Genomic DNA, 144,179 nt, shown 5'->3' with positions numbered 1-144,179 from the left:
GTCCTTTTTGTTATACTTTTCAGTGGCATAGGCTCCTTTAACTGCAACTAATAGAACAATTTTAGGAAGATTTGTAAATATTTGTGTTGTATCAAACGAAACCGACAGGCTATTTGCTGTAGGTTTTAATTTCTCATTGATATTAATGAAAGTTGAAAGTACAGATCTGTTATACAGGTAGACTGATTTTTACGAAGCTCGGTAGGGATCTATGCAGACACAATATATAAATCGTTCGACAATACACAATATTTTGTGCGCTCATTATATATTTTGTGCGTTTAATATAAATTTATAGTGCGCACAAATAAATATTTTGATTGCTCGATATAAAATATTGTGGTATCAATTAATATTTTGTGCGCTAAATATGAATATATTTTACGCACAAATTCATATTTTAGTTTTCATGTGGTAGTGCTGTCTCATGTCTACAGTTCAGAGAGATTCATCAGTCATAATTATAGAGGATTTTTAAGGTTTTATTTTGACAAAAGGTTAGAATGCAGCAAAATTATCACACTTCTCGCAAAGTATTAAATTTGCAGCCACGTCCGGTCAGAATGGAAACATTAAATCCGATGCCTCGTGTAAAAAGAGTGCCAGGCTCTTTAAACGTTAAGAACCCTTGCAGCAACTCTTGTATGAGTCCGCAGGTGACCTGTTGCAAGACTAAATTTCTATTCCTATCCAATATACCCTCATTTCCCGTGGTTGTCTAAATTTCTCTGACCTAAATCCCGGACGCCTCTATTACAGAACCTACCTATTTTTTTAGTTCTCGACCTGAATATGCATGAAATATTTGCTACTGGAAGCTAAGCAACCAACTATCAATCAATCAATATCTCATAAAAGGTCATTAACCAAAGTCAAGCCGATTCTATACGATTTGAGAGCCAAAATATTGCCTATGCTAAATAAGATAAAAGTCCAAGCCAGCCTATTCCCGCTTTAAAAAAATTGTCGCGAAAGGAGATCCATTACCTATCAATTTTTTACCTGATTTGTCCTTAAACTAATACTCTTCGGATTTATAGTACTAGTATCAATTTTAAGGATGTACTTAGGTGAGATTTTGGAATTTGTGTCAGATGTTCTGACTCCTTGTTTTTTTTTCAATACGATACAAGGTAAAATACACCCATCTATCTTTTCATACAAGACTTAATAGCTCATAAAAGGTCATTTGCAAAAATTTAAGCAGATTCTTAATTTCTTTTCTTTTGATTTGAGACCCAAATAATACCAATACAAATATAAGGTAAAAGTCCGATTCAGCCTTTTCCCGTCATATTTTAAAAATCAATTATCTTGAAAAGGAGCTCCATGATCTATCAATATTTTTAGCTTATTTTGTTCCTTAACTAATGCTTTTTCGACAGTATCAATTTTAAATTCTTGATTTTTTTAATTTCACCTAAGTACATCCTTAAATTCCAGATATTTGTTTAATTTCACCTAACTCCAGTATTCAAGATAAAAGATTTTAAAGCATAACGTATTGATATAATTGGCATGAGATGATGAGACTATGTTTTTAAAATATTAATTGCACGCAATTTGATGGCGTAAACCGCTTGCAATTGCTCCAGTGGTTCGTTTATTTTGAATTCTACTTGTGACCATGGACGTGCGTCGTAAAGGAGCGATCATGCGATTAACTAAAGTTTGTTTGACTTTTCTTAAGAAGTAAATAATAAACATATTGGATAAACGTCAATAACACAGTAACCCAACAACACTAAAAAGATCTACATACGGCCTAAAAATATGGATATTCGCCTCGGTTCTAGATAGGTTGTGAAGTAATACATTTTGGGGGAAACGCTTTTCATCATTTTTCTTTCAAATTGTGCATTAATTGTAGTGATAAAAACTGGCGCAAATTCAGTACATGGATTTACGATTTGCACAGTGTCTTTTGCAAGTTCTAAAAACCAAATTGTTCACAGTGCTTTGAATGTCATGCCGCTTAATTCTTTGTCCGAAATTTCAATCCCATTCATGTAGCCATGAATTTTATTTTACAATAGTACAATTGAAAATATTGTCACTCATTCAGTTTGCTTTTTTAAGCATTACTATGATCGAAAACATTAGCATAGACATGCATGTATATTCATTCACCCAAAAGGAATGTTGAAATTTGAAAGTTACTCCTATATGATATGTATATATATATATATTTGTAGATTGTAAAGATTGTAGTGCTATAAAAAGATAACTGAAAAATCATTATTCTCTACATGTTCTTTTTTATGACGAAAAAAAATACCCTTTAAGTTACACTACGCATCTGATCGTTTATTCTGGCAAACACCTGATTATTTGTACATCCCGCACAGCCAAACGGACGATCTACTTTGACGAGGGTTTTACTACCGTTGGAAGGAAGACCAATGATGACCATACTTTTATTCCCCAGTCACCCTTTGGGTATGCTATATTGAAGTCTAATATGCAATGAAAAGGGTGATACATGTATGGGAAAAATATTTTACCCTGTATCGTTAAAAAAACCAAGGAGTCCGAACAGTTGACACAAATTCCTAAACAGGAGATGACTACATTCTTACATGTATTTCTCTGTTTCTAGTTTCCGTTTCCTTTCCATATTCCTTTTCCACTTTTTAGAAACTCTCATTTTCAGAGGGTCATCAAGTTGGTTACTTATTCCTTATTCGTTTCTTATTCCTTATTCGTTACCTTACGCTCGGGTTATTTCACCTCTAAGAACCCATAGCTAACACCAGAGACATGAACAAATTTTAAAAGGTGCAACGTATTACACACGCATTACAAGCGAATAAGGAAAGAAAAGGTAACAGCGTATCAGTCGAGAGCTGAAACTGGTACATACACACTAATAGGGTTATTTTACTTCTACGTGTAAGTACCCATAACTTAAACTAAAGACAAGAAAAAATTTACAACCATTTTTTAAAGGTGCAAAGTATAACACACGTATTTCAATCAAATAAGGGACTAATAACTAACAGGGTATCAGTCGAGCGCTGAAACGAGTACATACGCTCTAATAGGGCTATTTCACCTCTAAGAACTCATAGCTAACAGCAGAGACATGATAAAAATTGAAAAGAATTTATTTAAGAGGTGCACACGCATTACATATGTTACAAGCGAATAAGGAACGAATAAGTAACAGGGTATCAGTCGAGCCCTAAACGGTTACATATGCGCTAATATGGTTATTTCACCTGCAAGAACCCACAAGAGACAAGAAAAAAAAAATTAAAATTGTTTTTAAAAGGTGCAACGTATACCATATGTATTACAAGCGAATAAGGAACGATTAAGTAATAGAGTATCAGTCAAGCGCTGATACGGGTACATTCGTGCTAAAAGTGTAATTCACCTCTACACACAAAGAACTATCACCAGAGATAAGAAAGTAAAGCACGAAAAGAGAACTCATACTAAAATCGATTACGTAATAATTAAGGAATAAGGAATAAGTAACGAATATTTAACGAATAAGAAATAAGTAACGAATAGGTAACGAATAAGGAATAAGTAACGAATAGGTAACGAATAAGGAATAAGTAACGAATAGGTAACGAATAAGGAATAAGTAACAAATAGGTAACGAATAAGGAATAAGTAACGAATAGGTAACGAATACGGAATAAGTAACGAATAAGGAATAAGTAACGAATAAGGAATAAGTAACGAATAGGTAACGAATAAGGAATAAGTAACGAATAGCTAACGAATAAGGAATAAGTAACGAATAGGTAACCAATAAGGAATAAGTAACGAATAGGTAACCAAGAAGGAATAAGTAACGAATAAGGAATAAGCAACGAATAGGTAACCAATAAGGAATAAGTAACGAATAGGTAACGAATAAGGAATAAGTAACAAATAGGTAACGAATAAGGAATAAGTAACGAATAAGGAATAAGTAACGAATAGGTAACGAATAAGGAATAAGTAACGAATAGGTATCGAATAAGGAATAAGTAACGAATAAGGAATAAGTAACGAATAAGGAATAAGTAACGAATAGGTATCGAATAAGGAATAAGTAACGAATAGGAAACGAATACGGAATAAGTAACGAATAAGGAATAAGTAACGAATAGCTAACGAATAAGGAATAAGTAACGAATAAGGAATAAGTAACAAATAGGTAACGAATAAGGAATAAGTAACGAATAGGTAACGAATAAGGAATAAGTAACGAATAGGAAACGAATACGGAATAAGTAACGAATAAGGAATAAGTAACGAATAGCTAATGAATAAGGAATAAGTAACAAATAGGTAACGAATAAGGAATAAGTAACGAATAGGTAACCAATAAGGAATAAGTAACGAATAGGTAACGAATAAGGAATAAGTAACGAATATGAAACGAATACGGAATAAGTAACGAATAAGGAATAAGTAACGAATAGCTAACGAATAAGGAATAAGTAACGAATAAGGAATAAGTAACAAATAGGTAACGAATAAGGAATAAGTAACGAATAGGAAACGAATACGGAATAAGTAACGAATAAGGAATAAGTAACGAATAAGGAATAAGTAACGAATAGGTAACGAATAAGGAATAAGTAACGAATAGCTAACGAATAAGGAATAAGTAACGAATAAGGAATAAGTGACGAATAGGTAACGAATAAGGAATAAGTAACGAATACGGAATAAGTAACGAATAGGTAACGAATAAGGAATAAGTAACGAATAGGTATCGAATAAGGAATAAGTAACGAATAGGTATCGAATACGGAATAAGTAACGAATAAGGAATAAGTAACGAATAGGTATCGAATAAGGAATAAGTAACGAATAGGTATCGAATAAGGAATAAGTAACGAATAGGTATCGAATACGGAATAAGTAACGAATAGGTAACGAATACGGAATAAGTAACGAATAGGTATCGAATAAGGAATAAGTAACGAATAGGTAACGAATACGGAATAAGTAACGAATAAGGAATAAGTAACGAATAGGTATCGAATAAGGAATAAGTAACGAATAGGTATCGAATACGGAATAAGTAACGAATAAGGAATAAGTAACGAATAAGGAATAAGTAACGAATAGGAAACGAATACGGAATAAGTAACGAATAAGGAATAAGTAACGAATAGCTAACGAATAAGGAATAAGTAACGAATAAGGAATAAGTAACAAATAGGTAACGAATAAGGAATAAGTAACGAATAAGGAATAAGTAACGAATAGGTAACGAATAAGGAATAAGTAACGAATAGCTAACGAATAAGGAATAAGTAACGAATAAGGAATAAGTAACAAATAGGTAACGAATAAGGAATAAGTAACGAATAGGTAACCAATAAGGAATAAGTAACGAATAAGGAATAAGTAACGAATAGGTATCGAATAAGGAATAAGTAACGAATAGGTATCGAATACGGAATAAGTAACGAATAAGGAATAAGTAACGAATAAGGAATAAGTAACGAATAAGGAATAAGTAACGAATAGGAAACGAATACGGAATAAGTAACGAATAAGGAATAAGTAACGAATAGCTAACGAATAAGGAATAAGTAACGAATAAGGAATAAGTAACAAATAGGTAACGAATAAGGAATAAGTAACGAATAAGGAATAAGTAACGAATAGGTAACGAATAAGGAATAAGTAACGAATAGCTAACGAATAAGGAATAAGTAACGAATAAGGAATAAGTAACAAATAGGTAACGAATAAGGAATAAGTAACGAATAGGTAACCAATAAGGAATAAGTAACGAATAGGTAACGAATAAGGAATAAGTAACGAATAGGAAACGAATACGGAATAAGTAACGAATAAGGAATAAGTAACGAATAGCTAACGAATTCGTGCAGCTTATTCAAGTCATGGTCAACAACTGGTTTGATTGGCAGTGTATTAAGACCGAGCTGCTCGTCCAAACATCATCAGCAAAATGTCTACTAAGAAAACGAGTTAATCAAATATGTCATTAGTTTATATATATATGAAATATTTTAGTCTAAGGTTCTTACTGATTCTTGAAGGACTTCAGCGGGAATGTGACCAAATACAGATGGTTTATTTTTTTCATTTTCGCTCTTTTTGTCTCCTTTGTAGGTCACTCATAAACTATTTAACAAGTCACATCAAACTGCATATTCTTTCATTTCTTTTTTATAGAAGAATCTTTATCCAACGTTCAAATAACTTAGAAAAGTCACACAAAAAACACAAAAAAATCGAAGTAGCTAAATTTTAATTAAACTGCTGAGAGCCTGTGTCGCTAACCTGACTCAACTTGGGTTTTTGAAATCATAAAAAAAAGATAAAAATCATAACAGATACTTAAATAATGTTTGAGGCCAAATTTGGTTGATATTGGCCCTGTAATTTAATAATTAATCCCGGTGGCCATCTTGAACAGTAAATCAGCAACAAAGAAGCAACACTTCATCAGCACCTCACAAGGAACATTTATGACATGTTTGGTTTCATTCTATTGAGTGATTCTCTAAAAGAAGACATTTGTATGTATTTCCCATAGGTTCGTATGTTAAACTAAGTCCCCTCTAGCGGCCATCTTGGTAAAGGATCAGCTACAAAGTAACAACACTTGGTCAGCACCTTGTAAGGAACATTCATGCTATGTTTGGTTTTATTCCATTCAGTGGTTATCTAAAAGAAGACATTTGTATGTATTTCCCATAGGGTCCTATGTTAAACTAAGTCCCCTGCTTGCAGCCATCTTGGATGATGGATCGGCTACAAAGTAACAACACATGTTCAGCATCTCATAAGAAACATTCATGCTATGTTTGGTTTCATTTCATTCAGTGGTTCTCTAAAAGAAGACATCTGTATGTATTTCCCATAGGGTCCTATGTTAAGCTAAGTCCCCCACTGGCGGCAATCTTGGATGATGGATCGGCTACAAAGTAACAACACTTGGTCAGCACCTCATAAGGAACATTCATGCTATGTTTGGTTTCATTCAATTCAGTGTTTCTTTAAAAGAAGACATTTGTATGTATTTCCCGTAGGGTCCTATGTTAAACTAAGTCCCCCGATGGCGGCCATCTTGGATGATGGATCGGCTACAAAGTAACAACACTTGGTCAGCACCTCACAAGAAACATTCGTGCTATGTTTGGTTTCATTCCATTCAGTGGTTCTTTAAAAGAAGACATTTGTATGTATTTCCCATAGGGTCCTATGTTAAACTAAGCTCCCCGCTGGCGGCCATCTTGGATGATGGATCGGCTACAAAGTAACAACACTTGGTCAGCACCTCATAAGGAACAGTCATACTTTATTTGGCCTGTGACGCTCACCTTGGTCTATGTGCATATTTAACAAAGGACACAGATGGATTCATGACAAAATTGTGTTTTGGTGATGGTGATGTGTTTGTAGATCTTACTTTACTGAAACATTCTTGCTGCTTACAATTATCTCAATCTATAATGAACTTAGCCCAGTAGTTACAGTGGAAAATATTTTGTAAAAATTTACAAAAATTTACAAAATTTATGAAAATTGTTAAAAATTGACTATAAAGGGCAATAACTCCTTAATGGGTCAACTGACCATTTTGGTCATGTTGACTTATTTGTAGGTCTTACTTTGCTGTACATTATTGCTGTTTACAGTTTATCTCTATCTATAATAATATTCAAGATAACCAAAAGCTGCAAAATTTTCTTAAAATTACCAATTCAGGGGCAGCAACCCAACAACGGGTTGCCTGATTGGTCTGAAAGTTTCAGGGCATATAGATTTTGACCTAATGAACAATTTTATCCGGTCAGATTTGCTTTAAATGCTTTGGTTTTAGAGATATGAGCCAAAAACTGCATTTTACCCTATGTACTATTTTTAGCCATCTTGGTTCGCGAGCGGGGTCATCAGACACATTTTTAAAACTAGATACCCAAATGATGATTGTGGACAAGTTTGGTTAAATTTGTCTTAGTAATTTCAGAGGAGAAGATTTTTGTAAAAGATTACAAAAATTTACCAAAAATTGTTAAAAATTGATTATAAAGGGCAATAACTCTTTAAGGGGGTCAACTGACCATTTTGGTTATGTTGACTTATTTGTAGATCTTACTTTGCTGAATATTATTGTTGTTTACGGTTTATCTTTATCTATAATAATATTCAAGATAATAAACAAAAACGGCAAAATTCCCTTAAAATTACTTGTTCAGGGGCAGCAACCCAACAATGGGTTGCCCGATTCATCTGAAAATTTCAGGGCAGATAGATCTTGACCTGATAAACAATTTTACCCTCTAACAGATTTGCTCTAAATGCTTTGGTTTCAGAGATATAAGCCAAAATCTACATTCTACCCCTATGTTCTATTTTTAGCCATGGCGGCCATCTTGGTTGGTTGGCCGGATCAACGGACACATTTTTTAAACTAGATACCCGAATGATGATATAGGCCAAATCTGGTTAAATTTGGCCCAGTAGTTTCAGAGGAGAAGATTTTTGTAAAAGTTAACGACGACGGACGACGACGACGGACGACGGACGACGGACGCCAAGTGATGAGAAAATCTCACTTGGCCCTTTGGGCCAGATGAGCTAAAAAAGCAGTTATGTACATTTCTATTAGTTGATGCACAGTTTTCCATTTTAGGCGGAATTTTGACGAATTTTCATAAAACGTTTGTTTCTCGTTATTAAATAAAGTTATACTTTCTTATTAAATAACTCTCTCCATTACTTTATACCACCCAGCTTGTAACATATATCGGACATAAATCGGAAAGTAGATGCTGAATCCACCTTTTTTCCAATAACATTTGCAATAATACAATTATAACAAAAAATACATTCTTCAAGTGATTTATTAAAAAAATATTGAATTAAAGCATTGGTAGAGTTTTTGAATAGCATTAACAATTTAATTCAATAATATAGAAAATGTATCATAGATATCGTTTCATGTCTGTGGGAGAAATATGGAAGAGAACAGTTTTTCATTTCTAATTTGGAAATAACACAAAATATATGTGCATGTTAGAAGATAACATTTCTCGTCTTCATTACACACGGTATCATCAATCGAATTATCATTTATAGAGATTTGTAGTAGTGGAATATATACAAGCACCTCTATTTGATAAATGAGCATTTTCATGTTTTTTCACTAAGTTTTTGGAATTTAAAACATCGTCATATAATTATTTTATATTCAGATCCATGAAATCCAGTACATTTTGTCATATTAAAAGTGTAAAATTAAATAAAACAAAAATTGTTGACGTACAATAAAGTGCTATATAGAATTGCCACGTGTTCAACACTAAAATCTTGTGTGCGTATGTCAATTAACAATTCTATAACTTGGGTGGGAGTGATTTACCAAAAAATAGATATATGGGAGGCGTAAGCAATCCACATTACGTTTTAACAGGCTACGCGATAAACTTTGTCCATCAATCACTTACTCATTTAAGATAATAATTTATTTGTGCATAGACGATAAATTAGAATTGATGAAGCAATACAAATAGCGGTTAACCGATAAAAATAGCGATTAACCGATAAAATTAGCGGTTAACCGGTAAAACTAGCGGTTAACCGGCATATTTATAGCGGTTAACCGACAAAAAAGTAGCGGTTAACCGATAAAAATAGCGGTTAACCGATAAAAGTAGCGGTTAATCGATAAAAATACCTTTTGAACCAAATGGTACACCATACTTATTTGCCATCGGAATTTTTTATGATCGTCGGGACGATTTCATTAGAAGATCAGTACAATGGAATTTATAGAATAGAGGTATTTCAGAATTAATTATAGTGCCAAGACTATCATTTTCCGGATGTATCCGATTTAGCCTTTTTATGCAATATTATGCAATAAAATTGATAAATTGTGGGCTTGCATAATGTTACTAGGATGTTTTTGTAATCTCATCATAGTATATAGTCTCATACAGTTTTAATTAGGGAATTCCTAATATGACAAGAGCCCCGACAGTATATCATGCAAAAATAAAAATAATAACGGTAATTTGTGATCTTTATAAATGTAAACATGCATTTTCAGTACTCCTAACAACAAAAACATTATATTTAAATTTACCTGTGTACGTTACTTTATTTAACGCCATTTTTTCCTAGGTTAAAGTTGTCTTTTTGACATTGATACATCTTTTTTATTTATATTGTATCATAGATCAAACTTATTCGTTCTGTGTATATTTACTTGTTTTTGTGAATATGTCTTTTTGATCGAGTTAAGCCATTTAAATTGATATTGTATTGTGTGTCTTTTTATGTTGTAATGTTACACCACTGTTTCAGGTTAGGGTGAAGGTTGGCGCCTGTTAAAACGTTTAGACCCGCTGCCGTTTTATGCACCTGTCCTAAGTCAGGAGCCTGTTGTTCAGTGGTTGTCGTTTGTTTTTGTGATTCATAAGTGTTTCTCGTTTCTCTTTTTTATATAGATTAGACCGTTGGTTTTCCTATTTGAATTGTTTTACACTAGTCATTTTGGGACCCTTTATAGCTTGCTGTTCGGTGTGAGCCAAGGCTCCGTGTTGAAGACCGTACTTTGACCTATAATTGATTATGACTTGGATGGATAGTTGTCTCGTTGGCACTGATACCACATCTTCTTATTTATATTTTATTCATAATAACTGTATTTAACAAACCTTTAACCAGTAATCTGTTAAAAAGATAATTTTAATATGTTACTCTAAATTATTTTAAAACAATATTTTGAACATGAATTGGTTAATAGTAGGATTATCTAATTTTTTGAACTCAAAATTTGCATTTTGACCAATATTTTAGTCTTAGACGAATGATTTTTTATTAGTTGTTATTGGCTTTGTAACTGCGAGTACTCTCAGATCTGTACTTTGTGTCTTTTGTGTGTTTGATAGTGTCTTTATAGGCCTTAAATTGATCTGATTAGTTAAGCCCTTTTTGACTGATTGTTATATAAAAATAAAGAGATGTGGTATGATTGCCTATAATAAATATCCACCAAAGTTCAAATGAAATGAATGTTAGCAATTATAGGCAATCGTACGGCATTTAACAATGAGAAAAATCCATTACGTATAGTCGGCCATAGTGGGTTTTCATGTTGTACTGTTACACCACTGTGTCAGGTTAAGGAGAGGGTTTGGCGCAAGCAAACATGTTTAATCCCGCCACATTCTGTATGTGCCTGTTCCAAGTCAGGAGCCTATAATTCTGTAGTTTTCGTTTGTTGCTGTATATCATGCATGTTTTGGTTTATTGTTTTATACACAAGCCATGCCGTTAGTTTTCTCGTTTGAATTGTTTTACATTTGTCATTTCAGGGTCTTGTATAGCTTAATATGCGGTATGGGTTTTGCTCATTGTAGAAGGCTGTACGGTGACTTAAAGTTGTTAACTTCTATGTCAATTTGGTCTCTGGTGGAAATTTTCTCATTGACAATCATATCGTATTGTCTTATTTTTATATGTGATACTTTCTACTGCTTGTGACTTTGGCATAACGTTATAAAACAGGAGATACATACCCTCTCAGTGCCACCATCTTTGCTTTAAACCTTGACTTGTAAAACAGAGGCGGAAGATACCAAAGGGATTGTAAGACATAAAAGGAGACGTGACACAATTTTTATTCTAATTAATTAATTATTTAATATTAGTCTTAACGTTTCACTCAATTTTGCCTGTTAAAACCTGATCAATCGGCATTTTTGAGGTCAAAGAATCCAGCGCTTGTCATAATCAATGATTTTTAATTAGATAACGGTCACGTGATCGTGCTTACGTCAATGGTGTCCAGCTGAGAAAATGTCTCAAAATTGGCGGTGTCGATCACCTTTCTGCATAATTAAACGATGGACGGTGTTGACAGGAATTTTCTGGGGGCGTTGTCTTCCTGCGGACAGCATTCCAATGTACTAGCACTATAAAGTCCTGCAACTACGGTAGGCTAGCACAAAGCAGTCAAAATTATACATACACCCTTTGGTTTTTTATTTATTTTATTTCCTTTTATTTACTATTTTTTTTTTGTACATACAAAACCTTTTACTAATTATTTTAGCGAAACTCACATACACATATTTAGGCCTATTTCGGTTTATACAAAATATTTGGCAACAAAATTCACATACACAATTTGGCATTTCAAACTTATCTACTGTTTACTTGGCTGCTGGTGTACTAGGACAACTTTGCTGCCGCTCACTGCTGTTTGCGTGGCCTAGCTTTCCTCCTGTTCCTACTTTTGGTAAGGGCTGTCAAGGTCGTTAAACACTTCCATCATCAGCAGTTTTCCAGGCAACTCCCAAACTTTGGATATTCGACTTTATCAGTTTGAGCCGCTAATTGTGAAAAATAATCAAGTAGAAGACATTAATTTGTCACCCGAAGAGTCCTACATTGACGATATTTCAACCAATGCCGATCGCCTTGTAAACACAAATTGCTTCTTATGATAAATATATTTGATACTTATAACGCTTTCCGTGGTTTATTTTCGGCAAATACATGTATTTAAGTAAAAGTTTAAATTTCTGATTTTTACGATTAATTTATCCTCCGAAAATAGGTTTTTTCCCTATAGACACCAGAAGAAGAGTACAACTCAAAACAAGCTTTTATTTTTATTTTACTTAGCTTGTGAAAGAGTGCATTTTCAGATCTGAATTATTAGCATAAAATACAAATGTATATATGCATTATACATCACCACATTTATATATGATACATTAATATCCTATTCTAGATATATATACTTCCACATTTTCTAATGAGGTACTGCAATTTTCCAAATACATGTATGTACAATGGGTACATGTTTCACATGTACATCCTAAACATTAATATATTAAATGTTTTACAGGTACTTAAAATTACATTAAATAAAACCAGAGACATATATGTATCTGATAAAACGACAGGTACTAAATTACCTATCACCTGGCCAAGTATGGGTGTGAAAATTTAATTACTGAAACAACAGCACCCAATAAATGTGTAATAAGTTTTGACATAACAGGGGGTGTAATAAAAGTGATATTTAAAGAAGTTTTAATACATAAAATCTGTCCTGTCTACATCATGTACATTGTCTATTCAATTGTGAGACCAAAATCTTCTAAATGCAGAAAATTGAAAGTTTGAACTGCCTTAAATTAATCTTATGGCTACTGTGATGTATGGTTTCAAACAAGAAAATGTATCAGGAGACATTATCTTTATTTCATATGTCTTTGTCTCCCTCATAATCGTCATCTTTAATATGAAAATGTTCTTCTATGAGTTCTGTATAGTGTACTGATTTTTTTTTAGTTTTTGTGATACTTTTTATTTTTTCCTGTTTTGTTAATGTGTATATGCCCAGTCTGTACTAATACATTTATCTACTACACCCAGGTCTGTATTGGATTTATTTGCATTTATTAAGTTAAAACTATATTTATATGTTATATTATTACCAGCTTCATGTCTTAGTAGCAAGTTCTTATGAAATAAGACATGCATACATACACCAGGCAAAATATTTGTTTCTCTTTCAAGACATCTTTTGCATGTTTCACCAGAGTTACTTGCATCAATGGTCCATCATTTGGATTGTATGACACCTCTTAACATATTTGTTTCAAAGAAATAAAATGATTTTCCATAAATAAAAACAAAAAATAAGGGTTGTTAAAAAATCTTATTGTAATACACCTTTTATACCTGCTTAATTTTTATTTGAAAACAAAGAAAGATATCTATATACCCGCTACCGGTTGTGTATTAGTTATTAGGACTGACAGGTGTTTAAATTTGTAAGTGCAAAAGGAACGACGGTATGAATGGGAGTTCCTTATTTTCTTATTTTTTAATTTTTTTAAACCATTTTTCTCTATTCTTTATTTATTTTGCCCATTATTCTCTATTCTTTATTTAATTTGCCCATCATTCTCCATTCTTTATATTTCAGCACCCCATTATTCTCTATTCTGTAAACCTCACCCTGACCCTAATGTTTGGCCAAACAGGTATGCATTACGTAACTATGTGTCTGTAACAATTACATGCATATATTCCAACCTCACCTGTGTACTCGGCAGGTGATCATGGATGTACACAGATTTGAAACATGGGACGTAATATTGCGTATTATCTATGTCTTATCTATCACCACCTGGGGCATGACACCTGTAGCTTTCAACTTCAAAGGAAACCCAGCATTGCGGAGACAAGTGTACCACACACATGTAACGGTAGGACAGCCGAGATTCCTCATCACATCTGGGTCACGATCGTAACATGCATTAAAAAAAATGGGCGGAACAAAGTTTATGATTTGTGCTTGGTAGGAAGTCCCATCTCTTACATTAGTGTGTCTACGCCTTCTTAGTCTGCTGGTTAATGGGAAAACGGAAAAAAACTTAATACACCGTCCTTCTTATGTCTATTGTTGCATCCACTGGCAGCACACAGAACCATTTTTAATCACTGTCAAGCGTTTTGTTGGTAGATATTCGAAAATAAAATTGCGCTAATATGCCTATACACCCGTCTGTCAATATGACTGATGAGAACCATTGACGTCACAGCCTCGTTCTGAGTGACTTCCGGGATTGAAATATGCATATTGAGCAGGTCGATAGATCGATACATTTAAATACATATTTGAACCATTTAATTGACACTTATACTGCTATGGATGTTTTTTGGGGGTATTTATGAATAAATAAACATTTATGGTAAAAAAAAAAAAAAAAAAAAAATCGTGTCACATCTCCTTTAATTGAACATGCCACCTTTATGATACACCCCATATCTCATTGATTTCAAATGAATAGAATTTTTACTATTGAAAACAGGTATTTGGGATATACGTCAATGATAGATGAAAATCAAAATCTATATTTATGTAGAAAATTAGTCAATGATATTATAAAATAATACGCGTCCGTTTTGATATCGGCGGCTGTACATTGGAGTTGATTACATTTAGTAACTTAAATGTACAAGTAAAAAAGTATAACAAAAATACCGAACTCCAAGGCAAATTAAAAAATGGGGAAGTCCATACAACGCGACCTTGTGCCTAGACATTTAGCCTTACTAAATTTGTAAAAGAGTTCTTTGCAGAAAAAAAAATCAACATTTAGTCTTTTTCATTCGATCTACGAATACATGATTTGATGTCAACCCCTCCCTCTCTGAAAAATACAAAACAGACGAAAGATAAAACAATATTAGAATAATTACAGGCTTTATCAACTATTTGGACAAAACGAAACAAGACTTAATGGACAATCCTCAATTTATTGTAAAAAAGAATATTATATTTGAAGGGTTATGTGTTAAACACCAAATTGTATTAAATTCCTGGAAGGGAACTCATACTTTTAACATAGTAAGTTTTATTTCTTTAAACAGATAGAAAATACCAAGTGGCAATAAAAAATCAAACGTCAACTAAAACAGAAATTACCATGAGAAAAAGTCAAAAAGACAATAGACAGACAACAATAGCAAAGCATGAAACAGATGATTAAAGAATTAGCTACACGGTAAGTATTTGAATCGATCACAAAATGTATTTGCACCTGATTTATCACAAGTTTAAATAAATCAAAACTTGTCAGTAAAACAGACATATTTGTAGATGAGCATTTACTGAATGCAGATATTAAACGAAAAAGTTTATTGTGTACGTTAAGATGGATGTCTCTGAATGGATGGCTGTGTAACGTCAAAAAACAAATAAAATGCATATTCAGGACGAGAATGTGATAATATGAAATTAATATAACCCCTGCTTTGTACAAGACCAACACGCTGAGCCGGATTTTTAATGTGCTAGTTCAAAAGGTAATAGTCCGCATGAAGACATGTCACCATACCCGAAAGCATTATTCTGAGTCTGAGCCGACCAGTCTTTGCCCTTACTCCTAAATGACGCGTGCTTAGCGGAGAAGCAGCAAATACCAATTTTCTAATCTTCCGTTTGACCTGACCTGGATTCGAACCAACGACCTCCCTCACACGAGGCGAGCACGCTACCACGAGACCACCAAGGCGTCTGTGTACGTTAAGAAGCGAAATAAAAGAGGGATTCTTAAAGTGTCCGGAAGCATATTTCAGTTCAGTATCTGTTGAAAATAGTTCATATACATCATCTAGCAATGACAGATATGAAACATTCTGGAACCTGTAAAATCAGTTTTGAGCACTTACGTCAAACAGCAACATTTATGCCTGTTTTGTGATCTGTTTCAAACACAATGCGGTTTTTAGACGCACACTTTATATATATGTCTGCAATGCTCTTCAACTTTATACTTGTTTGGCTTTCTAACTTTTTTGATTTGAGCGTCACTGATGAGTCTTATGTAGACGAAACGAGCGTCTGGCGTAACAAATTATATGCCTGGTACCTTTGATAACTAATTATAAAGCGTTATTTTCAGAATATTTGTCTTTCAGTTTTTCGTAAAATAATATCTTATATTTCTTTCGGACTTTTATTCAGTTTCAAGTTAACACATCAATTATCTCTATAAAAATGTGTTTAATTCAAACATAAGACTCGAAATGTTTAATACAATAATCAATTTCTTCAGAAAATTCACAACCTCGTAATCTTGTAGAACATTATGGTTATTGTATTCTTCTGAATGGCTTGTCTATATGCAAGAATAGCTTATGATGACAAAAACCTCTGATAATTATAGTTTCTTTGTACTTATGGTAAATTGATCAAATTCTTATAAGATGAACCTTCACTCTTTACAAATGGATCAAAAACAACATTGCATTATCTGATTTTCAACAACCTCGGTCTTCTATACATTTAAAAAAGGACCACCTTAAAATTTTAAACTTATTCTTGACTTTTTGACAGATAAAAACTACAAAGTGCAATAAACAATTTTCTTTTCTTGATATGCAAACAAACACGATTTATCTTTCAAACCAAATAATTTTAGAAAACGCCCAACACGTGACATCATTTTAGGTGAAATGATCCGTACGAATTTAGTTGTGAGGTGTATATGCTGGTTTAGACTTTTAACACATTTATATCGCTCAATAAATCAACCATTTTAAAAGCAGGAAATAAGTACTGAAGTGATAAGAGAAAAATCAATACAATAATTACCGGTAGTGTAAAAATAAATTGGTGAGTTATAAAGTAAATATGATTAAAATAAGTCGTAAGGGGTAGTTTTGTCGATCTATAAACATGTGAGTTAATTCTTTTCCTCTTTTATAATTGATATCAAAGATTGAGTCAGTTGATATCAGCATACAAAATATGAAATCACACAATAGATAAAACAAACAGAGATCGTTTAGACGAAATCCCAAACGTTGGAAATGTGTTCAGTCATTGTAAATATTTCAGAATTTTTGCCTAATATACCGTTACACTAATTTTTCTTAGATTGGAAACTGCTGCTGTAGATAAAAAATATCAAAAATATTATTGAGAAAATATGACTACTATTTTTACATACTTCCCATGCTGTAATGGGTCAAAATCGAGAATATCTGTTTTCAAAACTCTATGTCGGGACTTTTTATAGCTTTCCATACGTTGTGGGTTTCTACTCATTGGTAAAGGCCACAAGGTGACCTATAGTTGCTAACATAAATGTCACTTGGTCTCTGGTGGATATTTATCTTATTGGCAATCATAAAACATCGCCTTATATTTATATCGAATGTACTACCTAGTACTAGTTGATCTAACATCATAAAAGGTAGAAATACGATGACCAGATGTGAAAACTATAAGTACATTTGTACGTGAATATAAAAATTGGGAAACAATTCCATTATTAACTTTATTTTGAACTTAGTGTGTCTCAATTTCTTTTGTTTATGCCAACAAATTGGTATCAATACCTATTGGAACTGTTGGGGACCTTCCCTCCCCTTCTTAGATAGTTATCCATGATGAGTTTATCTAAAAAGAATATTAATTATATCGTTGTTGTCTGTTTTTCAAATTCATACTTTCCAAACAATATTATACTGGGTCAACTATTTTTTTATTCAACTTACCCTTACTCTTTTGATTCGAGCTCCATTGATGAGTCTTATGTAGACGAAACGCGCATCCAGCATACACAATTATAAGCCTGGTATCTTTAATGAGTTTTTCAGAAATATTTTGAGAAACTTACCTCGAGTATGTCTTTCTCTTAATGGTAATCTAAATACACCACAATTCATAATGCTCAATAAATTTATGAAGTAACAAAGATCATTAGTTTCAATTTACAATAAATGTTTAGATTAAAATACAATTTGATTAATTGAATGTTGTTTGCTTTACAACAATAGCAATCATTTCACGAATTTAAGGACGGAAAAATATACTTTGAGTGTCAACAACTGTTAATGTTAAATAAAATGCTTGAATAAAATACTCTTCAAGCTTCAACAACTCTTAATACTCCATCCGTGTATGTACAGTAAGATACAGCCTAATTTGTCAGTATTTTTGTTTTACTTCGTTAAAACCTATGACACCAACTGAAATGCAAATCGACTCTATGGATGGTAGATTGGTAGATATCCTGCAAATAGAAATTTCTAAATGTTACAGTATTTTACTATTTTGAAAGTCCAAACTTTGTTAAATAGAAAGCTGATTTGTTTAGATAAATAAAAAAAACTTTATTGAAAGCTAATATTACAATTTAATGTTATAAATAATATATGCATATATAATTAATTTGTAGTGTGTGCAAAAAACCTTATTAAAAGAATACTGCCCAACTGTTTAAATAAGCAGTTCACTCAGACCTCAAATTTGAAACTGACTATATATTTTCTGCAACCGTTATCATTACAAAATCAGTCCGTACACTATAATCTAGTATGTGTGTACACAAATGTAACAGTAAATGTAAATGTAAAATGTAAAAGTAGACCAATATGGCTTTCTATATGACGATCAGGATTTTAATTAATTATGATACTATAAAAGGATATATATGAAGTTAGAACATCTGAATAAGGTAAGTATGGTCATGATGGTGTAGCTATTAAATATCATAACAACAACTGTGCTTAAGTGTCAAAAAGTATTACTTAGTTTCGCAAAATTGCATCTAATGAAATAAGTGAATGACATTTTGACTAATAAAATTACGATCTGTTATGTTTGCAGAACGTACATACAGAGCGAAAAAACCAGAACATATTCTCGAGATAACGAAAAAACAGATGAATATGTATTCTGAAATCATTTTTATAGTAACCAGTAACAGTTTCTATTGACGGGAGCCAGATAAAAAGCTTTCTAGATACCCTATTTTGTGATTTTTTTGTGGTTTCATAGAAACGAAAGGACTAAATTACAAAAAGATCTCTTCTTTTATCCATTGTCCTTCAAAAATTCATATCGATTCATCCATTACCATTCATTTATTTTTTTATACATTTATCAATGCGTTCAAACATGTATGCAAATTTCCATTCCTTCTTATAGTATAGCGAGTTATCATCTGTTTAAGTTAAAAACAGTATGCAATAAAACATTAAGATTTGTCGTTTCTTTTATTTTGGTGGATTCAATATTTCAAGATCATTATTTTTGACGACGCAAAACTGTATGCAAGTCATATATTGTCGAATGAAATGCTCGATCCTGTATAAATAAAGAACTTTAAAAAACGCACTAGTTTTATTTATGTACAAAGGGAACAGTGCATTAACATGCATTATGCGTTAGCTCAACAAAATACCAGACTTCTAATTCGGTACGCCAGACGCAAATTTCGTCTACATAAGACTCATCAGTGGTGTTCTATTTAAAACAGTTTAGTTTAAGTACTTATGATGAGTCAGTAAACATATATGTGTCAGTTAGTATCATAAATTTTAAATGATCTTATAAAATGATTTAAAGGGGCATTAACTACGAGATATGAAAAAAAATAAAATTTTTTTTTTTTGTTCAATCATTAAAGGAGATGTGACACGATTTAATTTCTTTACCATAAATGTTTATTTATACATAAATACCCACAAAAACATCGATAGTAGTATAAGTGTCAATTAAATGGTTAAAGTATGTATTTAAATGTATCGATCTATCGACTTGCTCAGTATTTCAATCCCGGAAGTCCCTCAGAACGAGGCTGTAACGTCAATGATTATCATCAGTCATATTGACAAACGGATGTATAGGCATATTAGCACAATTCCATTTTCGGATATCTACAACAAAACGCATAAAAATGGTTCTGTGTGCTGCCAGTGGATGCAACAATAGACATAAGAAGGACAGTGAATTAATTTTTTTCCGTTTTCCGATTAACCCGCAGACCAAGAAGGCGTGGACACACTATTGTAAGAGATGGGACTTCCTACCAAGCACAAATCATAGACTTTGTTTCACCCATTTTTCTAATGCATGTTATGATTGTGACCCAGATGTGACGAGGAATCTCGGCTGTCCTACCGTTACAGGTGTGCTGTACACTTGACTCCGCAATTCTGGGTTTCCTTTGAAGTTGAAAGCTACAGGTGTCATGCCCCAGGTGGTGATAGATAAGACATAGGTAATGTGCAATATTACGTCACATGCTCCGAATCTGTGTACATCCATGATCACCTACCGAGAGCACAGGTGGTTATTTCGTCACTGGATTACACTTGCACGGGTTAAAAAGTTGCAACCATGCTAGGACGTTTGTTGTAATAAAATAGCTAATATCTTTTTTCAAAGAATACTTTAATTATCAAAAAACTGTATTCAAAATTTTACATTATTTAATTTTCGGACGAAAATACTAGAAATTAATTAAAAAAGCAAAAGAAACTTTACGCATTCACAACGTTTTATTTATTAAAGATGTGCTTTTTGGCATGATGTTGATAAATCTTAAATGTACCGATGTATGGCTGCCACATTGCTTACCATTGATGTGCATATATATTGTTGGAATTTATTTTGTCGATTTTTGGCTTAAAAAAGCGAAAATTAATTCCTTCTTTATTACTCACTCTAAAGTATCTCTTTTGATCAATCTATCTTCATACTAAACAAAACAAAATAATTACATAGTGAACTTATCCAACTATTGATAGAAAAATGAAAATGGATAGATTTAAAAAATGCTTTCTGAGATACTGAAAAATGAGAACATATCAAATATATGAAAATAAAAGTTGTTTGTAACTGATCCTTTAGTGACATAAGTCATGTTGCTCACGGTTAGTGCTAATTAGGGGTAGAGGAAAAGAGAATTTGTTTTTTCTAAAACAGACTACCAACTCATGATGTCTGTAAAACTTTTGGAAGGGAAGACTTTACTTGTTTGAACCCTTGGTTTAATAGCTTCCTTGTAAGCAACAAGCATGTATCAGGGAAATCATGATAGAAACGCAAGCTATGAACTGTCGAATCAAGAGGAACATAATGTTTATATACTTCATAATAGATTGTGTTGATGGGATCTGCTACATAGAAACTGAAAGTTTACAATTGTGAAGCGAAAATCGTTCCTTTTGTCGTAAAGTTTTGTTCTCATCGACCATCATTGTCAATTTCTTTCTGTTGTATCCTTAATTTCAAATTTAAAGATATATAAGTTTAACATAGTCTCCAAACTTTGAATTATTTAGTAAGAGGACATAATCTGTATAGCGGAACCCGAAGTTACAAGATAATGCTAGTTTCGTTTATTCTTCATGAGAAGCTCTCGTTTGAAGTTTCTGCCTTATATGAAAAAAGAAACAAGTCGGTAAAAAGAGAAGCACATATGGTTCCCGGGTGAGTCGACAGGGTAAGCGTCTTCTGCTTTGCATGCATCACCCATCATGCGAATTCACACTGAGTCAAAATGTCAAAATCTGGAATAGAACACAATCGGTAACATTACAGATCAGACGACTTTATGATATCTTAAGATTTACGACCGTGAGAACTTGTCGGTAATGAGTTAAGACACCGGCACATCGTATCAGTTAACCATTCGATGTCCGGCTTTGCTGAACAAATGCATGTTAATAGTTTGGAAAGAGTTTTCTTTAAGCACTTGACAGACCTAATAAAAGTTGCTTGTTAGGTTACTTATATAATTTTAGTATACAGTATAGTGAATGAAGATCCAGTTATTCATGTTTTTTTTAAGTTACAAAGGATCATAAAAAGACCTGTTCATAATTTTCTCTTTATAAGGATCTTGGGAATGTACACCGAGTGTCCAATTGACATAACTTGCCAATACCTTATTCTGTTTTAATCAGCTTATGTAATCTAATATACACACAAACATGAAATTGTACGGGGCTTTATCTGACTATAGCATATTTGTAATGGCGCAAGGTCAGGGGCTTAGGAACATTTCAGAATTCGGAAATAGCACGAGGCTTCATGACCCGTTGTTTTATTTACTGACATTTCTTATTCCTTTTTAAATACGTATTTTATAGGTTACTTCTTAGTAATGGATACACAAACGGAAAATTTATTGGACAGGTTACGACAATTTTATGAAAAAATAGTAATGAACATTATTCATGTTTATTTTGAACGAGAAATTTTAGATAAGACCACCAGTTTTTACTTCTTTCTCCATAAGAATAAACATAAACTATTTCATGAGTACATTCCAACGGTTCCTTGTTGTCAATGTCAGACAGGGTCACAATATAAATCAACATCAAAAACTGGATGTTTGAGAGAATCCCAGTTTACCGTTTTGTATAAATGTACGACTGAGGATGAATCATGTCAAGAAAAGAAAGATGGAACCAGAAGGAAAGAACATTGCATATGCAAATTTGATCCGAAAGACGTCAAGGTATTTCAATTGGATATAATACTTGTATCAGCCATTATCAATACATGCTGTCCACAGCCACTACCTGCCAATCCTAAATGGATTCAGAAGATAAAAGAAGTGAGAAATTTCTTAGATCATCATGGAGATGCTAGTTGTCTTTCTAAAGCTGATTTTGACGATAAATGGCAAATACTGGAGAAATATTCACTATTAGTGGCAAATACTACTGGGGAATCATACATGTTAGGAATAAAAAACAGAATTCTGAGTTTAAAAAAAGAAAATGACGTTAGTTTTAGTTTGAAAGAGGTATGTATTTAAACAATAAGCTGAATATGGTCTTGAAAGTTTGATATTTTGTTAGATATTTCCCATTACCTGTCGTTTTTAATTCCAACTACAAACAATAAAACAATAAATTGACCATAAATGTCCGCATTATCCATGTTATCATTTTAACTATATACTAAAAGCATACTTCAAACTATACAAAAGAAAATTCGAAATCAATTCAAAAACTTTGTAAAACATTCAGATGAAAACAACCTCACGTTGCAATGAGGTAAAAGGGCATATTGAAAGCTGTGTTGCAGTATACTTTTCCTTTACTTACCGACAATTAAAGAAACAAATGTGGTTTTACACGTATCTGTACATTTTTTAAGTTCTTTGGTGTGAAACTTGAAGTCTTCAAGAAATGATTTTTCATTTAAAATTGCACCTTTACAAAAGCTCAATATGTAAAGGGTAATTACATCATGCATTCCAACTTTTTTTGTAAAACTGCTGACACTTTGTCATGGAAAACAAATTTTTGCAAAGAGTTTAGCGCTAACTAGGGTATTGACGTTATCAATATCACCAACGTTCTTCTCAAACGTTTTACCTAGTATTATCCCAGAATAAAGGTTAAGGATGTAGTCAGGTCAGGTTTAGGATTTTTTTTCAGATGTTCGGACTCCTTGGTTTTTTTCCTACGATACAGGGTAATGTAAAGGGTAATATTGGTAAACGTTTTGCCCCTTATCACCCACTTTTCTTTTCTTAGAAGACTTGAATACCGTAGCTCATAAAAAAGGTCATTTCCAAAATTTAAGCAGATTCTAGATTTTTTATTACGATTTGAGACCAAAATAATGCCAATGCTAAATATAAGATAAAAGTCCAAGTCAGCCTTTTCCCGCCATTTAAAAAAAATCAAATATCTAAAAAAAGGAGTTTCATAACCTATATTATTAGCTTATTTTGTTCCTTAGCTAATGCTCCTCTGACTTATTGTATCAATTTTAAATTCTATTATTTTTTCTAATTTCACCAACGTACATCCTTTACAAGGTAAACTTTTGTAAACATTTGGGTAATTTTAAAAAGTTCAACTGAACCATTCCAAGTTCAGATTTCACTGATTATAAACGTTATCTAGCATGTCCTTAATTGAACTTAGTTTATTTTTCAAATATGTATTGTACCTTACATGTTGATGCCTATATTTTGACCACATACATACTGGCCCTTGTGAAGTCATAGATGTCCCTGCTTCTTTGAAAACAATCATTTATTCTTTATTTTGGATAACACAATTTTAGGTAGATTCACCACATATACAATAAGGAGATGTGGTACGATTGCTAATTAGACAACTATCCAGTATAGTAAAAATCACGTCGAATTAAGTAACTATGGGTAACCGTCTAAACTTCAAACGAGCAAATTCTATACCATAAAGTCCGCATTTAGACCCCAACATGACAAAATGTAAAACAATTTAACGAAAAAAACAACGGCCTGATTTGAGTGTGTTTCAGGACATTTCACTTTAGGATTATATACATAACAATTCTCTAACATTCGAACAAATTTTTCAACATGTTCAATATGTAGTCGAATGCGGCCTTTAAATATCTTGTGAAGTAGAATTACGTATCAGAGGTTTCAATATACAAGTGTTTATTCAATATGCCAAGCCTTAAGGATGTTCGCTACTCTTTTTCAAAATAACAAGCTTTTTAAAAGACTGTTATAAATTGATAGTATATAAACAAAGGAATTAAAAAAGCAGAAAAAAATTAAGGGTCCATGTGCTTGTTTTCGAGATATAAGCCATTGAAAATTTGGCGGGATATAATTCTCACAAGACTTTTCATACATTTAACATTGGCACTCTTTTTCTTTTACAAAATATGAAAAAAAACAAGGATTTTATAGGATTTTCAAATATGGCTTTTTATAATATGTGTAATAAAATTATGAAAAGAAAAGTAGAGGTTAACGGGCAAAATATTTTAAGGCATTCAAATGGATAAAATCAGAGGATTCCGAAAATCTGACAAAAATTCCAAAACATGACAAGCGAACATCCTTAAATCGCCCCGAGTCTCAAAAACTGTGAATGAATTTGACAGACTATCAACGATCTGCAATCAAAGCCAAATTGTCAATAAGAAATAAAATAAAACAGCCATTGACGAGGTTTCTGACAATCGACAGTAACATCAACATGTGGAGGGTGTATTCACATTTATTCAGATCTCAGCCGTTTCATGTTACATTTCAATAAGTGGAGTTATGGAGGAATATTCGTGGTAAAGAAATAAAAGTAAGTCCAGGAACAGCAAATATCCCTCAAACAACTGTATAGAAAGTAACGAAAATTATAGTACAAACAAAATACTGATCAACTTTAACAAAGCAAAAAATTTGCAGTTGCTGAATGGAAGATAAAAACACTTAAAATGTAAATAATTACATTAGATGTATGATTCATTATTATACGTTATTTTGATAGGCTAACAGCAATCTCGCGTTATTCTTCATTTCAAAAATGAATTGCATGAATTGAAACATACATGATGACACACGTTTCCACAATAAAATGCACAGGTAAATAAAAGAAAAACTTGATAGTAATCGTGTTAATTCGTGATCATAGCGAAAAAATGTAATTATAAGTATTGAATGCTTCTATTGGTAATTGCATAGGGTTGTAAAACGTTGACCGTGCGTACATTTTTAGAATGAAGCGCTTCCGCGCTTCATACAAAATGTACATCGGTCAACGCTTTTACACCCCAATGAATTTACAAAAAGAAGCATTCAATTCTCAAATACAAAATTATGGCGACTTTTACTCTTATATCCCTTATTGTACTACAAATTCGATATCATACAGCAACCATAAAATGTACAAGAATAGTTTATAAATGCAATACTAAGAACAAACAAGCTTAATGTTATCAAATCAGTAAATACCGGGGCAATGATGGAACGAATAAAACATAGATATAATCCTAACGAAATAGAATTTTAATTTGCCTACCCTTCCGGGAAACCTGCGATCACCCCTAGTTTTCTATGTTGTATTTCGTATACTGTTATTTGTTTTTTTTGTCGTCTTCTTTTCTGTCATGCCGTTGTCATTCTGTTTTCGACTTATGAGTTTGAATGTCCCTGTGATATCTTTGCAGCTTTATAATCACTTTAATCACATGACATACTATCGAAATAAATCGCTTTGTTAGTTATAAAATTATCAGTTTTCCAAATTAATGATATCTGTTCTCTCTCTGCCCAGCGTTTTATTAATGAATATATAACGTCCGTTAAAAACTAGGACTTCCTTTCAAACACACTCATCGAAACAAGTATGAAATGTACTTCTCGTAGAAGGTGTTGTGTACACGTTAATAAGAAGTGTTTATTAAGATCTTCATTTGTTTTCGGTTGGGGTCATTGTACTTGTTGTTGTTGTTTGATTATGTGTATGTTTGTTTGTTTGTTTGTGTAATATTTTTGTTTTATGTTGTGTATTTATTCTACTCAAACTTCATGTTTCACTCTGTCGTTGTTTTCTATTTTTGATAAATTTTCAAATAAATCGATAATATTGAACGGTTGTGTTGGTTGTACTTCACAACTAAAATATATCTGTTTTCCAGGAGATTATGAATAAGCTTAGGAATCACACAGCAGTTTCAGAAGACACCATTGGACAAATCAGCATCCAACTAGGTATTTAAAAAAATATACAATAAATTTTCACAGTCGGACAGTTTTTTATACTGTTTTTTTTAATGGAAAACCAAACTGACATTAGATGGGAATCATGTTTATAAGAAAATGTAACCGAAAAACTCACTTGCTATAGAATATTGTAGTAAAAAGATATATATCAATACGCAACATTAAGATCTGAATTTGTGGCTGGTCTGTTATGATCATATTGCTCACCATTCATTTAAGAATACTATTGTATATCTTTTTGATTTTTCTTGATGTTTAACAAAGTACAACTCATTTCTAATGTTATCCATTTAAACGGTCTTCCGAAATGTTTGCATAGTGTGGTGGAATTAAACCTCTTAGCCAGTTTCAAGATTCTTTTCTATATGACTTTATTATTCTACTAATATAATCTTAATAGATAAAAAAACAAAGTATACATCCAGTATTTCTCTTAACTTGAAATTTAATATTCAATTTTATTGTTATTATAATTGCAAAACGATACCTTTCGATATGATTAGTAATATATGCATGGTAAAAGACAATTCTCTTCATACATTGTCATACACATTCAGGAAACGTCAAACATGGATATTACTAAAAAAATGATCGACTTTTTTGTAATGAATTTACTAGGTGCACTGCATGTGCAAACGCTTCATTTACAATTTTCGTAAGTATTTTCATTTCAACAGGCTCAGGTATTTTCAGCGCACGGTTTCTCTTGCAAAGGTATATAATGAACTACTTAAATATTGCTCCAGTCTAATTGATTAAAATGTCCATGGGATACAACGAACATTTAAAAATATTAGTTTTTCAAGTTCATTTTTTCTTATCTAGTATTTGGCGGTTCTATGATATAGGTATTAAAATGCATGACCAGTTTATATAAGGTTACTTATGTTAGTTGGGTTCGCGTTGCTCAGTCATTTGTTTTCTTTGTTCGGTTTTGTAGTATGTTGTTTGTCTTTTTGTCGTTTTTCGTTTTTTTGCAATGGCATTGTCCGTTCTTTTTCGACTTATGCGTTTAAATGTCCCTTTAGTAACTCTATTTTACATAAACTATGTATGTTATATATCTGTTACAAAGATATGGATACATAGAATGCAAATATTTATTAAACATACTCTTGAAATAACTCCTTAGTACACAATTTAGAAATTCTACTTTTATGATGGAATTACAAATTTCATTTCAAATAATATTTACGAGTAGCACGTGGCAAAAGAACCCTCAACCGGAATATGTAATAACACGTAACATAACAAAGGAACGGTAATAGTTGTTATAAAAAAAGAAACTGTTTAAAATACAGGTAGTTAGATGAATATATACGGAGTGATGCATAGATATTTAGATAAAATATGACTATTTAGAAACGTAGTTTTTTTGTTTGTACATTTCCCTTCAAATATAATTCTGAAATAGAAGGGGACCATAGGCGGATTCAAGGGGGCCCTGGGGGGCCCGCCCCCCCCCCCCTTTCGTGGGAAAAATTTGGTTGATTATATAGGGAATCACTGAGCATGACTGGAGCGGGCCCCCCCTTAGGTCAGTCAACGGGCCCCCCCTTATGAAAAGTTCTGGATCCGCCACTGGGGACCCTTTAGTTGCTTCACTAGAGAATTTAGATTTAAACATATATATGAAGTAATGAAGGATCGCTTTGGGTACCATGTGCCAAAAATGTGTACAAAAATACAGACATCCAAGGAAAATTAAATAAAAACGGAGAAGTTCATTTTATCTGAAAAATCAATTTTGACTCTCAACCAACGAAACGAATTGAAAGAACTGTCATATTCCAACTTGGTACAGGCATTTTCCAAAGTAAATGGTTTGTTATACCTGGTTTTATAGTAGTGTAACTTGTATGACAGTTGTGTATAATTTCATTATATTGACAAAAGTGGGTAACCAATCTAAGCAGTCATAAATGGTTGATGTGACAATAATTTGGATATAACAATATATATATGTATAGCCAAAATCGTATAGCTTGCCTTGTGGTATTGGTTTTGCTCATTTGTAAAGACCGTACAGTGACCTAAAGTTGCTAACATCTCTTTTATGTGGTCTCTGGTGGAAAGGTCTCTCTTTTGCAATCATACCACATTATTTCTACATAAGGAAATGCCTGTACCAAGTCAGCAATGTGACAGTTGTTTTCCATTCGTTTGATGTGTTTTAGTTTTTGATTTTGCCATTTGATGGGAGACTTTCCGTTTTGAATTTTCCTTGGAGTTTGGAATTTTTGTTGTTTTACTTTTTTCTCAATTTTAAATGTTTAGATGTAGCAGACACGTTTTTGGTTGAATCAAACGTTTAAAGGAAACACACATAAAACATTGATAACTTAAAATGGTATTATAATAGTTGTGTCTTACAGAAGTTTGGTTCATCATCATCCTTCTTAAAGTTTATTTCGTGTAAAGTTTGGTTGATCATGAAGTTGATTCTTTTCAGGGTAATACGCATTTATAAATAACATGTTCTATTGTCAGTTACGCTGGTCGTATAGTTTGATCAAAGTAGACTTCATTAACTGTGATTCTTGAATGATGATCACAAAAACACATTTTCCAAAAAAAGATGAACACAACATTTACATACATATATATAAGAACTTAACATAATTTTTCTAGGATGTTTTGTTCATTAATCTTTCATCTGATATCATGCTATCGGTCTTATTAAGATAAAGTGAATAAGATTGAAGGAAACATCAGCTATTATATCTATAAGAAACATCAGAAAAGATGACTGTTGTTAAGGCTCCTTAAAAACCTTTTGATAGATTCAAAGTAGATTTAAAAAAAAAATATATAAACAACGGACGTCAAACAAAGAGTAATAAAACAAATCTTCCACTGGATCATTTGATCAAATGATATATAAAAAGGAAAATTTACTAGCCTAATTAGTCATTGCTATGAACATATATAATAATTTTTAGTTGAATATGTTTTGAATTTTCATGTACAAAACGATTTAATCTCATCCGTTTTGTTATCATCTGTTGACTACATATCATTTATTATTTCTGTTTTAAGATAAAATCATATTCATGCTAAAAAATATCAACATTCAAATATCACCTAAAGCCACAGAAAACTTAGAAGACGGAAACGACTTTTCAGGTATTTTTTGCCATATGTAAAAATAATTGCATCAATGCAGTGAATTCATGAATACGCTGTAGCATGGCTTATTACCTATATTGTATCTTAAAAGATTTGTCTTAGGATATTTTACAGAACATTACATTTTGCAGGGAAACTGATTCTTAGTATGAGACTATATATAATTTCAGAAGCACTAACATTAATGACTTTAGAATTGGAAAAAAAAAATCCCTGCTGTTATGTGTGTGGTGTCAATAATTTCAAAATTACAAAAACGTATGCGTTCAAACATGCAATATTGAGATTTGTTCGTCCAAACACGTCTATTCATGGTTGTTTCCTTTAACGCATTTCTTTGTAACCAACAAAAATATCGAACTTATTATTTTGATTATTCATTGTATCCTCATTATATTTTTAAATAATTGCATGCTGATTTAAAATATGAACGTGACGTAAATGTTAGACTCACATTAGATATGTTGTTGAATTCCTAAATGATGTTAAAATCTATATCAAGTTAATTCCATTATATAATATATATAGTTATATTTGTTCAAAAAATAAATAACAAAGCTATTGCATTTATTCATAACAGACAGAGAAACAAAATGCTTCGTTCGGTGGACACTTTCTACTCCAAGTTGCTGGACAGTAGATGAAATCAAACGCAAACTGCAGAGCGTAACAAATTTGTCTGATTTCAGGATACAGTTCGTTTATACTGGTTCGCTAGTTATCGAAACAACAATTTCAAAAATAATTGTTTACAATGCTGATGCTTTGTCTGCTGATATTCTGTCATTTTTAGAAACATTTTGCAAAGTTACGGAGATAAATACAACCATAGGCACTCTTGTTGATGTAGAAATATTCGTAACTGATGTAACGTTGGCAGGTGAGTTGAACAAAATTCGTTTCATCGCTGTCATGGAAAAAACATATAAGGATCATATTTATAGAATAACTTATCAAAGAATTCAAATTTAGAAAATTATTCTACGAGTGACCGAACAAGCGCATGATTTAATTATGAGAGTTGCTCAAACTCGAGTTGAATAATTCTTGGATTAGTTATTCTTTTTTTTTACATTTGGCATTTACTTTTTGAAGTAAATAACTTATGAAATGGAAGGAACAATGTCTTTTTTTACGCATTCCCAATTATTTTGATGCCATTGTTGTATGACGTCAGAGCAGTGAAATTATCAGAGATTTTTGTTCACATGTGAATTTATCGGTTTTCATTTCACTGGGAAATCACAGTTAATAAGTAATTACAACCATGTTTTTTGACTATTAACTACACCAGATTTTTAAAACATTTGAAAGTATTCGAGGTCGATTAGGTTGTTGTATAAATTCGCTGTTTAAACAAAATGAATTACAATTTGTACCATTTTGTCAGTTTTATTATGTGTGTCAGTACACCTAACACGAATAATCACCAAAGAAATCATACGTTACAAAAAGACTCTGCGCAAATGTTACATTTAACTAGTAAGTAATTAGCAATTTCAGTATCAGTGGTTAGCAAAGGATATCCCACAAAAAAAAAAAAAAAAAAATTAATGCATCAATAATTAAAAATAAATAATAATCAAAAATTGAAAAACTTAATAATCTTCTTTCAGAAATCCCTGGTACAGAGAAATCAGGATCATCTGTTGGAAATTGTAATACTTGTTATAACAGAAATGTTGCAAATGAGGCATATGAATGGTGCATTAACTGTCAGGAACTGTATTGCAATATATGTACATCAATTCATAGGGCTACAACATGTTCAGCCAAACATACTATTATCTCTGTAAATAGTACGTCTAAACATTTTCCACCAAATATCCATTTCAAAACTGAATGCAAAAAACATAGTCAAAATTTAGACTTTTATTGTAACACCCATGAAAAGATTGTTTGCATCGTTTGCGTGAGACTGAATCATTTAAAGTGTGTGGATATCGTCTCTGTTGAAAAGGCTTCACTAAACATAAAATCTTCATTTCGGCTTACAGTTATCGACACAGTAATTAGGAGACTAGAATCAGATATAGACGATGTTCTTTCAGGTTTACTACACCATGAACGAAAACGTAACATTACAAAACTTGACTTAGAAGCTAAGATTTTAAATATATTCAAAAAGTCTGTGTCCATGGAAGAAGCAGAAGTCAAAGTTAAACCCTTAACTGGTTTAATATTTATATATGAACTTACAGAAAATGCCTATATACAACTTACAAAAATACGAAATAAGGTTTCCGAGATTAATGCCAATATATACAAAATTAACAAATATTGTACTGAAAGTCAAACATTTATAGCAATTCATAAACTAAACAAAGACATCTCTGAAGTCGAAAAGATATTCAAAGCGACCTTTGATCAATTAACAGAACATAATCTTCTCTTAGAATTAATTGACAAATATGAGTTGCAGTACAGTATTAAAAGATATGAAACATTACAGTCGAAACCAATTGATCAAGCAGGTGCTCAAGTCTGTGTTTCTGATATTGAACACATCGGAATTTTACCAACATCATCATTTGTTGTGAACGGAATAGATTTAAACGCACCGGCAAGGATAACAATTTTAGGAGAACGTATACTTATTGTCCATAAGGATAAAATCATTGTTCAAAATATCAGTGGTTATTTTGAATATGATATAACACTCCTATAGTACAGCTAGTGATATTGCTGTTATAAATGGTAAAAATGTAGTCGTATTGCTACATAATTCTATTGAAAAAGTTACCATTATGAACAAACAAACTGAAACTGTTAGAAAACATCCTTCAGAAAAATATCGTGCGTTATCGTACTTTGGTAAATATTTGTTTGTACTCAGCAATTTTGTAATCCATATCATGGATCTCTCTGGAAATATTGTAAAATCTTATCAGAATACCGAAACATATCAGGATAATAATTATGATCCCTGCATAGTTGCACATGATGATCAATTGTTCATCTTATCTTGTTCTGTAGAAAGTCATCTTCAGTGTTTTGATCTAAATGGCACACGGCTATGGCACTCAATATTCAAAAATATGAATCTTGGTGTACAGATGACAATAGACAGTAAAGGTAATTTGTTTATCCCCTGTTACTACGATGGAAGCATAAGAGTTCTTAACATCCGGGATCGGTTTTGTAAACTGATGCTCACTGAGACAACGGAATTTAAATCCCCGAGGGCACTGTATTTCGATAAAGAAAACTGTCGTATTGTCGCTTTGCACGGGTCTCATATGTGCACCGTGTTTGACGTCTCTTATCGATATATGTAGTGTATGGTTTTAAATAAGAAAAAAGGACAATATCATCTAAATAGTAAAGCATTCAATGTGCTTGTATAAACCTTTTTTAATTTTAAAACAATATAGTTTGTGAACATATCTATATTGAAGAAATTTGATGCTTGATGATAGAAATATAGCTTAAGAACAGATTCAATACCTTAAATTACTATTTACTTAAATCAAGGTTGTGTAGGTTTGGCGACTTTATAAGGACATATTTATGAAAGCAGTGGCGATATTGAATAATTAATACATTAGTTAAAAGAAGTCCAAAAATACTTTTTTTTTAATTTCAAAATTATATTATTACTTAACTGACAATTTACAAAAAAGTATCATTTTAAATTGAACAATATTCAAACACTCAATGTTAGTTGTTATAAGTCCAATCATGAAAAATATTTTCGTTTCTATCAATAACATTATTATTTATGTTAACATAACCCCATTGAACCAAAGTACGTGCATTGTAAGAGGTAGTTCTCACTTTTTATTCCCACTTAGATGGACTGTTATTAAAATGTAAATTTACATGAAATGAATGTTTGAGAGGCAGCTTGCTAATAAACATTACAAAAAACACTAATTTCATCTCATATGCATATAATTAAAATATTTTTTAATGATATTCTTGAACTGTTTGCCAAATAAACCTATACCGAATTCATAAGTATGTTAGTTTGGGGAGGTTTTTAGGACGAGATCTTCGGTACAATTTGTTATATGAACTGACGTCCTTTTTGGCTGAACTAGATATAAGCCATTGACGCTTTATCACTGACAACCGTATGCTTTCTTCATGAGATGTTTTTTTTATTTTCCTTGATTTGATTTTGCTCGGTTGTACCTCAGTATTGTACTTTTTGTTTGTTGAGGTTTTGTACGTATTTGTTTTTTGTTTTATTTTTAACATTTTAATATTTTGAAAAGAAATAGATGTGTATAATGCCTTATCTTAAATGAGTAAATGACTTGAAGAGCATAATAATGTAGTTTAGTTAATACGCTGGTATACAAATTGTTAGGAAATTTATTAGTTTTGTAAATCGGTGATTTAAGTTCTAAAAATAAAAATCAATGATAACACATTTCAGGAATACATGATTTACTTTTGTGCAAGAAACATAACCAACGTACTTGCAATATTGGATTAATACATAATCAGTTTGCGATTTACCTTCAATTTAATATCAATAATGCAATTGAAAGGCAACGTAAGTTTTTATAACGATATTCAAATCTCATAAATCCCTTAAGAAGAAAAAGAATTAAAGAAAGCGATGCAGGGTACATTGACAGGGTAAGCGTGTTCTGTTGTGCATACATCCCCTCTATGCATATCCACACTCAGTCAATGAATCAGGTATAGGACACATTCGGTGATTTAACAGATTAGATTTGATTTAATTTGATTTTTGTGTGTTTTAACGCCATTTGTAAGCACCGCTTTTTGGCTATTTCGTGGCGGCCAGTTTTTATTGGTGGAGGAAGCCATAGTGCCAGGAGAAAACCACCGACCTTCGATAGGAAAACTGACAATCCTAGTCAATTAAGATTTGAGTCGAGTGCACCCGCACGAGCGGGGTTCGAACTCACAACCTCAGTGTTGACTGGCTAGTGATTACAGTAGTAACTACTTAGACCACTCAGCCACTGAGGCCCCTAACAGATTAGACGACTGTTGACTATTCTATTGTCTCATGATTAAAGACCTAAGATTAATTTAGGGTTGAGACAATGACTCATCATATCGGTCAGCTCATCTATGATTAACGATTCAAGTCGTTTTCCCGCTTAACTGTGTTGGAGCAGTTGTTGTGTAATGAACACACTACTACTATAAAGTCAGTATAGTGTGAAAATCCATGTATTATATGATATATATATATACCACAAACGATGGGGCAGGAGGTATGTTAATGTAGGGACGATGACAGAAACATACATAGTATTGGAACATGTGGAAGACACAACTTTTAAAGACTAAATTCTTAAATGATCTCATGTTATACTTTAAGATCGTTGGGTGAAAAACAAATACCATGTTGCAACTTAGATATTATAATTCAAGCCGAAGTCGTGACTGTGAAAGGAGAAATCTTGGAAATAATATGGAATGATATTTAAATACATTTCACAATCCACGGGTAAGGGGTCTACAAATTATTTTACCATATTTAGATAAGGAGACATGGAGATGTGGTATGATTGCCAATGGGATTACTATCCATCAGAGACTAAATGTTACCGTACGCCCTTCACCAAAAAAAAAAAAAAAAAAAAGAAAAAAAGAAAAAACCGAAACCCACACCGTATATTAAACTATAAAAAAAAGCCCCGTTGGTCGTTGTAAAATATCTGTGTCACATGCTACACGGATATGTTCCATTTGTCACAGCCACATTACTGCCTTCCATTCCTTATGTATTTCTATCACTGAATGTGACTTGTCACCAGATTTGTACATGACATTAACAACATTACCTGTGACATATATGGAGTCAGATTAACTCTCTCCCCATACTACCAGAGTTCATATCGTGGTTGTTTATGGTGTGTGTGATGATCAATATCTAGTTTTCTGCATTGTGTATTGTGGGTTGTTATTGGACTTTAACTTTATATACATATATCAAATAAAAAAAACTCCGTGACCCATACTTTATAATATATTTGAATAAAGGAAGGTAAAAGGTACATTTTGGCAAAGTATAAGAAAATTCTATCTGCAGAAATATATAGTGACAACCAACCTTAAATGAAGTAGTGGAGAGTTGGAAAGTGAATAGAGTCGTACTAAAAAGATAAACAGACTTAATAACTAACATTTCATCAATTTGAATGACCAGTAAATAAAATGTTTAAAGATGAAAAATGTGCTTGTATTCATCTCTTATAATAACAGGCTAAAATAATATCAAAATGCAACTCTTCAGGTACAACCTTTTTTGTTTTCTCACTTTCAAGTTATGCACACATATGTCTGAAATTATTTCAGCAGAATAACACATTTCAATTTTAGGTTGAACGATTTTGAAAAGAAATAGTTCTTTTTTTATTCGATCATGATATAGCCCTTTGACAAATTTCGAAATTCGGACAGCGCCAGACGTTGATATATTTTGTTCGATTGTTTATGATCTTGCTGTTATTGCAAAATGTATTATTCATAATAAGGATATTAGCCATAACCGTAACCACCGTGTCTTTTTAACTGATGTATTTTATAAGATTGTTATTCATACCTCAAATGTCTTCATGTGTATCAGAATTTCAGTAGCTGAGAGTTTGAAACATTTTATCAATTTTCTAATTTTCAATAAATTGTGCAATTCTTCATCCCTTTATGAAACCAGTTAACACGATACGTCGAGATCTCGCACTAGAAGATACGTATCGGAGTGTGTGGATATTATTTGGTGTTTTCCGGGATTCTGGTTCACGGGTTGTTAGCTTTAAAAAGATTATACTACTTATATATTGATAAATTGTTATATCTTTTATTATGATGGATGGTTCATTCATTCAATTATTAATTATAAGTTGTCGTTTTTATCTCCGTTTCTATCATTTTCATGCAAAATACGAGAAGACTTTATTCTGTTTTGCTCTCTTATTTTGAAATTAAATATGTTTATTTTTAAGATTCTAAGAAATACAAACAAACAATCACAGAAAATTTGATGTGGTTACAAATTAAAAAAAATAATTAAATAAAGTATATGACTTCCTCTTTATTTGATCTGGAATTAAAGATTATCGATGGTATTTAAACGAGAAGGTGTTTCTCAGCTTAGATCTCACCGAAAGGCAATAGCCCTGAGATGATATGTTGCCAAGAAACATCCTCTAGTTTCAAATCCTATTGATAATCTGTTAATCACTTTTTTGCCTATGCCGTCGTTGATGTTTACATTGACGACGGCGCGTGCGCCCTTAGTTTCTAGCGATAAATTTCTTTTATCTCAAGCGAATAGCATGCTATGAAAAATTAACACAAAAAATGAAAAATACACAAAATAGCGATAAAAGAGGCTAATAGAGTCCCAAACTGACATTTTTAAAACGTACGAAAATCATGTTGTACAAATGTTGTACAAACATGCAAGTCATGGCTGGCTTAAGGGTATCGTGGAGTGCATCGAAAACATTGAGATGGTCGATTGTTCATCCCTTGCCATAATGCTTACATTTTAAAGCTATCTATCGGTATGAAAATTTTGTCGTATTTCCCCACATTTTAAACAGACGAGACTACAATTTAAACTATCAGTCAAAATAATAGAATTTTATGCGACTGTCGTACAAGTGAGAGGTTTTTCTAGCTATGAAACCAGATTAAATCAATCTTTTTTTACACAAGGAGATGCCGATACCAAGTCAAAGAATATGACAGTGGTTTTCCGTTCGTTTGATATGTTTGAGCTTTGAGTCATAAACGTCGGAAATATGCATCCTTTTTTGTCAGGCGTACGTTCAATTGTTTTATTGTGTTTAACTGGGTTATTAAAAATGTTTACAGAAAACCCGGAGTCCAAGGTAAATACAAAAGGGGAATTCCTTAAAACATCACAAAATCAAACGTTCGAAAAAACAACTAACAGAACGAATGAAAAAACAACTGTCATATTCCTGACTTGGTACCAGAATTTCCGAATAAAATGGTGGGTTAACCCTGGTTTTATAGCTAGCTAAACCTCCCACTTGTATGACAGTTGTTTATAGTTCCGTTATTTTAATAAAATTGGTTGAGAAGCCCAAACAAATATTGTTGGTTAGCGTGACAATAATTGGGATCCAGCATTTGAAACTGTGCAAACATACATCACAGACAGACAAGCACAACTGACTTAAAAAATCAAACAAACATACACAAAACTTTAAATTTACTCTAGCAGAGTTGTGGTAGGACTAAAAAGTTTCCGTAATTGTTTACTGTTTCCTAGTTGTATAAAAAACTATTCGGAACACAAAGGTTTTTCTACCCCCAGGCATAAAGAGTAGAAAACAGCAGAAGGCCACCAATATTGTATTCAAGCTGTTGTGATTCATAGTTGAAATGTGACTTTAAAACAGAACATTTTTTAGAAAGAATAAAAGCAGTATTTTTCTTTTAACAATGTAATAAGGACTGAATAAAACGCATCATAATGACTTTACCAATATGAGTATGTGTGTTTAAACGAAACATTATTTTACAGTTGTGCTTTAAGTATTTATCATATTGCTATTTCTAAGTTTTGTACTATTCCTGTACTCAATTTTATTCTTTAACAGTTGTATGTATGTGCCTTTTACTAGTCTTTTGATCAATATTAAAAGTGTGTGGGCTAAGTTTAACCTTTCCACATATGCATGTGCTTGTTCCAAGTAAGGCACCTTTTAAGTGGCTGTTTCTAAACATATTGCATTGCTTTCCCATTTGGAAAATATATTTTGGATGGAAGATCTTTAATATATTTTTGTTAAATTGTTTGCAACTTGTTTATACTGTGGACAACGTAGATCTTACAATAAGTAAATCTAGTCGTCTTTTAATGACGATTATAGCATTTGCCGAGCCGATAACCAGATGTCCTGTTGTCATTTTTGTCGATGTGGTGCTTGATTGTGTACATATACCAAACATCCACTCTTATTCCAGTTCATACTTTTGGAAAATAAATTATGTTCATATTGTTAAAAGTATATCAATTGAACATGTTTACACTTTTTGTAAAAGAATGTTATCATCTATTTAGTCTTGACAAACATTACTTTAAAACTTTGTTGTCTTACTATGTGTAGTAACACAATATTTGTCTTTAAGAAATAACTTTATCATCCAATTCTACAAACATTTATCAAATACATCATGTACTTGTTTACAGAACAAAACAATTGTTGGTTTCAATATGTGATATTTCTACAAAGTTTTTGCTGACCCTTTTTTAGAATTCCAAAATAAAAATATTTATATGCAATAAGACATACTTCCATACAATTGGTAAATTTCGGAGCCTGGGATTTCGTTACCGTAAATTGCTTTGTACTTTATCTTTTCATAGGGACAAATATTTTGAAGGTTTTTGCTATACCTGTAGAATTCTGATAAAAGAAGATATATCACATCCTTACATCAACGGGGATCTTTTTTATAATGCACGTTAATTTATATAAGATCAGTGCAAACTTAGTGATACTCCGAATATACTTATCATCAGAGGATATCATGTAAACACCGTAGTAAGATCTTTTTCTTTGTTGACATAGTTGTGTGTTTGTATAATGATTAAGATTATAACACTAGTTGACTGCTGTACCCCAATTGTTGACATTTTTACCTATTATGTCTGTTTGTTTAGCTCACACATTGTTGTCAATATAATGGAATTATATGCGACTGTCAAACAGGTGAGAGTTTTAACTAGCTATAAAACCAGGTTTAATCCATACATACATACATAAGGAAATGCCTGCACCAACTCAGGAATATAACAGTTTTTTTCGGTTGATGCGTTTGGGCTTTTGATTTTGCCATTTCATAAGGGACTTTCCGTTTTTAATTTTCCTTCCATTTTTTCATGTCGTTTTTTTATAGCGGACTTTTCGGTGTGGATGTTGCTCATTGTTTAAATCCGTAATGTGGCCTTTAATTGCTTAAATCTGTTATTTGGACTCTGTTGGATAAGTGTCTCATATGCAATTGTACCACAGTTCCTTGTTTTATAATAGCTAAGTGAAGAGAAAATTGAAACGACTCAACGCTTTGAAAAATGACACAGTATGGAATCAAAAGCAACTTGTTCGTTATTTTAAGTAGATATAAGAAGATGTGGTATGAGTGCCAATGAGACAACTCTCCATCCAAGTCAACATTTATAAAAGTAAACCATTATAGATCAAAGTACGGCCTTCAACACGGAGCCTTGGCTCACACCAACAGCAAGCTATAAAGGGCCCCAAAAAATACTAGTGCAAAACCATTCAAACGGGAAAACCAACGGTCTAATATATATAAAAAACGAGAAACGAGAAACACTTATGAACCACATCAACAAACGACAACTACTGAACATCAGATTCCTGACTTAAAACAGGTGCAAACAAATGCAGCGGGTTTAAACGTTTTAATGGTTCCAAACCTTCATCCTTTTTCTGAAACAATAGTGTAACATCACAACATAGAAAGACACACTATAAAATATCATATTTAAGATACATTTATAAATAGATAGATAGATCTTTATTTTCGTCAACTAAGTAACGCATGTTACGTAAGGAATGACTGTAATATTTTTTCTGTCTATAAAGCAATAACAACAAAATGTGGTGCACACTGAATAACCCGCGTAGTAGTTTATTTAAAAGTGTGCAACACATCATTTAAGTTATTTTGAATAGACAGAAAAAATATTACAGTCATTCCTTATAATCTAATTCTAAATTCCATTTGTAAGGAGTAAATCATGAAAAAACGTTGATGGCGTCACTGTGACATGACAAAAATATGTCTATGAGGTGATAGACATAAAACTTTCTGCCTATCAGAAGACTTGACACATCCAAAATTAAATAATATAGTAATAATCTTAAAGTTGTATACGGATTAAACATTAATGAGAATAAGTTAACATTAAGCATGATAACGTTAGTAGTTCCTATTGCAAAGTTTCTTGAATTCACGTCTCATGTCCGGTATTCTCCAAGCATATATGAAGGGATTAGTAAATGCATGTATTAAGAATGGCAAACCTACGATACCATTTACTTGTTCTGTTAAACGTTGTCCTGATAAAATCTCTATCCAGTACGCAACGACAATTGGCCCTGTCAGGATTAAAGTTTGGACTGATATAACCAAACTGGTTGTGAAAGCATGAACCTCCCATGACTGCTTACGTTTTGCAACAAAATCAAGCTTAACAGTCGTCTGCCATGAAACGCTTGGTTTCTGAACATCTATGGCTTCATTTCTTTGACTTACGTTGCCTTTTATTTCAAAAGTGTGGATTTGCGCCTCCCGTGTGTCAATGGGTCCTTCTTTGGCATGCACTTGAAATGTATCGTTAAATCTGGTAGCTGCAACAGAAAATTTTATTATAGAATTTTGTCTGCATTTTATGTATTTATTTGATTTATAACTGTAGAAAAGTTTATTGCTGTTAATACAATTTTCTGTTTTTTTTGCTTATGCGAAACTCTAGTTCCTGGTAATAAAAAATAAATCATGTCGATTTTGCTAGTTTTCTATTTATTTACATACATGTTGATTATGTATGAATAAGTTTGTCCTGTATTAAACGATGTTGTTAGTTCGAATCCAGCACAAGGCCAGTGTGCTCGACTTCAATCTCAATTGACTAGGATTGTCAGTCTTCCTACCGAATATCTGTGGTTCTCTCTGGGCACTTCGACTTCCTCCATCAATAAAAACTGACTGCCACGAATTAATACAATAGTGCTAAAAGAACAACAACAATCAATCAATCAATCAATCCTGTATTAAATCACTAGTCATAATTTGCTGTTTAAATACAAAATTTTCAAGGTATGAATAAACTACGTGGACTATTTTTAAAAAATGAAACCACAACACAGCAACATCAAAACCTTTAGACATTCAAAAGTCAAGATTCCGTTTCCAATAATAGACTTATGTCTACACAATATAGCAAGCTTGATGAAATTGTGAATAACAAACAATATACTAATAAAATAGGAAGTAATTGGTCCATTTTTAACCTATTGTTTCCGTAGAAAAAAAAGAAACGAATTTTAACTTCTATATATACGCAGTCATCTATATTTTAGCTATCTGACATATTTGTAGATCTAACCTGCTTAGATTGTTATTATGAAATATTTGCCATTGAATGTTGAACAACAAACAATCAGTCAATCTATCTATCTCTGTAGGTTTTGAAAAGTAGCGATAATCGTTATTTAATGGTAAAAACGGGTAGTAACTCCTACAAAAAGTTACTATTGATCTTGGTTATCTAGACGTTAACCGCTGCATTTGTTTTCACCTGTCCTAAGTCTTCCTAGGAACCTGATGTTCAGTGGTTGTCGTTTGTTGATGTGGTTCATAAGATTTCTCGTTTCTCGTTTTTTATAAAGATTAGACCGTTGGTTTTCCTGTTTGAATGGTTTTACACTAGTCATTTTTGGGGCCCTTTATAGCTTGCTGTTCGGTATGAGCCAAGGCTCCGTGTTGAAGGCCGTACTTTGATCTATAATGGTTTACTTTTACAAATTGTGACTTGGATGGAGAGTTGTCTCATTGGCACTCATACCACATCTTCTTATATCTATAATGTTTACATTTTATTATGCTGATAAAACTTGCTATCTAAAGTTTCTCTCTATCTACTATGGTCAACACAAAATACACAAAAAAGTTTTAAAAAATCGTCATTTAAGGGCAATAACACCTATAAGGATTTGACAGATGACTTTAGACATTAGTCTTGTTCTGAAGATTATTTTTGTTATATAAAGTTGTTCTTTATCTATTATAGATTTCAAGAAAAAAACATGTTGCTAAATGATAAAATGGAAATTTAAACGCATATTTCAAAAATAGGATTTGTCTGACAATATTGGTCAAAAACGACATTCGGAACACTTCTGCCCATGCAAGATTTATGAAGATCATAGATAATTCTTTTTTTAAATTACCCATATTTTCAATTGTAAGCTTTTGTGGCCCTGTTGGTTGGCAGACCTGATAATTGGAAACGTTTTATAGCTAAATACCCAAAGGATGATGTAACAAAGTTTGATTTGAAATAGCCAAGTAGTTTTCAAGGAGCTATGTACAGGTAAAAGGAACGAGAAACGATCAAACCTGTTGGTGACTTTTCAATTGAAAACTCTGTCATGCTGGTTTTATGAGAAGATATGTCTTGTTTGATAAAGAAGAAACTGGCTCCACGGTTTTCTTCTGATTTATTCTTAGTGTTTCTAACTTTTTGATCATCTTTCTCTATTTTATAGCGCTCATGTTTGTTAATATCTGCAACCTTTGATCTATTTTTGAATATCTTGACTTGATGTACTATGCCTTTCTGGTTGATTGTTTTATCAGATCCTTTTGATTCTACTTTGTACGTGTCACTGACACTGGCCTTTGCTGGGAATAGTTTTTTCCTATTGTTCGTGGAGCTCCCTAATTTGGACAAAGCTTCTCTGCGTGTATAGTAAATTTTCCAAATTTTGTAGCTAGTGAGAATTGATATGGACATAACAGCAATTATAAGTATCGCAACCGGACCGAAAATTGTAACAACAAATGTAACGACGTTGTTTCCATAAAGCGCATGACGAATGCATGCAGACAGTTCTTTGTTCCGTGGAATGAACAAAACACAGCTCAGCGTGTACAGAAAAACTGTTATGATAGTTCCACCAATCCAGTGGTATTTCTTATAATCAAATCTTTCTACAGTCCCAAAGTTAAATGATTTGACAGTTAAATATCTCTGTAAGCACAGTAGAAATATTAGACTGTAATTAAGAACCATTCCGAAACAACTTAAAAAATAATGAAAAATACATGCTCCTGTGCTCTGAAATTCGAAGAACCTGGTAAATACTATCGTAGAGGATCCTAAAACGGTAAAGATGTTGCTGAAGCAGAGAGCCATTACAGCAAGACGGTGGAACGTTTTCTTCAAGGCTTTCCTACAGACAGCAATGCATAGTATGTTGCCTATGGCTATTCCTATACCAATGGACACCCACACTATTGACAGCAAGTAACTACTTCCGGTATGACTGAATGTTTCCTGAAATAGATATGTTGTTAAAAGTTTAAACAGTTTTATGTAAAAATATTATGTAATACAACATAGTATGTAGATACAAAAACTTAAGTCATGTCTTCATTCATTGACCCAAAAATAGGACTGCATGATTCCATTGTTGAAACCGTATACGGTATATCGTTTAAGAATAATTGTTTTGATAATGTATCATTGAAAGGTATAAACATATTTAATTAATATTACATATATATAAAATTATAGGTATGCAAACATCGGAATTTTGATTTTTTGTGCATTTATAATTCAAAATAAAAATACCTATCTTTTAGAAATAATATTTTGAAATAATTTGAACAGAGCTTTCATGTGTATAGAAATAAAAACAGTATTCTTTCCACTTTTAACACGCATCTTATATAAATATAAATAATAGATAAACATATAGGTTGCAATGTAAATACAGCTGTTTCACAAGCCACGCCTCTGTTGGGGAGATATATTATATTCATAGATATCTTGTTTTGTTTACGTACTGGTTCCCAGATATGATCTCTATATTTCATTTCATAGAGACATAACTTGGGAATGTTACCAGTATAAAAACACATGGTAGCGGCGAAAATTGAATTCTCAGGCAGACCCAAAGTGAAGGTAGAGGAAGTACAGATTAGTATAAGTGTAAACTCTTAGAAGTTCGGGGCATATAAATGTTGAAAATATGCCGCACAGCCCTATGTTTTGACCTTTGAATAATAAAAAAGTAGTGCATATCAACTTTCCGTTCTAGGCTATAATTTTTTACGAAACTTCATAGCAAAAGTGGCACAGTTTTAGCCGCAAAGGGAGTTCCTATGGGAAATTGCATTGTCTATATTTACCGAAGTGCAACCTTTAATGTTCTTGAAGTAAGTATAACATGTAATGCAGAAAATTAAGAATATGCAAGCTATAATTCCCACCTTTTGCATCTCAAAATATTTAAACTACGTGTATATGTTGCCTCAACAACTTGAGACTGTCATTTAAGGAGGTATTCTTCTGATGTTTCAGTCTCGTTGAAATCTCGTTCTGGAATTATTTCCAAAACATGTGATGCAAGTGGAAAATATCAATGAATTTAAAAAACATTATAATGAAATCAAGTTCTGTGAAAATATTGTGTATTTACAATAAGTAGCTTTTGAGTAATAAAAATTTCAAATTTTATAACCAATCCAGTCAATTCATCAGCCAAAATGTTGAGAAAATGGGTGAGGGGTACAAGAAATGATTTTACCATAAACAGATCCCATATCATTTTTTTTTCAATCATTCATAACAAGGAAGTTGAAGTAATATGCTTTTTGTTCTAAAAAGAGAGAAAAAATCCCAAATTTACAAAATTGAAAGCATGGTCAATTTGACACGAAAAAGCAACAAAATTTTATAAAACCTTCTAATATTAACACCTACCTGAAGTTGTTTTTAAGTTGAATTTATTGAGATTGGTCTACATCATCTTTAGTGAAAGTATGAAAAAAGTGTAATTGTGAAACTGTGATTTGTTTCGTGATAATAGCCCAACAATTGGTAAAAATTGATGAAAAATGGTAAAATCATCAAATTGGGTACTTTCAGATGGCTGTAGCAAAACAAGAAGTGCACCACCATATGATTTTTTTCTTCATCAATTACTTTCTTACAGTTATATAAACCCAAAAATCAAGTTAAGAAAAAAACTTTAATTTTAGAAATTTTTGGCTCCTCAGAGGTGTACATCCTTAAGATTCATCAAAGATACCAGGCTTATTATTTAGTAGCAAGACGCACGTTTCGTCTTAATGAGACTCATCAGTGGCCCTCGAATCAAAACAATCGAAAGACACAGTTGTGACAGATAGTTACCGAATCTTTTCCTAAGGCTAGAAAACATTTGCGTTACGGAAAATACGAGATTTTTAAACGGTAACATGTTTAATGAAAATATAACTTGGAGATGATTTGTTTTCTACAGTTTGTTTTTTAAATCGTTTTCTTGTATAGAAATATGGAGTGCTTTCTATTACATATGAATTGTTTATTTTATTGGAATGACGAAAATATTGACATGTGTGTTGTTTTCTTTTGCATTTGTTTAACACATGGTTTATCTAGGAAAGAGTTTTATATAACTCATAAGTAGAAAATAAACGGACAATATCATTGCTAAAAAAGAAAAAGACAAACAATAGTACACAAAACACAACATAGAAAACTAAAGAATGAGCAACCCGAACCCCACTCAAAACTGGGGGTTATTTTAGGTGCTCCGGAAGGGTAAGCATATCCTATTCACATGTGGAATCCGTCGTGTTGCTCATGTTAGTACAAATTCTATGATAAGTCTAATTCGGTAGGTCACATTCGGGAAAAGGAAACGGGATTGTAGTTACGACAATTGGAACATATCAATTTCAAATTTCGTTGATCTTGGCGGTTGTTTAGATGAACTACGAATTCAAATGTTCAACGAAGTATACATTTGCTATGTGTTCAAACTTCGGCGAAACAATGAAATCAAGTATCCTCAAAAATACATTTTTGTTCTTCAATCCGAATAAATTGGTTCCACAGTATGTATAAGGAAATATTTTTATCGTCTTTCTGTCTTTAATGACAGACGTGTCATTGACAATCACACCGCATCAGATATTTACGTGATAGGCTATTATGAAATGTATAAAGCATGCTTGATATGTTCCAATTCGTGTCTATATATGGAAAAATACAGACAAGCGTCTAATTTTCCACCGTCCATTTTATTAATGCATTAATTAGATAAATGTTTCTTCGTCATTGCTTTAAAGTCAACAGAATGTGCTGGCAAACTATAGCAAAAGGTTTTCGATTAAATACAAAAATACTGAACTCCAAGGAAAATTCAAAATCAAAACTTCAAACACATCAATTTTTCTGAATTGTACTATAGAGGAATTGATTCGTCCCCGTAATTGACTGTTTAGCACATTCCATGTACTGTTGTGAAGGAGGAAGTAGGACAAGATCACGTGACATAGCATTTGTATGTTAGAAACCCATTATTTGATATTCAAATTTACAAATGAGAAGTTTAGGTGGCTATAAAACCAGGTTTACCTCACCATTTTCTTCGAAAAATGCCTGAACCAAGCCAGGAATATGACAGTTGTTTTCCATTCGTGTGATGTGATTTTTTTTCAATAGTTCCGTTGGTTGATAACTTTTGATTTTGTCAGTTTTTATGGACTTCTCTTTGACATATTCCCCATTTCCATTCTCAATTTTATTCCCCTTTTTGAATTTACCTGGTATTTTTGTTTTACTTTTTTACTTCAATTTTTTCTGGAGATTTAGAAACGTCTTGCATGTGAGGAAATACAACCAAGTTCTGCTTACAACACCTTTTATGAGATTTTCTGCTAATAGATTTCCTAAACAAAAATATGATGTTTTCTTACGAATAAAAAAAAAAAAAAAAATGAGATGACGAAATTGAATAAATTTATTATAATTTAAATTTACTAGTCAATACTGATATAAAAATGAGGAGATGTGGTAAGTTTGCCAATGAGACAACTATCCACCAAAGTTAAAATGAAGTGGATATAAGCAATTATATGCAACCGTACGGCCTTCAACAATGAGAAAAACCCATACAGTATAGTCGGCTATAAAAGGCCCCGACATGAAAAATATGAAACAATTCAATTGAGAAAACTAACGGCCTAATTCATAATAAAACAATTTACGAAAAACAAATATGACAGATATGTACCAACGACAACCACTGAACTACAGGCTCCTGACTTTGGAAAGGCACATAAAGAATCTGGCGGGGTTAAACATGTTTTGTCAACCCTCCCTAACCTGGGACAGTGGTGTAACAGTACAACATAAGAACAAACTATAAAAATTAGTTAAAAAAGGCTTAACTCAAAATTTTGGGTTTTTCACAGAAAAAATACCCCATTAAAAATATTTTACAAGGATCCATCGCGCTGTGCCATATCAGTACAACATATTTTCGTTACAATCATGTCCAGCATTTGTTAATGTGTTAAGAATTGGCAAAGCGCCAGTGCTTCAAACCGGCATGTATCATGCTTAAAAAAACCCACAAAAGCGCCGTAACGTTATAGTTTGATGCGATTCACTGTTCACAACAACATACAGCTGGGAGCTGCAATTATACTTTTCAATTTGAGCACGAGCGCAAAAAGTGACCTCGACGAAGGTAAACGGTCCATTTGATAAGATAAAAACTCAGAATTTATATTATATTGCACGAAAACGACAAAGATTCGTTCAAAAACGAATTGTATGAAATATTGTCATTTCAGGTACCTTATAAAGCTTGTTTATGAAAATAGTTCGAGGCAACATTTTCTCTACACGGGAGTCAAAGGAATTTAATGAAAAATGTTATAGAATATTAAGAATATAGTATAAATAATTCATTTACTCATTAATTTTTAATCTTTTCTCTAAAGAAAACCCAAAAGGCCGAAAAATGAATTATTATAAATGAAATTCCAACAAAACATGTAATGCATTTAAGGAGTTAAAGTTATATATATAAAAAAAAAAAAAAAAAAATTACGAACGTTTCGTAATTTTTTTTGAAAAAGAATATATTATTCAAACCCATCCCTAACCCCACTCCATACGGAAATAAAGCAAGAAAAAGAAATAAATAAAAAATATAAAACTATAAAACGAAAAATTTATTTGAAAGTAAAAATAAACAGAAGCGAAAAAAAAGGTTCAATCTGATTAAGCATCATTTTACATACATTGTATATGTATTATCTCAAAAATGACATGAATACAAATAAAGTTTGCTAATAATTTTTCTCAGTTATTACAATTCAAAATTGATTAAATTTGAAGGTAACAAAAATCAAGTCTATAATCAGCATTTGATTTGAAGGAAACGAGTAACATATCTATAATCAGCATTTTATTTGAAGAAAACAAGTAAAATGTCTATCATCAGCATTTAATTCCACACTGAATTTGTTTCACAGAACAAGCAACAAGGACGTAATTTCAATGATAAATACATACGTATAGTTAGTACCCCTACCATATACATCATGCTTTTTCATTCGGTATACCCAGTTCCTAAACTAGAGGCTCTAAAGAGCCTGTGTCGCTCACCTTGGTATATGTGCATATTAAACAAAGGACAAAGATGGATTCATGACAAAATTGTGTTTTGGTGATGGTGATGTGTTTGTAGATCTTACTTTACTGAACATTCTTGCTGCTTACAATTATCTCTATCTATAATGAACTTGGCCCAGTAGTTACAGTGGAAAATATTTTGTAAAAATTTACAAAAATTTACAAAATTTATGAAAAAATTGTAAAAAATTGACTATAAAGGCCAATAACTCCTTAAGGGGTCAATTGACAATTTTGGTCATGTTGACTTATTTGTAGATCTTACTTTGCTGTACATTATTGTTGTTTACAGTTTATCTCTATCTATAATAATATTCAAGATAATAACCAAATGCTGCAAAATTTTCTTCAAATTACCAATTCAGGGGCAGCAACCCAACAACGTGTTGCCTGATTGGTCTGAAAATTTCAGGGCAGATAGATCTTGACCTGATAATCAGTTTTATCCTGTCAGATTTACTCTAAATGCTTTGGTTTCAGAGATATAAGCCAAAATCTACATTTTACCCCTATGTTCTATTTTTAGCCATGTCGGCCATCTTGGTTCGCGGGCGGGGTCATCGGACACATTTTTTAAACTATATACCCTAATGATGATTGTGGACAAGTTTGGTTAAATTTGTCTTAGTAGTTTCAGAGGAGAAGATTTTTGTAAAAGATTACAAAAATTTACGAAAAATGGTTAAAAATTGATTATAAAGGGCAATAACTCCTTAAGGGGTCAACTGACCATTTTGGTCATGTTGACTTAATTGTAGATCTTACTCTGCTGAACATTATTGCTGTTTACAGTTTATCTCTATCTATAATAATATTCAAGATAATAACCAAAAACGGCAAAATCTCCTTGAAATTATCAATTCAGGGGCAGCAACCCAACAACGGGTTGTCAGATTCATCTGAAAATTTCAGGGCAGATAGATCTTGACCTGATAAACAATTTTATCTCTGTCAGATTTGCTCTAAATACTTTGGTTTCAGAGATATAAGCCAAAATCTACATTTTACCCCTATGTTCTATTTTTAGCCATGGCGGCCATCTTGGTTGGTAAACCGGATCACCGGACACATTTTTTAAACTAGATACCCCAATGATGATTGTGACCAAGTTTGGTTAAATTTGATCCAGTAGTTTCAGAGGAGAAGATTTTTGTAAAAGTTAACAGACGACGCCGGACGACGACGACGACGACGACGGACGACGGACGCAAAGTGATGAGAAAAGCTCACTTGGCCCTTCGGGCCAGGTGAGCTAAAAATGGGACACGATTTGGCCTTAAGCAGTATAACTAACTATTCCAATGAAAGATACAGGGTGCTTTTGAATCCGAAAATCTTTATGGTGAAGTTGAAGTCATCCCTTCTTAAATTTTATGGACGCCATCACGAGTTGGTTGACCGTTATGGAATAACCGTTTCACAGATGATATCGGATATGTTCGTTATGTCGTAACTACAATACCCTTCCCTTTTCACGAATGTGACTTACCGAATTAGACTATTTACCGGATTTGAAATAACATAAGTAACTCGACGGGTGCCACATGTGGAGCAGGATCTGCTTACCCTTCCGGAGCACCTGAGATCACCCCCAGTTTTTGGTGGGGTTCGTGTTGCTTAGTCTTTAGTTTTCTATGTTGTGTCATCTGTACTATTATTTGTCTGTTTGTCTTTTTATTTTTGGCCATGACGTTGTCAGTTTGTTTTCGATCTATGAGTTTGACTGTCCCTCTGGTATCTTTCGTCCCTCTTTTATGATTAAAAATATATACTGTGGATTCATTTATTTTCGTGGGTTCAAATTTCGTGGATTAAGGAAAACTTACATGTTCGTGGATATTTAATTTCGTGGTTGTGTCGAAGTCTGCATACAAGCCTATAGGAAATTTGGCATTCGTTGAACATTTGATTTCGTGGCTCACCTGTACCCACGAAATCCACGAAAATTGTCCTTGTAAATTAAATAATATGAATTTTCTACTCACATTCATCTTGTGCGTATCAGTGTTCTTAACTCCCAGTAATAATCTGTAATGATCAATACGAAATTAATGTTAATAAGTGGTATTCACACATCAAATTAGTCTTTATTTTTTTCCTACACCAGAAATAGTGTTGCAGAGAATATGTTTACTTTAATAAACAAGTAGGGCCTTAGCTACCCTTTAACAACAACCATATAAGAAATAGATTTTGTAAAATGCGAATATTTGATAAAATATTTTGCAAAAATATCTTTGGTTTCTGTCACATTAGAAAGTAGGCTATGATGGCAATTATTGTAACAAAACATATTATAATTGGTTTTTTTCAACATAGAGACTTAAATAGAATACCCCGTCGGTCAATTGCATGTTATGCCCTTTATGTAAATACAAAATATATCTCAATATATTGAACCAAAATATGCACATATTGCAATACGCATATCTAGTTAAACCGAATTTAAGACAAAATTTGCACATATAAGAGTTTATTTCAATAGAAATCCGAAATGGAAAATTCACAATCGTAGGGATTATTATCTTATTATTATATGGGACTTTTTATATGCCTCTTGTTAAAGGTTATGAAAGATAAGATAATCCTTAATCAATCCAGCTGTTTATCCCTAAAAGCTATTTGCTCATTTCGATCATGCATGTTTTATGTGATTATTTACACGTTTTATGAAAACTTGCTCCTTACCCTTGCATGGATATGTTACATATGCATCCAATTTACCGAAGAGCAAACATGATTATAACAAAAAACAATGATGGAACATGACACAACAACAGTAACAAGTTTAGAATACGTACCTTTAAATTCTTCGACAAAAGGTGAGTTCTAGTGAACCACTATCTGTATATATTCTTATACAGCGATATTAACGATTTATTATTGATCCTTGATGAAATATCGGATAAAAATAAGGATGTAATATGATTGCAAATTTGACAACACTCCACCAAAGACCAAATGATGTAGAAATTGAAAAGTAATTGTTGATTGGTATATGATTTGCATTTGCCAAGTACCTTAGCAACTGAATATTTCATTTCACGTCATAATAGTCGATTTATATACGATTAAATTGGGATAATTTCAACACATTTCGGTCATGACAATTCAACGTACTTAGTAAATGTCAACACACCTATACATCTTGTCATATTCAGCATTTCATAACACTAAAGTGTGCATAAAATGTTTTCGTCAATGAAAATAGAATTAGAAATTGAAAATATTTCAATAGAAATAAGAAGATGTTGTATGAGTGCTATTGGACAACTCTACATCCTATTCACAATGTGTAAAAAGTAAACAATCATAGATTAAAGTACGGCCTTCAACACGGAGCCTTGGCTCACACCGAACAGCAAGCTATAAAGGGCCCCAAAATGACTAGTGTAAAACAATTCAAACAGGAAAACCAACGGTCTAATCTATATAAAAAACGAGAAACGAGAAACGAGGAACACTTATGAAGCACATCAACAAACAACAACCACTGAACAACAGGTTCCTGACTTTGGACGGGTTTAAACGTTTTAACAGGCGCCATATGTATATGAAATAAAAACTCATCATCGATATACTAGTATATTAAAACATAAGACATGCCTTTTTGTCTACACAAGATTTACCAGTAGCACTGTAGTCATTATACTTTGAAGGTCAAATCAATTACAATGAATAGCAACAACTAAAATTTACCAAAACATTGTTCCAAATCTGGCTTAGTCCATATCTGAATGTGAGTAGACTAACCTTGGTATTTCAAACGATTTTTAAGATGAGTCGTACAAAAATGACCATAACAATTATATATACGCTTTGTATATCCATTGTATCTATAACTTAAACTATTGTGTTAATTTCTTTTCAAAATTAAAGCCTTTTCTTAATTAGAAGGTATTTAAGAAAAGGCTTTAATTTTGTAAGTAAGTTTAAATAACCATGTTATCGTGTCCAACGATGCATTGATAAATCTCAGATCACAATTAATTGGTTAACAAAATACAAATATAACACTTCTACCTTTAAAGATCTTTATATTACCAGGCATATCAATATTATCTGTTTATACAAAATAAGACATATTCGAAATTATTTCTAATAAAATTGAAAATGGAAATGGGGAACGTGTCAAAGAGACAACAACCCGACCAAAAAGCATATATAAAGTATATATAATAAGTATGTTATCGAAATTTTTCTAGCACTCTAGGCACATCACGATTTTCTCGCATAGGAATTTGCGAACAAACCTTTGTAAAATTTTAGTAAAACATATGAAATCATACTATATTTATAAAACAAAAATTGACAAATAGAATGTAATAATTTTTGTTTCAAACATGTGAAATAGCCAATAATAATAATAAAAACCCGGTAAAACTCGCTATTATTACAAAAATATCCACTATAACATGCAAAATTAGAAAAAAAAACAGGATAACTTAAGAATTGAAACAACAGAGAGAATACAGGGATTCGAACCTAAACCAACAAATCCCTATCTTTAACTCATTGATTTTAACCATGCTAACCTCGCGGCTACCAACTCATACTATACGTCTTCCTTTTGTGTCTATATAAAGGTACAAATCCTGTGTGTCCGATGAACCGATGTATATCAGATGTTCATTTAAATATATAAAATAGACATCTATAGTGAAACCCATTGGTAGCCGAGAGGTTTCGTCGATGTGTTGATGTCAGTCACACATAACAGATTTCAAGGAAGGGTTCGATTCCCAGTGAAGGCATATCAAAATTACAAAAATTTAAGGTAAGTTTTTAAACTAATTCCATTAGTGAACAGAAATCACTAAGTTAGCCAATTCAAACTTAATGAAATTAGGCACACAAAGGAAACAATTGAATATAATTTGGTGAGTCAATTTCATCGGCAGATTTAGGAAGCGTTGATTCTAGAAAAAGAATCCACGGTAAATGAATAGGCTGACGTCACCACAATGGTTTAGATTATCACAACCAATAGCATGTCCCAGATGTTGTAAAGGTCATTAAAGATATCAATTTAATATGCATTTTAAGACTCATCACTTTCACCCGATTACATGTTTTCATATTTGAAGATATTATACTATCAGATCAGAACAGAAGTCATTGACTGAAACACGGTGAAAAACACCTCAGAAGATGAAAATAAAATAACATATTTGCAGTTATAGCAGTTTCATTGTTTTCAAATAATATTTTCTGTGTTTAAATAATGTGCTGATATGTAAAGTTTTATGTTGATATGGTAAGTAGACATTGGAGAGTTGTCTCATTGGCACTCATACAACATCTTGCAAAATAGGAATTCGACTGTGTCTCTCGGACATTGTGTATAATGCTAAAGGGTTACGTATCCGTACATTTTTTAACACTGTTCAATGGTGTGAGGGTTCTTTTTTTTATCAACTCTATTTCGTTTGTAATGATTTTATATTTTATATGTTAATACTTCTTGCATTTTATAATGAATTGTTTATTCATTTTTATTTGCACAAGGTTGGTATAAATAATTAACATGATAAGTGACATAGATTCTACAATTTACAACTAGTTATTTATCTCAATACATTATTTTTCAGTTGACATATTACAATTTTGAGTCAGGAATTTTCTTAAGCCGTTTTGTAGTAAATGGTAAGATCTTCACAAAGCAATCTTATTCACTATAAACTTGCGAATGGAAACGGGAATGTGTCAAAGAGACAACAACCCGACCAAAAAGCAGAACTCAACTCATGTCGAGATTAATAGAGCAGTAAATGATCTACTGGAAACTCATATTCAGGGTTTATATTTAACAAAGGACACATTTTTCATTGAAAGAATCTTTTGCTAAGATCAAAGTTAATCAATTAGCAGACAAAAGAATTACAAAAATACCGAACTCAAAGGTAAATTAAACTAGACAAAGTGATGCCCTCGCACTCCACCCTGAAGTAACTGTATCATAACAAAGTCAATGTAGAACTTTCTTTGAGATTTTATTGTGTCTGGGAGACAAAAATGATGCACCCGCAGATGCAAAGTGTTATTTTAAAATAAGTTCAACTATCTCCCAAAAGAGCAAATATTAATAAAATTAAAACCCTGACCACATGCACACCTTCAACATACGTACAAACAGCCAACAAAGTGAAAACTTCCTAGCATTCAAACTGTATGAGTAGTTATCTGGAATAACTATATACCCATAATGGGACGGACGGACGGACGGACGGACAGAGGTAAAACAATATGCCCCCAAAATTCAGTTGCGGGGGCATTAAAAGGTGGAAGTCAATAACCAATTTGTTTTGTGTAAATATCAAAACAAGAAGTATTTTGTTTCTATTACAGCCGATCAAGATGGCGGTCGATTATAGTACATATAGCATAGCAAATATAGAAAAATATGCCTTTCATTATAATTTTGTGGTAATTAATCAAGATTACTACTCCAACATGTCCAACTCATAAAAACGTGACTTGCGAACAAAAGTTGTTAGCTATTAATAAAATGATATGTTAAAAACATAACTCATCATAAATGCTCTATTTTTAGGTATCTTTATAAAGGAAGGCTAGTAAAAACGGCGGTCGGTTACAATACATACAGCATAGTAAATATAGAAAAGCATGCCTGTCATTATAATGTTGTTTAATTAAATCAAGTTTCCTAATCTATTTCTAATAACGTAACTTCGGAACAAAAGTTGTTAGATATTAAAAATGATATATTGGAATCGATATGAGGTAAATTATTTCAAGAACTTTTACACGAAACAACGTTTTATTTATGGTTTATTTTACATGAACAATTTATACAATGGATCTGTCGCTTTTTTTGGCAAAACAAGATTTTGCGGTGTCTTTCGGGTCCTGTGTATTAATACATTTTATATTTCATATCTTAACATTTTAACAACCCTGCTACATTTAATGATTGTATAAGAATAAGGAGATGTGGTGTGATTGCCAATGTGAAAACTATCCACCCGAGGTCAAATTACGTGGATATAAACAATTATAGATCAACGTATAGCCTTATATGATGGGAAAACCCATACCGTAAAGTCAGCTATAATAAATTCATCATAGATACCATGATTAAAAGACACGCGTTCCGTCTACAAAAGACCCATTAGTGACGCTCTAAACAAAAAAGTTAAAAGGCCCCGGCATGCAAATGTGAAACAATTCAAAACAAATAGAGAAAACTGACTGCTTATTTTTTAACAATACAATTTACAAAAAACAAATACGACACACATGAACCGACGACAACTACTGAATCTAAGGCTCCTGAGATTTGACAGGCACATGAAGAATATTGCGGGGTTTAACAAGTGTGTGAGCGCATAATGTTCCTGATAACATTATGTTATTTCTAGAACTTAACATCCGATCTTACTACTAATAAGTTATTTTTTTTGTTGAATTGTACATACCACGTGTATCAGGAGCCATTTACTTAAAAAGTTGTCGACTGTTAAGTCAAAGGGGTGTAATCCATCAAATAGCTAATGTTTCGGTATTGATAAAGCTTAATTACTTAAATCCGGCTTTTGGTGGGGTTCGTGTTGCTCAGTCTTTCGTTTCTTTTCTGTGTTTTGTGTACTGTTGTTTGTCTTTTGGTCGATTTTCGTTTTTTTTTGCAATGGCATTGTCAGTTTGTTTTCGACTTATGAGTTTTGTGTCCCTTTTGTAACTTTCGCCTCTCTTTAATAACACATCTTTTTTTAGGATCGTTTTGGTTGAAAAAACAATAAACATGCATTTTAAGCTACAGAAATGTTCGACCGCAGGGTTTCAGGAAGACGGTAATGTAACTCCAGTAAGTAGCCTCAAAGACAGCAACTTCTATACATTTAATCGGTTGATTTTAGTATAAAAACTTTATTTAAAAATTAGTCTTTTTTATTAGTTTACAAAATTGTCTTTTCATTCAGACAGAATGAATAGAATTTCATATATTAATGTTGCATCTAACCACCAATACTATGGGTTTATTGTTAGTGCAATATAATATACAGCAAAGGACATTATTTCTCAATATTAGTTTAGAAACACTGTTATGACATAGAAACAAATACTTCGTCAACGATGATGATACTTCGTCCATTTCCTATAACTCAAATGCCTCCAGTGACGACGCAATATCAGTTTCATTCATCGTTTTTATCTCTCGTTTGCTTGCGTACAAATATCGTTTTACTCGGAACCTCTCTTGTACGTACCAAACTTTAAGACGAAAGTATAGACTTCAATTTTGGTTAAGATTGAATACTTTTAACTTACCGTAAATAATCTATTATTAGGTATACTTATAAAGGAAGGCTAGTAAAAACCTTGAAAAATATTGAATTTGTATTCTAAAACGTAGTCTACATGAATCTATTGAATACTATATTATAATTACACATAATACATACATCAGTGATTATAATGACATATATTTCTTTGTTTCTACGCTAGTTAAGAGCTTTGCGCATTGTCGAAGGCCGTAAGATGACATATAGTTACCTTAATCTACGTAGTTAAGTACATGTATCTCATTAATGATGGTTCATTGGCAATTATAACACATCTTATATCTATACCTTTTTAAGACGACAGGTAAAATATAATTACAGTAACATTTACACAGTTTTAACCCGCTTCAGCATGAACTGTACACATTTCTATGTATCAGATATGGATTCTTTATAGTCAGTTGAATGCCGCTCTTTAATAGTTTTACGGCCGTTTTCATCACTTGGTTGAACTTGACTTCTAAACTTTTTCTGACAAGGGTACTTGATAAGGGTTTTTCATTACATGAGCTGTGCTCGAATAATTTATATCGTATGTTGGATTTTTTCTAATATTTTGATTTTGATTTTATTTTTTTGTAAGTGTTTCACAATTGACAATGTATAAATCTATTGTTAAAACCTTAAACAAGACACTTTTCTTAGTAATGAAGAAGAACAGATTCTGTAAACACATCCTAAATAGAAGCACACAATTTGCCCTTGCGGATACACATGGTTGGGTATGCACGCCCAGGGTTTGTGGTGCTTAATCTTTAATTTGCTTTGTTATTTTTGGAGTACTTCTGTTCGTTTCTCGTTTCTTAGTCATTTAATTTGAAAACAACTTAATTTAATTTTTGAATCATCACATATTACAAGACCAGAGCCCTTGACAAAAATATTCCACTTACACTTGCTGAATCCTGGATTATCAATTTTCGAAAACGGCAGCAGCGTACTCTTTTCATGTTTGCGTGTGTGTGTGAAACGTTGGCATAAAATGTCCTCATTTTCTGCTTCTTGCCTATCGTCATTCATACAATATCTGCAAAGATTGTATCAGCAGGTTTAAACTGAATAGGGGGAAGAAGTTGATAAAACAACAAAATCTCGTCATTTGCCTTGACTGATATTAAAATCAGGAAGTGTAAGGGAAAGTAGACATCAACGTCACTAAAAAGTCTTCAGTAATAGCGGGAGACATCATGAAATAAACTTTACAAAAAAAGTTAAAAAAGTCCAACAAATAACCAGGACCTATGGGGAATTAGAGGACGGTCTCAACATTCGAATACAGTATGGGGTTTTAGTTTTCTGTTTTGTGCTTGCTCATTATGTCCTTGGAATTAAACGTGGATCTTAGTGTAAAATATTTTAAAAAAGAACTTTTTAAAAAAAATTATGTTGTAAAAAATTGATGATTTAACAAAATTTATCAAATTATATTTTCATCTGCTTGACAACGATGGCTTGAGTTGTTTATTTAAGAATTGAATGCTTCTTTCTGTAACTTCATTGGGGTGTAAAAGCGTTGACCGAAGAACATTTTGTATGAAGCGCGGAAGCGGTTCATTCTAAAAATGTACGTACGGTCAACGCTTTTACAACCCTATGAAATTACTAAAAGAAGCATTCAATACTTATAATTACATTTTTTCGCTATGATCATGAAAATACGATTACTATCAAGTTTTTTTTTCTTTTATTTACCTGTGCACTTAATTGTAGAAGCACGTGTCATCATGAATGTTACAATTCATTTTGAAATGAAATTGATTAAGGAATAACGCGAGATTGCAGTTAGCCAATCAAAATAACGTATTATAATGAAACATACATCTTATGTAATTATTCCAACATACATTTCTTTTATCGTAACAAAATGATTTGTAATTAATTAAGAGACACACGCTACAAATAAGATTATAATCAACAACGAAATTAACATCAATAAGTTGAAACAACAATGGTATTGTTTATACATATCCTTGATAACATGTACATGTAATATAATTAACCTCCAAATGACTTGTACAGTCTTGTTTTTCTCTACACAAATGAAAGATAATACATGTATTTAAGAATTGAATGCTTCCTTTTGTAACTTCATTGGGGTGTAAAAGCGTTGACCGAAGTACATTTTGTATGAAGCGCGGAAGCGCTTCATTCTTAAAATGTGCACACGGTCAACGCTTTTACAACACTATGAAGTTACAAAAAGAAGCATTCAATACTTATAATTACATTTTTTAGCTAGGATCATGAAAACACGATTTTTATTAAGTTTTTATTTAATTTACCTTTGCACTTTATTTTCGGACCTCGTGTCATCATGAATGATAAATTTTATTGTGTAATGAAGTTGATTAAGGAATAACGCGAGATTGCAGTGTAGCCAATCAGAATAACGTATTATAATGAAACATACATCTAATGTAATTATTGTGCAATATAAGTGGCGTTCAAAAATTAGAGATAAACTATTAAATAAAATATAAAAATAAATTAACTATTTCGTTTCGTTTTTCAAAGGGCAAATAATTAAATCGCTCAAATGATAAGTTAAATTGATTGGTGCACGTTTCACAATTAAACAGATTTAAATAATACATGTATATTTTCCAACAAAAGTCAAATGTTGTTCAATTGCAAATAATCACATGCCCTACAATCGTTTGTCAAGGGTTCAACACCGGTAGTAAAGTTTATCTATGAAAATATTTGGCGAATTGCAGACATCATTGGCGTTTGTATATAAAAACTAGAGGCTCTCAAGAGCCTTAGTCGCTCATCTGTATCTACTGTGGTTTTGGAAATCATGTAAAATAAGGTTAAAATCATAATAAATAGTATTAGATACCCTAATAATGATTGAGGCCAAGTTTGGTTTAATTTGGCCCAGTAGTATAATTAAAAGCAGGTCATCCCATTGTAGTCTTACAACAGTTACTGAAGACCCCTTATCATTATTTAAATTAGTTTTCAAGTTGTGACCATTTGAAATTGTTTCTTTGCAATTTTCCCATAGACTTCTATAATAAACCGCTATGTTCTATTTTTAGCCATGGTGGCCATGTTGGTTAGCAGGCAGGGTCATCGGATACAATTTTCAATCAAGATACCCTATTGAAAATTGTGGCTAAGTTTAATTCTATTTGGCCCAGTAGATTAAGTGGAGAAGATTTGTGTAAAAGATTACAAAATTTTAGAAAAATTGTTAAAAATTGACTATAAAGGGCAATACCTCCTTAAGGGGTCAACTGACAATTTTGGTCATTTGTCTTATTTGTAGATCTTACTTTGCTGAACATTATTGCTGTTTACAGTTTATCTCTATCTATATTAGTATTTTTAAAAGATAATAACCAAAAACTGCAAAATTTCCATAAAATTACCAATTCAGGGGCAGCAACCCAACAATGGGTTGTCTGATTTGTCTGAAAATGTCAGAGCAGATAGATCTTAACCTGATGAACATTTTTACTCATGCCAGAATTGCTTTAACTGCTTTAGTTTCAGAGATATAAGCCAAAAACTTTACCCCCTATGTTCTACTTTTTGCCATGTCGGCCATGTTGGTTGGCAGGCGGGTTCATCGGACACATTTTTTAAACAAGATACCCTAATGATGATTGTTGCTTAGTTTCGTTAAATTTGTCTCAGTAGTTTCAGAGGAGAAGATTTTTGTAAAAGATAACAAAAATTTACGAAAAATTGTTAAAAATTGACTATAATTGGCAATAACTCCTTAATGGTTCAATTATCAATTTTGGTCATGTTGACTTATTTGAAGATCTTACTTTGTTGAACATAATTGCAGTTACAGTTTATCTCTATCTATAATAATATTCAAGATAATAACCAAAAACTTCAAAATTTTCTTTAAAATTACCAATTCAGGGGCAGCAACCCAACAACGGGTTGTCTAATTTGTCTGAAAATGTCAGGGCAGATAGATCTTGACCTGATGAACAATTTTACTCCGTTAGATTTGCTCTAAATACTTTGGTTTTAGAGATATAAGCCAAAATCTACATTTAACCCCATTGTTCTATTTTTAGCCATGGCGGCCATGTTGGTAGGCAGGCGGGATCATCGGATACATTTTATAAACTAAATACCCTAATAAAGATTCTTGCAAGTTTTGTTAAATTTGGCCCTGAAGTTTCAGAGGAGAAAATTTTTTAAAAGTTAACGTACGACGACGGACGACGAACGCCAAGTGATGAGAAAAGCTCACTTGGCCTTTTAGTGTTATCCTCTTAAACTTTTACATTGCAAAAGAAAACTTAGTCAACACAAAGTTAGTGTTAATGTATGATTATTGTTTTGAAATAAAAGAAGGAACACATAAATGAAAAAACTAAACGGCACAAAATGACACTTAATTGTCAATATGCAGTCGTCAATATCATACCAATGTTTTAACAAGATTTAACCTTTAAATCGGTCCAGTTCAAGGAAAGCATTTATAATAACATAAACGGTACCAATTTTTCTGCACCAGATGCGCATTTCGACAATCAAGGTCTCTTCAGTGATGCTCGAGGCCAAAATATTTGAAAATCCAAAGCTTATTAAAAAGATGAAGAGCTATAAACCAAAAAGGACAAACAAGTATAGCCAAAGCCATAAATGATCTGTCATCAACACAATATTTCCTAATGAACAACATTTACATACAACTAAAGACTAGTACCGACTGCGTTCTCGATTCTTAACAAGTAATGTACATTCAGGGGTCTATATATAAATAAGAAGATGTGGTATGAGTGCCAATGAGACTATCCATCCAAGTCACAACGTGTAAAAATTTAACAATTATAGGTCAACCTACGGCCTTTAACACGGAGCCTTGGCTCACACCGAACAGCAAGCTATAAAGGGCCCCAAAAAGACTAGTGTAAAACAATTCAAATAGGAAAACCAACGGTCTAATCTATATAAAAAACGAGAAACACTTATGAACCACACCAACAAACGACAACCACTGTACAACAGGCTCCAGACTCAGGACAGGTGCATACAAATGCAGCGGATTTAAACGTTTTAACAGACGCCAATCTTCACCCTAACCTAAAACAGTGGTGTATCATTACAACATAAATAGACTAACCTGTTTGATCACTACTCCTCCTAAATTTCAATCAGTAGAATACCAAAAGGTTCATTAACAAACGTTCATATAATTTTACTGAAGAGAAGTGTTAATCCAATTAAACCAGAGTCACAGCTTACGAAAACAAAGGTACAAGTAAAGCAATATATCAACACATGTTTGCATTTTACCCAAAATCATCCTTCAATTACTGTATTTCCGAAAATAATTCATTATATCAATGTCATGAACAGTCCACACATACACAATATTGTGTAACGGCATATTATAGTTTGTCAGAACATCGACGTAGTTATTATAAAAGAAACAGTTGGTCGTGTTTCAAACAACGTATAAGCAAATTGATAAAATTTTTCAAATTATCAAAGCGTCAACACGATTATGTTTGTTATATATACCATTTACAGATAATTTTATTGACCAATCAAATGTCCTTGATAGGGCAGATTAATTACAATGTAATCATTCATAACATAATAAACAAACTAAACATAAAATAATAAGACAATAATGGTTCAGTATTTTATTTTTATTTTGAGGAAATCCAGCTAAATTTGGACATAGAGAGACAACAACAGCATCCTCATATTTCAGATGCGGGTTTGCTTTAGTAATGAATACCGATTTTCTGTTAGTTCTAATATCATATTTAATATAAGATTCATTATATAATTAATTACCTTTATTAGTCATTAACCATACAATTTATTCTCTGAAGAAAGGTTGATAAAATTGCTATATTTATAATTCAGATGATTGATGAATGTCTGTCAACAGTTTTCAAGAGCAGAACAGTGTAATTTAATATTTCTTTCATCTTCTACTGTTTCTCTACATAAGTTTTATTTTCCAACTTTTAATTTATAAATTCAGGTATCTGTCCCTTTCTATATTCAGGAATCTATCCATTTCTATATTCAGGTCATTTAGTCCGTCAAGCCGTGATCAAATATTTGAACATATTCTATACATCAATGTCGGGAAGCAAAATTTATTAACCTGTTTGCCTGACAAAAAAATATCTCCATAATAATCTGGATGCGAAATACCACTTTTAAATGAATTCGTTAAAAGAGAGGCAGAAGATACTAAAGGGATGGTCAAACTCATAAGTCGAAAACAAACAGACAAAACCATGACGAAAACATCAAAACGACGAAACGACGCACAAGTCCACAAATTTTAAGAAAATTAAATACTGAGCAACATGAACCCACAAAAAAACTAGAGTGGATCTCAGGTGCACCAAAATGGTAAGCAGATCCTACTACGCGTGTGACATCCGTCGTGTTTAAGTTGAGTCAATGCAATGTGTTTATATTTGTTTTCGTAAATTGTTTTGTTATAAAGTAGGCCGTTAGTTTTTTCTCAATTGAATTGTTTCATATTTTTCATGCAGGGGCCTTTTATAGCCGACTATATGGTATGGGTGTTTTCTAATTGCTGAAGGCCGTACAGTTGCCTATACTTGCTTACATCCACTGCATATGAACTTTGGTGGATACTTGTCTCATTGGTAATCATACAACATCTCCAAATTTTTATAAAGACGACGAAAAGACAAAAAAGCCCAAAGTACACTTCATAGAAGACTTAAGATTGAGCAAATAGAACCCTAATAATGCTCTGGGAAGGAAAGCAGAATCAAGGGAGGCGGACAAGATTGTGGTTACGACAATTGGAACAAATCTGTGGTCAACTGTGACACAAATATTCCATGTCAATCAATCAACGCGAGGTGATTTTCGGAGGATTGGCTTCAACTTTTCCACTTTGATTACAAGTAGAAAAAAATGAAAGGATATGGAGTAAATTTACATGGGACAAAATCGCTCACAATACATAGAAAACATAGAAAATTATCAATGAACAGAGCTTTTATTCCTGTTCTTCATCTTGACAGTTGATGTAGGGTCTTCAACAATGAACGAATCATTCATACCCTACAACAAGGTCAAGACGGCCCCTAGCGTCGACTTAAGCGGAACTATTGATAAAGATAAACCACAGTTCACCTTCTTGCGCCCCACCCGCCTCGGAGTGCCAACTTGTGCGATGCTTGTGTACGACGGTTCTCCAGTCGAAAGCACCAGGGATACAAGAAAAGTGCAGTAATTTTTAAAGACATCGATCGCCGCTAAAATATGTCTTGAAGTTACACATGTCGGGAGCGGTCAATGAATTACATAATTTATAATTACGGGCGAGGTTTTTCAACATATATTTGTCATACATTGCCCAACAAAAGACCAATAACTTGTGTTTCACCAGATTGATATTGAATATTAAGTACAGCTACAACCTAACTTTTGGGCGATGTGGCGGAATATTTTACACAGAAAAATGTCAGTGTGGATTTACAAAATGAATTTAGGAAGGTTTGCAGTATCGCTAAAATTCAGAAATCCAATATATTTTTGGTATATTTCTACGAAATATTCAACTATTTTTTAAGTGTTCCAATTGCGTTTATCAAGTCCGGTCTTGTTGAAATTAAAGACACTTCCAAAATAAAAAAAATAACTCCGAAATTCAGAAATTGTGCAGAGTTAGAGATATATTTATCAAATTGCGTAGCAGATTCAAGAGTAAAATTTACGCAGCAATTATTAACTATAGCATAATTGTGTATGTGCATATTTGCATGTATTTATTGGTTATTGCTATTCATTTTTTTTGTACACAGCAAATAAGTTTGATTGTGGGATCCAAATTTGAATAAAGGATACAAAGAATAAAGAAAACATTTGCTGTAATAAAAAATGTGTTGAAATTATCTCAATCTACAGCAGATCCACTCTTTGTCTATAAAAACAAGGGAAATGAAATCTTAAGAAATAAACACCTTTTCATACGGTACCATAAACAATGTTTCAAAAACATAGTTCATTAAGTCTTAACATGTTTGGCTTAACTTTACAATTAGTTGTTTCACAAAAATCAATTAATTATCATATGTTTTTATCACAGTCTAATAGGGGTGTCAAGAGGAAGCACGCATATTTCCGAAACTTAATTATTCAAGGGTAAACAGTTTTTGCAGGGCTGTCAAAACCGATGTAGACTGGGTTCTTGGCATCAGCAATCACACGAATACCGAGATACGAGATAAATCCGTCGATACTAAAGGCAAGTCCTGTGGCATCAACGATCTGTTTATAGGCTTCTGACTCTTTTTCGTACTGGGCAATAATTGCCTTCGCCTCTGTATGTGCTCTAAAACAGACATAAGTAGGTAGAATTAATAACATTTTCAGTATGATGCTTTTAACACCTTGAATGACATTTATGTTTGAATGTTTGATTAACTCCTGGTTCATCCTACTACTTCATACGTGATAGTACGAAAGGGATGTCACGTCTCTGCAATACGTCAGCATTCCGTCCTGATTTGAAGCAAACTACATTATGCATGAAAATCCTATGTTTTGAACTGCTCAATGTTAAAAATTAACGACATTTGCATAAAAGCATGTAAGGACGTAGGGATATTCAAAATAGTTTTCTATGTATTAATTTGTGTATGGGTGTAGAAATTTCAAGCATTTCAAGAACGTTTTGTGTATTTATGTTTTTTCGAACTATTCTAGATATTGTAATGTGAGACAATTGTGAACCAATGATTTTCAAACATTTACCTTGGGGTTTTAACGGAAAATATATATGTAGTTCCTAAAAGAGTGGATGATTCTAGATTTGAAAAAAAAAAACATTAAACAAAAAAATATCTTATACTTGGTAAACATTCTTGAAAGTGCTGCCTTCAAATTCCATATATGTGGAGCAGATCTTATGATTAATAGTTGAAAACCTTCGTTTTTAGCTTTTTTAATGATACCAATATATTTTTTCACATATATTTCTAAGAAATATTCAACTACTTTTTTGGTGTTTCAATCGCGTTTATTAGTCCAGTCTTGTTGAAATTAATGAAACTTTCAAAATAAAACATTTAACCCCGAAACATCTAGATTGGAAAACACTTACTGGGTTTCCCCCGAAACATCTGGATTGGAAAACACTTACTGGGTTTCCCCCGAAACATCTAGATTGGAAAACACTTACTGGGTTTCCCCAATCTACGTACTCATCTTTTTTTACAGTTATAAATATCTTCCAATCAAGTACACAAAAAGCATTTAGTCAGTAGACTCGGAATTGTTCAACCTTTTATGCCGTCTTCAAGGAGACAGTAATAACTACTTATGGCAGACAAGAAAAAAATACTTTTAATTACTAAGAAAAAGAAATGCTAATACTCCAATCAAATAATTGAATTTGTTAAAATTGTTTATCATGGTTTGTGATTATTGATAACTACCAGTAAAAATATTATTAAGTAATTATCCAAGCATACCCAGTAATAAGTAGAAGATGTAATTGCGTTACATGCTTTGAATTCATATGAAAAGAGCCCATGCCGTATAAAAGCAACCCATGCTGTACAAAATCTACCAAGCCGCATGAATGCATGATATGTTAGCTTAATAATCAACAATATGTTTTCCCATTGTTCATGTACTTCGTGCAAACGATTATGCTTTCTAAAGGCGTAAATTTTATTTATTTGAAAAAAAGCAGTTTATTACATCTTGAAATAATGATAATACATTATTATCCTAAGATATACATATACAATAATGAATGAAATTATCTATATATTTTACGAGCTACATGTATCTACTTTGAAATCGATTTCTTCATATGGCAATTTCAGCAATATGACGTTTTATAATTAGCTTCTCGTGGAATTTTTTTTCAGTTTCAAATTATTAATAACACATATTTTTGTACTTCAAATATCTGTAAATTTAAGAGTTGAATGCGGTGTTTTCAAATTTAAACGAAATGAAAACAAGTGGCGCCATTACATTTTTAGCAAAAAGAAGACAGCATTCAATTCTTTAATGAGGGTCTTGAGGGGTTTACATAATAGAGAAAAATTGGCAAAAAGTGCAGAATATAGGGCAAAAAAAAAAGAATATAGAAAAATAGGCAAAAAAATAGAGAATATGGGGTGCTACATAATAAAGAATAGAGAATAATGAGGTGCTTAAATATAAAGAACAGAGAATAATGGTCAAAATTTATAGAAATAGAATCTGTGGCATTAAGCAAACAATGATATGTAGATAATTGCATAACACAGACAAAATAAGATAAAATAAACATATATGTTTTGGAACAAATTTGAAAATAATCATTCGTCATATTAAAACAAGAGTTGTCATTTTTTTTTTAAATTTAGTTTTGATAATTTGTTTCAAATTTAGTCTGAGCCGTTTAGAAGTCAAATTGCTTTTGTTTTTGTTTTACATTATTATTTCTATATCCATGTCTAACCGGAAGTGAATCACTGGGTTTTTGAAAGTGATGGACGTGCCTCGCTGTTTTTTGATAGAGATGATTGTGATTCACTATTTTATGAAATAAATTAACTGAAATTGAGACGATATAAACAAAATAACAGAATTGTAGAAAAACAAACTAATTTTCAGAATAGATATTTACTCACGCCATTTTCGCGAGTAGAATGGAACACGAAAATGAATCGTCGGGAATATCTGATAATATGATAATTATTTTATATATGGATAAATGAATTAAGTTAAAAAAAATAGCCAAAAACAAGTCGCGAAAACAATTAAGTTGCTTTTTAATAATTGAAACTTGTTTGCTTAATTTGTCGCCTTTCATATAACGAACTGTTAACTCTGTTCTTATCTCATTTCTTTATACATTTTCCACTAATCTATGCATAGTATATATCATGTTTGGTGATAACCATATTCGCATTGTTTATGCATCGGTGGTAAATTGCACTGGTGGATCCAGGATAGGGGATAGAGGACATACGCCCCCTTTTGGTCGACAAAAAAAACCAAAAAAAAACCTCCTGTTTTTAACGATTTAAATGTCTTATTTTTGCACAAAAACGTCCAAATTTTTTGCAGTGTCTCTTACTTTTTTTGAAATTACACCCCACCCCCTTTTACAATTCATGGATCCGCCCCTGAAATGTTTTGTTTTATAGAAATACTTACTTGTTAGCTAAAATACGAGCATCTGACTCGGCCTTGTCAATAATTATCTTTGCTTGAGTTTCGGCTTCTCTTTGTTTCGTCGTCGCTTCAGTAAGAAGCCGTGGACGTTCATTGTTTGCTACTTGGATATCTTCTCTTGCTCTTTCTTTACTTCTAATGGCACTTTCATACTGGGACGGTCTATCTATATTGCTCACCTGCAATATTATCCAATCTATATTCAGTTCTAAGCGGTTTTTCAATCTAACGGTGTTATTTAGTATTATAATAATGGTAAGAGTCGTTGCAACCGATAAAGGGGCTACATGGATATTAGCATTTCTTGGAGACACGTATATGTGAAGTCCTACTTAAGCGAATTAGTTTTGTAAGTGTAAATGAAATTTTGATATGAACATAGCTTAAAGTGTCTTTAATTGGATTTCTGATTAATGAGTGTGTTTTTAAGAATTGATTGATGTTCACTCATACGTTTAATATAAATCCCTTCGAAAGTTAACCAGATTGCGAAGAGTCGGCCGAGTAAATACATCCACATCAATTATACTTGATTTCGATGGAATAGTAGACTAACAAAAGTTGAGATTTTTTGTAAGTATTCAGATATCACTTTCATTTAAATAAGGGATCCATCTGCAAAACCATAAGTTTGATATTTCATTGTTGGTAGTGTTTTAACCTAGACTGATGCTTTAACTGCGTAAGAATTCATTACCTTCGAATACTCAATGTCCATTGAGCAAAAATTGAATAAAATATAGTTATGTTTTCCTTATAAACACAAACTTTAACATGTTAAAACTATGCAAAAGTTTCAAAGTCAATAGACAATGACTGAGGTGGCGGGACCTAAAAATCTCTCTGGATATGAGATATGCCAATGCTTATACTACTGAACACCAAATAGCATTGACCTATACAGTTAGTGGATCCCCTTTAATTTTTAATTAGAAACTTTAAAAGCATCAAAATGTTGACGTCGACATCGTGGACACCACCACCGACAACGCCATCAGCAACAGTACATTTAAGTCTCGCCTCCAAGACTTTGTAGATACGATACAAAGTCCATCACACTACAATTACCAACTGGATGACCACTTACGTAAACAAATAATAAACTTCAGAAATCAGGGTCAAAATGTGTTCTATATTAGTTGATATGAATGTAAAAGTCCCGTACTGTTCTGGTCTGTTTTCAAAGTAAAAAGAGAGTGGAAATACTTAGGGGCAATAATTAACCACAAGTCGAAGTAAACACCATGGCAAAAGGTAATAAACCCTCAATTTAGGACACGGATTTAGTTCAGGGAACAATGATAGATCTGTTAAAAGCGAGACAACTCTCAAAATTGAATGTCATCAAAACTTTTGCAAACTTCAACTTTCAAATTTTTTTTTGAAAGTTATAGCTTTGAAACATACCTACTTTCCCAAAACTTTGAACATAGACAATTAATTTGGAAATTTCGAATAAGTGACCACTGTTTATCAATAGAAACTGGTAGATACAGGAAATTTCCAGAGAATTAAGACTATGTACAATACACAGTGTGGTGTATTAGATGACGAATTCCATTTCTTTTTTTAACGTAAAATTGATAAACAAGAATGTTTTATTAAAAATAAATCTAATAACTTAAACCATATAGATAAATTATAACAAATCCTTAATCCTGAAACAAAACAGGATATCAACAAATTAGGCTCCTTTTTAAAAAAATGTGACTGAGACTGAGGGTAGGGAGTTCTTGAAAAGAGAGAGAGCGCGCGCAAACATGATTATTGTAAGATGTACGCTGGATATGTATCATTGTTTATTTTCATTGTTTGGTCACTTTAAGACAAATTCGTGGAATTAAAAACTGCCTCACCTGTAAATCAGTGATGATTGCATGGAGCTCTTCATATCTTAACTCAATTTGTTCTTGGACCTTTTCCTGGAAAATTGCACGTTCAGCTTGGAATTGTGACGTATTGAAATAACTGCAAGATTCGTGTAAAGCAGAACTTCCTGGAACATAAATGAATTGCTAACTCCGAAACAGTGGTAACGTCTTCCTTGCTACGCTCTGTTTCGGAGTTTGAAGTAAATGGAAACTGATTTTTTGGGAAAAAACCAAGGGCTCGACAGTTTCCTAGGAGCACAAAGAACACGAGCGTTGAGCACAGATCCCTATATCTAGAGCTCGAAATCTATTCAGTGGAGCCCTTTGTCTTGCAGCTCCGCTGTCAGTGGATCTCGGAAGCCAAACAAAAAAAAACATTGCTCAAATGAGCCGGAGCCCAATATGTGCACCCTGTAGCTTAGATAAAATTAGGGTGGAGTTTAGAGACTATTGTCCGTGTTATCCCCAATAAATAATTACGCCAACATATATAATGCAAAGAAATTAGCTATAATTGAGAGGTTGTATGTGCGATTGTTTTTATACCAAAGAAACAATCTGATCAGAAGAAATGCCGGATTTATTTTTACTCCGAGTATAAAAAGATCCACTCAGCATTGTAACCTCTTAGAAGTTGAATAACATTCCTTTTTAATATATGCATACATTATTCTTCAACAAACAATTTAGAAAATACGTTTTTATTGAAGCAATACTATTCAATACATGAACAAAAACAAATTATGTATCCTGAAAAGCACAGGATGCAGACAAATGAGGCAACTTTTAAGAAAGATCGCTAAGACTAAGGAAGGAATATATTTAAAAAAAGGGGGTGAAAGATACCAAACGGGATTTATATGCAATAGAAAACTTTATGATATATGTATTTTTCTTTAGTTAACTCATGTTTGTTTATGAGCCTTTGTCTGCCCTTTATTTGCTTTATGGAACACCCTGGACGTTGTGGTAAAAAGGTAGGTTTTAGTGCTAGTGTTGTGTTACGTATGGATATTGGTTAGTTGTAGGATTAGGGTCAAATTTAGTATAGTCCTATATGGGTTTGGTCTTCGTAAATACATGTAAATGAGGGCATTTTCCCAACATAGGCATAAAGGGATTTTTCGCTATATATGGAAACAATTTCCCCAAAATACTCATTTTCTAGTGCTTAGTTCTATCGGCACCTCTTAGTCTGGAATGTTGTCTTTGTCACATGCAGCAATAAGGTAGGCCCACATAAAACACAAACAAAAATAACCAACAATCAGGTTTAAATTTGATCCTTATTACACATGTAGTAATCATTGTGAACATTTTTAAGGAATGACTGTAATATTTTTTTTCTGTCTATGAAGAAATAACATCCAAAATGTGATGCACACTGAATCTCTTGCGTAGCGGGTTATTTAAAACAGTGCACCACTTTTTTATGTTATTTCGAATAGACAGAAAAATTATTACAGTCATTCCTTATAATTTAATTCTAAATTCCATTTTTAAGGAGTAAATCATGAAAAAAACGTTGATATGACGTCACGGTCACATGAAAATTATATCTATATGAGCCGATAGACAAAAACGTTTAGCCAATCAGAAGACGTGTAACATCCAAAATTAAATTATTAAACAAGAACATTTGTTTCCTGAGTATTAATGATTTTTTTATGTTCAGAAAAAAGATATACCTGCTTGTCTGAGAACATTTGTGTAGCCATTTACGTCTCTAAAGTTAATTATCACCGCCCTCAGTTTGGAAGATTTCACTTTATACTGATAAGTGACATCGAGGGTTATTTTCACTCCGTCTTTATTCAAACACTACAAATAGAAGAAAGGAAATACAATATATCGATAGAAAATAGTGGAAAGGTAGAAATAAATCAATGATAGAGGGCTAATTCTTAATTTAAAACATCATTGAATTGATTGATTGATTAATTTATTTTTGGGTTTAACACAACTTTCAGCGCTATGGGCTATTTCGTTGCGGCCAGTGTTTATTGGTGGGGGCGGAAAGCCGGAGTTTCAGAAGAGAAAGTCCAGCATTTAATACACTATGCCACAGTCATGACACTATGACTCGATCGCATTGTCACAATTTCTTGTTCGTTGAACCGCAAAATATTGGTCAAAACCCTATATAAATGTTCACATCAAAATGATTTTGTGTACTAAGTTTCAAGTTAATGTGACAAAAAAAGTTATATAAAAATAAGGAGATGAGGTATGTGGCCAATGAGACAACTATCCACCAACGTTCAAATAAAGTGGATGTAAGCAATTATAGGCAACCGTACGGCTTTCAACAAGAGAAAAACCCATACCGTATACTCGGCTTTAAAAGGCCCCGACATGAAAAATATGAAACAATTCAATTGAGAGAAAACTAACAGCCTAATTTTTAACAAAACGATCAACGAAAAACAAATATGACAGACATGAACCAATGACGACCACTGAACTACAGGCTTCTGACTTTTGGACAGGCACATAAAGAATGTGGCAGGGTTAAACATGTTTATGTTTATTCATGTCACATAACTATCATAAACCTACAGTTTAACCTCATACAAGAAGAACGCACTATCGGGCGGACATCTCATAATATCCCCTCCCTTTTATATCGTAAGTGTGACATAAAAGTAATTAAGTGTTGCCATATTGAAATGCAATTTATTAAAGAATTCTCAATCTGTGTTTACAAGGATCTGACATCACTCTGTTCTACCGTCTGTTGATATAACTTTAAAATCAACCAATGAAATGTTTGCCTTCAATTTGTTGAGGGTGGGCATCATCAGGATAGAACCTGAGTATCCCGAATGATCGCTATAACGGAATATAGATCAGAGCGTTGTCAGATCGGTGTAATCAAAGCGTGGACACAGGATCATATTGGAGAATTGAATACTTACTTCTAAGTCATCGAACATCAGTGACTTGTATGTACTAGGGAAAATAATAAATTCGTATCCCGGTGGTCCAAGATGTAAACCTTCTCTTAAAGTTTCTGTGCCTAATTCCCTTTGGAAAGTGTCATACTTGACTCCAACTGAAAGAAAACCCCATTATATCAGCTAGATTTAGACATATTTAGGCATTTTGGAAATTCAAAATAAATTATAATATTCGTAAAGATATAGGCTCAGTGCAAATACGTTAGATTCAATTATGTGAATAAATAAAGTCACGATAAATTTTGTTAAGAATAATATTTGTGTTTGGATTAGTACTTACTTTGTATATCACAATATCATTAGCCATGTTAGAGGGCTTGGATGGGGTTTACAGAACAGAGAATAATATGCAAAATGTGCAGAATAAAGGGCAAATAATATAAAAAATAGACAAAAATAGACAAAAAAAAAAAAAAAATAGAAAAAATAGAGAATAACGGGGTGCTAAACGGGGTACTAAAGTATAAAGAATAGAGAAAATGGCCTAAAAAATTAAAGAATACAGAGATGAAGAACACCCCCATCTAGACCCTCATGTTATGATTAGATTAGGGTAAATCCTGAATTATCATAATAACCTATTAAAATGAAGAAAACTTTAAATGGGACGACATGAACAAGATCGAACAAATTATGTTAATTGTTGGTTTGCGTTTGAAAAATTTAACGTCCAGTTGCAAATAGTTCGTTCATGTTTAGTACGAAACAACCTATCCATAAATACAAGGTCTGCGAAGTAGGTACGGATGAAAGGGATAATTAGGGATATATAGAATAGAAGCAGACACTTGGTCTTCTGTTTACAGAATGTTTGTTTTAGACAAGATATTGAATGCAATGACGCGAATTATAATTTCTATTCGAAAATGTTCAACCAAAATTTCAAAAACCGGTGTTAATAAAATAAAAATGATAAATTGTAAATTGAAAAATTAACATGGTCGGATTAAAATTGTGAATTCCGTCACAGATATTTGAATACTAAATACCATAAATATATAATACTATTTTTCTCTGGAAATACTTAAAACCACAATTGCCTTTTTTTACCAAAATAATTTAATCCCTGCTGTGTTCAATAACACGGCATTTTCTGACTTTCAGACCTCGTCATGTGGATTTGCTTTATTTCACATGAATATTTTTAATTCAACAGTTTTTCCCCATATTTATGATATTTGATGATAATGTTTGTCGTTACTTTTGTTGACTGGTATAAAAGTTATTACCTTCGCCTGTTGCCAGTTTTTTCAGTGACGTGCCGACCAAGACTGCGATCAGTATAGCTCCAGCTATCAGTAAAACACATATGAATATGCCGACTTTTCCAACCAAACTATTGTTGTCACCCATCGTGATCTATTTTTTTCTGTAAAGAAATTTATGATGTGAATTGAAAATAAAAATTGAAAGAGTGTTGAAACTATATATAAAATTAAAGAAGAATTAAAAACGCATAGGAAGTACGTATGGTATTCATAGCAACATTGTATATTGTTCTCTTGGTTCATTTGTTCCTAGGTTTGATATCAGGGTTCACCGTAAGATAGACATAAAATTGAGGATGGAAATGGGGAATGTGTCAAAGAGACAACAACCCGACCACAGAACAGACAACAGCAGAAGGCCACCAACAGGTCTTCAATGCAGCGAGAAATTCCCGCACCCGGAGGCGTCCTTCAGCTGGCCCCTAAACAAATATATATACTAGTTCAGTGATAATGCATCTAATAGAGCTAAATATAAGTGATTGGTTGTTGCATGTTTGCATAATGTCCAGATGCCATGCATATTTAGGACGACAACAAATTAACAATGATACTGTATCAATAGGTAGGTTCAAAGAGGTATGTCAACTGGACAATGAGGGTACGTGGGATAGGTGCAAAAACATTGCGTGCAACAGGCCACATACGGAACCATCAGAGAGTTGTTTCAATGGTACTTGAAGATAGCGTGGCAGTATCCCTACATGTAGCATCGGATTTAACGTCCGCATTCCGATTGGATATGACTGCGTATTTATACATCCCGCATAGACAAACGGACGCCCAACTTTGACTACGATTTTACTGCCGGACGGGGAAAATTCAGTGGTGTCAATCAACCCTCTCAAAAAGGTATTCTTCAACGCGGTGAATATATACCGATGAAGTTACTTCTTATAAACTTTCATCAGTTTTTTGAACGCGGTGTAAGTGTGCTTTTTCTTTCCCAAATATTCTTGTCTTGGGTAACAGCAAACTGAATATGTGTTGTTTTGGGACAAAATCTAACGTAATCAACAATACCAGCTAAATCGGAGGGCACGCACTTGCTTTATTGCAGCATTTTTATTTGGAAGAAATTGTGTACAACAGGTTTTTGTTTTGTGGGAAAAGGGTAAAAGCAATCGCAGTCCACATAACATTGCACGGAAAACTAAAGATGAGTAACATAATCAGCGGAAGTGACCATATATGCTCTGAAATTGGTAAATATGTCCTGTTCCGCTAATTGCACCTGTCGTTTTCCTAATAACAAGTAAAAATACAGAGCAAAACTATAAAGGAAAAACCAACAACCATACATTATTACACGGAACCGAAAACTAAAAGTTGATTGAGCAACATGACACTCCACCAAAATCTTAGGGTGAAGGCAGGTATAATCGGTAAGGGGTAAACAACTCCTGTACCACTACACGACCCCATCATTTCGCTCATGACCAGTTATATCCGGTTGTGAGTCACATTAATTGGCATGAAAAATGGTAATATGATATCAATGTATCAAATCAAAATATAAATAAAAAAAAAGCGATGTCATAGCAAAACACTACAAGGAAAATTGATATTAAGCAACATGAACCCCTCCAAAAATTTTGGTCGATCGCGTGTGACTCGGAAGGAGTAAGCAGTTCTCGTTCCATTAAATGAAATCCCTTATTTTTCTCATTACATGCAAATACTGAGTAGTACGGTAAGTTAGATACGGTGGTAAGCAATGAAGTAAACAAAAAAGGAACACCGGATTATGCCTTAAATAAATGACACATTTGCGATACAGATATTCTTGAGCAATCACATTTGATATTGGCGCAAATAAAATTCGATGAGATTATACGTCAATTTAAGATACCCTTGCTTCAGTCTAGTTTTAAAAAAAGACGATGTTTTATCTGCTCATTTCCTTCCTATCTGTTTTAATGTATAAAACATCGAATTATTATTTTGCTTGATCATTGAGTAACTCAGTTTAGTTGATTGTTGGTTGGTTAACGTCCAGTGGCAAATATTTCATGCATATTCAAGACGAGGTACAGTTTAGAGCGAGGTTTATCTTGTGTCACGTTTGTGTTATTATGTTCTCAAACGTTATGATTTTGGCTTTTCTAACTATATTTTATTGACCATTGAGATTACCTGTTGAAAGGTCAAATATACGTGTAAATTGTTTGGAATCAGTATCGATCATTCGTTTTATCAAATTGCACGATTTACAAATAATACATTTATGAGTGTCTTGATGGGGTTTAAAGATTAGAGAATGGGACCAAAAAAAAATAAGAATAGAAAACAATAGGATAAGGTGGTGCTAGAATATAAAGAAAAGTCTGAGAATAATGGGCAAAATTTATAAACAATGGAGAAAAATGACCAGAATTCAGAAACGAAAGACCCCCATCCAGACCCTCAGACATCGGTTCTTAGAAGGTTTTTGAAAATTACAGTTACAATTTTCAAACGAATTTTAATTAATCAATAACAGTGAATAAAATAAGAATATTAAAGAAGACTCATTTTACCAAAGTTAGTTAATTTCAATTTTAGATCTAACACTGTAACATTTATAATACATTGAATTGCATTTACCATAACTATATTTAATCACACTGAAACTCTGGCAAGTTAGTTAGTACCAGGAAATAATCATTAATTATAATTTACTGTCTTTCTCCTTGCCATCTCTCCCTCTAGAAAAAGGGAGAAAGAAAGAAAAAAAAAGAAAAATAACAACAACGAAAAACAACAAAAAATAAAATACAAATTAAAACACACAAATTAGAAATCAAAACAAAATACAAAAATGAAATACATTCAAATTTAACATATATTTAAAACAAATCATTCTGCAAATATATCTTTATTCTCGTAAACCAAAGTGCAATTAATGGTTAGATGGTTAGAGACAATCACATGCAGGTTGTAAATTCACATGCGTTTAAATTGTGAAAAATACTTATCAATTGAATGTCGATCAGTGCAGGCCCTCAACAAATACGTGATCAATAACGATGAGAATATTCTTGATAAGTTACACACATATTTACATGCACTTAGCAAAAAATCTGTCTGCAATTATATTTACCCCCGTTACTAAGCATATATACACATACAAAGAAAACATTTCTAATTGTAAGAGTTCAATAAACTTGTTTCTTATTGAGAAACGTTAGTATGGTTTGAACTGGACGTGCCATAAACATGATCGATCTGAGATTACTATGTACACATTGTGATGTATTAGATGACGAATTCCATTTCGTTTTTAAATGTTGAATTAATAAACAATCAAGAAATGCATTTTTTAATGAAAATAAATCTTATAACTTAAACCATACAGATAAATTAAAACAAATTCATAATCCTGAAACAAAACAGGATATCAATTAAATAAACTCTTTTTTTTAAAAAGCCTTTTTCAATAAAGTTTAAAGTCTTACTATACATAGTAATCTTAGACAAAGTATATGTGTGTCACAGATACCGTCCTTGAAACATTTTGCTTGAATAAAAAAAGATATTAATATATAGACGATCGGCACATATACCAGTCCTCCCCCTAAATAACAAATAACAAAACAAAACAAATAGAAATTATTCAGATACCTTCCAAAAAGAAGTGCGACCAGTTTCATATCCAAGTTATATAAAAAAAGAAGTTCATAAATAGATACCAGTATTATTAAAAAGGGCTACATTAAACAAAGCTTATTAGCATACTCTGCATGTTGAACATTGTCGGAAACTTGTTTTTTCTATGCTGTACAAACCCGACTTTAAATACAATTGAAAAAAAATATATGGTCAGCTGTTGTCATATATATGGTGGTTATACATGAATTTTAATAGACAGAGGGAGAAAGCGAAAACGCATGAAAGAATGCGTACGCCCATTACGCCTTCACCTGGACCCGCCCCTGAATGAGAATAGTTGTGATTGATAGATTGATATCAATATCAGTTTATGGCCAACCTCAATTAAGACATGACTGTGTACTTGAGTCTTTATCGCAGACTCTGTCGTGTTTATAATGAAAGATTAACTGTGTAGTGACTTATATTAGCTTTAAACAAGGATTTATATACTAATTGAATTGAAAATGGAAACGGGGAATGTGTCAAAGAGACAATAGCCCGACCAAAAAGTAGAAAACAGACTAATAGTATGTAAATCCTTGCTTTAAATATCATGGCCAATACCAGAAGTCCATTAGTCTAGTAATGGACTTCTGCCAATACGCATATAAGCAGACTGGCACATATAATATCATTTATATGTCTCTGGCATAAGTAACCCCGTAAATGTTATTTGTGATTTGAATTGAAAAAATATCAGGGGGAAGTGCACTTTCCACATTTTTTGGTGTTTTTATTCAACGAAATATATATATGTCATAAATATGTTACTACATTTTGATTCGTTTCGTTAAATATTTGTATGTGATATTTCGAACTGTAGTTATTTTTAGAGGCGTAAGCGGTTAGGTGTTTGTTTTCGTGTTGGTAAGACATCATGCATTTATATTGCTAATTTTAAAGAAATGTTAACAGAAATAATTTTAGACATATATTCAAAAATGTACACAAATATATATATTGCAACGTTACATTTCTGTGTTATTGCAAACAGGCATAACATCATAATTATTTACATTTTGAAATATATTTTGGGTGGGTTCTTTCGAAATACCCGGACACAACAAGTTACCATATTTCCGCATATACGTGTACGTTGTAGATATTTTTTCAATAACGACAGTCTTCTGATCAGGTTTGTTGTCAAAGTAAATCCTTTGTCCTTAATAAACTAGTAAGTGTCAATAATGCATGTTTTTACTACATAGAATTTAAGATGAATAACTATTTACTTTCCTCAGGCTTCTTGTGAAAATCCATGGATGGTACCAGGGGGATTCAAACCCCAATTCTCGGGATCTACAGGAGTGCTTTAACCAATTGAGCCAAAGAAGATCTTCCCTAACTCAACTAGTTCTATCTTTATATCTCCAGGTCTACAACACTCTTCCCCCTTTTCTTTTTTCGGGCTGCGTACCATCCATCCGAGGGTATCGGGTCCATTCGCTCCCAATACAGGTTCATACCCTAGACGCTCACCCCTGGGTTTGTTTGCACCCTATTTTTATTTGAATACTGGTTGAATAATTAGATGTTTTAGATATATATATTTATATATGTAAATTTTAGGGATTTTTAAATGAAATATTCTTTTACTTTAGAGGTCCCAACCAATATAGAGCTATACTAAACTATCCTTTACCTTAAACCTTACCCTAACCCATACCTAAACCTGACACTAGCGCTAACCCTAAAACCTAACCCTAACCTAGAACATCCCATAACCTAACCATAACCATGAATGAACCATAAACCCCGAAGTATAGCTATATATATATATATATATAGAGACCCCTAAAGTAAAAGAAGGCCGAAATATTTTATTTGGTCATTTGACGATTAATTATTAAATGTTAATTACGTATGATAACTGTTAATTGGTATTTAATACAAAGCCAAATTTGGTATTAATGTTCTGTGTTTGAAAATCATGATTGTTGTTAAAACTAGCTTTGATGTAAATTTTTACTGCAAGTAGTTAGCTTGGTATGAGTAAACTCATTTTTGTATGTGCCTGTCCCAAGTCAGGAGCCTGTAATTCAGTGGTTGTCGTTTGTTTCTGTGTATCATATTTGTTTTTCGTTTATTATTTTGTACATAGATTAGGCCATTAGTTTTCTCGTTTAAATTGTTTTACAACGAAATGGTTCATCCCTGTTGCACTTTCAATGTTGACATTCTTTTCCTTTTAATAGCTGAGCATGCCTAGTACATGCATATTCCATCTCCAGCTAAGGTGTTGAATTGAAGGTCACATGCATACAGATTCATTTGAGGTTGAAATATTGACTTGTAAGTCAATAAGATATCACCGATGTTTTTGAGCTTATTTGACAAATTTTGGCCAAACTGACTGCTAACAAAATGTTATTTCAAAATTCTGCTTTTACACATTTTATAAATACTGGAAACATATTCAGTAATCATATTTTAATTTTTTGTCTAAACATAGCTAATTCCACTTTAACGTAAATAAAAGAAAGTAATCATGGTCAGAACAAATTGTTTATTTTGCACCGTTCTACATCTGTATCGAGTGTTTATAGCTATATACATGTAGCTGGTCTATATTTACATTTACTTCAGTTTTTTTTTTAAAATGAATGAAATTAGAAATTTCAAAACACAAAATTACTTGAAACTTCTAGTTGTCTACAATGAGTCAAATAACTTATACCCTCCATTAGAGGACTATCAGCATAGAGGCACTCTTTTCAAGCTTTTTTGCAAAACATAATTTTCTCTTGCAATTGCTGTCAAAAAATGTAACCATGCTGCATTTGTCATGAATTTGCATCAAGCTATGATGTTCTAAATAAGCCAAATAGGCAACTGCGAATTATAATAAAACTTAATGTTCGCAGTACATGCATGTACTTAGTCGAATGTACTTAAATTAAATCGGATAATTTTCAGAGCAAAAAATCATGGCTTGTGTGTTTACACATGTTACACATTTTGGCATGTCATATCATGATATGATTTTTCATTCTCAGAGGTTAGAATCTATGTTGACAAAGTAGCCCTACATTGTATACACATGATACATGCACAAAACAATGTAAATGTTGAGAAATTGTTTTGAGGTTATATGCTTTTTGCCATCTAAATCATAAAGATCAATTGCAAATGAAAAGGAAAGATAAAGTTTGCTCACATCATGTACACATCATCTCAAAACACAGGCCTCGACAATAACGCTTGTCCGATTGTCCGGTACCAGAGGAAAAAAAGGTCGGACAATTAAAAGCTTTATCAAGCTTGTCTGACGGGACAAGTAAAATTATTCTGCAGAAAATAAATTTAATCCAATTTTGATGAACAAAGTAATTATAAACAAAAAACAAGAAAAGAAGATAAAAACAAGTATTAATTTGACATGTTTACTTGCAATCGATACTTTAAAACTGGTTTTTTGTCAGGTACTTTTTAAGAGGTCTTACTGATCCGAATCATGCGCTTTGTAGATAAGGTAACTTTTCAAGACAGTTCGTCACCACTTTGTAGATAAGGTAACTTTTCAAGACAGTTGTCACCAGCTTCGGAAAAGATTGGGCTCCAAATTTAATAGACAGTTTGGCACCGTAGGAGACATATTTAATAGACATGATTAATAGACAGTTTGGAAACGCAGGAGACATTTGGAGACATTTTGGGACCAAGACAAATCAGTACCTTGTTTTGACCTTATTTTGTTGCTTTATAATAAATACCATACCGGTAATTTTTTTAACAAAAAATATTTTTTAAATAAAAATGAAGAAATTATGTATCATAAAATTCACAAAATCATATTTGATCATATGAAGAAAAAAACAATACTTGCAATATGGTGACATATAGTTGTTAATTTCTGTGTCATTTTGGTCTCTTGCAGAGAGTTGTCTCATTGGCAATCATACCTCATCTTCTTTTTTTTGGAAAATGACGCTATCAGCGGCATGTTTCCAATACCATTGACCAGAACTTACGGAAGTCGATTATTGCCTCCGCCTACCGCACTCGGTTTCATATTTACTATTTTACATACTAACTGGAATCTGCTTGTATTACGCTACACACGAACAAAGTGTTGTAGTCGGAACGGAACCAGTTTACATACTTTATTTTATTTACCAAAAAGATATCTTGACCTGTCCATATGTTTTTTGTTATTAAATGGTATTTGGAGCTATCCCTTTGTTATATTTTTCATATTTATTCGAGCTTTCACTTTTATGCACATGTCTTACAATCGTAAACAATCGGTATGTATACATGATAAATAGATCCGTTTTGTTATGGTGTTGGACTTTTTACCCTCCAATGATCAGCAATCGCTAGACAAAATAGTTTTCCTAAATAATGTCAGCCTTTCATGCCATTTCAACTTTACAATCATTAAAAAAAGTGAAAATCGGAATCATTTTGATATCCATTGGATAGAAACTGGTCTTTATCCAGATTTACGAAGATTTAAAAAATCGGAAATTAGTAATACAGTTATACCCACGCGGTGCGTATGAATCTTTGTTTACAAAACAGGATTTCGGAACGTCTCTAGTTTTTAGATCGTAAGTCACGATAAACTCAAACTGAAAGTGAACAGTTGTTTGTAAGACGCAGGTTTACTCACCATAAACAAGCTGAAACGTTCAGTATGGCATATATTTTAGGTTAAAGACGGTCCCATTCATTTAAAAAGCATTTTGAAAGTAGACGATGGGATTATTTCAGGTTTGGGGAAAGAGTAAATTATCACAAAGTTCATTTCTTGACGACCTCATAATTTCATCATGTCGATGGTACAAATCGATTTTTACTGTTTACTGTCGCTTCTCATGTTTTGTATTTAAACGGTCGTTTATTTTTAAACCCGAACCAGGCATATGCATTCTGTAATTGTGCAAATCTTCGTTCTTTGGTCAATTGGCTTATGGATAGTTGAATCAATTTCAACTCTTACATTATTTTTTTTAAAAATATATTTGCATTACACATGCAATGGCAGTACCTTTCCAATTACTATTTATGTGTTGTGTCTAAATTAAAGTTGTAACACTTTATAGTGACTGGAAAGGGTAGAAAAATTCATCAGATGAGAAAATGCTAAAGATACTTCAAACGGCACCGAATCATTAGATATTGCATCTTATAAAAATAAACTGAGATTTGGATAGTTCCACTTCAAGGTAAAAATGTTTATCTCTTGTGAAATGAAATAAAAAAAATATTGTAACACTGTAGTTAATTAATAAAGATACTATTACGTGTATTTCTGTATTGGCCTTATTATTGGTCCTCGGCCAGCAGTATTGGCCTTCTGCTTCGCCTCAGACCAATACACCCAAGACATGGACCAATAACAAGGCCAATACAGAAATAGTTACGCAATGATATTATAGAATGACAGTATGGTTCAATAGCGGGAATCAGCCCCTCAACTACTTTTTACATAAATATTAACTTCTGGCTTCAACGCTTTGTTCGTCTTGTCTGGAGATCTTGCTGTAGTTCCAGTTCAGCAAGCATTTTAGAGACGTATCCCGTCCATCCTCTTTTGACTTGTAATCTCTGGTGATAGATTTTGCCGCTTGACATTGTATCCTTTCAAGCTTGTTTTTTTTTTTTTGTTACCGTGTAGGGGTCCCATACTATGGCTCCATATTAAATTATAAGATCCATTCCTAAAGATCTAGATCATTGTTCTAATCTGACACAAATTTCAATAACTGGAATGCTACCCAAGTTGAATATATGGTGACCCACGAGAACAGCATTATCACTATTGAAATTGTGTTTAATACCATGATTGTTCAATGCATATGTCATTAACTTAAATGGAGACAGACATTTGATCTGAAAGACATGAAAGGTGATGTGGGAGTGCAAAATCAAAAACTAACTGACTATGATATATGGTTAAAGAATGAATATCAATTACATGGGTCAACATAGTCAAGGGCAGAGTTGTTATGAAATAACAATATGGCAGAGAAGTGGTTTCAAATTTCATATAAAGCGACCTGACTGACATGAAATAAAAAATCGAAGGAGTATCCCTATTTGTCTAATCTTCAAGGTGAAATAAAACTAGTAAAACAATATTATACTATTGTCTAAATATACAGAAATATAATTTGCTTCAAGTAACAGAAATAACTAGGTCACTATATATATAGCTAGTAACTTATTTAATGAGTATGTGGGGTAAAAGAGCTTGCTAACAACAGGCTCTTCATAATCATTTGGTTTGAAAAGGATACTAGTAGTCTATATTCTTGATTTAGAAAAATGTAATTGCAAGAAAAAAATCACATTACTTAGAATACTTTAGATCATTCAGGTAGTCTTTATTTATATGTACAAAAGAACAGCCAGTAGTCATTGGATATTGTAGATCATTCAAATAGTCTTGACCTTTTTATTAGTACAAAAGAAGAGCCAGTAGTCATTGGATATTGTAGATCATTCCGGTAGTCTTGACCTATTTATTTATACAAAAAAAATGCCAGTAGTAATTGGATACTGTAGATCATTCAGGTAGTCTTGACCTATTCATTTGTACTGAAAAAACAGACACATATACGAATATCAATTATATGCTTACTAGACATGTTGCAATGTTAAACTTATTACGACATGTGAAAATCAAGACTTGCATAAGAAATATATCAATATTAGAGACAGTGGCGTCATTTTTCCTCAGAGCTTTCAGCTCTTTGATTATTAATTGCATTTGAAAAAACTTTTTTCAACTTAAAAACCAAGATACAAATCCAATGAGTGTACATTGACAGGCCTATCAGACGGTGCCTCATGTGCAGAGTCTGATGAGACTTTGGCATTGAAGAAAGCTAGAACCTAAGTCCTGTGACATGACTAGATTCAGTTGTTCTCAACTCATATTTTTGAAAAGTATATCAAAAGATATAAATCAAATTCTGTTCTATTGTTTTAATTCATTTTGTTCCTTGAATCAACTTAAAATGCAAAAAAGGTTATTATTAAGATTTTTTTTGGACAAGTTACAATTTCATTTGGACAAGTACGTTTTGGTATGTACTTGTCCTACTGGACAAGTTGAAAAAAAAAGTTATTGTAGAGGCCTGAAACAGATTACATATTTTGTGAGTTACAATCCACAAATTTTGAATATTTAAAACGCTCAGCAAGCCATGAGTTTTAAGTTTGAAAATAAATGTGTCAAAAGTTAAAATATTGTATACATTTTGTAATCATAAATGGTAGAATCTAATATTCTTTATAAATTTTAATGAAAATATTTCGAAATAAATTTTTCTCTGATTTACATGACCATGATGACATTTTCTACCAGTTTTTATACGCCCGTCAATTTTTGACGGGAAGTATTATGGTATACAAATGTCCGGTTTCTGGTGTGTTTTTTTTCACATGTCGCGCCGTATCTCAAAAACAATTTATGATTATTGCTTAAAACTTTACACACTTCTTAGTTATATTAATCTTAAGATCTGTATACTTTTTGGTGATGATTCAAAATTTTATTTTAGAGATATTGAGTATTTTGTTAAAAAGGGGGAGGGGTTTTTCACATGTCGCGCCGTATCTCAAAAACAGTTTATGATTATTGCTTAAAACTTTACACACTTCTTTGTTATATTAACCTTAAGATCTGTATACTTTTTGGTGATGATTCAAAATTTTATTTTTGAGTTATTGAGTATTTTGTAAAAAAAGGGGGAGGGGTTTTTCACATGTCGTGCCGTATCTCCAAAACTATTTATGATTATTGCTTAAAATTTTACACACTTCTTAGTTATATTAATCTAAAGATCTGTATACTTTTTGGTTTTGATTCAAAATTTTATTTTAGAGATATTGAGTTTTTTGTAAAAAAAAAAAAGGGGGGGGGTTTTCGCATGTCACGCCCTATGTCAGAAACTATTTATGCTTATTGCATAAAAATTCACACACAAGACGACAGGGGTATCATGCGCTCATGGCGCAGCTGTTTATTTAAATCTGAAATATAAATTTGTAATATATAATGACTTCTGTAACTTAAACTATAATATACATCAGTCAAGGATATAACTCTATAGGATTATTAGAGAAAAATAACATACATTTCTTATTGTGGACTAAAAAGTCAAAGACCTGTGATAACATATGTATGTTACATGTTTCAAAGGGACAATATACATCATTAGTTTTGTTAAAATGTATACAAGTTTTATTGATATTACTGTTGTCTTTAAGTTTACTTAACTATAGAAAGATATAGCAGTTCATATTTTGCCAATCATGCATAGTACACATATGTTATTACAGAAAAAATATGCCTGTAATAACTAAAGGGTGTTTTTACAGCTTCTCTTTATCACTCCAAAGCATTTGCTCAGACATACATCATGTTTAATTACAATATATTTTAATTCATTGTAAGAAATAATGATCAGAGCATGTGATGAGGTTCTGTACAAGCTTCCCAGTAATTCCCAAGTGCCTCATATAATAAGTTACATGCCTTTAATAACTGAGCCTTGTTATTAAAGCTAAGATTATCACTTAAAAGCCTTGTCTTATTGATTTACCATGGTAGACAACTCATAAAAATATCTGTTATAACACATGTAAGATATTTTCTGTAATAACCCTATAGAGTTATATCCCTGGCTGTACATACCTAATTATTTCCTTTCAGACTGATAGGTCATACTTTTGACCAAACAATCTGGACAATACCAAGTTTGAACGAAAAGTTCTCAATGCTTAAAATAATGAGCTGTGTCAGGTCATCTACCCCGTTTATAATGCAAACTATAGTTTGTTAAACTATTTAATTTATTTGATAGTAATGTTGCGTTGTTGTCCTTATGTTCAGTCTTTCATTTGACCAATCCTGACACCCCTTGCTGTGTTATACAACAAGAAAACCTTTAAATATGCATTATCTATAACATAAGTTTTAAGAATTTGATATTGAAGTGGTTGAACATTTAACAATCATGACAATTTAATTACAAAAATTTAATCTTGATGTCACAGTTCTACCTTAAAATAGTAAATTTGGAAGTTACATGTATATAAATCTTACAGCCATGCATATGATTATCTCATTTGATTTAAAGATTCTTCATACAAAACTATGAAAATTATCCTTAAATCAAGAAATTTGTGATCAACATAATCATCAGTTCAACACATATTCATTGATATTACTGTGATTAATAATGTTTAAAATTTCATGAATATTAGTTTTCCCTGCTGTATTTTCAAATAGAACCCTTGGCTTTGAAATAACATGCATTGGTTCCCTAAAATTACAGCACAATGTTAATTAAATAATCTACTAAATTCAGAGTACATCTCTCACAACTACCAGCATTCTCTCTGGAAAATGTTAAGCAAGAGTTATTTAAACTTAATCACACTGCCTCCTCACTGTTTATATTAAATATGTCATTGCATGTTGAAAGTGTGAAAAGTGTGAAACTTATTCACACTGCCAAGTTTCACACTGCCTCCTCACTGTTTATATTAAATATGTCATTGCATGTTGAAAGTGTGAAAAGTGTGAAACTTATTCACACTGCCAAGTTTCACACTGCCTCCTCACTGTTTATATTAAATATGTCATTGCATGTTGAAAGTGTGAAAAGTGTGAAACTTATTCACACTGCCAAGTTTCACACTGCCTCCTCACTATTTATATTAAATATGTCATTGCATGTTGAAAGTGTGAAAAGTGTGAAACTTATTCACACTGCATAGTTTCACACTGCCTCCTTACTGCATTGTACTGTTTACAATGTATATTAAATATGTCATGCATCATCGCATGTTGAAAGTGTGGAAAGCATCAGTAAACATGGTACATTTATTTCAGCTAATGTTTTACATCTTTTCTATTTCTATCTACAGAAGACATAATCCAAGATGGCTGAAAAGAAAATAGTGTATGTTGTGGGTTTCATTGTCCTGGCTATAATTATTATGATTATAGCATTAGTAGCCACTTCACTGAAGAAACTGGCGTCAGATGAAAGTAAGTTGGAAATTTACTGTTAATCAGGGTTATGTTTTGACAGTCAGTTATGTCTCTTGAGAATGTTTGATATTCTTGTTTTTGACTTTTTGTCAGATATTCAGAACCCTCTAGTTTTATCCATGTAGTGCCAATAAAAATTTTTGCTCGCTTACCCTATTTTTCTTTTCATAATTTTATTAAATACAGTTTAAAAAGCCATTTTTTAAAATCATTGCTATTTTTTATAGTTTTTGAAAGAAAAAGGTGCCAATATTAAATGTATGTAAAATCTAGAATGAATAATTTCCTGCCAAATTTAATTGATTATATCGATCTGAACAACAACAAGGAACAAGGACATGGACCTGTCATTTTTTACTACTTTTTAAGTTCCGTTATTTATATACTATCAATTTATAACAGTCTTTTAAAAAGCTTATTATTTTTAAATAGAAGAGCAAACATCCTTAAATGACACTTTGACTAACTTTTCTAGTTATTGTCTATAATATAGAATACTGTAAATTCAGAAATTATTTCGTGCATTTATTATTGCGATTTTGTCATTTTAGACTATAATGCGATTTTAATTTTTGCGATATTGAGAAAAACCCTGTTTAATTGATATAAAAAATTTCAAAATGCGAGTTTAAATTATTGCGATTATAACCCTGTCGCATTTTTCGCAATAATAAAAACATTGCAATAATTTCTGAATTTATAGTACTATAATCAGGTGAGTGATTTAGGTCCTTAGAAGCCTCATGTTCTGCTGCTGTTTGTTGTTTTTTGACTAATGTTTCTTTTAAAAAATCTGATTGAAATTACGATCTGGTATCCATGCTTTGCTTACAATGATTGGTTCTATTTTTATGTTTCAAAGACCTTTCGGGATCCTCTGGTTTTGTCTAATTAATACACACCTTCAAAAATTTGAATGCTGAAATTTCATTGGCTGATTTAAAAATCACCAGAGCAGAAAGTAGAACGGAGTGTTGCGGGATTCTTGTAAGCAAGCCTGGACACAGATTCTATATTTCAATGAGCTGCGGAACTGTAGCTCATAGGTCCTTTTGATACTTTTTGACAATTTGCGGACCATATACATGATATAAGTCCGCAAATTGTCAAAAAATATCATAAGGACTATGAGCTACGGTTTCGCAGCTATATTTCAATCATAATGCTTTATCAGTCAGGGGAATTACAGAAATAAGTGATTTTTAAGTAGCAAATTCGAAATTTTGTCACAAATTGTGATTTTGTAGTTTTACCAAAATTTTAAACACATAGGTTTAGATAATATCTTATCATTAGTAAAATTGAAAAAAATGAACCTTTTGCTTCTTTTAAGTAGCAAGGTTTATGCCTTTGATGCAATCGTTTAGCTGTAAATTCTATTTTAGTTGAAAAAAATGCTATAATGAAGGCTTTACATAATGAACTTATACTTTCTTCACAGATTTTTCCCAGCAGTGGGAGTATTTTTCCTGTACAATTCAAGGTTTCATCTTACAGATTATGTAATAAAATTTTATTGTTCAGGACCAAAATTTCACTGTTCGGGGGGTGTTGAAATAAGTGGGGGTTATTAAAATAATAATACTTAAAGAAGTGATTTTTTGGAAGACAATAGAGGTATGATACTTAAACAAGTGATTCCTTATGTCATTATTCCAAATTCAAGTACAAGGTCATCACCTGACATGACCGGTCATCTTATCAATACAGATGTTGGTTCTGATAATTTTAGCAACATAAGTAGTCCCTGTATTGTATAGTTAAATCTGCAATTAAAATAAATCACTTAATCTAGTGATTTATTTGTACTACTTAAATAGGTGATTATTAAAGAAAGACAACTCTTACTTCCAACCTTTGTAGACATAATGTTACTTGAATCAGTGATTTAGAAAATCACTCATTTAAGTAAGTCCCTTGACTGTTCATCTGTTGGCTCTTTATTGATATCTTTCTATAATTTATGAATGCATTATAATTAAGAAAAAGAAAGCCATCCAGGACCTACAATCTAATCATTTTCTTATTATGTTAAAAGTTGGTATAAAGTATGACACAGTTCAGAAAAAGTTAGATGATAGCACAGAAAGAGAAGGTTTACACACAGGACCTCCAGGCTTTGAATTCATCAAATTTCCAAGTGTGTACAAATCACTCTCATTCAATGGCTTAGAAGTAAGTATATACCTATTTACTCTTGTATGCATGTGTGTCTGCCATTCCTTAAAACCACACAAGTTCCCACAAAATATTGGCACAATTTAAAACATTTGACATAATACATTTTGTAATAATTTAAAAGTGATTGTTGCATTAAGTCAGAAGGTTTTTCCGAGAAAGATCTATGGTTGTTCAGAGACAAAATTTAGCTAAATACCAAAAGTGTAAATACCTCTGTTAATTCCATACTTTTATCATCGTTCCATGTTTTATAAATTAGATGCACATGCTGTAGAGCTTTTCTGATAGAAACAAGTGTTTTATTTTATTTAATAGATACTTTATGTTCATATGAATGTAGACAAAATAGAATATGATTAGGTTTATGTATTAGAGAAGTACAAATATATCCAAGCCAACTACAGTACACGTAGAGAGTTTATAATCGCGAACTCTTACCACCGATTTCGGGGTGTAGCGGTGTCACACCACGAATCACGGATTATACTCCCAATTTCCTCCAAAGATTCTCTCCCAACACCGTGTGGCTGTTAATTGGTTTATTGCCCATCGGATGTACTAAAAATTAACGACGTGTGACAACATAATCTGATTAGCCAGATTATTTACCTATGAACATTTTATCGATCTTGATTGCACCTGTGTGCTTTAAAAACACGGTATTAAAATTTTAACAAATGATTTCATTTCTTTGACAGATAAAGATGTGACATTATCATTCACAATAAGATAATTATTATACCCCACGCAACAGTTTGCGGAGGGTATAATGTTTTTGACCCGTCAGTCCGTCCGTCAGTCCGTCCGTCAGTCCGTCCGTCCGTCAGTCAGTCCTGTTTCTTGTCATCGCAACTCCTCTTAAACCACCCAACAGAATTTCACGAAACCTTTTTAGATAATAAGGACATACTATGTAGTTGTGCATATCGACAGGAAATTGCGTTTCAATTTTTTTTCTAGGAGTTACGCCCCTTTGAACTTATTTACTTTAATGTACTACTGCAACAGTTTGTCATCGCATCTCCTCTTAAACCACACAACAGAATTTCATGAAACCTTTTCAGATAATAAGGACATACTACGTAGATATGCATATCGACAGGAAATTACGATTCAATTTTTTTTTCAGGAGTTATGCCCCTTTGAACTTATTTGCCCAATATACTACCGTCCGTCAGTCCTGTTTCTTGTCATCGCAACTCCTCTTAAACCACCCAACAGAATTTCACGAAACCTTTTTAGATAATAAGGACATACTATGTAGTTGTGCATATCGACAGGAAATTGCGTTTCAATTTTTTTTCTGGGAGTTACGCCCCTTTGAACTTATTTACTTTAATGTACTGCTGCAACAGTTTGTCATCGCAACTCCTCTCAAACCACACAACAGAATTTCATGAAACCTTTTCAGATAATAAGGACATACTACGTAGATGTGCATATCGACAGGAAATTACGATTCAATTATTTTCCCAGGAGTTACGCCCCTTTGAACTTATTTGCCCAATATACTACTGCAACCTTTTGTCATCGCAACTCCTCTCAAACCACACAACAGAATTTCATGAAACCTTTTCAGATAATAAGGACATACTACGTAGATGTGCATAGCGACAGGAAATTACGATTCAATTTTTTTTCCAGGAGTTACGCCCCTTTGAACTTATTTGCCCAATATACTACTGCAACCTTTTGTCATCGCAACTCCTCTCAAACCACACAGCAGAATTTCATGAAACTGTGTAGATAATAAGGACATACTATGTAGATGTGCATATTGACAGGAAATTATGATTCAATTTTTTTTTCTGATACAATTTTTTTTTCTGACACTTATTTTATTTCTCCTATGACAATGTGGGGACGTGGGGTATGTGAGCCCGCTCACTAAGGTTCTTTCATTATTATATATTTTTGTCCCATGTCATTGTCATTTGAAATGAAACGTACGAACGAATAAAAATATGAAGAAAAAACTTGTTATTTTGTATTTCTATTATAGTCCGGTCAGGTCATACTTTGTGTCCTTTCAACAAAGACGATTTTACCACAATTAGAATCTTTTATGACTTACTCAGTTAGCAATATCCGGTGCATTAATCATTATATTAAAATCACCTGGCTTAAAACAAAATGTTGTTTTTACGGTAACTCATCCTACCTAAACCACAGAGTTAATTTATCGGATCAACAAGTAAACTCTGTCATTTTCAATTTATTTTGCAATGTAAAATATTATGTTTCACTACCTCAGTAAATTACCAACTTGAATTATTTGAATTCCGAAAAGAAACTGTAAAGTGACAACTCTGTTGAACAAAGGGAATAACTTTTGTATGCATGCCCTTTATTCATAAAAACAAAATACTGAGAGAAATTCCTCGCCCAGGCACAACACAACATTCACAACTTATTTAGTTAATTAATCATATGAAAAAAAAAATCATGCGTTTATCTCTGTTATTGATCTGTAATTATTTAAATTAAAATTGGATGATCTCAATCCGTATTTTACTGCTAGTTAAAAATCCTTGGCGAAATGAAAAAAAATAATTATTTCAACAATTACTATAGAAAAAAAATCAAATATATATACGAAAAAATTTAAAATGAAATAATAACGTACGTGTACCCAGATACTACAAGAAAAAATATGTGAAAAAAGAAGTGGACAGAATTTTAACGATCTACGCATTTTCACAGAGGATCTCTACCAACGCCCAACTGAATGACATGCATTGTGTTTTCATCAATCATAAATTTATATTGTTGACCATGGACGTATAACTAATGTTCAAGTCTACGTCCTGTTTTGACTGATAAAATATTAAAAATAAAATAATTAAAGAAGACGTGTGTTCGTTTATTCGGAAAAGGATTATATTTTAGATTTCGGTTAATCAATTGTAAAAGGACCTTATAGAGCCTCAATACTAACGCACAAACCTGTCAATCATTAATACAAAGCAACTTTATAAACCTGAATGAATTTTCCCACGGTCGTTCAGATAGGTCACCTGAGTTTACCATGTTTACTGGTACGTGATATTATTTCCCGCCAAATAAAAATCTTGTGCTGTGGATAAAATTGATGTCCACTTTTTTTAGCATTTAATATTGTTAGCGAGGTCAAGTTCAAGTTCACACTGTTGATCACTGAGATGTGTATCGAGGAATTGTCTTCCCATGGTAAATTAATTTCTTTTAAAATCTTTTAAGATTACTGTCCAAAATACAACACACAAGTTTACATTCATTGTGCGTAAATAAATATTATGCAAAGACAAGTTTATGCAGCTCAGTGTGGAAGTATTCCTGTTGTAGCCGAAATGTATTGAATAACCTAAAGTAATGCCGTAGACTTATTAAGCATAACGAATGGTGAATAATATTTTCTTTTTTACTTGCATATACAAAACTTTGAGACACGTAATTTTCTTTAAACTGCTAACATTTATTCAGCGGTAGTTTCCGTTTATTTTTACACAAGTATATCCCTTTTGTAAATAAAATATTAATTTACCGGTGAAAAAAAAACGAGGTCAAAATCAAGTATAGTTTTTTTTTTATAAAACTATTCAATGCAATTGAAAGAATTAACAACAAAATTTTGCTTTTAAATCTTTTATTTGTTTCAAGCAATTAGATATATAACCAGTTACCTGATTATAAATAGACAGGAAATACAATTGTTTAATTACATAAGAAATTTCACATACCTTGACTGTTGTGTGCCGGCATAGATCAGAAGGATTAGGGCAATTAATTACCTGGTGTGACAAGGTGTGACACTGTGCTGGGAGAGATATCGCTAATACAATAAACAAAAGGTAGCGGATTTACACGGAAGTCGGAGGGAATACTCCCAAATTTCTCCGAGAATTTAGGGAGGGATATTGGAGTTTCCTGGTGTCACACCAATTATCGTGGTGTAGGGAGTTTTGGAACATGTTCGCTTTATTTGTACTGTACTGTAAATTCTGAAATTATTGCAAGGTTTTCATAATGCGAATAATGCGTCTGATTGACTATCACATATATAAGAACTTGCATTCTGATATCTGGTACCTGTATATATATCTGTCTGCAGATTTTCCTGAAATCACAATAATTAACCATGTTTTTTTGTCCTTTCTTCAAAAAATGCAATAATGAATTCAAGCAATAATTTCGGAATCTAGTATATTTAAATTATAGATGTCTTTATTCTTAATTTGTAACTCACCTGTAGATGATCATTTATTGAAATAACTGCAGAAGAGTATCATGGCTTTGTCTACTATGAACTACTTGTTATACATGATAAATAAATTAAGTACAAATGTAGAAAAATATTGATAAAGCAAAGCAAAAAAAGACCTTTTTACATGCTGGTCTTGAGTGGTTGAGGTTTTAGAATTTAGAATTAAGATTTAAAAGATTTAAATATATATTGCTATTAAATGAGCCTGACTGAATAGGTTTTATTCAGTTGGAAGTTGATCGTTCTTCAAATAGGCCAGAAATACCATACCAGTTATGTAGCCCTAAGTTTATGCTGATATGCCATTGTTTTTATATGAGTAAAATAAACTGAAATTTGGCCGTACTGTACTCTTTCAAGACATATAAAATATTTTTCTTACATATTGCTTTCTTTTATTTCAGTGTTTAAACAAAGATGGCGTAAAAATTGTCCTAGATGTTACCTATCAGTACAAAGTCAGATCTGCCAAACTAAGGGAGGTAATCCTTGACTTCAGGGATAAAGATGGTTACACTAAAGTTCTCAGATATGCAGGTATTGTATACAATATTACCAGAAAATGTTCATGCAGTCTTATACATGTATTTAATGAAAAAAATGGTGTTTTTTAAAAGTCTTCTACGAAGACATGATGGATGGATTGCTGTTTAATGTCAAGTGGCAAATTAAATGCATATTCTGGTCTTTGATTTTACTCCTTTATGCTTTGTGCTCAGTGGAGAAGCAAAATTTTTCAATTTTTGAAGTCATTGGGTCAATTGGCCCGGTTCTAAACCCAAGACCTCCCGCCCTCGAGGCAAACATGCTACCACGAGACCACTGAGGCATTCAATGAAGATATGAAAGTATTGAAAAGATTGCTATTGTGAATAATTCTTAATATTTTAAAATAACAAATACTTCATTGTTTATACAAATTTTGAAGATTTGTTGCAAGCAATTCAAAACATATACATGATATCATGGATATATAGTGAAAGAAATGAAAAAGTCCTTTCTCTCTGTTTAAAACACTGTCCTATACCCATTATTATACAAGAAATACCATATGTAATGATCACTTCAAGCATGCACATGTAAAACAAACTTAACAAACAAAATATATATGCTATGTTGCCTCACTTAAGACATTTCCTTAATATTACCTCCCATCTGTGTGTTTCGATGTTTGCCAACATTTAGCAAAATGTTATTTTCAATGAATAAACTATTTGAACATAATATGTTTTATTCATGAATATTTTTTTTCAGGGCAATCAGCTTTACATGAATCATGTAGCTATTTTAACACATCTCAGTTCCAAGCAGAGCGTGCCAACTTCCAGGAAAAAGTTAGAGAACAAATTGTGGGCAGATATGAAGAACTGAATGCTGATATTACCGATTTACAGGTGAGAAAATATAGCTTTCAAGGTATTATATGCTCCCTCTGGGAGTGGTGGCTATATATTGCATTCATTTTGTCTGTCTGTCCTTTGATCCATCTGTCCATTCATCGCATTAATATTTCAGTCACACCTTTTCTCAAGTATGACTGAACAGAGTGATTTAAAATTTAGTCAGGCGCTTGAAAGAGGCCAGCTGTAACATTTGAGCACTTTTAAGATCTGTCATACACCTGCTTCCTGCTTTCGAATACTTGAATTATGAGTGTGGGTATGCTTAGCATAACAATGCCTGCAATGCTTGTTTGTTTATACAGTACTTACAAAGAGATTCAGTTGTAAATCCCTATGAGGAGTGACTTTACATAGTTAAATATGGTGATGTTGGGGTGATTTCAGGTGCTCAGGAAGGTCAAACAGAATATAAATAATAATATAAACGAGAATAGACATATAAAAATAAAATTGACGAGAATAAAAACAAATATGAAAAATAGAATACAAATAATCATACGTGGTATAAATATTCTTACAGAATCAACGAAGCTTAAAACATAAGTTGACTGGTCAGGTTTCTAAAAATTATGATATACAAGTTCTTGACTTAGGACAGAAACATGCAAATATCGCAGAATTAAACTTGAAAAAGACCAGTATAACATTGAAAGAAATGTTTTTTGTACTAAATCACTTTTTTTGGTCTGTAACATCTTGCAAAGTTTAATGTGTAATAGAAATAGAAATTCTTTATTCATCAGTCACCATCCCTTGTGAGTTTGAAATTTCATACAATGATTAAAATTATTTTGTTAAAACAATGGTAGAATACAGTATAATAGAATGATGAACAGTAAGTGTACAGATTGAAATAAACCATTAATTTCCCCATAGGCGACAATCATAGCCTTTTTCGAGATACAGACTTTAGAAAGTTGATTTTTTTAACGAAACCTTGCTAGAATTAAAGAAAAGTTATTAGGACAGTATTTTTTGGTCCAAAAAATATAGGTTCGCGTTGCTTTTCTTAGAGTAATTTGTACTTATCTCCCATTTGCACTTAAAAATACGTGTCTTATCCTATCGTTTAAAAGACATCTCAGTTCCTTTAGGGCTAAGGAAAATAATTTATTTGGCCTTTGGTAAAATGCAGAATGCACAAAGTCTCTAATAAAAAAAAATAACGGGCGCACATATCAACCAATCAGGATTAGCTATACTCTTAATTCTGAATACCATGTTATGCTCATAAAATGGCTGCGCCCATAAAATCTAATTGTTTATTGTAACCTACACACATGAGAGAGACAATGTCAATAAGGAAGATAATCATTAAATAATAAAAGGATTACTTCCCTTTGTATATTAAATAACTACCTACTAACATCAGCTAAATTTGAAAGAAGCATTGCTCAATATTCAGGAAAATGTAACATAAACTTGTTGTTACATTTCATTTGTACATTTGTATGTGAAGTTGCTAAACAATATTCTACCTTTTTAGGTAAGTAACATTGCTCGACCATCTGAGTATGAAAGTGCCATTAGGAGTAAAGAAAGAGCCAGGGAAGACATTCAGGTGGCCAACAATGAACGTCCAAGACTTTTGACAGAGGCTGAGACACAGAAACGTGAAGCCGAAACACAGGCCAAAATTATTATAGACAAGGCAGAATCCGATGCTCGTATATTAGCTAACAGGTAAGAGAATATTGTTTTTTTAAAGTTCAAATCAAAAATACTGCATAGATGGTCTGGTGGTAGTATTCTGGCCTTAAGTGTAGAAGGATACAACTGGCTCCCTGGTATCTTGGTAGCAAGGTTGCCTTAGGTGCAGGAGGTTGTCAGTTATATCCTTATCCAGACTTTTAAATTGATATTTGCTGCTTCCTGCTAAGCCAGTAAGGGGAAAAACAAAGACTGGTTGATTTCGTAGTCAGAATAATGTCTCGGCTGACATTCATGACATTGTTAAATAACCTCCACCATGTTTAAATGTGCAGCTAAATTTGTGTAAGTTACCCTAGTCACCACCATTTTTGTTTTGACTACTACTGTGGATTCATTTATTTTTTGTGGGTATCAATTTTCGTGGATCGCTAAAAACTTGCATATTCGTGGATATTTGATTTCGTGGTTTTGCCAATCTCTGTATACAAAGCCTATTGAAAATATGTTATTCGTTGAACATTTGAATTCATGGTTCACCTGTCCGGACAAAACCCACGAAAATTGGTATCCAACGAATAATAATGAATCCACAGTACCTGTAATTGCAAAACCCCTATTGTATGATTATGAAAGGGCCTCCCAAGTTACTGTATAATTTCCCCTTGGTGAATGTCTGGCTAATGAAGGCTCATCACTTTTACCTTTGTCACCCCTGACATACCATTATACAATGTGAATTTTAAACAATATCAGTCTCAACTATTCATACAACAAAATGGATAAATTTAAATGGCATCATGCTGGGTTTTTGTTTCAGTGGAAGTTTCTCTATGGTTAAATTCATCCATTGAGATCCCTGTCAATGCCAACTTTCAACTCCTCTGTCGAGAGAAATTGTGAATGAACTACTCATATTAATGCATTTTCCAGAATAATAGCCTTTTTTATCCTATTTTAGAGCTACGACTGAAGCACAGGCCATTATTGCCCAGTATGAAAAAGAGGCTGAAGCATACAAGAAGATCGTTGAAGCTTCAGGACTTGGATTCACGATTGATGGTTTCATCTCCTATCTTGGTGTACGAGTAATCGCTGATGCAAAGAATCCTGTCTACATAGGCTTGGACAGCCCAGCAAAGACTGTTTATCCTTAAAATGTTTAACACATTGTGTATGTCAGATTTGTCTCCCCTTTTCTGCATCCTGTCAAATTGGAATATTTAATTTTTTTGCAGACCAATGTTTAATATGATATAAGCTTACAAAATGTGCAATAAAATGAGATGAAGATTTGGAAATTTAAAAAAAATATTAAATTTTGCTGTACAGTACAATACAAAACATTTTTTAAAGAAATATTTTCTGAAGAAGAAAACAAGAACAACCAAAAAATTTTTTGGCTTAAAGAATTAGGTATTTTGATATACCGTCTAAGCCTCTTATTGTCTCCCCCTAGATTTGGCAGACAAATTTGACATACTTTCATAAGTTTCATCTTTCTCAGGAAACTTGTATCATTCTGTGATCCTTACATCTCAGTTTTTGATTTATTCTTACATCTTGTTAATATTATGTAAACTGTTAAAATATACTTTAGCATTCTGCAGAGATTTTCTTTTGTTTTAGGTAAGTTTTACCCAATTCTTTCACTTTAATCATTTATCTTTGTTTTGTTTTAACATACTGTATGATTGATGAATGTGCAAAGAAATGCTGAATTTACAGTAGCTTAGTGCTAACAAAAATTACAAACTGTTTTGATACTATTTGATAAAAGATGTGCTACTGGATATGTTCTTTAAATAGACAAAAATAAGAAGTTTTTATTTCCCTTTTAATGTGAGTCATAATAACTTATAAAATCAGGGTATTAATTATCAACAAATTTTTACATATTAAACTTGTTTTAAATCCGTTTCTGAAACTCTCTTAGAAGATTTCAAATAAATAATGTGTGCACACGAATCCAAGAGTGTAAAATATGTGCCAATCATTATATATAATGTATATATTCAGTGATCCAATGACCTACATTGTATTGTTATCTAAAGAGATTCAAATATTTTACCAAGTACAAGGCATTGCTATATATAAATAAGATCAAAAGCTGGTTTGACAATATGATGAGAAACTCATATAAACTAAATATGACAATGAAAACTCCCCACCGACTATCAGTTTTAAGATGCAGGAATATTTGTTATAATTCAAGGAGAAATATGTTTTATTAGTGTTAGGGTAAATTAGTAGATAACATAGAGATATGACGTGTTTTTAAAGGAGATTTTGAATATGTTAACCAAAAAGATAAGGCATTATTTAGTCGTAGCTGTTGTAGAAAATATTTTTATTAGTTGTTGTATTCTTTTTAAAATACATATTTTAACAAGATTTGAGTGAAAATTCAGGATAAGTTTCACATGTGAAATATTGGTTTTTATTTTACTTGGAAATCATGAATTACAAATGTAATAATAGAAGTTTATATTTAACAAAAAGAAAGGAATATGTGTTACTTGAATCTTAAGTCAACTGGGAAATATGACAGTTATCTTGAATTTCATAAAAAGAAAGTATTTATCTTTTAGATTTCTGTCTTATTATTGTAATGTAAGTCATTCAATTGTTTACCCTTTCTACTTGTGTCTATAACCCTCTTAAAAGATTTGGGGCCTCTGTGGCCGAGTGGTCTAAGTAGTTACTACTGTAATCACTAGCCAGTCAACACTGAGGTTGTGAGTTCGAACCCCGCTCGTGCGGGTGCACTCGACTCCAATCTTAATTGAATAGGATTGTCAGTTTTCCTATCGAAGGTTGGTGGTTTTCTCAGTGCACTCTGGCTTCCTCCACCGATAAAAACTGGCCGCCACGAAATAGCCAAAAAGAGGTGCTTAAAAGTGGCGTTAAAACACCAAAAATCTAATCAAATCTTAAAAGATTTGCTTTCTCATTTATATTTCTAAGATTTACAAAAATTTCTTTGAAAGTTTGTAGTAAAAGACCTCTTTTTAAGATTTGTTTTTTATTTTTCATTTTATATGAGATTTTTAAAGTATTGCTCACTGTTTTTGTACTCGACTTTTCTTATTTATTAATTTTTGTTGGTGTTTGCTCCATGCATGTTTGTAAGTGTTCATTCTCTATTATTGTATGTTTTATGATGACTTTAAATTGTAATACATATTTTTTGAAAAAAGGGTGTTTTTTTCAGAGTTTGTATATAAAATGCTTCTTGTGTTTAATTTGCAACATTTGGGTTGACTTTTTTGTATTGTTTTGAATGGTGATGTAATAAAAAAGAAGTTATGTAATTTTGAAAAAAATGTATTGTGAGAACTGTAGCTTACTGCTTTGAAATATTATATAACCACAAGAATTAATTTTTTTGTGACTTTATACTGTGAAACCACTGTTGAGAAATCCAAGGGGGGATAACTTCAATTGCTTTGTTGTCTGAAAATAACAAAATTTATTATATACTTAGTAGTAAATACAAGTCATGTCATGATTTCAAAGGCTTTATCAAACCCCTAATCTTTATAAAGTCATGTCATGTGAAAAACATAAACTTGAGGTATATTTAATAATGTATATGATATGGCTTTTTCAATATCACACAATGTATCAACACCTAAGGATGGTCACTACTCATGTTTCAAAACAACAAGCCTTTTTGCAGACTTGTTATAAATTGATAGTATATAAATAAAGGAACTAAAAAAGAAGAAAAAAATTATGGGTCCGTGTGCTTGTTTTCGAGATATAAGCTATTGAAAATTTGGCTGGAAATGATTCTCTCTAGATTTTTCATACATTTAACATTGACACCTTTTTTCTTTCAAAAACTATGAAAAAATAACAAGGACTTTATAAGATTCTCAAAGATGGCATTTTAAACTATATGTAATCAAATTATGGAAGAAAAAAAATAAGATTTAACAGGCATAAATTTTAATGGCACTACATGGATAAAACCAGAGGATTCTGAATACCTTGCAAAAATTCAAAAAACAAGAGGTGCAAACATCCTTAGCCAATATAATCCCTGGACACGAGCTCTTGGAATTAAAATGGTGTCACTGGTTGATATGTATGTGATATTGAAAAAGCCATATTATATTTGCTATTTATAATTGAAAGTGGCATTATAACACAAAAGCACATATCAAGTTATTGTGAACAAGAATGAATAAGATAACTTAAATCATTCTGTCTTCTTCTTTAATCAAAAACATGCCTAATATTTCTAGGATATAACTTTGAGTTGAGCTGAACAATCAAAAGTGTGAATACTTTTATTTTTTTCTTAGTTCACACTGATGACTTGCTGTCAAGTATATTTTCTTACTTTACCCAGATGACTTACTGTCAATTATTTGTAAGGGCAATAACTCATGAAATCAGTAACACATTTCTAATCGTCAATTTTAATCATGCTTTTTAGTCACTCAGCTGGAAGAGATGTAAAATAATCTTTGTTAGTAAGAAGCTTAGAATACATTAATGAAAATAGTTGACATAAACATACCAGTGATTTTTAAGAGTAGAACTTTCCCTTACCCTAGTGTCTACCTCCTTAATACAGAAATTGATGTTTCAGATAACAATGTTTTTTCTGCAATTTGTAAAAAGTGCCTTCCTTTCCTTATTGCTGAGACAAATTCTGTAGATGATATATATTTTCATATTCTCTCACTTATCATTTATTCATGTTATAGGTATTTATGCAGTAGTAACCTTATTTTGAACACATTTACATATCTTCAATAAAAAACAAACCAAGAGGTATGGTGAGAGCCTTTATTTGGCCCCTAAAATTTCAAACTTGAAAGAAAAATGGTCTTTGTATATGAAATTTTTCAGCAAATTATCTTCTAGTTTAAATATTTTGCTAATATCTAGTTAATTATCACATATTTTTGGCAGATTTAAAGATTTAAAACAATATAAAATGCTTTAAGGTGGAAGGTTAAAAGTTGTAATGTTTGATTGATTTTTGCCTGCTAAATGTCCTGTGGCAATTATTTCTGTAATTATATTCAGGGCGACAAATTAGTGAATTCTCTTGTAAACATTCAAACAATCTTATTTCAAATAAACATTTGACTTCTAGAATTTTACATCCCAGGGGCCAAAAAGGTTTTTTTCTTCATTTTTATACAGAATTAGAATTGCTTCTCTAATGTATAAAGATTGTAATGTAGTAATCTGGCATTATTTTTAGAATACTAAAAGATATATGTATATATATATATTAATGTCTTCACAACACATTTAGTTTCGTTATACTTATCCAATCATTAGCATGTCTAGTTATATTAGTTTTTATGTTGTTATGTTGTCTGAAAGGGATGTGATGTACTTATGTCTTATAATGTAGTTCACGTTTTGTACCTGTCTGTAAAGATTTAGCAAAGTAAACAAAAAGTATTGTTTTGGTATCATTAAGCAGGAGTTTAGGTTTTTTTTTAAAGATAGCATCATATCATTCATTATAAACTATTACTAAATATAGAATAATGGAATTTTTGTTTTTGATACTGACTTAATCAGCAAGAATATCAAGCGAGCCCGTTGTGATAGTTGTTTGTTTGTTTGAATGAAGTCACATGCATTTCATTGATAAATTGACGCGGATGGACATGAACATGTGACGATGCTGCCCTGGTACATGACGTTATTGCCTAATATTTTCGAGTATATGATAAATCCTGTCCATAATCTTAACAAATATTATGCAGTAAGATCAAAGGAAAAATGTACAAACTAACAATTATTAGTCATATCTAGACGAAACATGTTTCTGGCTTATTAAAATATAATTCTGGTATCTTTGATGAGTTTTAATTATCAGTAAATAAATTAATTTTGGATGTAACACGTCTTCTGATTGGTTGAAAGTGTTTTGTCTATCAACTCATAGACATAATTTTGTCATGAGATAGTGGCGTCATCAACGTTTTTTTCATGATTTACTCCTTAAAACTGGAAATTAGAATTAAATTATAAGGAATGACTAATATTTTTTCTGTCTATTCGAAATAACCTAAAAAATGTGGTGCACACTTTTAGATAACCCGCTACATGGGTTATTCAGTGTGCACCACATTTTTGATGTTATTTCTTCAAAAAGATGAACCAAAATAAGAGGAGAGAAACAAATTTGAATACATTTTTAAGAAATGAAATTAAAAGTTTTTATAACTTTAATGTCTCTTAGGAAATAGATATGATAGGGTTAATGACCATGATCTATATTCAGTATATATCCGTCATTATGCCAAAAGTTATTTTATAACTTAAAGATAATCAAAATATCTTAATATTTATTTTTTGCTGAGATTGGTGACAATCAAATAGATCTTTTAATTTCAAAATTCAAAGCATGTTCAGCCAGAGGTACATCAACAAAAACGTTGAATAATGTATAATTTGTAATAAAAGATCCTATAAATGTATTGTGCAACATGTTGCTTTTGCCAAACAAAAGTACTAACTGAGCATACTCCATAATTAGCTGAGCATGCTCCATAATTTGCAGAGCAAGCTCTATGAAAGGTTTTCTGAATTAAAGGATGATCTTTTTAATCTATGAACCTATTTACACCAATCACCTCCATTTTGTAATAGTTCTATCATTTAACACCATATGGTTTAAAAGAATTGCAATTTTTATTAAAAGCTATGCTAACAGGCCTAGGTTGTTTCATTAAGGTATGTTTGGCTTTAAAGTCAATGATTTGACCCGTCAAAGTAGCACACATGTAATACCATTATATAAGTTAGTAAAATTTTCATATGATATTCATGTATGCCTCATTTTGGCTTAAGAGTCATTTGAAGTGCCAGTGTAGTTTGAAAGTTAAAATGAATATGACTGCTACCAACTAAAATATTTGAAAAAGAGTCACTATTTTTCAAAAGCTATAGGTTTGTTTTTAAGTACATACATTGTTATTTGTATGATTTGTTTCTATAGTAACAAACATAATTGTACAATGTATTACATTTTTATGGCAACATTTGTAGAACCATTGTAGTTTATTTATATTTTGAATAAACATTTTTACCTAACTAAACTTCATTATCCTCTAAAACGATGTTGAAATAGGAAAATAGTTTTGATATCGTACCTAATGTGTATTTCTTAATCCCTTTGACACAATTTTTATGAAACACCAAGTTGTGAACACTACTTGCATATTTAGGATGATAACACGTTTAATTAAATATATAAGGTTTCTATCCTACTAGTGCTAGACAATTCATGGAGTCATAACTTTGATTTTTTTTAAGGGAATGGCCATATAAAGATAGCAATATCTTGTTCTAGGACACTGAATAGCTTTACTTTTTCAGACAATCTTTTATTTTTATGAAGATTGATATGGATTTTTATAATCCTGTTATACAAGAAAATGGTACATACAAAACCTTTCGAGTGTTAACTAAGAAAAATGGAGGAATTTGTGCAGAAAAGCAGAGGTTTATAAGTATTCTAGGACATATGAAACACTTAAGTCTGGATTACAAAATTATAAGCCTGGTATCTTTGAAGAGTTTATAATTATTCATTTATATAGTCAGCAATGATTCGAGCGTCATTGATAAGTCTTTTGTAGACGAAATGCGCGTTTGGTGAACACAATTTTAATCTTGGTATCTACGATGAATTAATTTCCTATGGTGTTAGCGTTCCGGTTTTAAAAGCTGATACACATATGCCTGTGTTGAATAAAGAGAAAATTGATGCACATGGACAATGCCATGGATAATCAGGACATAGATTTTATTGACTTTTTTGTTCATTTATGTGTTAAAAAAAATTGATGCACATGGACAATGCCATGGATAATCAGGACATAGATTTTATTGACTTTTTTGTTCATTTATGTGTTAAAAACGTAGTTGTATTTGCAGTAAATTTCCAAGGCGAAGTAGGAACTATTGGTCTACTGGACTCCTTGCAAATTTCTGAACATTGTTAGTGTTTCTTGCAAACAGAAAAGAATTTCAATCGATGTAGATTCTCGCGTACGATTTTCCACATAATCTTGGAACCAGTAATTGAGAAATCCCTTCTGTTTGGACGAGAAAGCATAGTATAACATTTGTAGTGCCGATATCACAAGAGAACATAGTTTGTCCTCAGTCCAGTCGTCATCTCTAGGGTATGCTGTTTTCATTGCCAGAAAGAGCATCTTTAAATAGTAAGTCTTAAAAAGAGGCAAGGACTCTCTGTATTTCAAAATCTTTAAAGTATCTCCGAAAGTAGTTGTCTGTGAAATCAGTGTACCTGGCTCAGTTTTTGAATCGAATAGATCTTCACTGACCACATCAGAAGCCTTCTCTCTCAAATACAGAATCTCTATGTCATTTATTTTAGAAATGTTGGAACTGGTCGAATAATTCTGAAGACATTCAAAGCTGGTAGTCTGCATGCAACAGCCAACGCTACTTCCAGGTTCAGTCAACCCCTCATTATCATGTAAATCACTTGTCCTTTGATTTATGCCACATATAAGATTTATTTTGTCTGGGAAACTTGTACCATCTGAATTATGTTCATCAACACTTTGAGTACTCGTTCCATTATTTGTACATTCCATTTTCTGATCAGAATGATTCGGACGTTTTGGTTTGTATTCCTTATATCGGCTTTCTTGATTTTCAGATGGTGTTGCCACTCTTGTGTTTAGGGAAATGTTGCTTGACTTATTTACTTCTGATGTTTTGATGCTTATTTTATCATTTTTATCAACATAACGTGCTGGTGTCTTCATTTGCTCTTTTGGACAGACTATCAGATCTTTTACAGATATTGTATTTTCTTGTATGTTGTCACCATAAGCGACCTCGTAATCATTGGCTTCATGTTTTGTTTTTTGGAATACTGATTCAACACAAAATCTTTCCTTAAAATCTACTTCTTGATTTTCTGACTCCTTTGACTCTCCCTCCTCGTCATCGCCTCGGCTGAATAAGGGCTGGATGGTTAAACCACTTGTAGACATTATTGTTCTTGGTGGCTCATTACCTTTCAAGTGTTTGGATCCACTTTTTTCGATGACATCATCAGACTGCTGAAAGTGAAATTCCTTTAGAATTTTTAGAAGTCTATAAAGTGTCTTTTCTGTACTTTTGTGACTGTATAACGAAAACACAGCTTTTTCAATGGAGGAAAAAGAAATTCTCCAGGTATCGCTGTATTTATAAGTCCACGACGACTCACCTATTTTCTCTGTAGTATCAAAATCGAATGGAACAACACATATTTCTTCCTTGTCGCACAGTTCTTTCAATGTTTGAAGAAATTCGTTTGGATGTAAATGAGTAAGCTTCTCAAGAACTGGTGGAATATACATCTTATTTGGAAATGCGATGCCAGGTGCAATATCTATGTCAATTTCAACAATATCTGGCGTTGTATTGCAAATGTATGTCAAATCTAGTTTCGCACAAGGCCCATGGCGCAATGGTACCCAGTCATCATCGTATTCATCTCCACTGTTAAATCTGCTAGATGGAATAATATTTTCTGGTATCTCAATTTCAGACAGAGCAGAAAATAAAAGGTCTGAAAAATGCTCTTTAAACATCTGAACAGAAATTACTCCATCAGTATTGATAAAATCTTCAAATTCCTTCAATGTTTTCCTGTCCTTAACGGCCAGAAACACAAAACCTTTCTTTTGTTTTGCTTCCCGGGCCTCGAGAACCCCTTCTTTTGATAAAGAATCAATTCGTGCTACAAAGTCGAACTCATCTATTTCTCCTATTTTCGTTCCGTCATAAAAACTACCACCCTTGATAAGGGAAGACTTAAATCGTGCATCAATTTCTCCTACCTTTCGAAGGAGAGAAGTTATGAAACATTCTATACTTGTAACAATCTCCGTAGTTTTAGGATCGTCCACGGAAACACATTGTTCAAAATCGAGCGCATTACAAACGTTGGTCAATTCAATTTCATCGAGTGACAATAGACCAGAGGAAAATTCCTTGAATTTGTTAATGCTATCTTCATCATGAAGGTCCTCGTCCCAAATCCTATCTCTAATACTTGTATGGCCCAGCAAAGAATTGGAATTATCAACAAATTTCTTATTCTTATTAGGCAGTGCTATGCCCTTCACTTTCATAAAGGTTTCCATACTATCTAATCCAATCCTTTGTATAAAAAACTTTATTCTTTTAAATCAGTTGCTAAATGACTTCCTTGTTTTGTAGCATGCTCATGCATTGTGTATTGTAAATCAGTTCAAACGATAACATACACGGATATTATTATTTATTACACTTTGATCTGTCACATGATAGTCACACTATTTACATTACATGTACACATACGTTTTTGTTGGTCGTTTACTACCTGTCACAGGTGAATGAATAGGAGATAAACATTACTATGAAAAATAAATAAAGATAATTTGAGAATCAATAACTGTTTGAAATGAATAAATATAATTTGAGAAAGCGACTACTATATTAAATAAACATTTACAACTTGATAAATAAGGATCTGTATTCTTGTTGATTATTATCAAATATTTATGAAATGGAACTTATAATGAATGATTTTAATTTGCATGTCAAAATATATATACAAAAAATTATTATACAGTGGTTACTCAGTGGCAAAATGGAAAGATAATTTGACATCATTGACACATGCGGAAGTTTATCATTCAAGCTCTTAACGTGCCAAATAACCTTGGTAACAACTGTTATTTGTTGGACCGGTCGTTTGTCAGCTCAGTATTGATAATAAGGTTGTCACCTGATTAGACAGATTAAACAAAAAAAAAAACAAGTGTAGGGAAAGGGTTAAATTCTGTGTAACTCTCGGAGGATTAGTTTTAAAAATTTTCATAAGGTGTCGGTTATGAAATGTTGCAAGTATTTCATAGTATGCGTTTTAGCATTCAATCGGGAGAATTCTGAATTCTTAACCATTGGTGTCCTGTGCCTTTTTTTATATGAATGTACTTGAAAAAGAATTTTTACTATAGCTCATCTTTTTCGACAAAAATGGGAATCGGAGATACAAATATTCTGATTTATTAATGAAAAATCTTATATTGTGAATAAAAAAGTAAATTAACAAAAATACCGAACTCCAAGGAAAATTCAAAACGGAAAGTCCCTTATCAAATGGCAAAATCAAAAGCTCAAACATATAAAACAAATGGAAAACAACTGTCATATTCCTGACTTGGTACAGTCATTTCCTTATGTAGAAAATGGTGGATTAAACCTTGTTTTATGGTTAGTTAAACCTCTCATTTGTATGACAGTCGCATAAAATGCCGATAACAGCACTAGTACTACTTCCAAAAACAAATACACAGAAGATATCATCAAATGCTGGACTTTTTGAGCGACAGCTTATCTGATAAATTTAGGGGGTTGATATTTCAACAGACAGTTGGTGTTTCAATTGGTACTAGTTATGCACCCCTACTGGCCTTCTCAAAGACAAAAACAACCATTATGCAAAGTTGTTTAATTTCACTTTCAGATATATTGATGATGTGCTGTCACCCAATAACCCACTTTTCAATGAGTGCTTGCATCTCATATATCCCAGTGAACTTGAGATTACCGAAACTAGAAGGTCTTTCCCTCATTATTCTTTAGTTTTCAGATAGTCGGGTTTGCCGTGTTCGATTTCATTTTACACACAGACGTCACGTGATTACGTCATAAATCTATGCACTCTTGGTATAAATACAACATCGTGCACTTTCCATAATTAAGTGATTCAATTTTGATTGGTTTTCTTCACCATGATTTTTGAAATCGTTTTGCAAAGTTCACTCAATGACTGCTTCAAGTGATACCAGCGTAAGATCGGTAACGTGATTAAAATAAAATAGTGCTAGGATCATTCATATTTAATGAGGTAGGAAATATAAGCATTCTTTCTAAAAAAAATATACTCTGTTCAGTGTACATACTCTCTGGACCAAATCTTTTACAATATCGACACATACTTACCGAATACTAATGCAAACACCAACACAGAACTTTCTAGAAGAAATTATATCAGAAATGGAAATATATAATATGAACAAGGAAACATCAGCTCATTTTAACATTTGAAAAGTAAAAATTCACGTTCTGAAAAGGGAATTAAAGTAACTCGTTTCGATAACAATAAACAATGATAAAAGAGAGTTCCGAGACAATTACTGTTTCAAAGAGGAGGCTGAAAAGTCATATCACGAGACATTTTTCAATGCATCTGCCTAGATTTTCAAACAGGGGAATTAAACCAAAAAATTATGTAAATATTTCTTAAAAAAAAAAAAAAAACCCAAACTCCATAAAAACATTTTCAATTCGCCTTATTAAAAACCTACCATAAGGTGTCATCACTAACACATTGATGTTTCAAGCAGACGATGATGTATTGATCTAACAATGCATAGATTTTTGAACTTATCTCGTGACTTTTGTGTGTAAAATGAAATCGGACAGGAAAAATAGCAGAGAACTAAAGTATTCAGTCAAACAAAATCTGAAAACAAGGCCATACTTTCGTCTAAGGTCGAATATTTTTGTCTTACAAGAATGAATAAATTCAATAACACTTCACTACCATATGGAAAAGAATAAAAAGAATGTTAGTAGAAGAATACACCTGAAACTGTGAAAAGAGACGAATCGTGTAAGTTTTCACCTTCTATCTGTTTTAATGTTAAATATTTATATATCAAAACAACAATTTGACCTGATGTTGTCATAACGTTATACTTTTTATAATTACATCATATACAATGTACAGGTGTCTTAATTTTTTACATCAGTTTAAGGATATATTTGACATGATTCTATTTTCGCTTTTGTATGCTCGGGTGACTTCAATAACTGGGGATTTTTGAAGAAATACATCTTAATTGTTTGCATCCACAACTTGAATATGCAATTTGTACACATCCGCATTTGAGACCTTCCCATTATTTTTTAGAGACCTAAGCGGTGATATATTTTGTTGTTTTAAAGGTAAGACACTTTTTAGCTAATCTTTAAATAATGTATGTAGGAATGAAAGCAGATTTTTATTCAGAAATATACTAAATTGTCTGTTACAACATAATATTTCTGTGTTATTGAATTTCTTTCTAATAAATGATATTTTGAAATGAGATTGTGTTGGTTCTTTCGAAGTACCCAGACCTGCAAGTTTTTCCATTATTCTATAACGTCTCTAAAAGTTCACTACAGTAACTTGAAAACGTAAATACAAGTACACAACACTATTGAAAAGGTTAACCAAAGCCAGTTGTTGATTTAACAACTCAATGAAATGTACATCGCACGATGATGAATCAAAACACTGATGATCGTGATATGTTGGCACATCGCAAACAGACACTACAGAAAATACACAATTTGTAAGGTGCAGTCACCCAGAAATAAGTCATTGCCTAATATAAAACGCATTTACATATTTACAAACTGATCCATGTCTGAATGTACTGAATAAACTGATCATATATTCTGACTTTGGATCAGTGTTTCAAATAGAACCATAGCTTTTAATTTCGTATAAAGAGTATCTGATCATTTTTATAATTTTTCAAGTTCTTCAAGATGATGAAACAATTAATTGCCCTTGATATGTCTAAGAGATTACTTGAATTTAATATCCCAAGGTTTCTTATTAACATGTTTTGTGTATTTTTAACCCGCAACGTGCAGGGAAAATTATTGGTAATAAATAGAGGAGAAGTGTTAGTCTTCAAGTGAAAATTATTGGGTTATTGAGGTCAACCTGGATAACTGACAACATTGAAATCAAATAATTGAATACTCTTTTTTCTCCTTAGATCGGAAATCTGTATTACTATAAGGAAGACAACGTTATCAGTATTGCACATGCTGATTTGTCAGTATTGGGATGGATTTGACCAAATGATTTATTATCACTACAAACCAGTAAAAGTCTAAATTGGTCACTTTTTGTACTTGACTGTACTGATTTGTATGCGACCATTCTGAATTGATCTGAATTTTACTCGATATTACTTGATTGTAGTCTGACCATACAAAACTGTCTGTAGTCTGAACGCATACTCGACCAGGCTGAAACAGTCTTAATATATTCTCGACTTGTACTTAATCAGTTCTCGACCTGTTTTCAATGTCTAAACCATACTCGACCAAAGTTTGGACCATACTCGAACGAAGTCTGAACTTTACTTCCTCTGTATCAATTTTGAATGTATAACTATAATTTATTCAACAATAAACCACAATTTTTATATTGCGTTACTTACTTTTGCCTGAATTATGTCTTATATTCAGTTATTATACCTCATGGTCAAATTTCTAGTCAAGGGTAACACATCTTGTAAAAACAAACACTAAATAGAAAAAAATGAGAAAGATAGACTTACAAAAATGGTCGAGGATTGTTGAATTGGTAGAGTATCGTTCAGACTTGATCTAGTATGGTTTCGACTTGGTCGAGTATGGTTCAGACTTAGTTGAGTATGATTTGGACTCTTTGAAATGGTTAATAACTGGTCGAATACAAGTCAGGTTAATTTGTGCAGGCAATTGCATTTAATTTCCTATGATTTTATCATTGTTTTAGAAACAAGTCACATGACCAATTAATGCCTTTTTTATTTTTATATCCCTACGGTTTTACCATTAAGCAATCTATGAATGAAATATAGTTGTCAATTTCTGGTAAAAATATTGAAATAAAGCACATTTTTTTTCATACTTTTTGACAGTTAAAGGAATATCTGAATAATGGAGAAGATCGTACATAATCAAGTCATGTTACCTTATTAAAAATGTTTAATGAAACGAGACGTAACGGCACAACATTATGTGTCCATCAACGTTGTACGCACATTGATGACGAGACAATCTCATACATCTAAAGGAATCCCCCTCTAAATAGCCTGTAGTGATCCTTAATATAGATATACTTTAATAATCTTTTATACTCTGGAATATGTTAACAATTGTTTTTTGACAATTTGTCAATTTGTACAAGAGAAACAGATACAAAATGATCTGGGGAATAAAATGAATCCTGTATACAGGACTTATGAGCAGAAAGGACACCTCAAAGTGCTACAGTGATAATAACTATATGATTGCTTGTGTTATTCGGTTTTTATTTCGAAATACATGTTTTAAAAGAGAACCTAAAGACTTTGTTCCATTTCATAATGATAAAAGACATATACATGTTTATGAGTTACTTGTTGGCAAATAACTTTCATATGAATATGAAATTATTAATAATTTTTTTTCTAAAAAAGGTCAATTTTTTTCCCGGGTTATCATTTTTGCGATTTCAATGCATAAATGTTTCAAGGAGGTGGGGGTAATTCGTGCATCTACATATTAGTACACGCTTTACCTTATGAGCTTGAAAGTCCCATTGGTATCTTTCGCCTCTCTTTTATGTCAATATTTTTTATTTGAACAATCTATTAATTTGGATCATAGTTTGAAAAGTCTTAAATAATTGATTTCTTATATCTTGGGAAAATAATGTGAAGAACCTTTAACTAAGCAAGCAAGCAGTCATACTGCTCATCCTCATATAAATCATGATTATGATTAAGACAGTAATATTGCTTTCAGCCATTTTTTATTAATAAGTATTACCTTGACCTTAGATCACGTGACTACACAATCAATAGGGATCTTCCTCTACATCCTCTTAATATTTATTGCCACATATCCAAATAAGGTTGCAATCACATATGATGTGCCCTTTTTACAAATTTTAGTTTTTAGGCATTTAGACCGTGATTTAAATTTGACCTTGGCTGTCATTAAATGTGATGATACATTCAAGTATAATTGCAATACCTTAATTATGTTGTTTATGTAATTTAACACAAGGAACCCGTTTTTTGTACAATTTTTAGTAACTATGACCTTGACCTTATACAAAGAGACCCCAAAATTATTAGAGATTTACCTCTCACTATATATGACCATATATATCTAGGTACGATTGTAATTCCATATTAAGTATTTGATTCACCATTCGGAAACAAGTTTTCTGTCCAAATTTCAGTATATCTTTTGCAACTATGACCTTGACCCTTGAAATAGTGACTTCAAAATCAACAGATATCATCCTCTTATAATATGTGATAATCCCATATACAGTATTTGTTGTGACATCCTGTAACCACCATTTTGGAAGAAATTCGGTCTATTTTTAGTTATTTTGATCTCACCTTTGTGATGTGCAAATTTATAGAGTTCATCCTCTCATTGTATGAACACATATATCAAAGTATATCAAAGCAAGGATGCAATCAAATATAAACGTTTTGAGTTAGAATCCTAGACTGATGAACTGAATGACTGACGGACTGGTCAAAACTATATACCCTGTTACTCCGTAGCTAGTATCTATAGCTATATGAAATAGAAACACAAAACATGTTAAGTTCACCTTAAATATATTTTTTATTCTCTTATAACATTTTTTAAAATCATGCTATGGCTGTAGACCACTTATGCAGGGCCTCTTAGGGGTATAGTTTGACCAAATGAGAATATATGGGAAGAAAAGTTTGAATTAGAAAATGATACGCTTTTAATACAACATATCAAAAAGCATAAATCACACTCCGAGAGTATCATCAGTCCAGTAGTCAGCACTTCTGTGTTGACAGGATTTATCATAATTATAAATAAACTGATTATAAAACTATAAATTTTTCGAAATACTAAGGATTTTCTACCCCAGGAATGGTTACCTTAGCTGTATTTGACAAAAACTTTTCGAATTTCGGGTCCTCAATGCTCTTCAACTTCGTACTTTACTTGGCCTTTTTAATTTTTTTTGATTTGAGCGTCACTGATGATGAGTCTTTTATAGACGAGACGCGCGTCTTGCTTACACATTTTAATCCTGGTATCTATGATGAATTTATTTAATATGGATCAAGGAAATTTGCTGATCTTCTCCTTCTACAGTGTTCATTGTACATATAACTAATCGTTGACCAATTGGTTTTGTGGATCTTCCGAATGGTTGAAAAAGTAAATCCAAGCAGAATGTTTGTATTACCAAGGTAAAATGCATGGGTAAATAAAAGGTTTTTGTTAAATTTGTTGCATCTGGGAGGAGAGCGCAATAGTGTCCAGTTAACACATTTTCCTCAATTCATAAAATTGTTGATTAAGTTAAATCATCTTCGGCAAAAAACAAAAATGATACCTGCGTGTCCGCTTTAATGTTGAAAAGTTTAGGATCGATAAGTAGGCATATCGTTTTATCTTTTAAATGTTTCTAACTGATTTCAACAGGAGATATAGTCTGAATTTAATAATGCTTGCTCACTAAATCACATTGCCTCCACCATGTCCATACTGTTTGTTTTGGAAGTATGAAATCAATTAGTAATGTTTTAGTTATTTGTTTACACCTATTATATTTTTACAGAATACATAAAACAAGATGTGTAGCTGTAAGTGCATTATTGTCACTGTCATTGTCCTGGTTGTAATTATCACGTTGATAGCAGTAGTAGCAACTTCACTCAAGAAACTGGCATCAGACGAAAGTAAGATGAAAATATACTGTTATGGTAGCTTGGGTGTTTAAATGTTCGATAACAGATTTTTCTCAAACTTATGTAAAAAAGTTCTGGGTCATTGTGCTTTCAAATTTCGATATGAAAACTGTAGGTCACGGACCTTGGTATTTTGTTAAATACATTGAAATTAACGATATCACATTTATTTTAGATGAGTTATATAGGGGAAAGTTAAGTTTTTCCATATTGAAAACACATTAAACGATAGAATTAGTTGAAATTAAATGAGAGAATTGCTTTTCATAAATACTGGCGGTTTTAAGATATTTTTGTCTTTTTGCGGATAGTGTAAACAGAAAGAAACTGTAAAAACAGAAATGATCACGTTATCAGAATAATTAGATCTATAAATAAATCATATCATCGAAATCGTAAGTCTTCTCTTTATGGGATTTACTGCTCCGAATGACCAACCGAACGATCACCATATCAGACCTATAAACACACAAAAATGACAAAAATTGTCAGTCGACTGCATATTGGAGTTAAATGATTTTGACCAATTTAAGCGTTTTACCTAATTTCCTAAAATATAACTAATAATAGCAAAACAATATCTACTAATAAGTCAAAGTAAATGAATCTTCAATCGACTCCTCAGTCCAACATTTGGCACATGTAGTTTGTTTTCAAGCCAAATATTCTTATATATATAAACAAGTCTAAATTGAAAACAACGTTCTATCCTATGATTGCGTTGGATAAAAACCGCAATTTTTATACGTGTGCATGCAAAACAAATTTCTTGGTAGAGGGGTCTAAATACAGCACAAATAACATTTTTCAAAAGACCAAATGAGTGAAAAAGTATATATATGGTATACCGCAAACAAAAGGTGCAAAGGTTTTTGTACACCATATCCGGATTTCGACAATTAATGTCTCTTCAGTGATGTTAGGAATCGAAACGGTATTTGGAAGGCCATATAATTTACCTCAATTTAGGATAGACTCTTGAATTTTGAAAGAGTCAAAATAGGATGAACGGATTATATAAACCCGAAGGCAAATATAATACAAGCCCAAACGAAAAAATATAAACAAGTCTAAATTGAAAACAACGTTATATATATATATATACATAGATATTGCAATGTATCAATGTTATGCAAATTTACCAGGTGATCAATACAGGTTCCCCCGAGCCTCTACCTGCTTTTTGAACGAAAGAACAAATAAGTCATAAGAAAATTATTTACAAAAGCAAATATTATAAGTCATTTTCTTTTTATATTTATAGTTGGTATAAAGTACGATACAATTCTGAAAAAGTTAGAAAATACCACAGAAAGAGAAGGTTTACACACAGGACTTCCAGGATTTAAATTCATCAAATTTCCAAGTGTATACACATCACTTACATTCAATCACCTAGAAGTAAATATTATTTTTTTATTGAATTATAAAATATGGTCATGCCTGGACTCTCACCGTCCTGCAGTAAATGCTTAAGAGGGACTAAAATGGCCTGTGTGGGATGTTTAAATACGCAGCTACATCTAGACGTAATGGTGACGTTAAATCCGATGACTTGTGTAGGTAGATTGCACCACTCTTTACATGTTACCAAATCCTCACAAAAAAACTTCGTGATATGTAGGTGTCCTCTTGCAAGGCAAAATGTAAGCCCCTCTTTTTCAAATATCTGTCTAAACTTTCTCTCCATTCATCCATGGTGAACCACAAGACAGAACCAATTTTTTAAATATATTGTTCTCGTCTAGAATATAAAGAAACTATTTTCCACTGTTGATATATTCAATCAATTTACTTTCGTTACCACCTTTACAAATTTGTGGTTGCGTGCGCACCTCGTGGGCCATAGTTTGTTATCTTTTAAAGTTTGTTTGCTGTTTCTCAGCGTAGTACATCTAAGATTGCTCATTTTATGATTTAAGATGTAAGTTGGGGCGTCATTGCTTCCTTGTTGTCTCGCATGGTGAAACAAAGCCAGATGAGCCATGTTAGATGCACAATACATAACGGGGTTCATTTCGTTGTCGCATTCTTTACATATACATGTAGCTTAAATATGACCTGCTAGAAACAAGACATATATCTATACGTGTATAATAGCTTGTTTCAATATGTATATTTAGTTTTTATTTCATGAATAAAATCTGATAATGGGTTGATTTCAGTAAGACAGCAGCGAAACAAAACAAGTCTTAAATGAAACCAAAAGGAATTTCAAATGATCTGATATCAATACTGATAAAAAACATAATAATCTGATATCAATACTAATAAAAAACATAATAATCTGATATCAATACTAATAAAAAACATAATAATCTGATATTAATGCTAATAAAAAACATAATAATCTGATATCAATACTAATAAAAAACATAATAATCTGATATCAATATATATCAAAAGACATAATAATCTGATGTCAATACAAATAAGACATATAATGATCTGATATCTTTACAAATAAGGGACATACTAATCTTATACCAATACAAATAAGACACATAGTGATCTGTTATCATTACACATAAGGGACACACTAATCTTATATCAATACAAATAAGAAACATACTAATCTAATATCTTTAAAAAAAAGATACGTAATATTCAGATATCAATACAAATAAGGGACATAATAATCAGATAGTAATACAAATAATGAACATTATAATCAGATAATCATATCAGAATTAGAGCAAGACTTGCTCCCCTTTCGTTGGAGGGCTGCGTTCGCAAATTCCTTCATGAATCAGCCAAGCTCAACTTGTTATACTGATTATTAGACTTTGTAAAAAAGTGTTTTTCTGGACAGTTTTTATTTCTTTTAGCCTTGCTTAATTCATCATTACTATCGAGTAAGGATCTCTTATCAGACTTGTGTGTATCCCATATTTCAATTTGATTAGTCAAATGAGAAAATCAATCGTTTATCCCTCCAAAATGGCGGTCAGGGGAAATAACTCAAACTCAGATTACGTTATTCGAAACCTATCTATTCCAAAGAATTGAAAAGATTTTACAAAGGAGATTGAACTTGAATCAAAAGTAAAATGACAAAAATATCGAACTACAAGGAAAATTCAAAACGGAAAGTCCCTTATCAAATGGCAAAATTAAAAGCTCAAACACATCAAACGAATGGAAAAGAACTGTCATATTCCTAACTTGGAGTCTTTTCCTTCTTCAAGTTGAAATATTATATGTGAAATAAATGTACAGACCCTTTATAGTCTTTAAGGTAATTATTTCTGTAATATTTTACTGTATTCTGTTTCAGAGTTTAAACAAAGATGGTGTAAAAATTGTCCTTTATGTTAGCTATCAATACAAAGTCAGATCGGACAAACTTAGGGATATCATTCTTGAATTCAGGGATAAAGATGGTTACACGAAATTTCTCAGATATGAAGGTATTTTGTACGAATTATTAGAACATTTCACGCAGTCTCATTTTCACATAAATGAAGTTCTTTTGTAACAATTTTATTTCTTTTTTCCCTTTAGACATTATATGAATGATAGCGAAAAAAGCTGCTGTGGATATTTCTTGCATTTTACGTTTATTTTTTACTTCGACACTTCATTTTTGATTAAGTCATGACGATTGGTTGCAATGGATTAACAGTTAACCTCAACTATGAAATGTAAGAAAGCAAAATGTCACCACATACTTTTTCATTTTTTTTAAAAGACCCAATAAAGGACATTTTTTATTTAATGGTAACTTCAACTATATATCAACGAAGATAAACAGTAAATATGGGCGAAACTCCTGGTAAGGAATTATGTTTGTATTACCACACAATTTTGTGCTTCAATGAACAGACGTAGCTTCAATGACATTAAGCAAAGAATTCCGCTTAAATTAGTGCTCAGTAGTAACCGTCTTGACCTTGCAGTGAGGTGTGAGTTGGTTGCCACATGTGGAGCAGGATCTGCTTACCCTTTCGGAGCACCTGAGATCACCCCCAGTTTTTGGTGGGGTTCGTGTTGCTTAGTCTTTAGTTTTCTATGTTGTGTCATCTGTACTATCATTTGTCTGTTTGTCTTTTTATTTTTGGCCATGGCGTTGTCAGTTTGTTTTCGATCTATGAGTTTGACTGTCCCTCTGGTATCTTTCGTCCCTCTTTTAAAGGCTTTATTGTAACTTTGTGATGACGAACTGCTATGAAATCACTGTTCCTAATTTTTGCAAATTGTCCAGCGCTTTAATGGATTTTGTGTCATGATTTGATGCACAATGGATCCATTCTACTCCATAATACAATGATTAACTAGTTATACGAGTGTAAAAACCTCCTCTGGAAGCAAACCACAGTAAATAAAGGCAACAGTAGTATACCGCTGTTCAAAATCATAAATCGATTAAGAGAAAACAATTCCGTGTTACAAACTAAAACCAAAGTAAACACATCAACTATGAGAGGAAAACAACGGAATAACAGAAACACTGAACTGCAACAAAAACAAACGCCAACATACTTAGAAACGGACTATTTGATAACAACTGCCATATTCCTGACTTGGTACAGGACAATTTATGAAAAAATGGTGGATTGAACCTGGTTTTATGGCTAGCCAAACCTCCCGCTTATATGGCAATGTTAAAAAATATCGCTAAAATGACAACACTACGTGACAGAAATACGATACAAACAAACGCAAGAACACTCAGCACGGAGAAATACATAACTAAAAAATATAATAGTACATAAAACATGTAAACCGCAGATAACAACGGACATCTCCCATTACCGACAGCACAGGACACCACAAACTGCGCGTCACATGAATGGATTAACGCCACAAAAAGTGACGTATTTTTGTGACAGATATATAAACTTGAAATTCATACAATTATATGGAACGAAAAATTCACAATTATTTTGATATTCTAGTCCAAACAATTATCATGACTATGACGGTCTTGAAAGGCTATTTTAAATTAATGCTGTGACGACGTCATAATTATTTGGACTACCACAATACTTAATCCATGGACAATGGAAATTAACTCGACTATACTGACAAATAAGACATTTGTGAAATGTACCGAAAATACAGAATTCAAAACACAAACGATAAGAAATAACACAATATCCAAACGTACTTTAAACAATATATGAATTGATCATAAATATTGTAGTATTATTGAAATCTAGCAAAATTGTTCCTCGCAAACCGACACAAAAGAAACATCATAACTAAATACATGAATGTTGGATGCATAAATAACGAGACACGTCGTATAGCAATGCGAAATCACACTCGGTAAACCACAATCTAAGACGTGGTAAACATATCAATATCTTAAATGTATAACTTTTTTTTAAGATGTAGCAACCTTTATGAATAAATATTTCTTTTTAAGGAGAATCTGCTATTCATGAGTCATGTAGCTATTTTAACACATCTCAGTTTGCAGCAGAGCGTGCCAATTTTCAGGAAAAGGTCAAGGATCAAATAATGGTCAGATATAAAAAAGTAAACGCAGAAATTACAGATTTGCAAGTGAGTGGATTTTGTTAACATTTTGAAATATATATATATTAATAAAAGGAGATGATTATAGATGAGACATAGAGCCCATAGCACAAGTTCAAAAGTTCAACATAGACTGAATCATCCCAAATGACTGACAAAGATAAGAACACTCTTTTTGAATATAACTGCTGACAAATACAATAAACTCATACATGTTAGAAACCACTCTTTCTTCTGTTCAATTCACATCATTCCAAACCCAGAAAAACTGTGCTTTCGGCGTTTATGACCAAGAGCAAAGACGGGTCTAGGTAGGCTGACACGTCGCACTTCGGATTATACCTTTATGAGCTAGCTAAGTGTCTTTCTACTATAAAGCAGTGCGCATTTAAATCATGTTAATCAGCATGTTACCAACCTGCACCAACCTGTATATAGATATAAGAAGATGTGGTATGAGTGCCAATGAGACAACTCTCCATCCAAGTCACAATTTGTAAAAGTTAACCATTATAGGTCAAAGTACGGATTTCAACACAGAGCCTTGGCTCACACCGAACAGCAAGCTATAAAGGGCCCTACAAACGACTAGTGTAAAACCATTCAAACAGGAAAACCAACGGTCTAATCTATATAAAAAACGAGAAACGAGAAACACTTATGAACCACATCAACAAACGACAACCACTGAACATCAGGTTCCTGATGCATGTTATATTTACCGTTGAACGTTAGACAAACATCAATCAGTCTTATGTTTACTGAGGAGTATACATAGATATAGTTCAGAATGAATCACTCTCAATAACCAGTATTCATCTTCAAGATGGATCTATTTTACTGAATCACCCTGTTTTCACTGTATGCACATTAATTGTGCATAACAGTCTGAATCATCCTATTTTCACTGTATGCACATTAATTGTGCATAACAGTCTTATTTCATAACTCACATTAGAAAAATAACTTATGTTGCCCACTTGGATTGATTTTGATTTCTACACGCTACAGAGTGAAAATAGATAATAACTAACGCATAATCATCTGCGGTACAACTCTTATTGAATCTGAATATATTTAAACGGAGTATTAGCAAAGAAAGGACATGGGTATCCATCAATGATTCAAAATCAGTATGTGCACAGCAAAAAAACACAAAAAGCAAAGGAACAGCGCTTTTATTGTTATTCTTCATCTCAAAGTCACATCGAGGCCTTCAACACGGTGCAAACAAACTCTCACCTAACAGTAAGTTTAAGACGGCCCCTATCACCGGATTGAGCGGAATTGACTGTTTTACTGTTTAATTCCATGTACAATGATGTAAAGGTGTTTATATTTGACAAAAGTAGAACTACAATACTGCATGAAGTGCAATACAAATTTTGTACTGAATAACATTCACCAGTTCTCAAGTTTTAATGCATATATTAGTGAGTGCAAGAAACATCAGATAATTAAGTTAAAAATCACTATTGTTAGTTTTGAGTGAAACATGGTAATTGCTGATGATTGCCAATGACAACACTATTAATTAATCACCATTTCATATTAAACTTTGGGATATTTAGAGAGAAATTTTAAATTACAGCCCTAAAATTCACCAGCATTCACGCTTCAAAATCACCACCTAGATAGTTTAAACTTAGCCACCGTGTGTGTACTATAACCCTTTTGGTATAATACCGTCATTCTTTGAAAGTAATATTGCACTGCAATCAAAACCAAAGAAATTTCACACGTAATTTGGCAACCATCCACATAGCATATGATGTTGCTAAACAATGGTATATATTTAAGGTGAACAACATTGCTCGACCAACAGAATACGAGAGTGCCATAAGGAGTAAAGAAAAGGCCAGAGAAGACATACGGGTGGCTAACAACGAACGTCCGCGACTTTTGACAGAGGCTGAGACACAGAAACGTGAAGCTGAAACAAATGCCAAGATTATTATTGACAAGGCAGAATCTGATACTCGTATTTTAGCTAACAGGTAAGAGAACGTTTTATAGAAGGTAATTTTGTCATTTTCACCTGCCTGTTGTGAGCAATTATTTCTTTTAGGAATGCAAAGATGACTGAATTGTAAAAGATAAAATCAAAGAAAATACTTTTAAATCTTATCGACACAAGTGTACAAAAAAAAAGACTTCTAAATGTCAACAATAAACGAGTGCACAATGGTAAAGGCCAACCTTATCAATCGCACTAGGTAAAGCGATTTAATGATTGATGCTTATTACTTTTTTATTATTATTTTAGAGCTGTGACAGAGGCCCAGTCTATTATTGCCCAGTATAAAAAAGAGGCTGAAGCGTACAAGAAGATCGTTGAAGCTTCAGGACTTGGCTTCACTATTGATGGTTTCATCTCCTATCTGGGTGTACGAGTAATCGCTGATGCAAAGAACCTAGTCTACATAGGTTTGGACAGCCCAGCCAAGACTGTCTATCCTTAAAAAAAATATACATTGTCTCCCCATGCGTGCATCCAGGCAAATTTAAGAATTGTATTTATCTGCAGTGATTAGGATTATATAATGTGCAATAAATAAGATAAAGATTCGATGATGATGATGTATAAATTTGACCATTTTACTTTAAATACCAAAACGTAAATTAAGTAAAAGATTTACGATATAAGAAGTGACTGTAAATGAAAAAAAAAACACTACTTATTTGTTGCATACGATGAGCTTTTATGGATTTACCTTCATCAGGAACGTCCAAACCAAAATATTTGAAAGTCAGAGATGTATAAGACCAAAACACAAGAGGAGCTATTTGACCAAACGGGACCCAACACAATAGCCAAATTTATTCAAGGTCAACTTTGACAGAGGGAGTTGGAAGTTTCTTAATAGTTTCTTATTCATCAACGTTTTATTAAAGAAAAGTTTGTTATAAAAAAAAGTTGAATAAGTTTTCAATTTATCAATTAATTAATCCATTTTTTCTAATTAGGCAGAAGTACTTGGTACAACATTAATAAGGTTTATGGTTTTTGCAAATGCACTATAACGTATTTTACACTACGCGATGATCTCTTTAGAAATAAATTTGTCATTTAATGTATAGGTGAAACATTTATTCAGAGTTGGCGAAATTTGTCTACATATAGTCTTTCAAGAACACTTATTTCTTTGATTTCTTTTTTTACATTCGTCACAACTCGGCCGATTCCGTACCTTCATGGAGAGTAGCGGATACACCCGAGGATTTCCGATAGCTTTTTTTAATGAACATTTTCATGTTCTAGTTTTCGAAAAACAGCCTTTTAAATTTGATACTCCACTTATGAATATTCATCTTTACGATTGTTAACTAATTTTGTTATTTGATATACCCCTAAGAGTGTAAGTTCCATGGGTATATCTAATGTTCATCAGGATTTTATGTCTAATGCAAAACGATATCTAACAATAATTTAGAAGGGAGACTTTTCGTTAATATGACTTTAGCATACAGCATGTCCATTGATAAATGCAGGATATCCCTAAAAAAATAATAACATCACAATGTAAGTTCATTTATTTTCATTTTGTGTAGTTCTTTGGATAATTGAAAAATTTGTCATACAAGTCTTTAATTAAAATTATGTTTGAATTTCAATTTGTGGTCCCCATATACCCTGTGAACATACAAAAGCAGTACTGCACAAACACAAATGAATCCAAAGTTATTAAAGGCGAAGTATACGTAATTGCATCTCTAGCGGAGTCCAGGATGAATAACAAGCGACGTTAGTTGCGCAAGTTATCTCCCTTAATCGAAAAAATAGAAATGGCTAGACAACCGAGAAAAGATTTCGCGTGGTTTATCTTGAGTACATACAAGTATGCTTGTGTTATACTAGCTAGCTACTACTCTAACAACATAAAGATGTTAATACCCATTCATTCTTGGAACTTGATCTAAAGAATAACTACTGACGTGTAAATTTATAAATCTTTACTTGTATGTGCTGGCATTGACCAAAAGTACATGTATTGTACGTCATCCGTTTGACCAATTGTTTGTATAATGTCACTTTATGACACTTTTCTAATTTGCCTACTGATGTGATAATACCAAAACATTGAATAAAAAAAAGTTTATAACATGTATCGATTAGAGCAACAACTGTCACAAAAAAAAACATCAAACAAACAAAAAACACGTACGTCTGGACTTATCGAAGGGCGTACTGACGGATCCAATTAAATTATTATGTTTGATGAATGTGTTTTTACGACTGTTATTGGCAAAATATCAAATAATAAATGCATTTTGAGGGTTTCCATAACATTAAGTCCATCATGGTATAACAGGTAACGTGCAATACTAGCTACTGATCCCTACCGACAAAATAGTAATGAAAATGCACTGATTTCACGGCCAATTAATTTTTGAAACTTGATTTAAAGAATAACTATTCACATGGAAAATAAAAAATCTTCACATTTATGTGCTGGCATTGGCCAAAAGTACATGTATTGTACTTCAACCATTTGACCTATTGTTAGTATAATGTCAGTTTATGACACTTCTCTAATTTGGCACCTGATGTGATAATAACAAAATATTAAATAGATAAATAGCTTATAACATGTTTCGAATAGAGAAAAAACTGTGATAAAACAAAAGATAAAATAAAAAGAAAGAAAAAAAAACAAAAAAACACGTACGTCAGAACTAATTTAAGGGCGCACGTGCGCACAACGTATGTTATTTGACTGTATTCCATCAGGTAATTTCGACAATAAAGCTTGACATCTCATAAGAATGACATTTTTTTTAGAACAAATTGTTTTATATATTTCTGAAAAAAAGACAAATATCAAATTAAGGCAGTAGTTAATCCATCTTCAAGTCTCTAATTGATTAGGAATAAAATCACGGCAAAAAACAAAACCTGCGAGATTTTGATTAACTACAAAAGGAGTTGGACTAGATGCAACAACTGGGTAGGTGTCTCCCGTTATGATTTCATCCATCACCATATAAATCCACACTCAGTCAGAATGACGCAATCACGAATAGGTAACAATCGGTCTTAGATCCAAGAAACATGTCACTAGTGAGTTGAGACACATACATATCGTATCCGTCAACAAATCATGATGGTGGCCGTACAACTCTACAAAAACTGCTCCAACATAGTTACTACCAATCTTGACCAAAAATTACCAAAAGTTACCAATTCTTCTTCATAACTGTGTTGAAGCAGTTTTTGTGTAAGGATTACACCCCAGCTAAAGATTTCCGCATCGTTCTAACTTTCCGCAGCGAAGCATATCAATTGATTAATGAAAACGCAGTACGATGTGCAATATCGTATTGTAAAACCGTCAATGATTAGTATTCTTGTAAGCATGTAGCGTTTGATACAGGAGAAACAGTATCAAATATCATCAGATATATCTGAATTAAAATTATGTCACTTAGTTCAGTAAAAGAAAATTACAAGATCTATGATAGGATTTGCTGCTCATGAGAACCATAAACTAGTTATTGATGATGTCCTGGTACTCATTTCAACGAATGCTTTTATCGTTGTCAATATAATGGAATTTTATGCGACTGTCATACAAGTGAGAGGTTTGGCTAGCTTTAAAACCAGGTTTAATCCACCATTTTCTACATAAGAAGATGCCTATACCAAGTCAGGAATATGACAGTTGTTATCCATTCGTTTGATGTGTTTGAGCTTTTGATTTTGCCATTTGATTAGGGACTTTCCGTTTTGAATTTTCCTCGGAGTTCGGTATTTTTGTGATTTTACTTTTTATCTCATTTATCCAATGAACTGGAGATCAAATCAAGGATACTATCAAAAATAGGTCTGATATATATATATAAAACTTTTCCGCGATATTGATTTAGATGGAAAACTTCAAACTAGAATATATGACAAACGTGAGGATTTCAACTTTCCAATTCTCTACTTCCCACTACGCAGCAGTAACAAAGACATGATTTGCAGTTTTTATACCTTTATTTGCCGGAATAGTAGTCAAATGGGGAAATTTACCGATTGTGATCTAATCCTGATTGTGACATTTTGACTTAAGGTGGTACCCAACACCTTGACTAATATTAATTTGGCTCGTTTAATTTTCATAAAATTTTGACAAAATGTTTACTTTGACCCTTTGACAAAAATATAAAAATTTCAAAAAATTTGAACCAACCACTTTATCAGAAAAATTTCATTGGTTATATAACAGTTTGACAAACACTAATTTTGATCATTGAGAAGCTTAATATTTCCTTAACAATACAACGTAATTTAAACGTTTAGCTGATTTTTACAAAGTTATCTTCCTGTAGTGGTAGGTACCACCTTAATTATAATTCACATAGCGTGTGATGCATGAAAAGTATATAGGATACTCCCGTTTGAAGCACACGGCATCGCTTTTTTTGGAATTCCGGATTCCTTCAACTTTTGTTTGTTACTTGAATTGTTTCACCTTAATTAAGGCAAGGAAAAGATTTGAACATTAAACCTTGGTCAACTACTGTAACAGTTGTGTAAGTTTTAATGGTTTTACTGTCTGATGCTAAAATTTGTGATGTAAGTATAAATATGATTTTAGCCTTCAAAATAAATTTTGTGGAGAGATATAGGGAAAAACGTGGATTTTAAGTAAGGTAATTGATATATTCATATCGAAACATTGCAAGTTGATAAGAAAACACACCAACTATAATATGTTTGTTATAGGTCATTCAGACGATATTCACACCGTTGATTTATTAACACAAGAACGAAAAAACTTACGACAATTATTTGCGTAAATTGAAAGGAAATCAATAGCAGTGTTACCACAACTGATGTCAAATTTCACTGTATGATGTCATATATTAAATGAGATGTCTGTCAAGGTGAATGGTATTCAAATCAATACGTTATACATTTTATGGAGCGATATTGGTAAACACGTGGATTTGAAATATGGTAGTTGATATATTCATATTGGAACATTTAAAGTTGAAGAGAAAAAAATAAACAACACAAATTGTAACATGTTGGTTAAACGTCACTCAGATGATTGTCACACCATTATTCAATAAAAATATTCTTATGGGAGAGAAGAAAAAAATAAAAGGAAAACAATACTTGCGAGAATCATTTGATTGCATTGGAAAGAAATCAAAAGTAGTGTTAGCACCACTGATGTCAAATGTCACTGTCTGATGTCATATGTTTAATAAGATGTCTGTCAAGGTAACACAAAACAGTATTCACATCTGTAAGTTATCTAAAACAAGTCTAGTACAGTGTATTCTGAATAATTACCCATATGGGTTGTCAATATTACGAATTTAGCTGTGTGCAATTATCCAGCAACCCTACCCATAACTTAAGACGATGAAATAATGTATAACTAATTTCTATCAAATAGATATAAGAAGATGTGGTATGTGTGCCAATGGGACAACGTTCCATCCAAATTAAAATTAATAAAAGTAAACCATTAAAGGTCAAGTTTATTTAGTTAAAGTATTATAGGTGATGTTAAAGAAATAATTTGACATATTGGGAACTGAATTTAATTTGTTCGTAAAATTGTATTTTATGGCCGCTAAAGATTATAACTTCCCGTGGGTATCATTTGCTCGTTGTTTAAATACTGTCATATCTTGTAATCAAGGAGAAGAAAAGTCAGTACTCTTAAAGAATGTCATCCCAAACAAGGTCCGTGAAACATCCATCTCTACAAATCATATTCCTTTAATGGCAAATGTAGACCGTAAAAATCATTTCCATTAAGAAATGTGGGGATCAGGCCTTGCGGTTAGAAAAATTTCAAGCACGATTATCATACTCAGAGTCAGAAATCAACAAATTAGAATACCGCATTTGATGTTTCGAGCACACAAATTTAGTACTCTGAGAACCGAGTAAAACTTTGTGATCGATGAACCTGGGCTCTCGGAATATGAAAGTTGTTTTCCATTCGTTTGATATGTTTGAGCTTTTTATTTTGCTTGAATTTTCCTTGGAGTTCGGTATTTTTGTTATGTTTTCTTTTTATAAAGCTATACTCATTATTCGGAGTACAAAATTTGTGATCGAAACACTAAATCCACTATTTGTTTTGGTTGAATGAGTCTGAGTAAGTTAATCGAAGGCGAAATTTTTATGCCGCAAGACCAGGTATGATAGACAATGAGAAAACTATCCTTAGACCAAAAGATAAAGATTTCATCAACCCCAGTTCAACGAATTGCAGTTAACAATCAGAAAAACCCATACCGATAGTAAGCTATAAAAGACCCCGGTATGACAAAATGTGAAATATTTCAAACGAGAAATCTTATGGGCTGAAGACTCTTTTCCTTGATAAAAAGAAAATGATATTTTCACTACAATCATGGACGAAAAACAAATATGACTGGCATCAACCAACGCATAACACTGGATTACATGTTTCTGCCTTGGCACGACACATATATAAGTACAATCTGTACCAATCAGTTGTAACCGTCTTGTATGATTCATAAAAAGCAAAAAAAATCTTCTGAAACGGGAAAGTAATCAATGGTATTTTTACTAAAAACATTTGAACGAAAAACATATATCACCTTAGCAACTAACGAAAACAACAGGATAACAGGACCTTGTGTTGGGACAGGTACATATAGGGAAAAGCGAGAATTTATCATTTTTGTAAGAACACAACCAACCACCTTATCTTCGACAGTCGTGTAACTTACGTTAAAACTGTAAAAATCAGTTGGAAAATGTTTGACTCACCAGAGGGGTTCTTAAGTTATAAAGTGTTGTTTTAATTTTTTACAGCATTGGGTCGATACCGCTTACATAAACACTACTCACCTTTAATGGACAGCTTTCCTTTCATAAATATATACCAATAAGTACCAGAATATCTGCAAGAAGGACAGAGAATATAAGAGAAATTGTCATTTTCTAGGAGGCTTTTATTTTAAGTGCTTTAATAAGTATCAACAAACAAGCAGATCTCTTTATCTCTTTATTCATATTTAACATCAACAATTTATCTGCTTAGCTTAAATTCTTACAACAACGAGTCTTTAATGATGTAACGCTGTGCAGGAATGTCTCGATGAATTTCGGAAGTATGTAAAATGTAGTTAGGCTGGTCGTCTTTCGGAATTTGACTCTTCAACATGTTCAAACACTATACTGTATGCACATGATGTACGATACCATGGCCTTGTTGTCCTTCTGTCTGTTTTTGATTTTGTTTCCCCATATCTCATCACGATAAGGGAAACATCATTCTTGCATCAAAAGTACTACTAGATACGAATTAAAATCATCAACAGTCAATATCAACACTTTCAATGCTGGATTGTGAACATGAACGTCCAGACATATCTTGTGAACCTGTCGTATCTGTTCTTGACACTGAATTCATGCGTAAATCATCTTTAAAATATGGTACTGATAGTAACCTATTCCTTTTTACCGACCTTTTGTTGTGTGTTCTCATGTGACGTGTAACCATATCGCGTCTGCATGCAGCATACGGACACTGAGGACATCGATACGGCTTTTCACCGGTATGGGTGCGTTTATGTGTGTTTAAATGGTCACTACGACTAAACACTTGTCCACAATCACTGCATTCATATGGTTTAATGCCTGTGTGCAATCTCATGTGGCGTGTCAACATGTCGCTACGAGAAAAAGATCTATTGCAAACTTTACATAAGTGTATTTTGCTATTTTCACCCTGTAAGATAGTTTCTGTTGGTAAGTGTTTTGCCATGTGTTTTGCTAAGGTATCAAATGAAAGAAACATTTGATTACACACTGGACATTTGTAAGCATCAGAGTCGGACAAAGTTCTGCGCTGATCCCGATTTTGTTTTAAAGTTGAGTGTTTAGACGGTATCTGAGACATATTGATATTCTGATTAGGAAAGCATCCGAATGGAGACATTGCCATTCGATTCAGTTCTGACATTGAGTTATACATCCTTGCTCTCGGCGGAAATTCAAAATGAATTCCAGTCGACATGCCAGGACTAGGTGTAGATAACTCTGGGTCTGAAATGAAGCCAGCAAATGGGGTAGACGTATTGAAGTTAAAAAACTTATGGCATCCTTCGTGAACTGAGTGGAACGGTATTGACTTTGCAGACGACACAAACTGTGGTGAAAGAAACCCTGGCAAATGATGATACAGATTCGAAAGTTGTGGTTTTGTATTTTGAAGTCCATGTCTTTCTTGTTCTTTATTGCCGATCGCAATTTTCGACCCAGGTTGTTTTTGAGAAGGAAGACGTTCAACGCGGTGAACTTGTTGTTTAGTAGTTGCATGATCAGATCCAAAACATTTAGTAGTTAATGGATGTCCTTGCTGTGTGAATGACATCTTTGAAAACTCTGGAGAACCATGTGCTGACCGTTTATGTGTCAGAACCTTTAATGAAGACTCCACAAACACATCATTATCTTCTATTGCATTTGCTGATTCAGTTTGGAAAGATGTTGACTTACTTGGTGAATTGCTTGGCAAATCTGGAATACTACGTTCCTGAGAGGGTGAGTTTGAAAGAGATATTGCAGTATCTGCCAGGTCAAAAGTTGATTCAACTGAGGATGAAGAGCCACTACGTCTCTGGATAAAGTAACGATGCTGAAAATTTTTCTTTATATTTCCTGGAAACAATGTCTGTTTATAAGACAACACTACCTCTGCGCGTTCCTCGTTGAACATCACGTCTTTGAAAACGTTCTGATCAAAGTGCTTCTCTTGCCAATCTTTTCGAAGTGACTGATAAATAAAATTGTTTCGCCAATTTTTATTTAACTAGGTGATAATTGACCAGGAAGCCAACATCTCTGAAAGAGTGTGAATAACTTTGATGTCATATTCAAATCTTCTTATATGGCATAAAATGTGAGGTGAACTTTTGATACTGCAGGGTGTTAACAGGTCTTTTTTTTCTCTCAAAGCTATAGCATACCCATGGTTTCTCTTATGTAAGCTTATTTTCGCGTATATTTTAATTTATATCGCGTTTAGCTCGTTTAAATGGATTTCGCGGCAGTTAAATATCGCGATATCCTAATTGTCTGAATTACTTGATATAACGAAACATGTTTTTAATATTCGCGACGATTTATATTTGCTTCAATTTTCTTCTTGCGAAAATGAATTATTTGCGAAAATTAGTTAGTTATGCAAAACATGTTTAGATTTATTTTAATCACATTTATGATTCCATATACATGATATATTGGATACATGGTTTCTCAAGACATCATTTTCGTTAAATATTGTACCACTGGTCATTAAAGTCTCTGTTTATCGTCTGACATTTAACTTACATACAGTTAGGTGCAATATGTTCAATTGCACATGCATGTCGGTATTCCAGTATCAGTCCTACATTCACATGTCCGAGCGTTACGTATCAATTGGAAAATGTAAACGCAGTACGATTTTGTATATGGTATGGTGAACCGTCAAAGATTAGTTTACTTATAAGCGTTTGATGAAGGAGGAACTCTATCAGATATAAACAAATATGCTTGAATTAAAACTATATCACTTAGTTCAGTTATCAAATGGTAAAGAACTATGCTTGGATTTGCCTGCTCTGGTGAACCGTAAACAAGTTATTGTTGATGTACTGGTACTCATTTCAAGAAAATACTTTTTCTTAATTATCCTAATGAACCGGAGATAACGGATGCTACCAAAATAGAAGGTCTGATTTATATGTAGATATTTTCCTCGATATTGACTAAGATGGACGACGTAAAACTAGAATATTTGAAAAAAGTGTTGATTTCAACATTTCAATTTTCAGCTTTCCACTTCTCACAAGCTGCAAAACCTCTTCCACATGGTATGGTGTTTTACATATCTCAATAAATGATTTACCCTCGTTTAGGTTTCAACTTTACGGACTTAATGAACAGGATGTGCTACTTACATATAAACAATGTTATGTCGACACTTAACAAGATTTATGTTCACCATCACGAATTAGCTTACCGATGCGATGGTTCTATGTCTAAAATCACCAGTAGCATGTTCTCGTGGTTCTAATATATGTATATGCCAGAATATTCGTCCGAACTGTAATTTTACCGATTGTGTTTTAATCCCAATTGTGACATTTTGACTGAGGTTTGATTCAAATGGCAGGTGATGCATATACAGCTCGAGAGACTCCTCAATTGAAACACCCGATCTCTCTGTTTTTTGAGTTCAGGATTCCTTCAGTTTTTGTGTGTTACCTTGATTAATTTCTGCTTAATCAATTGAACAGATTTTAACTTTCGTTAACTTCTGTTGTGTTAACTTTAATAATGTTACTTTCTGATGCTAAAGTTTGTTATGCCAAAATAAATTTGTGGATAGAGATTGGAACAAAAAATGTGGATTTTAAGTGAGGTAGTGTCTAAAAATATGCTAAATATACTTACTGGAGGTGTGATGAGACGATTAAAGCTGAATTCTTTTTTTCTCTACAACATTTACGTTTCGACAGTAAATGTTAATCGGCAGGTTTTAGGTATTCCTATGGGCTCAAATTGCGCTCATTTAATAAAATACTTGTTCTTGTACTGTCATGAACCACAGTTTATTGCCAAACTCAGTAAAGACCCGTCTAAATTCAATTAAATCGATAAATTCAACAACACTTACCGTTATCTTGACGAAATATGCCTAAAGGAATTTACTTTAAATAAATACAATATTAACAGCAATAACTGCTCTTTCCTATATTTAGATATTTCAGTTTAAAAAGAGAAACATTACTCAAAAATTTACGACAAAAGGGACGATTTTTCTTTTCCTATTGTTAAATTTCCTTTTTTGGACGGTGATGTTCCTTTGGTGGAACCGTCTTACGGTGTTTATACATCCAAAGTCGTCCGTTATGCCCGTGTCTGTAGTGACGTTTGGGATTTCAATGAGCGTAATCTATCTATTACTGCTAAATTATTGTGTCAGGGATTTCGTAACCACGAATTATCCAAAACCTTTACTAAATTCGTCCATAGATACAAAGATTTGGTGTTGTACAAATGTAGTGTCGATTTCAGTCGTTCTTCCTCATAACTCTATTGGAGCAGTTTTTATGCATGCGGCATATATATATATATATATATTATTTATCACAACCCGTTCGCTATGCCGTGTCTGTTGTGACGTCTTGGATTTCAATGAGCGGAATCTATCTCTAACTGGTAATGTATCTAGTCAGAAATTTCTTTACCACACATTAATTAAAACCTTACTAAATTTGTCCATGGATGTATACATAACCTGTCACGTCCGGTCTGTGTTTTTGTTAGATGTTTTTCCGCTTTGTATAGATTTGATGAGTTGAGCCATTTTCAACTGATTTCAGTGGTCGTCGCTGGTTTATGTCTGTCATATTTGTTTTTTTGCTAATTGATTTGTTATCAAATAGGCCGTTAGTTTTTTCAATTGAATTGTTTCATATTTTTCATGTCGGGGCTTTTATAACCGATTATACGGTATTGGATTTTTCTTATTGTTGAAGGCCGTACGGTTGCCTACATCCCTTTCATTGGTAATTTGGTGGATAGTTGTCCCTTTGCTATCATACCACATTTCCTTACTTTCATAGTTATATATATATATATATACAAGTCTAAATTGAAAACAACGTTCAAACCTATGATTGCGTTGGATAAAAACCGCAATTTTTATACGTGTGCATGCAAAACAAATTTCTTGTTAGAGCGGTCTAAAAACAACATTTTCCAAAAGACCAAAAAAGTGAAAAAGTATATTTTAACAAAACGCATTTGACTAACAGGTCGAACAACAAATGTTCTTAAACCCTGCTGACTGCCGTTGTCGATTGCCAAATAAACGGATCACCGATGTAATAAATGGATCTTAATTATAAATTTGATACTAAACAGAAAACAATAAACTTGCGGAAAAGATGATATACCGCAAAACAAAGGTGCAAAGGTTTTGTACACCATATCCGGATTTCGACAATTAATGTCTCTTCAGTGATGTTAGGAATCGAAACGGTATTTGGAAAGCCATACAATTTACCTCAATTTAGGATAGACTCTTGAATTATATAAATTGAAAACAAAGTGTTAAGGCAGGTACATACAAATATTTGCACCTTATATACATATATACTATTGTGACTGTGTAACCTGATTTGATTCAAAACTTAATTAATTTAGAAAAAGTACTTTGCAATCGCTGAGAACTTGACGTTGAGTGTATTTTACATTTGTCCTTTCGGAGCCTTGTATATCTTACCATGCTGTATGGATTTTGCTCATTGTTGAAGGCCGTACAGTGACCTTTAATTGGTCATTTCTACGTTATTCAGTCTATGGTTAAATTCTCTCATTAGACATTATCCCATCATAGATGATCAGGTGTAATATAAAAAAGGAAACTACATTATCGTATCTCGAATACATATCTATAAAATGTAATAAAGAAAACTTTAGTAAGATTGAGTACAACAGAAGCTTTGCCTTATTAAATCCTCGATGCTGTCTCCTTCAGACTGTCAAATACCGTCACCTTCACTGAAGAGACATTGATTGTCGAAATGCGCATCTGGTGCAAAAAAATTGGTACCGTTTATGTTATTAACTGTTAACATGGTATTATATGTGATAAATTGCTGTAAACAATACTAAACTGAGTATTTATTCACAGTACGCACTTCCTATTTTAGTTGTGGTGATATAAATCTTAATATCATTGATACACGTTTGAGAAATATGTGAAGTTCTTCAAATGCAGATTTAAACCTTGTTAATATGAAACACAATCCCGCATGCAGCTGTGGCCATCCTGTTGAGGATAGTATTCACCTTCTTTTTTTTTTGGTGCCCGTTTCACATTGAAGCAAGAGAAATATAATCTTCAAAATTAGAAAGATCTACTATATCCTTTTTGCTACTATTGGCTGGTGACCTTTCATTTCAGCACAGCAAAAACAAAGAAATAGTTGAATCTGTACAATCTTATATAAAAAATACACAAAGATTTAGAACATTCAATTAAAATTCAGAATTCCTACTTTCAAACTTTTCACTCTAGTCCAGTTTTATATATTACTCTATTATATTGTATTTTTTTTTGTTTTTGAGACAAGGCCATATTTTGTCAAATGAGAAGCACAATTACTCCAAGGCGAATTACGAGAAGTGGTTTCGTATTTCGTTATAGAAAAAAAACCTAGTAGTTTATGCAAAGTACCGACTCTCGTACGGTGTCGCATTATTATCTTTTTGATAAATTGGTGCAATTGGATGCAAACAATACTGACCATAAAATGTCAAGTTTGCGAGATCAGACAGTAACCCAACAACTAAACAATTGAAAATCTAGGGATCAATATTTAACAATTGCCAGCAATAAGCTATTTTCATAAATAAAACATGATTTAGTCGAATAATTTGAAAGTAAAGAAAAAGACACTACCGTAGATTTGTTATAAATCCTAAATGATTGATGGGTACAGATCAGTATTCAGGAGTTACCTTTTTTGCATTAAACCACATTACAATAGAAATTGGAAAATAGGGCCTGAGTGGTTTTGTTTACAATTATTTCCCATTATGTCGGCAGTGAAAATCTGCAAGTGTTAACTTTCATCATGTTGTTTGATTTATACATTATAACAAAACTAAGAATATGACGGATGCATTTATAGTTAGCTGTTTAACGTCCAGTGGCAACTATTAGATGTATTATTAGGAGGACATTTAAAATGTCATGAATATAAACAAGGACGTCCTTTGTTATGCAAACATGTGTATCACGGCACAAGCGATGACCTATAGATCCTGTGTATCATATGTATATTTAGGGTGGGGTTGCTCCGAATAAAGGAGGTATATAGATACAGGAAAATAAAGGAAAAAAAATATAAAATAAGAATAGAGTATAACGGGCAAAATGAAGAATAGAGGAAAATGGTCTTAGATTATTAAAGAAAAGAGGGAAATGGTCTAGATTTTTGTTGTTGTTATAAAATAAAAAAATGAAAACGCTAAATTATAATTTCACTTACAGTTTTTAGATTTTTCATTTTTTCATTTTTTAGAAATTTTTCATTTGCCGGACACGCTCTTTTTTGATGATTGTTAAAAGTCAAGTGCATTAGTAGTAAAAATAATACACAATCGTTTGTACATTGGTAGGGATTTATGTTTGGGGTTGATGAGGCACATAACAGAATATTGTTTCTATTTGAAATTTCTTGAATATTTGTTTTTTTCGACTGATTTGATAGATGAATAAAAATATATATATAATCTAAAAACTGTTGACTAAACACCCTGCAGACTACAGTTTACTCGCACATTCACCTTTTCTACGGCTAACAAAAATCATAATCGTATCTTTTAGTTTGTTTAAATCTATTTCAGTGTTTATTTTTCAAATTTTTTATGTAAATAGTTTTGGATCAACATCGAGACAGAATAAATTATAATTTTTTTAATGAATGATTAAAAACTGAATTATGCATCCAATCTAAATGTTTAAGCCTATTATCACCTATATAAAAAATATTTAACAGAACACAATTCTAGTTTTATATTTGTACGCTAAACGAAACTATGCACGCTAAGAAACGATGTACGCTTAACCATACGATATACGCTAAACGAAACGATGTACGATAAACGATACGTTATACGCTAAGCGAAACGAAGTACGCAAAACCATACGATGTACGATAAAAGGGCGCTTATGTTATCGTTTAGGGTATGGTTTATGGTACATGGTTTCGTTCGTACATCATTCGTTCAGCGTCCGTGCAACGTTCGGTCAGCGTTTCGTTTGCATTCGTACACCGTTCGGGTAGCGTACGTACATCGTTCGGGCATCGTCCGTACATGATTCGGGCATCGTTCGTTTTGTTAACTTTTACGTTACACGGACTGTAGTTAACAAATTTTGCAATTTTAAACTTAAATTTTTTCCCTTTTATGTCAAACATTCCATCCTGAAGTATAAAAGTACTTTTAAAAAAGAAGAAATAATGGCACTTTGTATTGGTGACGACACAAGTACAAGTAACCTTAGACTTGAATAGCTCTCAATTTGTGTACAACTATCAATACTACGGTACCAAAAGAACAAACTGTTAAGGCCGGTACATATAAATATTTGTACCTTTTATACATGCAGAAAACATATTTTTAAAATTTTAAACTTAAATTCCTTCCCTTTTATGTAAATCAATCCATCCATAGATCGAAAAAGTACTCAATTACTGTAGATTCATTATTATTCGTTGGATACCAATTTTCGTGGTTTTCGTGGGTACAGATGAACCACGAAATTAAATGTTCAACGAATGACAAATTACCTATAGGCCTGTATGCAGACTTTGGCAAAACCACGAAATTAAATATCCACGAACATGTGAGTTTTCCTTAATCCACGAAAATTGTTACCCACGAAAATAAATGAATCCACAGTACCAGGCCATTACTAGAATATTAAAAACCAAGAAATACTGGCACTTTTTATTGTCGTAGACATACGTTTTACTAACTCTAGACTGATAGAACTCTGAATTTGTGTAAATGTACTCAATTATCTGGCCAGTACATGAGTATTATAAAAAAGAAGAAATATTGGCACTTTTCATTGCAGTTGACACAAGTTTAAGTAGCGCCAGATTTATACAGCTCTAAATTTGTATACAACTATTCATCATGATGTACCAAAAGAACAGAGTGGTAATGCCGGTTCATACAAATAATTCAGAAAACAAATTTTGCAATTTGCAACTTAAATGCTTTCCCTTTTATGTAAAACAATCCATCCTGAAGTATAAAAAGTACTCAATCATTAGGCCAGGACAAGAATATTAAAAAAAGGAGAAATATTGGCACATTTTAATACTGTCGACATATGCTTTAGTAACCAGATACTAAAGAAGAAGCTCTCAATTTTTCTGAGCACAACCAAACGCAATTACGTAGGACTTTAGAGACAATGTATTATTAAAATCATACCAATGTTGAAGCACTGACCACTGGTTAAATGACACCCTTGGGAACGGATATTTCATCACCAGCTTAAAATTACCTTTTACGAAAAAATAATGAATATAGAATATAGAATAAAGTTGACCAATTTGCCAAAAGATTTCTTTAACATTACATATATTTCTAAGACAAATAAATGTTAACTGACTTCAGAACCACATGACCCCATCGCCTATCGTATAAGGTATTTAAAATATAATGTTATGAAGCTGTCTTTAAACTTTAAATGTGCTGACTGTTTACTTTCATAGACCTCTTGGTATTTTACCCCTTTTGTTCCTGTGTCCGTTGTTCAACTAGTCGTTAAATTAATATATGATTGACTTTAACCAGTAGTTAAAAATTGATCGCATGATTAGTAAATCCTCTGTTTGAGGAGTTAAACATGCAAATGTGCTTCAAGGGAAAACAAATTTCAGTAAATGCAGAAATTAAAGCATTAAACAAAATATGTTCTAGGGCTTTTTTTGCAATTATAAACATTTGCATTTCACCCGTGACTAGAGCCAGATATTTTCAATTTGTTTGCTTATAGATTTTGTTTAATCTGAAAAAAAGAGGTCAGTCGTTCGAAAAAAAAAAAAAACAAATTGCATTCAATGAGTTCACTAACCACATGTTTATGCAGTTATTTTTAGCATCAAATCATGAATATGTTTATCAGTTGAATGTCCGTTTCTTAACAGACATGGCCTGGCTACTGCCATACATGTTCAAATTAAAGACAGCTAGAAATGTCAAATTATTTTGCAAATATGCCTGAATACAAATCAGATTGTCTACATCTGAATAAGAAAACTAGTAGAAAAAAAAAATAAAAAGTCAGTATAATTGTAGTTTACTAAGTAACTATCAAAAACCCAGCAACAAAAATAGTGATCAGGCACGGTTCAAAAGGACTTTTTGTTATTTGAAGAATATTTGAAAAAATGCCCTTCCCATATGGTGTTACATTTTAATGAACTATCTTTGTTATTCATATTCGTATTTGATCCCCGCAATATAGCATTTTTACGCATGTACGGCGTAAAGCAACCATCAATCAATCAATCATGTTTTTTTTTTATGAAATTCATATCGAGCTAAATAACCCTTATATACATATGTGGAGTTATTTTCTTTCAGAACGACAGGTCTTTCTTTTAAAGAATCAACCCGGCTGATACCAAGTTTCAATGAAATGTGCTTCAAGGCATAGAATAATGACCTGCGTAGGGTCATTATTTTCCTTGATTAAAATGCAGACTATAATTTACTTAAATATTTAATTTGGTTGATAGTTATCGTGTACTGTGGATTAAGGCATAAGCAATATTGAACATTTCCCCAAACTGTACCAGCCTGCGTTTTTTACACTGAATTACAAAAAAAAATCGTCGTGGACGCACATTTTAACTTTTAAAACAAATTATGTGAAATTGTGTTAATTAATCGCTGCAATAAAGGGACATTATTTGAGATGAATTTGATAATGCAAAACTCTTCATAACACTTTTAAAACAAGCCAGATTTAACACATTCGTGTGTAGGATTTTGAAAATCTTATTGAATCACACTGTATTGGAAATCATACATTGACCTATGGATATTCGTTTTTCATGTTATATGTACATGTATAACGATTTCGTGCTCTATTCGTGTCAGTTCTGAATTTATTACATCTATATATACCTGTACCTTTTACTCTCTTAAATGATCAAAAGACCAAATATTTTGACTTTTATAGAATAACAGCCACGTACTTTTGATAGAGTTGGGTTTGGGGTGAGTATAATATTTAATTCTGACTAAGTTCTCTGTTTAAAATTTTTTTATTGCCATTCAAAAGTGAAGAAAAACAATAATTCTAAACAGCTCGTTAAAAACTGTTGAAAAAATCATCTGCTTTTCCGCGATGAAATGTCACGAAAAAAAAAGAAAAAAAAAAACATAGCATCCCCCTTTCTTAAACTAATTTGGTAATAAATTACTTACAAAGTGACTTGGATTTTTCATACAACGTAACAATTCATATGTGTCTTGCTTCATGCAGTTACAGTGAAATTTCTTTTGTATTTGGACAATGATTGCTAAAGCTTATATCTAGATTAATTAGTGATTTTAATTTCACGTTACAAAAGAGTTGTTCCTGTACTGTCATGAATCACAGTGTATTGCCAAACTAAAAAAAGACCCGTCTAAATTGAATTGAATTGAAAAATTCAACAACACTTACCGCTATCTTGATGATATTTTACCGACATTTACCCAAATGAACGTATTCTACATAAATTTAATATTAACAGCAATAACTGTTCTTTCCTACATTAAAATACATTGTATTTCAGTTTTAAACGAGAAACTTTACACAAAAAAATTACGACAAAAGGGACGTTTTTTCCTTTCCTATTGTTAATTTTCCGTTATAGGACGATGATATTCCTTTGTAACCGTATTACGGTGTGATACTCAGTGAAACAACTGTCCACTTGATTACCAATGAAGTAGATGTAAGCAATTATAGGCAACCGTACGTCCTTTAACAATGAGAAAAACAAATACTGTTTAGTCGGATATAAAAGTCCCTGACATGAAAAATATGAAACAATTCAATTGAGAAAACTAACGGCCTATTCTAAAAAAAAAACAACACTTTTTATAAAAAAAACAAATATAACAGACATAAACCAACGACAACCACTGAACTACAGGCTCATCAAGAATGTGGCAGGGTTAAAAACGTTTGTGAACGCTAAACCTCTCCCTTAACATGAGACAGTGGTATTAAAGAACAACATGCATGTAAGACCAAACTATAAAAATCAGTTGAAAAGGGCTTAACTCATCAGATCGATACAAAGCAGAAAATCATCTAACAAAAACACTGACCGGATGTGACAGGGTAATTTTAAATCCATGGACAAATTTATAGTAAAGGTTTTAATAATGTGTGGTGACGAAATCTCTGACTTGATGATTTACCAGTTAGAGATAGATTTCGCTCATTGAAATCCAAAACGTCATAATAGACACGGCATAGCGAACGAGTTGCGATATATATATATTTAAACATTTAAAGGATTGATAAGGAAGCACAACAACACAAACTGTTATACGTTGTTTAAAGGTTACTAAGATGATGATCACACTGTTATTTAATTAAAACATTCTTGGTAGGAGAGAAAACAACGCTGTAAATCAAAACTTGTGAAAATTGCTCCCGTAAATTAGAACGAAATTATTAGAAGTTCATCACTGGTGTCAAATTTTACTGTTTGTTATCATATGAATATTTCCTCAAAGATAGCATTATCGAATTTAAGTAGACACGATTTAAATGCTTTACCCTAGTGTATGTTCACACGTTACGGACATAGTTAACAGGAATGTGCTACTTGCATAAAAACTGTTCCAAGAGAGTTTTGAGAAAGAACAACTGTAATCGACATCACGCAAGTTTTACGGTCACCATCGCGAATGAGTTTGATTTTAAAGCACAACAACACAACCTGTAATATGTTGGATAAAGGTCACTGAGATGATTATCACAGTGTTATTATTGGTAGATGAGCAAAAAAAAAAAAAAAAAAAAAAAAAAAAAAAAAAAAAAAAAAAAAAAAAAAAAAAAAACTAAGAAATTAATAGAAGTGCATCATTAGTATCAAATTGCGCTGTATAACGTCAAAAGATCATTTTCCTCTAAAATGTCATTATCGAATTGAATTAGACACGAGATTAAAATGGGTAAATACATTGATGTCTTTTAAGGGGAATAGTATGCAGTATCTAAAAACCCATCTCTTGTACTGTATTTTCTTGACATGACTATTTACCCTGGAGGGGTTGTCAATTTTGAGAATATAAGCTGAGTAGTGTTACCAATTAACACTAAACACTACGTACGGCGATGAAATCATTTTGGACTAATATCCTACAAAGTTTATTTGGTTAAAAACCAATATGCGAGGATAAAGGCATAATTTGGCATCAAGGGAAGTTTATTCAGTTATATTGATTAATTTGGTCTCAAAAGGATATTTGAAGCTAGTGGTTGAATGCTGTAAATCAACTTATGTTCGCGGATACTTTATTTTGCGTTTAAGCCTTTCTAGTACGCTTCGCGGCAATTATATTTCGCAATTTCCAAATTTACTTGATGTAGTTGAATAAAGAAAGATTCAAGTTTGACATATTCGCGTTATTTTTCTACAAAATAAATCGCTCGGAAAAATTAGTTGATTATCAGTATCAGTGCCCGTGTCTCAACATTGGTATTATATCTGTGATTCATTTTGTCTGCATATTTCCAGTTCATAACAGTTAATTTGCTACGAGTTAAGTCAAGACTCCCTCAGACAAAGTTGTCCCGAAAATGTGTTGACTATGTATTCATGACCGTTTGTGTTTTACACTCTAAAACGTATACTTGTAATATTTTTGGCTTTCCAAACTTCCGATTTTGAGCGAAGCTGATAAGGTTATCCCAGAAAAATTTGTTGTTTGTTCGGAAAGAAATATCAATTAAGGTAAAAGATTTAAGTACTTTTTACGTATTCTTGCTTAAAGTCTAATGGACCTGGAAATCCCTTATGACGAGCATCTCCACAAATTATATTTTTTTAAGCCAAATGTACGCCCGAGAAAAGAAGACGTTTTTCAAAATTCCAAGATGCCTACTTTTGGGAACATTTTTAGTATATCCTCCGTTTCGTTCAAAGTATTATTTGGTTACTGTAATCCAGAATAGGTACAGTTGAGTGCAGCTCAAGCACAACTTAAAGAATACAAACGGCGTCGTACACATATTGCTTTTGTTAATTCCTTTCCCTCGTTTTCTAGTAAACACGCGTTTACTAGAATTACGTTAACGCGGTCAAAAAGGAAATTTTTAATGTCTTCCCGAGTAAACGCACGTTTACTTTGTGCCAGTTTAGTCAGTAGTTAACGGGTGTTTACTTCAGATTTTGTACCTTTAACTGTAGGTGTACTTAGTAAACGCACATTTACTCCTCGGGTTAACTAATTGTGAAATTTCTAAAAGAACTTCATTTTCTTGTTAAATTATTTTTTTTTAATTTTCAAATTTTCATAATAAACCGTAATATTCTAAAAGTACTTTCAATCCTATTCAAAATTTTAATCATGGTTACAGCAGTGAAAATTTAAAATTAAAAAAATAATTTAACAAGAAAATGAAGTTCTTTTAGAATTTTCACAATTAGTTAACCCGAGGAGTAAATATGCGTTTACTAAGTACACCTACAGGTAAAGGTACAAAA

General features: G+C 32.3%; 5 protein-coding genes across 5 annotated transcripts; 3 read left to right on the top strand and 2 right to left on the bottom strand.

Annotated features, from left to right (window-relative positions):
• Nucleotides 1-18,879: 18,879 nt before the first annotated feature.
• Nucleotides 18,880-34,296, top strand: LOC127718337 (uncharacterized). The gene is made up of 6 exons (XM_052224334.1): nucleotides 18,880-18,992; nucleotides 22,417-23,078; nucleotides 26,705-26,777; nucleotides 29,829-29,915; nucleotides 30,499-30,798; nucleotides 31,535-34,296. Exons 2-6 carry the CDS (start codon nucleotides 22,431-22,433, stop codon nucleotides 32,584-32,586), a joined length of 2,160 nt encoding a protein of 719 aa, XP_052080294.1. The 5' UTR covers nucleotides 18,880-18,992; nucleotides 22,417-22,430; the 3' UTR covers nucleotides 32,587-34,296.
• Nucleotides 34,297-65,162: 30,866 nt separating this feature from the next.
• On the bottom strand, nucleotides 65,163-74,845 carry LOC127718340 (uncharacterized). Its single transcript, XM_052224338.1, has 6 exons — nucleotides 74,670-74,845; nucleotides 73,399-73,535; nucleotides 72,169-72,301; nucleotides 70,466-70,605; nucleotides 68,592-68,788; nucleotides 65,163-65,763 (listed from the first exon to the last, which is right to left on the bottom strand). Exons 1-6 carry the CDS (start codon nucleotides 74,791-74,793, stop codon nucleotides 65,568-65,570), a joined length of 927 nt encoding a protein of 308 aa, XP_052080298.1. The 5' UTR covers nucleotides 74,794-74,845; the 3' UTR covers nucleotides 65,163-65,567.
• Nucleotides 74,846-79,168: 4,323 nt separating this feature from the next.
• On the top strand, nucleotides 79,169-104,910 carry LOC127718341 (uncharacterized). Its single transcript, XM_052224339.1, has 7 exons — nucleotides 79,169-79,208; nucleotides 88,230-88,353; nucleotides 90,395-90,531; nucleotides 95,185-95,317; nucleotides 96,035-96,174; nucleotides 97,670-97,866; nucleotides 98,795-104,910. Exons 2-7 carry the CDS (start codon nucleotides 88,245-88,247, stop codon nucleotides 98,988-98,990), a joined length of 912 nt encoding a protein of 303 aa, XP_052080299.1. The 5' UTR covers nucleotides 79,169-79,208; nucleotides 88,230-88,244; the 3' UTR covers nucleotides 98,991-104,910.
• Nucleotides 104,418-108,311, bottom strand: LOC127718336 (uncharacterized). Its single transcript, XM_052224333.1, has one exon. It carries the CDS (start codon nucleotides 107,988-107,990, stop codon nucleotides 105,789-105,791), a length of 2,202 nt encoding a protein of 733 aa, XP_052080293.1. The 5' UTR covers nucleotides 107,991-108,311; the 3' UTR covers nucleotides 104,418-105,788.
• Nucleotides 108,312-110,004: 1,693 nt separating this feature from the next.
• Nucleotides 110,005-124,508, top strand: LOC127718334 (uncharacterized). The gene is made up of 7 exons (XM_052224330.1): nucleotides 110,005-110,844; nucleotides 115,280-115,400; nucleotides 116,674-116,810; nucleotides 118,687-118,819; nucleotides 120,781-120,920; nucleotides 122,694-122,890; nucleotides 123,160-124,508. The coding sequence occupies exons 2-7, from the start codon at nucleotides 115,295-115,297 to the stop codon at nucleotides 123,353-123,355; spliced, it is 909 nt and encodes a 302-aa protein (XP_052080290.1). The 5' UTR covers nucleotides 110,005-110,844; nucleotides 115,280-115,294; the 3' UTR covers nucleotides 123,356-124,508.
• The last annotated feature ends 19,671 nt before the right edge of the window (nucleotides 124,509-144,179 follow it).

The sequence above is a fragment of the Mytilus californianus genome, unplaced genomic scaffold (genome assembly GCF_021869535.1).
Source record: "Mytilus californianus isolate M0D057914Y unplaced genomic scaffold, xbMytCali1.0.p SCAF_10, whole genome shotgun sequence".
NCBI classification, from domain to species: Eukaryota; Metazoa; Mollusca; class Bivalvia; order Mytilida; family Mytilidae; genus Mytilus; species Mytilus californianus.
The sequence above is the reverse complement of the archived record's forward strand: the minus strand, read 5'-3'. Positions and strand labels throughout refer to the sequence as shown.

Excerpts from the sequence above, each read along its gene's own strand:
- LOC127718337 (XM_052224334.1), top strand. The coding sequence starts at position 22,431 with ATGGATACACAAACGGAAAATTTATTGGACAGGTTACGACAATTTTAT. Across the intron at positions 23,079-26,704 it reads TTAGTTTTAGTTTGAAAGAG|GAGATTATGAATAAGCTTAG; the intron begins GTATGTATTTAA and ends TCTGTTTTCCAG. Across the intron at positions 26,778-29,828 it reads ACAAATCAGCATCCAACTAG|ATAAAATCATATTCATGCTA; the intron begins GTATTTAAAAAA and ends TTCTGTTTTAAG.
- LOC127718340 (XM_052224338.1), bottom strand. The coding sequence starts at position 74,793 with ATGGGTGACAACAATAGTTTGGTTGGAAAAGTCGGCATATTCATATGT. Across the intron at positions 73,536-74,669 it reads AAAACTGGCAACAGGCGAAG|TTGGAGTCAAGTATGACACT; the intron begins GTAATAACTTTT and ends GTTTTCTTTCAG. Across the intron at positions 72,302-73,398 it reads TGATGTTCGATGACTTAGAA|TGTTTGAATAAAGACGGAGT; the intron begins GTAAGTATTCAA and ends TTCTATTTGTAG.
- LOC127718341 (XM_052224339.1), top strand. The coding sequence starts at position 88,245 with ATGGCTGAAAAGAAAATAGTGTATGTTGTGGGTTTCATTGTCCTGGCT. Across the intron at positions 96,175-97,669 it reads CTGATATTACCGATTTACAG|GTAAGTAACATTGCTCGACC; the intron begins GTGAGAAAATAT and ends CTACCTTTTTAG. Across the intron at positions 97,867-98,794 it reads GCTCGTATATTAGCTAACAG|AGCTACGACTGAAGCACAGG; the intron begins GTAAGAGAATAT and ends ATCCTATTTTAG.
- LOC127718336 (XM_052224333.1), bottom strand. The coding sequence starts at position 107,990 with ATGGAAACCTTTATGAAAGTGAAGGGCATAGCACTGCCTAATAAGAAT.
- LOC127718334 (XM_052224330.1), top strand. The coding sequence starts at position 115,295 with ATGTGTAGCTGTAAGTGCATTATTGTCACTGTCATTGTCCTGGTTGTA. Across the intron at positions 115,401-116,673 it reads GAAACTGGCATCAGACGAAA|TTGGTATAAAGTACGATACA; the intron begins GTAAGATGAAAA and ends TTATATTTATAG. Across the intron at positions 120,921-122,693 it reads CAGAAATTACAGATTTGCAA|GTGAACAACATTGCTCGACC; the intron begins GTGAGTGGATTT and ends TATATATTTAAG.